The 144,179-nt window shown below is 31.3% G+C and overlaps 2 protein-coding genes and 5 long non-coding RNA genes across 7 annotated transcripts; 2 read left to right on the top strand and 5 right to left on the bottom strand.

Annotated features, from left to right (window-relative positions):
* The first annotated feature begins 36,819 nt into the window (after positions 1–36,819).
* On the top strand, positions 36,820–40,750 carry LOC143074688 (uncharacterized). Its single transcript, XR_012978007.1, has 3 exons — positions 36,820–36,959; positions 38,258–38,342; positions 40,538–40,750. It is a non-coding gene; the product is annotated as an uncharacterized LOC143074688 (long non-coding RNA).
* A 13,434-nt stretch (positions 40,751–54,184) lies between these two features.
* LOC143074687 (uncharacterized) lies at positions 54,185–58,249 on the bottom strand. The gene is made up of 4 exons (XR_012978006.1): positions 58,119–58,249; positions 57,091–57,190; positions 55,917–56,001; positions 54,185–54,585 (listed from the first exon to the last, which is right to left on the bottom strand). It is a non-coding gene; the product is annotated as an uncharacterized LOC143074687 (long non-coding RNA).
* A 16,346-nt stretch (positions 58,250–74,595) lies between these two features.
* LOC143074686 (uncharacterized) lies at positions 74,596–88,684 on the bottom strand. The gene is made up of 11 exons (XM_076250032.1): positions 87,721–88,684; positions 87,405–87,503; positions 86,291–86,389; positions 83,216–83,415; positions 81,669–82,014; positions 80,773–80,964; positions 80,141–80,403; positions 79,059–79,308; positions 77,427–77,757; positions 75,923–75,964; positions 74,596–74,970 (listed from the first exon to the last, which is right to left on the bottom strand). Exons 1-11 carry the CDS (start codon positions 87,808–87,810, stop codon positions 74,678–74,680), a joined length of 2,205 nt encoding a protein of 734 aa, XP_076106147.1. The 5' UTR covers positions 87,811–88,684; the 3' UTR covers positions 74,596–74,677.
* A 3,689-nt stretch (positions 88,685–92,373) lies between these two features.
* On the bottom strand, positions 92,374–95,438 carry LOC143074685 (uncharacterized). Its single transcript, XR_012978005.1, has 3 exons — positions 95,363–95,438; positions 93,319–93,474; positions 92,374–92,758 (listed from the first exon to the last, which is right to left on the bottom strand). It is a non-coding gene; the product is annotated as an uncharacterized LOC143074685 (long non-coding RNA).
* Positions 95,439–96,275: 837 nt separating this feature from the next.
* LOC143074684 (uncharacterized) lies at positions 96,276–99,040 on the top strand. The gene is made up of 3 exons (XR_012978003.1): positions 96,276–96,328; positions 98,206–98,361; positions 98,922–99,040. It is a non-coding gene; the product is annotated as an uncharacterized LOC143074684 (long non-coding RNA).
* Positions 99,041–102,050: 3,010 nt separating this feature from the next.
* On the bottom strand, positions 102,051–108,808 carry LOC143076303 (uncharacterized). The gene is made up of 2 exons (XR_012978605.1): positions 108,765–108,808; positions 102,051–103,923 (listed from the first exon to the last, which is right to left on the bottom strand). It is a non-coding gene; the product is annotated as an uncharacterized LOC143076303 (long non-coding RNA).
* Positions 108,809–125,533: 16,725 nt separating this feature from the next.
* Positions 125,534–140,243, bottom strand: LOC143074683 (uncharacterized). The gene is made up of 7 exons (XM_076250030.1): positions 140,095–140,243; positions 138,900–139,048; positions 135,436–135,605; positions 132,637–132,809; positions 130,897–130,944; positions 127,760–127,939; positions 125,534–126,011 (listed from the first exon to the last, which is right to left on the bottom strand). The coding sequence occupies exons 2-7, from the start codon at positions 139,023–139,025 to the stop codon at positions 125,791–125,793; spliced, it is 918 nt and encodes a 305-aa protein (XP_076106145.1). The 5' UTR covers positions 139,026–139,048; positions 140,095–140,243; the 3' UTR covers positions 125,534–125,790.
* Between the last annotated feature and the right edge of the window lie 3,936 nt (positions 140,244–144,179).

The raw sequence follows: 144,179 nt of genomic DNA, 5'->3' as shown, positions 1-144,179 counted from the left end.
CAAAGAACAGATCTGAGAGTACTCGCAGTTATCTGACAGCTAGTTCAAAGCCACTAACAAATAATGAAACAATTTTTCATCGAAGACTAAACAATCAATCCTTACACATCCAATGGATTTAGTGTAAAGACGTCATTAACAGCCAGAGAAAAACATGACCTTGTGCAATGCCAAGTTACAGGTATCGACAGATTGTAGATCCATGAATATGTATATGTATGTAACATACTAGTAATACTTGGTTAGCTTTTAATCTACTGATAACAAAATCAATATTTATACCAATAAATACAATATTCAATGATCTTATTACAGTGTTGAATATGTAACCTTTTAGAATAAGTTTATTTAAAGGAGCGACAAGTTTACATGGATCATTTCTAAATTTCCTGGCACGGTTAACAACATTTCGGTGAAAATGACGATGTGCTATCCCGTTTGAAATAAGTTTTCTACAGTACAACCAAACTTCAAAACCAAATCTTTATATCTATGGAAAAATTTAGAAAAGGTTTTAAGTAATTTATGTTAACGATATCCCTGGTTTTATTATTTACCAGTAATACATGTGTTGCGTTCGTTAAAATCAAAAACGTCACAACAGACACGGGCATTACGAACAAGCTGTGAAATATAAACACCGTAAGATGGTGCCAAAGGAACATCACCATCTAAAAATGGAAAATTAACAATAGGGAACGAAAAATCGTCTCTTTTGTTGTAAATATCAGTGTGTAGTTTCCCGTTTAAAACAGAAATATCTAAATCCAGGAAAGGACAGTTATTACCGAATAAATTTGATTTATTTAAGAAAATTCTTGATTATTTAACGAAAAAATGTCATCAAGATAACGGTAAGTGTTGTTGAATTTATCAATTAAATGCAATTTCGACGAATCTTTACTGAGTTTAGTCATAAACTGTGATTCGTAACAGTACAAAAACAAGTCTGCTATTAAAGGGTACAATAAGTGCCCATGGAGATACCTACAACCTGTCGATAAACTTTGTTGCAGAAACGTACGTAAATATTGTCAAGGAGAAAATTAACAGTTTCAATCATCTCATCACACCTCCAGTAAGTATATCTATCATATTTATCTTTCTCATTAGAGAAGAAGGCTTTAAATGAGTTGCAACAAATATATCTACATTGAGCTTTACCAAACGACCATTTAATCAAATAGGAAAACTTTTGTTTAACGAGATAGTGTGGAAGTGTAGTGTAAAGAGCAGAAAAATCAAAACTATTAACAGAATCAAAAGGACCATCAACAGCCCGTAAGTTATCTAAAATATCCAAAGATGTTTTTACACTACAAAATGGTTTATACCACTATGTTTATATATTTTATTACAATAGTTTATGATAAGCCCTTTAATAGTAGTTAATGAACTAGTTAAGAACACTGACCGATTAGTTATAGAACACTTACTAGAGGCCGAGATGAAACGATATTTAAATGTTTTTTAGTGTAGTTTAAGTAGCCAATACATAGTAGGGACCTTCAAATGTTCAAAAGAAGCATTAAGCTTTGATGTGGTTGTGATATGCTTGTTTACTATATGACTCTCTGTGGAACTGTCACATAAAAAAATCGCATCTATTAATAAAACAAAAAAATCACGCACACAAAGAATTATTTTAGAATAAACGTTAAGGTAATTTCAGGTGCTCCTGAGGGTAAACGAATCCTGCTCTGTATGCCGACCAGTCATGTTGCACGTTTACCTAATGGTTAACCAACTCGTGATAGCTTTAGTAAAATTTCAAAGGGATAGTTTCAATTTCGCAACTTAGAACTCTTGTTTTAATAGATTCATTGTTAGCAGCAAACATGTATTGAGGAAATAATAACAGAATTTGTACGTCGGATATATATATATATATATCAATTCCATAATGTGTAGACTGAAATGAAATAATTTTGATGTTCATAGTACAAAGAAGTCAAAATCTGTAGTAATTCAAAATAATAAAAGCTGGTGTGTAGACAAGATCCATGTGAACATTGAATAACAAAAAAAAAAACATTACAAATCAACAGGTCAAAATAACAATAAAGTACGATTTGAGAGTTCTAGCAGTTACTGACAGCTAGTTAAAAGCCAAAACAATTAATAACAAAAAAAATCATGCATCAGAGACTGAAATCAACTAAAACACATCCAAAGGATGTAGTATTTTAACGTCATGAACAGTCAAAGAAGACATGACTTGTGCAATGCCAAAAATAAATGTATCGAAAGGCAGTAGGATAGTTAGGAGTGACTTCTTTATAGATAGAAATGAACGTGTGTCTGTCTCTATACATCCCGTTTGAATAGAAATTACAAATTTAGTTATGTTTCAATTTGCTAATGAAAAATCGATATAAGTGTCGTTGTAAACCATATTCAGAGATCTATTTACATCATTGGTACGATAAGGCTTACGAATAAGATTGTTTAAAGGTTCGATGTGTTTACACGGATCACATAGTTATTTCCACGCTTTAAGTACAATACTACTGTTCTTTTGACTAGTCTGCAGGTTCATGTTATTTTAGTTAACATTAACTTGTTCTTTACATTACAAAAATGTAATTCACCATAATATTTAAAAAAAACCTACCTTGTAAAATGTTCTGCCGAGAAAGAAACTGTGTTCCCTTCAATGTTTATATTTGTTGAAATATTTCCCAATCTTTCTCTGATTCTGGAATATCTTTATGTGAGGCTAGTATGATGAAATCATCAACTGATACAATCGGTGAATGTAGTTGAAGTTTCATATTTACCGGTTTGCTTGGCTGAACATTATTCTGCATTGTTAAATCTAAGACATTGGTGAATAACACCGTTTCCTCACCATTCCAGTCATTGGTATCAGCTACCTTAAACGAAAATTGATGCATTGTCATCGTTTAATTAATGGGATATTTTTGAGAATATAATGACAAATCATATTAAAATTGTTTTGTTATAGATTTGTTCTCCTGAAATCTACAAATAACATTGTGCATTTAACATCATGTTCTTACAATAACAGTTTGTTATTTTCAAAGTTTAAGAACCAATCAGTACTTCCAAAAACATTAAGAAATAAACAATTTAAATAATGAATAGATGAATGATACACATATACAGGGGATATGCTTGTTTACAATTTTGAATAATACCAAAAATCAAATGGTACAATAGAAATATGTTTTATTTATTTGTATAGATGTCCTACATTAAGCATTAATTTTCCTGGTGACTTAAATGCTCCCTCGGGTATGTTTATTTCTGCACTACTTTCTGATTGCGGAATAATTTTGAGCGCTTCCTGCGTAACGTCAAACTCTTCTTGCCGAATCTGTGATAATATAACGAACTTGGCCGTCTTTATTTTTGTTAGGTCAATTTTGATATCGAATTTCGTATACTGAAAAAAAGAAATTATTCACATGTAAACGCATGATTTAACAACAAAATATTTAAAATAAATGAATATATCTGTGTAAATCGATTGTATTCAACCAGACAAATTATGAAACATTGATTTGAGACCTGAATCAGACCTATTGTAATGTCAAGATTAAAATATAGTTGATTATAGACATTTTGTAAAACAATGTTTTCCATGCTATATGTATGTGCCCCTGGAAACTTACCAATTAAGCGCAAAAAGAGAGGAAACTACAAATACAGAACAGTCCAAAACAATAGAGACAATGAGTATCACCCTCCCCCCCCCCCAAAAAAAAAGGTGATCAGTAACGACAGATTTCAAAGAACTAAATAAGTAAGAGTGTTCGCAAAGGACAATAGACATTTCCTACTGTGCTTGCCATTAACTTTTAACATGTTTCAGTTAAATACAAAGAAATAGTGAGCTATACATGGTATATATGATCTGAAATATCATTTAATGCATGTTTCTACGTATTATGCTGTTTGTGTTGGGGTAAATATTCCTAATGTACCTCAAATTGAGGAATTCAAAAGTTGTACGTGAGCAAAAGATATTTGTGTTGTAATATTGGACATGTTTCTATTTTTAACAATCGACTGAGCTAAACCATACATACATCTGTATCCAAGTTTACGATATGGACTGAGCTACAGAAGAACAAGTTAACATTTCCCCATATGGGAAATGAATTGCGCATATTGTCCCAACTTTCTCGTGGTAATATATGAAATAAGTATATGTCTATGATGTTTTTAATGTAATGAATTTACATTGATTAATAAGGTATTGTACCAAATTAAGTTTTAGACATCTAGCATGTCTAGGAACTCAATTTATATAACCATTAATTCTATCCAGAAAACATAAACATTGTTGCATCGTTTCGAACAATGTATAGCACTACTTTAACCTTAAACTTAATAACAAATATTATTATAGCACAAGAGGTCTTTCGTCCATAAGCGATTTGATTTAGAGGGGGCACGTGAGGACACATTAAAGCAAAAACCATTATCAAACATCATATCGAACCTTATTTAGAATACTACACCGTTCAGACAACTTTTATGTTTATAGTAGTATACCTATTTAATCCTAATGACCAAAGAAAGGGTAAACCTATCAGTCGTACATTGTACAACTGGTCATCAAACAAACTAACCTTTTCTCTGTAATTTCCCTCTGTAAATGCCTGGCCCGTAATAGTGCCTTCTACAGAACCTTCTAAGGGCATAATTACCACCAATTGATTTTCTGGAACAAATCCTAACACAGAAATCTGCAAATCTAAATGATTTGGAGTTTCACCCCATGTTTTGATTTCATAAACATCGCTAAAAATTCGGTCTTCAGAACCCAGATGCATCGCGAAATCAGTGTGTTCTGGAATAACTTTCGAACAATATAAGAAAAAAAACGTTAATTATATTGTCCGTATCTAGTGTGATGTCTGTACATATTGAAATATTTTCAGTAGGATTCACGTAGCAGACTTCAAAAGCATAATTTCTACAAGAAAAAAAGAGATTTGATATTTCAATTGCGAAACAACACATATACAAGCATATTTTCATATGATTGACGCATTACCATATTTGATATTATAAATCTATAAATGTTTATACTGAACAGATCCCATGATGTAAAGTCCAAAAAAACTTCAGCCACATTCAAGATACTAAAAACAGAAGATGTTGATATAATGGTATGCTTTTTTTTGCAAAATAAAATATAGACAAAACAACAATTTGTACGTTAAATCAGTTGTCATAACAGAAAACTTACAAAACACTTGACCCGCTTAATGTTTCGTGTACATGTTTGTTATAATAATAACAATTGATAATTTATATTTCGAATTGAAGATAATACCGTCGGTAGGTATAAAGGAGTAACTTTGTTTTATTCATCAAAATTATGTGTGTTGTTCATATACAAGTTAAGACTTGATAAATATATTTTTCAATTAAAAAAGTAAGCTATATTCACTTGCAAAGTGTTGCTTCTTAAAAATACCCGTAATTAATATCGGCTTCTCGTTCGAGTTGGTTTATCAATGTTCTCATAATTTTCTGGTCCTTTTTGTTGAGAATATCAACATCAACACCTTCAAGTGCCCAATCATCAAATGTAACTGATGATCCAAAACAACAAAGTAACTCAATAACCACAGCGTCCTTCTTTGCAACCGCTATATCCAAAGGACTTTTATGATTCTGTATTTGAAAAAATGTATATACAATAGATTAATAAATGCACAAACAAATTTAATTACACACTGATTTGATAACAAATGATATCTCGGAAACACTGTAAACATTTCAAAATATGGGTTTGCATTAGCAAGAATGTATAAAAAATAAACAAACAAGCGACGGTCAGAAAATCCCAAATAAAATGTGCAATCAATCTTGATTACTTCCTAATACCGTTAAATGCAATTCTTGTTATTAATCATTCATTTATTTAGCCTGTTATGAGTAAATGTTTCTGTTCTATTACTTGCATCTATCGAAGATGCATTACTATATGAGAACCCAAAATGCAGTTTTATATATTTAACAGAAAAACCGTGTTTTATAGGAAAGGAAATTAAATCATTTATTGAGCAGAAAACATAGAAAACACTATAACTTTTCAATACAGTAACAATGTCATACTTAAATTTCTCTCGTTTCATTTTCATGTTTTATCATTTAATTAAAAGAATATCTAAGTTATTTAATATAGTCGTATTTCAAAAGTTTGAATAAACATCCTATCATTTTTAAAAGTGTTTTGTAATAATGCATTACCAATTTATCTAATATGCTAATATCAACAAATCTAGTAATGTTTAAACGTTCAACGAACTTTTAAAATGTTGCTAAAACTACAGATTATGTTATGAGTACATGTGATGATCACATGATGACATGTTAAAGTATCGCTGTGTATATGTTTGCAGTATTTCTAACGTGATATCTGGATGAAACGTTTACATTTATGTAACTATTTACATGTGGGAACTAGTTACTTCGTTAACTTCTTTTTGTAGATTTTTATAATTTGAGGTGTTTAGGTATTATATAGACACAAGATTAAGTACTACTCACATTGTTTATAATATTTACTGTTGATTTAAAGGCTACAAGTGCCACCATTGACTCAATGTTTGAATTTCTCACAGCCTTGAATAACGCAGTTTCACCATCCTATGCAAATTGAAATAAATGAACGCAATGCAAAAACAAAGGGAAAGATTGTACATTTTTGACATATTAAAAAGATATTTCAATGTCCATTTATCTGAAATAAGACATGTACATTTCCCCATGTAACAAGGATAATGTCTCTTCGGGGTTTCTTTCGTTATTTATACTCAATTAAAAAAAATATATAGGTTTTTTCATATTTTTATGTGAAATTTGAACGAAACGTGCTACTTCCGGTTTACAAAAATATTGTTTACTCTTATGTCATTTAATGGCTTTGTTTATGCTCCTTTCGAAAATTGTAGAGTTTGTAAATCGTTTCTTTAGATTGACTTGTACTATTCGCCTACAGTATGTTTGATTTTCACATTTAATCTTGATAGAATTTCCATCTTTTTGTTCTGCCAAATTTGTACTTACCTTATCTCTTTGATTAACGTACACTCCATGCTGAGCTGCTGCGACGATAACCTCTGACAATCCCCCAGCACTAGCATAATGAAGGCATGTATAACCATTCTAGATAAGAACAAAAACTTAACATGATTACTGTCAGTTTTAAAATGTTTATTGTCTCAATTCAGAGAATTACAGCGATATCTAAATTGTCTTATTATTTAACTATTGAATCCTATTAACAAATAAATCAGCAAAATTGGTGTCATTGCGGATTTTTATGACCTCATTAAACACTTTATGTATTCCTATACGTTTTATACCTCATCCCCATAGTCTAAGTTAGGTCTCCCTTTAATCAGCTCTATTGCCTCTTTGGTCTTTTTCTTCTTAACTAGTGATATCAGCTCCATGTTCTAATAAGGTTTTATATGTTTTATCTGTAATAAAATCCAAAGGTAAAACAGCTGGTTATACATTCATACTTTTATAAGATAGTAAAACATCAACTTCACGTAGCAGAGGCCACATAATTTAAAACTCAACTTTTGCACTGTATCTGATATTGACATCAAACGTGTCAACATTATTTACTGGCCGTGTTCTCCAAATAAAAGCATCTTTACAAATGTAAAACGATTATTTGGCAATATTTTCATAGCATTCAACTTACATTTTTATTGGTGAGAAATGTCAATATAAGCTTATTTATACTGCACTCGTTCTATTTGAGCAGTCATAATGCGTTGACTGCATATTTCTATGTCATATACAGCCAATGACCCGATATCACTTTTCCTCATGAATATTCAAATAGTAGTTGCCTAAACTATATTTAATTATTCATACGACCTATTCAATTTGTTCTTTTTTTCAATGTATACAACGAAGCGTGGAACTACTCAAACTTCTTTCTTTAACAATTTTTGGAAAACCATATTTCACTTGTTATTTTTTGTCGTTGTTTGAAACCTATAAATTATGCTTATTGTTGATATTTTAGTCCATACTCTAACGAATTCGCTCACCATCGATTGCGGGTTTCTACAGTTAATGCACATTTCATTGTGTTGTATATTTCTCTGTCTGATATGAGGCCTTTTTAAAGGGGGATTTTTCCCAATATTTAAATCAAATAAATTTACACATCGAACAACAATTTGTTTTTTCTAGATTGCAGTATAAAAGACAATAATAGTGCATTGACTTCACATATCAACGATACAAGGATTCGGCCCGAAACGGGGAAAAAGCTCGTCAGAACCTCGCATATCCCCGTATCCTTATATCGTTGATATGTCAAGTCAATGCACTATTATTGTCTATATATACATACCTCAAGTAAATGAAAAATAATCAATCATTTCAACTAGTGATAATGGTCTTACCTTATAAAAAAAAATACTATAGGGATGAGATTTTACTAACTGATACCAAATTTGTATCTGTTGGTATTATTATTTCCACACACACCCTTCAGACAAGATGAAATGTACAACGAACATGTTCTGCTCGATGCGAGCCAAGACTCCGTGTTAAAGACCGTACTTGGCCTATAATTGCTGACTTTTCAAATTGTGAATTGTATAGAGATTTGTCTCCTTGGAACTCATACCACATCTTCTTATATCTAAATATTAGGACAAAGTACATTTTCAAATACGCGGCAAATTAAAACGATATCATTCTTTGGATTTAGACCCCCTTTATCATGTACATGTAAGTGATATTTTAGTCCGTTTAGAGAAGTATTTGAATGTGGTACCACACACGTTGACTAAAATCAATTTGGCATGTTAAATGTTCATAAAATGTTGTCGAAATATTTACTTTGACCATTTGAAAAAAATATAAAACATTATAAAAACTTGAACCAATCACTTTCACGGATAAGTTTCATTGTACTAGTATATATAGCAGTTTGAAAAACACTAATGTTGATCATTGAGAAGCTTATTATTTCCTTAACAATAGAACGTGATGAAAACGTTTAGCTGATTTTACAGAGTTATCTCTCTGTAGTGTTAGGTATCACCTTGACAAGGTTTGCCTGATTAAAATTTGCTTAAGTAATGTGAATAATTGATAAGGTAAGCGAAAGGTGGCCCTAGGTTAAATTTAAAAATTGTTTATTTATGCAACGATAGTTTAACTAAAATCAGAGGACAAATCTACGGCAAATGGGACAAGTTTTCGGAAGAGTAGCGTTTACATTGTCTTACGTTTAATCAAGCGCTTACTTAATTTCCAGTTGCAATACATATTATTAAAGATATAATGTATTTTTATGATTCATGCATGATTCTGAAATTCTCAGTATATACATTGTATGTGAGTTGTTCAGCTTGTCGAATAGTAATTGGTAGGTATACACACTTAAGATACATTTCAAATCTTTGGATATCAAACTTTGAATATCGATATGAAATAATACAATAATAGGAATGATATGAAAATGTTTATATCTATGTTGTTAAGATACAGACAGAATAAGAAGCACTGATATGTGTCATCTAATGATACCGTCACGAAAATGAAATCAAACCATGAGAAAAACAATTATATATACCGTATCGAAAAATTTGAATCAAGTCAGACGTAGTAATTCTACTTATGGCGTCCTGCGTCAAGCACTCTGGTGATGCCAATAGTACTCCGAAGTATATTTATGTTAGCAACGTCGTGAATAGTGTAAAAACAATCAAGACCTCATAGAAAAAGTATGTAATGTATTTATAAAACCACTTATATAAAAATTTAAGCTGCGTTTCAAAATGTAAACAAGCAAATTATTGATGTCCAAAAAAAAATACCAAATATAAAAACTGAACAGCCAGAGTGTTACGTGTTTACTATAATTAACCAAAACCTGCACTTATTCTTGTTTATAATGAAGTCATTTTTCAATTAAGATTTCTAGATCCGTATTGTGAAAGATAGACGACTGATACTTAATCAATATTTAAACATAGAAGTCGAAGACGAATTGACAACAACATGGCAAACAACGAAAACTACAAAAAAGGACAACAATACTGTCTACTAAACACAACATAGAAAATTAAAGACTGTATGTATTAGAGTAAAGAAATTGTATCTGAAGGCAGACATATTGAAGATCCAAAGGTAGACAAACTTCTCAGCAAATACATGTAACAGATACTGTGTCATCTTAATATTTACAACTATTATAGACTTTATACCATCGATGTATTGTATCTTGTGACGTAAAAACGCATGATAATGTTATTCACAACTGTAATAACTGAATTTGAAAATACAAATGTTCTACTATTCAACGAAATCTACATAATTTAGGAAATATTAGATACATCAATTCAAATTACAAACTTGTAATGAATAAAAAAAAATTAAATGTTAAATGAATTTATATAATATTCCTTTAAGGTTTTAATTTGAATTCATTTGGAAAAATGTACATCTTACTCACCTGTGTAAATACACGTAGATATTCAAAGTTGTAATCACCTACTATACAAGTCATAATCTGTAGACTTCAAGTTCTTTTAACATGACTTTTTTGTTTAAATTGACAGATAGTTATAAAAAGTTGTTGTTAAGGAAGTTGAAAGACCTCAGTGATCACGAAGCAGCATGTATACATAGAAAAGCAATAATAATTATACGACTAAGAGGGAATATAAGATACAAATTTAGTTTTGAAGGTAATAAATACAGAGAGTATAAATTTACCGTATACATCTATGATTTTACATTGATTTTTTAACATACTAAAAACACCAATACAAATATGAAAGTTACATTTTAAAATGCCTATTCTAACATTCACAAACTATTCCTATGAAAACATGTATTTATCTCGGGATGAATGTTTTTCTTCCAGTTAATTGATTGTGATTTATTTTTTAAAGTTTTCATAGAATCTTTCCTGAAAACTTTTTATGTATCTTAAACTCGCGATGGAGGCAATAATATTTTCTGAATCATTTTCTGGAGGTTATTGTAAATAAGTGTGTCATATTCTCTACAATACAGTCCGTGTAACGTAAAAGTTAACAATACGAACGATGCCCGAACCATGAACGGACGATTCCCGAACGATGTACGTACGCTTCCCGAACGGTGTACGAATGCAAACGAAACGCTGACCGAACGTTGTACGGACGCTGAACGAATGATGTACGAACGAAACCATGTACCATAAACCATACCATAAGCGCCCTTTAATCGTATATCCTATGGTTTGGCGTAAATCGTTTCATTTAGCGTATACCGTATCGTTTAGCGTACATCGTTTCGTTTAGCGTATATCGTATCGTTTAGCGTACATCGTTTCTTGGCGTGCATAGTTTCGTTTAGCGTATATGTTTTTTTTTAAAATATCAAACATGAAATGTGTTCTGTTAAATCTTTTTATATAGGTGATAATATGCGTAAAATTCGGATCAATCAACATTTTTTTGAAAATAGCCTAAGGTATCACCCTTTTTTATCAAATGAACAACAATTCAAGTTATTTTAGATGGAAGTCGGAATTAATGTAATGTTCTTACCGAAATATATTACGGGTCTTAAGGTTGACTTTTTGTTTAAAAAGATTATTAAATATTTTTTATGTATTCTCTTTTATAGCATGTATTTTAAAATCGACTGAATAGCAGTTTTATCTATATGTCGTAATTAAACCATTTAGTTTTGTATTATAGATGTTTTTATTAATTTCAAAATCAGACGAAAAAAAACAAAATATTCGAGAAATTTCAAACAAAAACAATTACTTATTATGTGCCTCATCAACTCCAAACATAAATCCCTACCAATGTACAAACGATTGTGTATTATTTTACCAGTCCTATAAATGCACTTTACTTTAAAAAAAACAATCATCAACAATTGTCCGGCAAAAAACTAGACCATTTCCCTCTATTCCTGATTTTTCTTATACCATTTTCCTTAATTTTCTTTTACGATTTTCCACTGTTCTTTATTTTGCCCGTTATACTCTTAGACTAATCTAATTTTGTATTTTTTTTTTTGCTTTATTTTCCTGTATTTATACCTCCTTAATTCGGAGCAACCCAGCCTATGTATACATATGATACACACGGTCTATATATAGGTCATCGCTTGTGCCGAAATACACATGTTTGCATAACACAGGATGTCCTTGTTCATATTTATTTTAAGTATTGAATGCTTTTTTTGTAACTTCATTGGGGTGTAAAAGCGTCGACCGAAGTACATTTTGTAAGAAGCGCTTCATTCTAAAAATGTGCGCACGGTCAACGCTTTTACAACCCTATGAAGTTACAAAAAGAAGCATTCAATACTTAAAAATACATTTTTTAGCTAGGATTATGAAAACACGATTTTTATCAAGTTTTTGTTTAATTTTCCTGTCCACTCTATTGTGGGACCTCGTGTCATCTTGAATGATACATTTTATTGTGTAATGAAATTGATTAAGGAATAACGCAAGATTGCAGTGTAGCCAATCAGAATAACGTATTTTAATTCAATTCAAATCTTTATTGCCATAAAACTACATATTTATATGTGTGTGACACAACATATAATGAAACATACATCTAATGTTATCATAACATTGTAAATGTCCTCCTAATGATACATCTAATAGTTGCCACTGGACATTAAACAGCTAACTATAAATTCATCCGTCATATTTTTGTTATAATGTGAAAATCAAACAACATGATGATACAATAATTATTGCAGATTTTCAATAATGGGAAATAATTGTAAACAAAACCACTCAATCACATCCCTACGACACAAATTAAAGTCTACCCTTTTCACATTAAAATACGTTATTTTTATCTATTTCAATCTATTCTGAATAATTTTAAACAATTTCAAATCAAACGGTCATTTTTCTTATTTGCCATAAAAAAACAATTATTTTCATTTCTCATTTTAAACAAATCGATTGTTTTTCAATGGTCGGTGCCTGTCAGCATTTATAAAACCGTGTTTGCCAGAAACAAAAAGCTACATAGAACAGGAAAATAGCAATGTCTTAGAAATACTTCCAGTCCCTACCTGTATTTTCTAATTTCTGTTGTAATGTGTAATGCAAAGTGGTAATTCCTGAATACATTCACCTAAATCATGTTTTATTTATGAAAATTGCTCATTGCTGGCGAATGTTAAACATTTATCTCTAGGTTTTCAATTGTTTAGTTGTTAAGTTACTTTCTGATATCGCAAATCTGACATTTTATGGTCATTCTTGTTTGCATCCAATTGCACCAATGCATCTAAAAGATATAACGCGACACCGTACAAGAGTCGTTATTTTACATAAACTATTAGTATTTTTTTCTTTAACGAAAACGAAATACGAAACCACTTCTCGCAATTCGCTTTGGGGTTATTGTGCTTGTCTTTTGACAAAATATAGCATTGTTTCAAAAACAAAACATATAAGAGTAATATATAAAACTGAACTAGAGTGAAGAGTTGAGAAGTAGGAATTCCGAATTTTAATTGAATGTTCTAAATCTTAGTGTATTTCTGATATATTTCACCGTCACCAGCTAATAAAAGCAACATATATATAATATTTTTGAGATGAACAATTTAAATTTTTTATACCAAACATTTAAAATTTTACTCGGCGTTTATAAATAGCATTGAAAGTACAACATCTTATAAACGATAATCATTGATAACAGGGGCGTAGCTAGAATGAAAAGGTGTGCAAGCAACTACCTTTACGGGACCCTTTTATGCAGATTTTTTTTTATTCAATTTTCGGTCATAGGACGGTAAAAAGAGAAGCTATATGTAGATAGGACTTATAAAAACATATGAATGTAAAACTATAAATAAATCTTTTGAATAGAGTAATATACATAAACAGCACATATTTGTGATACAGAATTTACTCAAAATTGTCAAAAATCTGCTCTTTGAGTCTAGGCAGAAACAAACTGCTCTATTACTTTGTCAATATTCACACTGAAATCCCGATGAATATGCAGTAATGCTAGTAACCAGTGGCGGATCCAGAAATTTTCATAAGTGGGGGCCCGTTGACTGCCTAAGAGGAGGCCCGTACCGGTCATACTTCAGTTTTTCCAAGAAAAGGGGGCCCGGCCCCCCTGGGCCCCCTAAATCCGCCTCTGTTAATTGTCGTTCATTGTTGATAGACATTTGTTTTCAACATATGTAGTACACTGATAGATCTCCATGGTAGCACTCGCGAGAAGTTATAAACCAGCGTACGTGTTCGGCATCGAGCTACCTCCCAATTGAATTCGTCAAAATTACATGCCAGGTAAGTTTCGTATGTCTCAGACAATGTTGCTATTTGTTCGTTTGTTATATTTCCTACAACACGATGAAGTAGATACAGCGCAAAGAAGCGATTTTTTGATAATACTAGACGCGACTCCATTCTCCAGATCCCTAATCATATGGTCTATGAACGCAACAATAATGAGACTTTCCAATACTGTTTTGGCGTGTTTGCAGGGTGAATGGCTCCGGTAGTCTGTCGACCACATCGCCTCGGCATATTTTCAACGATATCGACGGGTTCTGATTATTCTAATGCCGATTAGTACATCTCATTCCAAACTGATGAACCGTACACTGTAAAATGTGCTCCAAAACTACATGTCTTCGACTGAGTTTTACAAATTCAAATCTTGTAAAAGATACAAGTTACTGTCCGATTTTGTCATAATCTCCAATAAAACTTTTATTTTGAAACCAAATGCCGTTATCTAATGCTATTTCATCAATTAAAAAAGTGACAACATAGGTGTTACCTTTAACATTTAATTGATAAATTTTTATTTTGGCTTTTTTTTTTGCATGCCGAATCGATGTGCACGCAACTGCGTGTTAGCGTATAGGGAGCTAGGCGCCTGGATAAAATTAATGTAAATGAGCCACTCTTTCTCAGGTTGAGATGGAATATGTTCGTTATTTGTTTTAACGAGTTTAACAATCGAAACCCCTAAAATATCGTCTTATGACAAGCACGAAAAATGGCAAAACTAAACTTCCAACAGCAGACAATGATTTCTAATTATACGATATTCTTTCAATGGATGTTTTAAATGCAATGCAGAACTTATCAAGTAAAACATTTCTTATCCCTTTTCAAATATGGAGTCACATGCACGAAAAAGTTTGTCTGACAGCATATTTCATCCTGGCCACAACTCCCCCACACCTACCTTGTAAAAATTTAATGGTATCTCCCTAGTGTTGATTTCGACCTCGAGCTTTAATGGTAACCGCAGAGAAATAGTCAATTGTAAGTCGATTTGCCTCTATTCACCACCAACAAATAACCACAAGCTGAGTGAGGAGACTTTCTTGCTATAAGACGTCTAGAACTATTTTCAACCTTGTCGTCTTATTTTTTAAATTATGTCATTGATGATCTGATCACTACAACGCTTTAACAAAATATTCGTTCTCGTGAAAACTAAGATTTGTTTAACTTTCAAATTTTATCGTGGTCTCTTCTCATGATATAGCGGCTATTTGTATGTTGGCTTTACAGCTAATTTCCGAGACTTTGATTAGCTTGCTTGCTTAGTTTGTATATTTTACAATTGTAATTGGGATAATATTAGTCCAATCAAATTTAAATATAATATATACAGATTAAAATAGAGGAAAACACTAAATTCTTAAACAAATATATTGTAAAATGGACACCAAACACATTTTGATAGAATAGTGTACTGATAAATTTTCTTGTGTATTTTCTATGTTCTGGAAACTTCAACATCCCATCAACAATACTTAAATTAAAGTCCTAAGTTTAATAAAGTAAATATATATTTTTTAAAATATCATTTGCAAGGCTGCATGCCCATTGTATCTATCGTTTTCATATATTTCTTTTCCGCCATGCATAAGTTTAATCTTTACTTTTACTTTATTCTATATATATATAATTTGTTTCAGAGATCGATTTATGAACTTTATGCTTAAAATAATTAACCCACAATATATGTATATGGCATACGGCATTTATATACATGTACATGCATAATAATAATCCCTTAAATATATTTTAGTTGATTGATTGAAGTTGTTTTATGTCCAGGGTAAACTATGTCAAACATTTTTATGAAGAAAAAGAGTTTCTAATTCGAAGGAAGGTTTTACGACATATTTTGCACAATGTAATTTAAAGTATTATTTCCTTGTTTCAAAGTAAAAAAAAATAAATATTATTTTTTTTCATATTTAAAAAAAAAAAAACGTGGATTTGTTTTGTGATCAATAGAACTTACTGCGACCGGATTTATAATAATGTTTATATTTAGGTGTGTGCCAAATAGGGAAACAATAAACTGGTAATTGGTGACCATTTAGACTTCGTTTAGATAACACACGTCTTCAAAATTAATAGTTTAAAATAAAATTTTGGGAAGTTAAAAATTGAAAAGTGAAACGCTAAAATGTATATACAAACCTATTCTATCACTTTGTTCTGAGCAGTCTTAAGGGAAATATATATTGAAACTGTAGGAGATCATAGTGGGGTTAACGACAACGAGCCAGCAATCAAACAACAAAAACACATAAGGACAGCTAGTGGGTAACATATATAGTGTTCGCCAATAGATAGGTGTATATGTTCCAGACCATATGAGTATTTGGACCGTACGGTCCGGACCGTATACGTATACTCGTACGGTCCGACCATACGCGTACGGTCGGACCGTATGAGTATACGCGTATGGTCCAGTACGAGCTAACCAGCTAACTATATATGTTATTAGATCATATGGGTTAAATTTAAACAAATTAACATTAATCACAATCTTTATTTTTAGGTTTACTAATTAATATTATTACAATTACACGGATAAAATGAACAAATGAACAATTGAAATTAAATATCTGTTTAATTGTATATATCTTGTTCCTTATTTTGGTACTCTCAACCAATGTTACACTTGCTACCACAAGTAACGTACTAATATTTTTTTACATTTACATGTTTGCAGTTTGTGTATGTTCCTTAGCATTTGCATTTTTCGTAAAGTTGCTAAATATTCTAAAACAATTGTCCTCCCACATTATATTTACTTCCAATATTTTCAATTTTAGTGTTCATAATTCAATTATTTTACTGAGTGATCGACATGCTAAATACAAGAGATTAACAGATTCAATTAGCGTGAAATTTTTAAATCAATAAAATATAAAAGTGTTTTTTTTTTCAATTACAGTTAAACTTTTTTATATCAATTTGAGAATTAAGTTATATGCATCTAATTAACTTTGCCAACTTCTTAATATAAGTCAGACCGTACGCGTACGGTCCGACCGTATGAGTATTTTGAAAAAAGTACGCATACGGTCCAAATACTCATACGGTCTGGAACATATTTTTTTTGTGTATATCAAATAACCAGTATTTTAAATCAATAAAATATAAACGTTTTTTTTTTTTTTATTTACAGTTAAACTTTTTTATATCAATTTGAGAATTAAGTTATATTGATCTGTTATATGCATCTAATTAACTTTGCCAACTTCTTAATATAAGTCAGACCGTACGCGTACGGTCCGACCGTATGAGTATTTTGAAAAAGTACGCATACGGTCCAGACCGTACGCGTACGGTCCAAATACTCATACAGTCTGGAACATATACACAAAATGCCAATTTCTAAATCATCCCTTATTTCTTTATCATTGTGAATAATTTATCCCGGAAAATAGAATACATGTACTACATGTCTTTGATTTAACAAATGATAAAAGATCTGGCGTAAAAACGTGATTCTTAATATAATTTAAAAATTAAGGAGAAAGCCAGAATAAGAAAGTTATACAATTTAAAGAGTACCATGCCATCTTAAAGTTTTACTACTTAGAGGTATATTGTTCCCCTTCTTTTAAGGCAGTGGCTATTCGTCTGGCTAGCCGGACAAATTGTCAAAAATGTCTATTCATCCGGCAAGCCGAACAAATAGCATTTTTACGTTTTTTCGCTATTTGTCCGACCAAAAATCATAATGATGAAGATATAGCATCGTGTTTTGAAGGTTTTAAATAAAGCACGAGTTGTTTTAAAATAATGATATTGTCTAACATCGTTTTATGAAGAAAAAAAAAAAACTCATTCTAATAAAAAAAAAAAAAAAACTATACATTTGATTCAGATTTTTTTTTATTCTAATATTCTAAAGAAATTTGGGTAAGAGGGGGGATGATTCTCTCTTTTGTAGTTCTGCCTATGAATTTCATGTAAGGTAAATAGTCGGGCCAATCATTATTGGCTTTATCTGTGATTCCAAAAGATCCTGAATTTATTGTTTCTGTGAAGTTTGGTTAAAGTAAGGTTCCCATGTGATTATGTACGATTCTTAATCAGCGTAAACGTCAAGTAATGGACAAGCAACCCAACGAGAAAAATATAATTTAAGAAGCATCTACATGTACATGTATAACTAGTTTTGAGTTAGAGAAATCATTCAATGCCATATGATTCTATTCAGATTTGTGCGTTTTTTCGATTTACGAATAAGTCAATAGGATAAAAAAAGTAATTGAAGCAAAAAAAAAAAAGATACATGAAATAACGAATTAACATAAGTTTACAAATACCTAGGTGCATTTAATAAAACAACATTTGAACTTATTAATACATTTTTTTTCTTCATATTATTGTAATTTATGTTTATGTTCCCGATATGGAGTTCTTCTAAAATTAAATATAACTTGAATGGGTATTTCTGGTGTATATACATGTATCACACGTGCTATCTACATGTACAATATACGGAAATGACACGGCTGGGTATTGTAAAGTTACTGAATGAAGATTACTTTCAAGTGTATATCCCCAGGCGAAGAATTTACTGGTTTGTCAAAACGGTTAGGTGTAATTTGTCATATTGTAAAGGTTTGAATCGCGCTCATCTCTTCTTTTTTTTTTAATATGAAATGCGCCAATAAATGAAACTTGACATATTCCCCATTTCCATTCTCAATTTTATTAATTGTGTCATATTAACTTCGAAACGATTAACCTATTTACACGTACATGTAACATTAGAATACTGACTTCAACTGTTGAATAACTTTATAATTACTAAAATTACTAAAATTTGAAATTATGTACTTCTCCTTCCGTATGCCATGTTTTTTTGTGTCAATTCTATCTTTCCATCAGGTCCCTAGTGCACTATTTTGTTCTAAGTGCAATAAGGAGGCCCTTTCAGTTTGCGGTATATGTACCTGTAAATACCGGAAAGGACCTCATCAGTGCACTAAGAAGAAACATTTGAAAACAAGTCTATAATATTTGCGCAATTAAATGATTGTTTTATTGGCGCAAATGAATGTTGCAGTTTTTACAATAAAGTGATGCAAAATAAGAATTGGCGTAATTAACTTGTGGCGCAAATTAATTCTTTTCTAGCGAAACTGGATATCGGCCTTCAAAACATTGTGTGTACATAAACAAAACAAAATTTATCTTTTACGCAGTCTAGCCGGAGAATAAAAGTTTTTGCAATTTGTGTAGGATTTTAATTTTAGAATTTAATGAACAAGAAGATCGTTAGAGACCTTAAGTGAATCGGAAAATGAGCTATGCGCGATGAAAGGGAAAAGTGTGGTGCGTCGGTAACAAATTTCATGGATGCATGGGATAACTGTAAAATGTCAAGTCTTTAAATAACACCCATTTGTAGAACTGATTATTTCGATCTTTCAAATATGTGTAGAATAATAATTAAAAAATATATTATTTAGTCTCTTTCATATAAATACTGTATTTGTATTTGATCATCGATTGCAAACATAACTTCCAGTGAGAAATATTTCATGTATTCGTACAAAGAACAAATCAACTTCTTTTAGAATACAATTGAATGGTTATTTAGGTAAATGATTTACGACAGAATAAGTGAAACTTGTCCAGAAGCTTACTTCTGAAATAAAGAAATATAAAAAAGGTAGAGTTATTTTTTAATTCTGTATTTTACTCATAATGTACTTAAGCACTTTTTACAGTAAAAAACAGTTTTAACACCGACAGCAGGAATCACAAGCGACGCTGGTTCCATAGATATCTTCAAAGAATTTTTATATACCCCTGGCAGTTTTCGGTTTATATCAGACTCTCACATTGAGGAGAACAAATACCATGCATGGATGTGTTGGCTTTTTTTTAAATACATTTAGATATGAAACATGTACTTCATATAAAGCCTCATGTACAGAACATTCTTTATAATTTATTGTGTCAAGGAAATATTTGGATCAGAGAAATGTTTGGCGGAGGAGAGAGAGAGACATAGAGAGCCTGACTTATATCGCGGTATTTGGTCTAATGTTATTCATGTCAAAATGTGATTGGAGGAAACGTTTCCCATTCGTTTTATATATATTCCATAATGATTGAATCCAATCCAAACTAATATTTTATTTTATCCCGCATCTTTTTATATTAAATCACTTTAACTTATAACTATAATAATTGAAATAACTTTCTGAAATAAAACCCTAACATACGTGTATATCAGACGTTTAACAAAACGATATACCATACGATTGATGAAACGCTAAACGATATCACATACCATACGATAAACGAAACGCTAAACGCTAAACCATACCATAAACCATACGACAAATAAAACGATTAACGATACCATGAACCATACGTTATACAAAACCATCAACGATAACATTTACCATACGATGAACGAACGATGAACGAACGCTGACCGAACGTTGTACGGACGCTATACGAATGATATACGAACGATGACCGAACTCTATACGAACGATTACCGAACGCTGTACGTACGCTAACCGAACGAAATAAGTGTTAACTTTTACGTTACAGGGACTGTATATAATCAGAAGGCACATTATATTATATCTATACAGTACAAGAAACCGACACAATAAAAAAATATCAAATTGTATACCAAGTCAGGAAAATGGCCATTGATATATTATAGTTCGTTTCTGTGTGTGTTGCATTTTAGTGTTTGTGTTGTGTCGTTGTTCTACTCCTATATTTGAAGTGCTTCCCTCAGTTTTAGTTTGTAAACCGGATTAGTTTTTTTCTCAATCTATTAATGAATTTCTAACAGCGATATACTACTGTTGCCTATATTTATACCATTGTGCTCCAAAGAAAAACAAAGAATGACGAGCACCAGTTATATTAACATTAACAGACGAATTAAGAAATTGGCTTTTATATAAATATCTTTAAAATTTACACAAAACAAGTTGTTAAAATAGTTCAAAACGCGCAAAGAGCATGGCGTTCCATTCATTCGAAACATAAAGTTTACCGTTAACAGTCTGACAAAACGTGACTACGTACTTGTACAGAAAGCATAGTCGCAGTGATCTACATCTTAAACAAGAGTTTTACTGCCAGTCAGAAGGAATCAAAAGGGTCCAAATCTATAATCCTCAGTCATTGTTGGTACCATTAGGAACCAATGACCGCGAAGCTAGCTTGTAAACCGCAGTATTATTTTAACTAAATCATGGCATGTTACAGTATCCCTCAAATATCGTTCCACATTTCTCGGCACATTTGTCTAAACAATATCTTAGTTTTGAAAGAAACCAAAAAAAATTCAAACGCAGGAGTCCAAAACACCTGTAAAACGTAATGCAAAAAGTGATAAATTGAAAAACTATGGATGTGTTTGCTATTCTTAAGTCTTAAGTTTCAAATGACTTTCCATCAACTTTACAAAATTCATAGTTAATAGACAAGCTACACTGATACATTTTTTCGTTTTTAATTACATTTTTTAGCAGTATCCCAAACAGTTGCATTAGATGAATATGCATTATGTGCAGTCATTTTATATTAACTATTACAATGAACCTGGAATAATATGCATTCCTATTAAACATGCATAAAGGTTGACAATGCAAAGATTCCAAGAAAAAAAATGTGTAATTATGCCATTTACTGTACCATTTTCCAAACGTGATTGGGATGTCTGATTGTTGAATGGTTGATAATTGGTGGATGACGATTCATTGGTCACAAATCAGAAAATACAACAAGTACATGTACCAGTATTGTGCCAGTTCCGCTTTTCTTAAATTTGGTTATTATCCCTGATACGCTTCACATTGAGATACTGATATATAATATGAAATTACAGAAACAAATCGTTGTGCAACATGTGCAATGGTATTTGACATGTTGCAATTTAAGGCAAATGACTTAGAGATTTTTGATCGGGAAGACGCATCAGAAAGGGATTTCGGGATTGGTGAAATTACAAAATATGAATCTTACTTCGTACTCAGAAAATAACACACATGCTAGAAATCCTAAGCTTCAAAACGACTTATCATGCATATCCACTTTTACAATATGCTGCCAATACCGCCTTCATAGAATGAATTGTGCTCTAATAAAAAGTCAAAGTTGGACAATGCATTCAAATATTCTGAATAATAAAAATATGAAGATGCGGTATACATGTCAATGAAACAACTTTCTATCATAGATTAAATGACGTTGACGTAAGCAACATTATGTCTTCGTCAGGCCGTTGCAAATGAGCATAACTCACATCATAAAATAAACTATACAAACCTAGACATGACGAAATGTAAGACTGAAATGTGAAACTCAAAGTCATGTTTTATGCTGAAAAAATAAACGAAAAGCAAACAGAACAAAGAGAGCTGCAAATTACAATACATGCATGAAATATTTCTCACAAATAAAAAAAAAAAAAACAAAAAAAAAAAAACAAAACAAAATGAAAACAAATTGACGATATATAAAAAGATTCATAGAATCTAAAGAAAATGGCTTTTTATACCATATCTAATAAAATTATGAAAAGAAAAGCAGGGGTTAGTAAGAAAAATATCAAACGACGCTACATGGATCAATTTCTGATGCCGAATATATGACAAAAGTCAAAACAAAAGTAGTGAACATGCAAACTTTAAAATGTAAGATATTATACAAAAAACTGAAGAACTATCTATATTGCAATCACACAGCTAAATACAGAAACACGTGAATAATTTTGTTTACGGTAAGTAATATATTATAACAAGTTAGCATGACTACACATTGTGATGTTAAAAGTCAAATAAAAGAAAATATCATCAAATCGCTTTGAATTTAGATGCAACTGACACGTTTCAGCAAACAAGAATATATAAATTAAGTGTCAACTTTTCTACATTCAGGTACAAGTTAAAGTACATCAACAAATTTAAATCGACCATGTGTGCATGTGTGCATTGCTAAAAAATACATAAACGAATTATCAATATTGCCTCTATTCAATTGAACGGAAGACTGCATTTTACAAAAACATTTTACAAATATAAACTTATAAAGTAAATTATTTATATTCAGCAACTAACTGAATGATTTTAACGACTTGAATTATTTATCAGTACTGGTAAGAAAATTAGAGCATTTACACAGACATCATGTAAATATTTTGTAACGTTTAAAAATTTAAAATCAAAGTAACACAAGTCTATGTAATGTTGTGTCTTTTGGCCTCTTTTACTTAAAAATTAATAATGCTATTCAGTAACGAAAAAGTAAGAAAATAACCTCATCATTATTAAAATATCCACTTGTTTAAATAAAAATGATATTGCAAACATAAATTCAACTATCACAAAATGAAAATTGTTCACAATTGTGTGACAAGGCGCAATGTCGCTACAGCTAAATTTTCAGTAACAATGGATGTGGACATGCAACAATATTCCCGTAAACTGACAAAGGCACATTGGTCATAAGTTAACCGATGATATTTTTCTGTCTCATTTTCATATGACATCTCAATTGAAAAACTAAAGAATCATATATCGTTTATCGTGCATTTAAACAAGATGCAGTTTCTATAAGAAGAACAAGTAGGAGAAGTTTTCAAACAAACAGGTAAAATCGTAATGTATATGAAAACATTGTATATCGACCCGTTTTACGATGTGTAAATTTCACAACATGTCCGTTATGCCCGTCTGTATCAACGTGTTCAATGAACGTAATACATTTTTGGAATTTTAGCTGTAATTGTGAATTCTGTTTTACGAAATTTGACACAATTTGGTTGTTTATTTTCTAACTTTACACAATCTTCTCAAATGAATCTAATATAAATTTGTATTGTATTTCCGTGTACATGCATGTTTTACGTCAAGAAACATAGCCACTATGACTGAAATGGTCCATATGGTTTTTTTTGTTCGAATTTCGTTTATATATATATATATATATATATATATATATATATATATATATATATATTCCTGAAAATCCTCAGTGTATATTTTTATCGAATAAAAGTAATGTTGATTGGTGTTTTTTCTTTTCTTCTTTTGTCTATCTGTTCAAGATTATCTTAAATAAATTTGAATTTTACATCTTTTTCACTATCCAATTTTTTATTAATCATTTATTCAACTATGTTTTAGATAAGTGTTTATCTGATTACACACCTGACAGGTGTATTGCGTAGACAAAAGATGTCAATATTGCATAGAAAGCTTCCACACATAATCAATCTTGTTGATGAAGTGGATACTATCATCATTGATCAGACAGGTAACTTAATACACAATGTGCAGAAAAAAAAACATTCTCCAAAGTTACAGGATAAAAATTAGTAGAACTATAACAACGTTTTGAAGTCAAACAATGTGGCATGTACTCATGAATGTGACGGACACCCATACACTGTACAAATAACCCTTATATGTCACAAAGCATTATTATCTAGTCAAATTCTTATATACTAACATTGTTCCAAAACAACCAAACTCGGGGATAATTGGCATCCATTAATAAAAAAATCATAACGAAAATTAAAACGACAAAAACATATAATAATACATATCAAATATAAAGCAATTAAAAAAGTAACAACACAAATAAAAAAAAGTAACATGACAAACTAATGCATAAAAACCGACTAATCAAAACATACATAATCAGCATGGTACAATACAAGTGAGTTTTATATACCAAATGGACATACAAAATCATTAGCATTTTAAAACTTTTACATCATTTTAAATTAGTTCAGACATAGAAATGATCGTAACATTATACAGAATTAGATTGATGCATTCGAATCGCTTTTTCTCACCTGGAACTCTCAACCTCAAAAGATGAATCCCAAAGTGTAATCACACTACTCTACGTGGTTCTCATTCTATATACATATATATATTAAAGTTTAACTGAATCAAAAGACTATCGGCAGTATAGAAAAATGTGGTATAATTGCCAATGACACAACTCTCAACAAGATCCCAAATGATGCAAAAATTAAAACTACAGTTCACCTTACGGCCTTCAACAATGAGCAAAGTCCTTATCGCAAAGTCTGCTATAAAAAGTCCCCGAAATAACTATTGTAAAATAATTCAAACGAGAAAACTACGCCATAAACAATGTACAAAAATGAACACAAAAAAAAACCAAAGGCATAACACATTTACAAACGTCAACCACTGAATTACAGGCTCATGTCTTGGGACAGGCACATACATACATAATGCAGCTGGGTTGAACATGTTAGCGGGATCCTTACCCTCCCCTAACCTGGAAAAGTGTAACATTACAACATAAGAACATGAAGAAAGTGTATATATATATTTTGAAAATGTTGAATCATGTATAAGAATGTCAAATAAGTGACTATGACTGTGTCAGCTAATATCTCTATGATATAGAATTGTTCATATTCGCGTTATATCTCTACTCACAAAAGTGATAAGAAAAAAAAATGCTTGCCATAAAAAGATAGTTGGCATTATCATTTTTTTAAATTAGATTTAAAAGGACTCCCTAAACATGAATATTGTTTTCTTCGAATAATTATGATTTCAATTCTCTTAAAAGTAAAAAGCAAAAGAAACGAACTTCAAGGAAAATTGTTATCAAAAAGTTCCTATGTAAATATCAAAATCAACAGCTTAAAACATCAAACAAAAGGATGACAACTATCATATTCCCGACTTGGTACAGGCATATTCTTATGTGGAAAATGTTTGATTAAACGTTGTTTAACAATATGTGAACCAATTAAACACACTTTCTAGGTTGAAATTTCAAATAAGGGTACAGCATTCAACATTCCGTTTTAATCACTATAATAAAAAGAAACATGTAAAAATTAGACATAGCACAATATTAAAATATATGTACATGTATATAGTGCTACTTATATCAGGTTCGGGACATTGATAATTTCAAAATTAGACTAAAGTCTTGTGCTAAAGTGTCCCGTAAAGAGATTACCGCTGATGTTGAATTGAAATGAAAAGTCTACAAATGAGGCAGAGGGGGGCGTGACTGTTGTTTCGTTAATTATAGTTCTAGAGGATATATAAATGGAACAAACTCAAATATAGTTTGGATTGTTAACGCGTTGAAAATTGTCAATAAATGTGAAAATGAAATTATACATGTTTGTACTTTTGGTGCTACGACTGCAAACAAAAATTCTAGAATAAAAAGGTTAACCAGGTTTTTGCATTTAAGATAAAAAAAATATCTTAATTATTTAGTATAATATTATTGCCACAAATTTCAATTGCTTATAAGTTACCTTTGTTTTGATGTTTTTATCTTCATTAAATTTACTTTGAGTATATATTCATTTATATTTTGATAAACGGGACTCTCTAACATGATAAGCCGTGATATTACGTCCCTTTATTAAAAAACAACACGGTATTAAGGAAAATGAAAAGGTTTTCTTAGACAAAAAAAAAAAAAAAAAATGATGATGATGAATGATTAAAATATATGCATCAAGCAAAATAAATTCTGATCATCAATTAAACAAATTTAAAGATTACACGTTAATATGTTTGGCGCTTGTTTTTGTACTCGTTTGTGAAATTTAGTATTGAAGACTTGAATACTTTGATAGACTACTAGCCTTAATTCCACATGTTAATATAGTCGATAAGATCAATTCGTTACACAGTGTGCTCTCATCCAATATGAAATTTACTGACCCAATGTATATGGTATATAAAAATATCGTTTCTAGCACAATATTCAACTAATACTATGCTGTTCAAATACTAGAAAGCATAAACCTATTTCTTCAGTGTTGTCTTTATTTACAGAAGCAGGCAATGGAAAAACTTCGTCATCAGGTTTGTGCATGTTTGTTAAGTTGAAAGCTCCTGGTCAAATATAAAAATTTGCGTTTTGACCCGTTACATTATCTAATTGAGTTCAAAACACATTGTTGTAAAGTGCGTATTTATTCTGTTTACCGCAACACTTATATACAATGTCAAAGGGTAAACTAGAAATATTCTGAGTTCCGAGGAAATTCAAAATGGAAAGTCTTTCATCAAATGGCAAAATTAAAAGCCCAAACACATGACACGTATTATAACCAAGTCTTATTCCTGACTTTGCAGGCGTTGTGTTATTGCAGACATTGTGTTATGGTGATTGTTATATATTTAACTTGAATTATTTGTTTTTGGATCTGTGGTGAGTTAGTTTGGGAAATTCTAATGCGAAATGGTACTTGATGTTCTTTTTGTCAATATCACGAATTCCGTGTTGTCCGTGCTCTCAGAACAACTACAGTCTGACATACATGTATCTGTTCAAATTGTTTTCAGAATGTATTTTTTACAAATAAGGCTAAAACATATTAATAGGTATATATTATACATTTTCTGAAGACAGAATATAATTTTGGCCAGTAGTCAAGTTTTGTAATTATTATTCTTTCTGTTTTAGTGCACTTTTAACGTTGTTCCTTCAAATGGTGTTTGTAAATATCCCTTTATTATTTTGTACAATTTATAGGTGAATTTATAATTAGTGATGGCGTTATTGGCGATAACAGAATAGTAAAGATTTCACCAAAAGATGAAGGTATGTTTATATCTCATTTTTCAGTACAATGATATCAATTAATATTAAAAGTATTACATTATCATCAAATAAGCAAATAGTTTAGTAATTCCATACCTCAAACATATGTCATCAAGGTGGTACCAAACACCTTGACTAAACTTAATTTGGCTCGTTTAATTTTCAAAAAACTTTGGCAAAATAGTTACTTTGACCCTTTAAAAAAACATAAAATTTGAATAAAATAGTTATCAAAAGTACTAGGATTATAATTTAGTACGCCAGACGCATTATTGGAAAACCGTTTGTTGAATATATAGCAGTTGACATACACAATTTTTTATAATTTAGACGCTAAATATGTCCTTAACAATACAATGTGATTACAGTGACTTGACTGTTAGTGTTGCTATTCGACTATTGCAACTCATTCAAAATTCTAACCAAATTGCAATTTCTTTTATAAAATCAAACTGTTCAACTGGTCAAAATTTTGAAAGGTCTACTTTATTCACAAGAATCAGACATTATTTGAATTAAAACATTTCATATTAAGCAAAATATGAGTGAAATTACAATACGTTTTTAGAAGTTTCTATGGGGAGATAATCATTTTTTTAACGTCTTTATTCAAAAGAATAATGTTTTATGTTATCTCTCCATTGAAACTTATCAATAGAGTATTGTTATTTCACAGATATTTGAATGAATATATGATATTTTAATTCAAATGATGTCTGATTCTTATGAATATAGTAGACGTTTCAAAGAAAAATTATATGAAAACATAGTTTGGACATTTTTATAGCAATTCAAAATTACAGTTCAACTTTTGCATGGTAACGACTATAATATATCTATACACACTGTGAAACTGATTTTGTCACAACAACATTAAAGTGGAGTTAAAGTCTTATAGGATAGTAATTATATTTTATTTCATCACCTTGCACTTTCACATTTTGACTGAACAATTAGTTAAAAATTTTGACCAGTTGAACAGTTTGATTTTATAAAACAAATTGCAATTTGGTTAGAATTTTGAATGAGTTACAATAGTCGAATAGCGACATTAACAGTCAAGTCACTGAAAACAATCTTCAACTTTTTAACAATAGCAACAACAACAATACTTTATTTTAAGAAGGTTACAAAGTTAGCTATAAAACTAATCTTCCTTGAGGCCCCCTTTGAAAAATCAAACAAAGTGCAAACATATACATTGCATACATGAGTACAGACAGTCAAGTATGATAATAAAATTCAATACAACTTCATAACATGTTATGAATAGATTACATAATCTGTTTTCAATATTATATATACAGCTAGGTTTATTTCAATAAATGATCTGTTATTTTGTATTTGAAAGATTTAACATTTGTAATATATCTTCACGGTATTGACAAAATTATTCCACAAGAATGGTTAAGGATACATAAAAGGTTTGTTTGAACTATTCTGGTTTTAGTTAAGGGAGTATGAGGTTTCCTTAAACAGCATTTGTCAAGGGGTACGGATTTCTGTCTGAAACCTCATGAAACATTTTAGGAAGATATGATCATGATGATAAGGCATTTTTTTTAATTCTCTTAAATGTCATTACAAACTTGTGATATTTTATTCTCTGTTCAACTGTCATCCATTTTAAGTGTTTGAATAATGGCTTGGAATGAGCGAAATGGTCTGTTTCTAGTATTAATATATCAGCTTTTTGTTTGTGATTTTAATATCCCATTCAAATCCTCACTGTTTCAACTACTTCACACTATATAACAATAATCAATTAGTGGCAAGATATAACCATTATAGAATAATTTTCTGCAGTTTAGATTAAGAAATTTCGTAATCTCTTATAATTAAAGTAGATATAGCCTAGATGAAACTTTTGAGCAGATGACATCAATTTGATTTGTCCATCTGAGGGAAGGGTCAATGTTTATACCTAAGAGACTTTCGCTTGTTAAGCTTTTTAACAGTTTGATCTAAGTGTTACGAATGAGTGTTATGCAGACGAAACGCGCGTCTGGCGCACCAAATTATATGCATGGTACCTTTGATAACTAGGCATATCAAAAACATCATCTATACTATTAAACGAGAAGACCTCATTTTGTGTGTCGCTCCTTCCTTCCACAATAAATTAATCATCATGCCTCTGTGTCCTATAGGTACCATATATTGTCGAATTTGTCATCCATTCTTTTGACTATTCAGTTTGGTTTATTTTGGAAGTAAAACGAAAAAGACTGCGTCCGGATATTTTTCCGTCATTGGACGAAATTTTAAGTCAGACTAGACATCCTGTTTGTGTTTTTTTCTGTACTTTGTACAAACCAATAACTATGAATAACGTGTATTTGATATCTGCTATCATTTTCAAGTTAACTATCCACGGCGGTCACTGAGTTTATCAAATAGAGAGGTTCTATACAATATGTCAATGACCACCGTGGATCGATTAGTAAATTGATAGTTGATAGTAAAAAGCAAATACACGTTATTTACAGTAATGTATGTTCATAATATACAGATAAACGCTTACATTATTGAAACCAATAGAAAAGTAATTATAGGAGTTTCTGAGGAAAAAAATTAGGAGCCGGGCTAGAAAAACAATTGTCATGTCCCAAAGTACCTAAATCATTTGATACCTTTTCAGAAATTCTTCAGTTATAAAATCTCTTACAAAAATTCATCGGGTCACAAGAGAGGGTCTATATAATATATCAAAGTCCGCCGTGGATTGATTAGTTAACTGAGAATTGATAGTTAAAAGCAGACACACTTTATTTATAGTAATGTATGTTCATAACATACTAAAAAGTAAAATCACAAAAATACTGAACTTAGAGGAAAATCAATTCGGAAAGTCCATAATCACATGGCAAAATCAAATAACAAAACGTATCAAAAACGAATGGACAAGAACTGTCATATTCCTGACTTGGTACAGGCATTTTCAAATGTAGAAAATGGTGAATTAAACCTGGTTCTATAGCGCTAACCCTCTCACTTTAATGACAGTCTCATCTAATTCCGTTATATTTACATTGATGCGTTAAATAAACAGACACAATAAATAAAATAGTCAAAATAAGGGTAAATCAGTCATCATCGTATACCAATTTTAAAAGGAACAATTTAACAGAACACAAAAACATCTACTATCTACGAACACATTCATTGATTTGAGTGTCTGACGTCAGAAAATTTTATACGTCACATAAATTTGTCGTTCAATTTGCATACAAACGATTTTAAAATTTACATAGGCAATGTTAGCAAAAAGGGTTAAAAAATCAAAAGTATGTTAGAACAAATTTCAGAAATAGACCGAGATTTAAACTAGTCCAAACTTTATATATAGAATTTATAAGAATTCACAAATAGTTAATTCCACTACGCGATTAAATGATTTTGACGTTTGTGGTTCAACGTATATAGTAATTCATAATAGAAATATATCATAATGACATATACTAGAACAATATCATACTGACGGGATCTTTTAAAGTACAGAGTCACGTTATAAGAACAAAAGGAATATAAAAAGTCGCATATACAAAACAAACCACCAAAAAATGAAAGCCAATACAAACACATTGACGAGAGGTATAAGTAACGAGCCACGTCAAACGGATATCACATAAAACCATTCAACAGTAAAAGTTGTATTAATAATAGAACAAAGACAAATGAAAGAACTATAAAACACGTTGTTAAGATAATAAACAACATCAGTACGCAGAATCTATACATCAAGACCATCGTGTATTATTTGCGAAGTTGATATGGAATATTTATCAAAAAGGTCTTGGTAACTTCCAATGAACTTTTTTAGACGTATGTTCATTACATACTAAACGTATTTTTCATATTGAAATAAATAGAAAACAAAAAAATGGAAATTTTGGGAAAAAAGGAGAAGAGGTTGAAAAACGATTGTCCTGTCCCCAAGTACCTATAACTTTTTATCAGCTTTCCTGAAATATTCTCCAGTCATTAATTTTTTTACAAAAATTCATCCTACAACACTTTACATACTTTCAACCACCCTTGGATGCCCGCGATTTCGCGGGTGTGTTCTAGCATTATCATCCTTGCTTAAAGTATTTCAGTTTGGGTTATATTTGGAGGAAAACGAAAATAAATGCGTCCATATATTGTTTCCGTCATCGGACTGACTTTTTGAGAAATATAAAAGACTTCCGCTGCCCTTTAGGCCTGTTTTGAAATTAAACATAATTTGAATTAGTACTTGAGACAGAATAATTATTTTGTAAGTTTTTCTGTATATTATGATCATACATATACTATAGATAAAGCGGTCACTGAAATATTTCTGTATACTACATACACAGAGGCGGATTTGGGGGGGGGGGGGGGCAGTGGTCCCGCCGACCTTTTTGAGAAAATAATTGGTTGCTTATATAGGGAATCACTGAAGCAAACCCCACTTATGAAAATTTCTGGATCCGCCACTGATACATATATACTATGAATAAATTGTATAAATTTGCTATAATTTACTATAAATTCCAATAGTTTACTTGGGTGACTTTTAATATATCAGTGACCGTTTTATATAGTAACTATAGTATATATATATATATATATATATATATATATATATATATATATATATATATATATATATATATATATGTATGTTCATAGTATACAGAAAAACAGAAAGAATAAAAATCGGTATTTGGAAAAAAGGGGGAGGGCAAACAAAAATGTGCCCAGTCCCCAAGTACCTTTGACTTTTGATACCTCTCCTGGAATTCTCCAGTTATAATTTTTTTTACAGTTTATATACGCTCTATTTCCCCGCGATTTCGCGGGTGTGTTCTAGTATTATTATATAACAAGATATATTTTCACACGAATATACCTTTATCATAATAATTTTTATTTTTGTTTGCTGTGCATTGTTATTCATTACTATTTCAAGTAATTTTATTGTACGCCATGTTATATACATGTAATAACTTACCTTTTTTTTTGTAGCTGATCCAATAATTATTAGCATATTGGCACATTATATTTAGGTCGCAATCTTGATGCTCACATGATCATAATGGATGATAAAGGAAACATTTTACTGAAGGGCGTACACACCAAACAGAATTGCTTTCGAAAGGTCTTGAATATCTACAGTCCTGCTGGTTTTATTTTTGGAAGAGTGAGGAAAAGGTATACACTGTTTTTAATAATTCAATGGTATATTTGACTATTTTGTCATTTTGTTCCTCCAGACACTTGTCAAAAACAAGAGTATCAAAGTAGCCAGATTATTTAATTTCACTTTCAGATATATTGATGATGTTCTTTCCATAAACATTCCGAACTTTTCTGATTGGGTTCCATTAATATATCCCCCAGAACTAGAGATTAAAGAAACAACATACACGGCTTCCTCTGCCTCATTTTTAGACTTATATCTCGAATTTGACCTACACAGTCATCTCAGTACCAGAATCTATGACAAACGAGACGATTTTAATTTTGAAATTATAAATTTCCCCCACCTTATTTCCCAACTTATTCGATATTCAAGAGCTTGCAGCTCCTACTCAGACTTTGTAAAACGTCATCAGTGTCTGAGTAGAGAGTTGATGAACTAAGGGTATGTCAAAGAACGTCTCGTCCTTTTTCTAAAAAAAGTTCATCGGAAGGTACCAAGACCTTGTTGATAAATATTCCGTATCAACTTCACAAATAATACACGATGGTCTTGATGTATAGATTCTGCGTACTGATGTTGTTTATCATCGTAACACAACGTGTTTTATAGTTCTTTCATTTGTCTTTGTTCTATTATTAATAATACTTTTACTGTTGAATGGTTTTATGTGATATCGTTTGACGTGGCTCGGTACTTATACATCTCGTCAATGTGTTTGTATTGTCTTTCATTTTTTGGTGGCGTGTTTTGTATATGCGTCTTTTTGTATTTCTTTGGTTCTTATATCATGACTTTGTACTTTAAAAGATCCCGTCAGTATGATATTGTTCTATTTTATGTCATTATGATATATTTCTATTATGAATTACAAAATACGTTGAACCATAAACGTCAAAATCATTCAAACGCGTAGTGGAATTAACTATTTGTGGATTCTTATAAAGTCTATATATAACTTTTGGAGTATTTTCAATCTCGGTCTATTTCTGAAATTTATTCTTACATACATTTGATTTTAAACCCTATGTGCTAACATTGCCTATGTAAATTTTAAAATTGTTTGTATGCACATTGAACGGACAAATCTATGTGACGTATAAAATTTTCTGACGTCAGACACACAAATCAATGAATGTGTTTGTAGATAGATGTTTTTGTGTTCTGCTAAATTGTTCCTTTTTCAAATTGTTATACGATGATGACTGATGTACGCATATTTTGACTATTTTATTAATTGTGTCTGTTTAGTTAACGCATCAATGTAAATATAACAGAATTTGATGAGACTGTCATCAAAGTGAGAGGGTTAACGCTAAAAAAACAGGTTTAATCCACCATTTTCTATATTTGAAAATGCCTGTAACAAGTCAGGAATATGACAGTTCTTGTCCATTCGTTTTTGATGCGTTTTGTTATTTGATTTTGCCATGTGATTATGAACTTTCCGAATTGATTTTCCTCTAAGTTCAGTATTTTTGTAATTTTTTTTATAGACTTCTTAAGCAATATATTACAAAAGTTTACCATGTGAGCAGTCACTAAAAGACAGTACCCAGAGCAAAAGTTTGTTAACAATTATTGTCCTTTTTCGTTTTTTAGTTATGGAAGGACTTTAACGGCTTTTGTCAAACTTCCATAGACTTTTATGAAATCTTTACAGACATTTTTTCAATAAATCAGAAGTAAATTTTCAATTTAAAAAAAAAAAATATTTTCAGTATTTTAAAGATTGACATTTAACATTTAAATTTTCTTTAACTTTTTAAATTTGTAAGCATTCATAGATTTGTACATGCAGTCTGGATAACATTTCTTCTTTTCACATTTTAAATTATTAAACCTTCATAGATTTTTATAAAACTAAGACAGATGAAAATCTCCAACATGTTCAAGGTAAACAAAAAACTTATAAAGATTTTTTTTTATTCAGTATTTTACTGATAAATTAACTAACTTTTTACAGTCAACACTTTTACACTGACAACAGCTATTGCAGGGGCAGGAAATACATGTATGGTTCCGTTGAACATTTACAAATTTGTCTCCAAATTACCTGAAACTGAACATGCATTTACTTGCAAAATTTCGCTTAAAATTTAGGTATTTTTAGTCATTTTATATATTTTATATAATGCCTGTCAAGGCTAGTCATATTATAAATTGCCTGAAAATTCAGTCCTTTAAAAAAAGCATAAATTCAGAAAATTTAGAAACCATACAAAGTATAAATCGGAAATTTTTGTACTTGTATGCAATTTTATTAAATTGGCTTTCAAGAATAAGTATGTTTGCAAAAAAGATCGCTTTAAACAGTTGGGCGTAGACCAAGCATTATATGTATGTAGACGGACAGGAAAAGTTAATCTGGCGTTAACTTGCGTGCACGCCGCGTTAACTCTGTATTAACTTTAAAATGTCAGTAGACATATAAAACTAAACGTACGTTTAATTTCACATTTACCTCCACGTTAACGCGAAAATAAGCTGCGTCTTCTAATTTGTAAGGGTTAAGGGCGTTTTATCTGCGCACACTTTTGCGTTAACATATGGTTAATAGAACAAATGGAAAATTCATAGACACTCGTTAGACAATAACTCTTCGAAAGTTTGAACGATTATTGTTTACTTTTTGCAAAACGGAACGAATTAAGAAAAAAATATTTTGGATCTTCCATCGGAATATTCCTTTTCGTCTATAAGATTCCAATTTATCAGTGCTTCTCAGATATAATATTTCGACGATAAATATTGATTTAAGGACGAATTAAGACAAGGAAAGTGATGACAATATAAGACTGAGCTCTAGGAACACGTATTGTTTTTGGTATTTCTTTTAAAATATTTTGTACATCATCTCGTTATTGCAAAACACATATGAAACCAACTAAAGATGATTTTCTACGCTGTCAAACAATAAAACTGTATTTGTAAGACCTATGATTGGAATTGATATGAATTTCGAACATAAGGGATGTTTTGTGAACACTATATTTTACATCAACCAATTTTACTCAAAATAGGTCTGTCCCAGAAAATTACTTTAAGGTGGTATGGGAGTCTAAAATAAAAATGATAGAATTTGTTCATACTTTGCCAAAACGTTGTATCTGTTGATACATGTTGAAAAATATAATAAAAATGATAGGTCACCGCGCATTTTCTCAAGCTACAGGACGGGACAAAATGACACATTTTGTATGGATTATACAGGAAAAAACACCATTTTGTGATTAGAAACTAAACAAAATGATAGAATTGTTAAATACTTCAGGATAAGATAGCTTTCAGGCACTGCTTTGAGAATATCAAAAGAAAAGATAGGGTCACCGTACGTTTTTTCCGGCTAAAATACAAAATAGGAAAATTCCATACAGAATCCTTCAGAAAATGCACTTTTTTAGAGTTACCTCCCCTTAAAATGCCAATTTTTAAAAAAGTAAAAACAACCAAAAATATTTAACATTTGCAAAAATATCAATATTTAGAAGTTATATTCTTATAAATTGGTACTTTTAAATGAAAATGTACATTAAACATTCCTGCATCAAATTTTGCTAACTTGATGGAAAATCTGGACCTTTGATTCTCTGTTTTTTACAATCCAAGATGGAGGAAGACACCCATACCACCTTAATGGAAATATTTTGACCAAACTAACTAGATATATCTGACTTATGCCATTTTTATAATATACACTTAACTTTAGCGCAGTTTGTTATTCTTTTTTCTAATTGTTGCTTTTGATAACATCCTTTGAGATTGTTTACATCTAGATGTCTCAAAAGCAAAGAATACTATGAGATACAAGCGGGAAATCAGGAAGTCCTTTTTCTGCTTACTTGTGAAAATAACGAGACAGAAAGCATTATTAAGGTAAGCACCAATACGTGCATTATTAATATGCAGACTGATTATGAATTCAACAAGCTATTTGGAATTCGACAAAGAGAAAACAACTCTCCTCACGAAGAAATTATATATATATATATTATATATTGGTCTAAATACGGTCTTCATTCATGCACAATTAAATGCATCAAGTCTAAAAAGTCTAACAACTAATAGCCTCTTTCCTTTTTCAGTTGAGAATTATACAACAGATATATTTTTTTTGATAATTATTGCTCTTTAAATACTTATTAACTAGAATTGTTAAAGTTTCTTGGCAGTAGTCCAACTGCATACGCCCTTGTCTGCACAAACAAAGCGTGATCTAATCAAATGAAGTCTACTTAAACTGGGGATTATCTAAGTTGCTTCGAAAAAAAGACCCCTTTCTATTTGTGGCACCCGTCGTGCTGCTTGTTGTGAAAACACGTCCGGTGATCAGATTTCAACTTGCTTTACAGTGACTTGACTGTTAGTGTTACTATTCAACTATTGCAACTCATTCAAAATTCGGACCAAATTACAATTTCTTTTATAAAATCAAACTGTTCAACTGGTCAAAATTTTGAACAAACTGTTCAGTCAAAATGTAAGTGCAAGGTGATAAAATAAAATATACTTACTATCCCATAAGACTTTAACTCCACTTTAATGTTGTTGTGACAAAATCAGTCTCCCAGTGTGTATAAATATATTATAGTCATTACCATGCAAAAGGTGAACTGTAATTTTGAATTGCTATGAAAATGTCCAACCTATGCTTTTATATGATTTTTCTTTTGAAAGGTCTACTTTATTCATAAGAACACACAACATTAAAACTTATTCGAGTTATTGAATGCGTATAGTATCAAGTTAACACAGTGCAACATTATTCACATTCTTTTCTTGGTTAGTTAATGGATATATTTCTAATTCTATATCTAGTCACATCACTTTGTGTGTTTACTATATATTTAAGAAACATAATGAAACAATATTTTCGTACGTACAATGTATGACATTTTGATCACCCATGATGAAAAGGAATAATGACATATACAGTTTAAATTTCCAAACAGATAACCCCATTAGTTTATAGTTTGGTGAATCGGATAGAAGAAGATCAATGCCACTCAAACTCAATTTCAGCGAATTTGAAATATTTAGAAATAATTCGATTGCCGTAATAATTAGAGTAACATTTATTCTGAAAAAAACAATATGAAAAAATAAAAAAATAAAAAAAATGTTACCCTTAACCTCTGGATAACGGATATATAATGTTTACTTTTTTTATGTAGATAATAGAAAGCAATGGTGGAAAATTAATAGGTAAAGCGACATTTTCACTTACACTAGATGGAAAAGACACGAAAACCATCATCTGTGAGTGTTTTTTATACCTTCCAATATAAAATAAAGAATGAGGTAAAACATCAGACACATGAGAATGATGATAATGGTGATTTTGATTAATTCAGTATATATAAAAAAGAATATAGACCAGAATCTTTGGGAGATAGACAAGTGTAGCAATGTTATTTAGATACATTTACAACCCAGCAAGAAGACGTATTGTCAATTTCCAGCAAATCAACATATAACGCAAAAAAGAAACTGGACAAAATGGTTGTAAATGATAAAATAGGCATTTTAACATTTACGACCATTTTGTCAAGTTTCTCCTTAACGTATTGTCTTAATTTGCTGAAAATTGTTGTCTGAACGCAAAGAGGTACGGCTATTTTTCTATATTTTTTTTTTTTTTCATGTTATAAGATAGCCCGAAAGATGCTAATCAAAGTACATGAACATATGTCACATCATTTATTTTCAATAAAGAAGGCCAAGACTATTGATTGTTTAGTTTATCAAAACTAATATTGATTTTGTTTGTTTACGCCTTTTTTTATTTTCTGACGATTTATGTATCGGTGATGGGACGGGGGTAACAATTGCAGTACTAGTATATACACAGTTTTTGAAATGGCGATAAAATTGTTGTCTGCATTTGTAATATATAATGCCATTTTCTGAAAACAATATTATGCAAGGTTCAGAAACATTATCTTTGTTGTCTTACTTTTCTGCTATGGTCTCTTTTTTATATTTATAATACAAACAACATTTGGGCTGGATTGCTTTATTATCAATTATCGTGTAATTGGTAATGTAAAAGCACCTTTTTCAGTGTGACTCTTTCAATTAAACAAAATCCGAAAAAATATGGTAGAAACATAACAAATTTAGATTTCAACACAAAAAATGCAAAAAAAATTGCATGAGATTTGATCTCCATCTTAGAAACAACCCATAATTTAAAGTTATATGCAATACCGATGGAGCCACGGCGACTCTTGCTAATAATGTAATAAATAAGCAGTTATATAGGTTCAATTTAATGATATTTCACTTTTTATTAAAAAGGTTGTATTTTAGGTATTAAGGATACATTAAACCAATTTCATTTTTGAGGAAAAAAGTCAAATAAATTACAACAACAACAAACATATATTTGCTTTGGTTTGCAGTGTCCTTCCCGGTGGATTCCCTGTTTTTCGAACCTAAAACACGGTAAATCGCATATTTTACTTCCATCCTTTTTGGGATTAAATTAACTATTTTTTAGACATATCATTACATGTACTAGTATATATAAAAATCGAGATATTGACCAAAAGACATTTTTATTTCTTTTTTTCATCGTGAATTTAATTCTTTCAGCACTTTTTGAAATTGGCCATTCTGTGAACAAATATCAGGGAAAATTGATCCCACCTCAAATTAAAAAAAAAAACAAAAATCGGATTTGTTTTTATTAATTTGCTGTTATGATAAACAAGGCATTTGTTTCCTTTGTGTGTAATGTTATAAATATACAGCATTATTCGTGTTATTCTTTTGTTAAAAAGAGCTTACCTATGATTGTTCGCATCATGCATATATTGTCCCCTGTAAAGTTAAGTATTCGATGTATTTTGATCTTTCGAAGACTATGTCTTTTAGCCGTTGTCACTAGTAATTCCACCTATTCTTATGTTTGTTAAAATAAGACTTGTTCACACATTTGTCACATGACTCTATTGAAATAGTCATGTCAACAGGGCTACAGAATATCGTAGGTCTTGTCTGCTCCAAGCAAATTCTGGAGACTCTTCAATTAATTAACACGTCTCAGTTGTTGTCCATTCGTTTGATTTTTGATTTTGAATTTGATTAGGGACTTTCCGTTTTAAATTTTCCTCGGAGTTCAGTTTTTTCATGTGATTTTACTCTTTTCTGCTTCAAGTAAAAAGTGAACGGTCCAAAATAAAGCAATTATCGTGTTCCACGTAAAATCTTCAATTTAATCTTGTATGGCATATAGTTATTACAACGTTTTATATGCAAGATTAAATAACCATGCTTCCATGACATAAAATAATGTCAAACCTGTTCATCAAGAAAAGTTTTCAGCTTTATATTTTATGTTGAATAGTTGACAATTTATATTAATCCTGTTTTATGTTTGTTTTACAATTGATTATAAAACTGGTCCTATCTTGATTTACAATTTCAAGAAAACTTTGACTATATTTCAGACTTAAAGAAGATTCCAGTGTTAAACAAGATTCAAATACTGTGTGCAGTTCTGGCATACCCTCGACAACATCGATCAACGTTATCTTATGATAAACGATAAACTTGATAAAATACGATGATTTCCGCTGTATTATGACAACAAGGTCTTGTTTTTCATCTTGTGTTTTTTATTTCCCTTAGTCATTGTTATCTATTTGATATTTATAATTTTGGTTGTAGTTTTTTTATGTATTACTGTATGTTCCGTTTTTTTACGGGAATACAACGATTCAGACTGTTTGTGCTTTTTAGATTGGCCATGTAGATTGTGTAAAAATGAACACGGTTGTTCCGAGTATTGTTGGTGTTGCCAGCCACAATTCTGGTAGGAAAACAATATTTTTAATGTAGGATATGCAGTTATTAGGAAATATCATGATAACATTATAACATTGTCAATATCAATAGGATTGTGTATTAATACCATTCATTGGAAAATCCATGAAAACGTTCTAGCTAAAAACTGAAAGATCGATCTGTACCTCTATTTAAAGCTTTCCGGTTGAGATCCAAATAAAATATAAAACTCTTTTTATCGAATTGTCATAATAAATTATCTTAGTACTTAAATAAAGAATAACGACTCTTACATGTAAAAACAAATGTATCAGTGAAACTAACCAGATAGATTAAATACTGACATATAAGGTAAACGGAGAGAAGCCAAAAGAATGAATACCAACTGTCATCATCCCGACTTGGTACATGCACTTTTCTGTAGAGAAACTTAACTCTGGTAGTAGTAAAGTCATAAGAGTAACACCTTTGTTTGTTTTATTTTAATCATATCAAGAATTACCTCTTAAAAGATAGATGTCGAATGAGTGCAAATGAGATCTCTATTTATCCAAGTCACTGAATATGAAAAAAAGGCAATTAAAGGTCAAAGTACGACCTTCAACACCGACCAGAAAGCTATAAAGGACCGTAAAATGAATAGGGTAAAACAACTGAAACAAGAACACGAGAAAAAAAAATTACTATCTTATCTATATTTAGAACGAGAAACGGGAAACAGCTTTGAACCACACCAACAAACGACAACCATCAAAACAGGCTATTGACTTAGAACAGGTGTATACAAATGCAGCAGGTTTAAACGTTTTTATAATCCACAAACCTTCACCCTAATATGTGACAGTAGTGCTTTAAATTATCCAAGAAAAATCAATACAACTGTGCACATAGTAAAAACAATATTGTCGACATCGCATAATAGACAATGTGAACACGATATAGTGTCAACATCGCTAACATTGTAAAGCACTTATGTACTGTTCACATCATAATAACCATATTTATCGTATCTAATCGATAAAGCTGCTACTAATATCATTATTGTTTGACTTAAATGAGCTTTTTTGAATTTTTAATCCTAAATGCTCTTCAACTTCGTACTTGTTTGGCTTTATAAATATTTTGACATGAGCGTCACTGATGAGTCGTATGTAGACGAAACGCGCGTCTGGCGTACCAAATTATAATCCTGGTACCTTTGATAACTATATTACATTAAAGTTTTGCAAAAGGAAATCCCGAATTCACCAACACGCCAACTGACTCCATTTTCAAAAAAACGACATCTGTAACAAACTTAAACTTTTAGTTACCTCTTTACAAGCAGAACCAAATACAATAAAAGGTCCAACTATGTACTGGTTTCCGAAGCTACACATAACACCTTACAAAATAGATTTATTTCGTCTTCAAACCATTTTTCCATTACTTAACTGTCTATTATACTAACTAGTACAATTGGTACAATAAAAAACCTGACAAAAAATTGTTCAAATAAGGCGTATGCAAATAGTGGTATTATTTTCTTTTGGAGTGTCAAAAATTCGTTGAGAGTACTTGATAAATTGCATGCTTATATTGGTGATGTTGAATCTGTTCAAAGTTTTGATTTTTCTACCCTATATATCACTTTGCCGTATATTCTTATTAAGAAAAAATTCACACATTGAATTAAATGGGCATTTAAAAAGTCAGAATGCGAATACATATGTTCAAACTTTTTTAGGTCATTTTTTAGTTACAACAAACAAAAGAACTATGTTGATTGGACATGCTTTTATACTATAACTGCCCATGCATTTTTACTAGATAACATTTGTGTCCGCTTAGGAGATTCCGTATATAGGCAAGTTATTGGAATTCCAATGGGGACTAACTGTGCACCACTTATTGCAAACCTGTTTCTGTATTGCTATGAGTTACAATTTAAGACTAAATTCAGCAAAGACCCCACGAAACAACATCTGCTATAAAACAGTAATAACACTTTAAGATATTTGGATGATAGTTTGGCCCTCAATAATGACGACTTCAGTATGTATACTTAAAGAAATTTATCACGATTAACTAACATTAAATAAATCTAGTATTAACAATGAAGACTGCCCTGTCCTGGATCTTGATATTCATATCATTAACGGGAAGCTTAATACCAAAATTTATGATACAAAGGATGATTTTTCATTTCCTATTGTTAATTATCCATTTTTAGATGGTGACGTTCCCTTGTCACCAACTAATGGTGTTTATATATCTCAACTTGCACGATACGCTCGTGTATGTAACAACGTATTAGATTTTAGCGAGAGCAATTTAAGTATTACTGAAAAATTATTACACGAGGGTTTTCGATATCACACACTAATCAAAATATTTACTAAATTTTATCATCTGTACAAGGACATCATTTGTAAAAATAAATCAACTTGCAGACATTTTATACGTTCGGGAATTTCACATAAAATTTTGTATGGTCATATATTTTTTACAAAGCAAAAAAATATCGGCATTCACATCAACAGTTGACAAAACCTGAACAAACTAATGAAGCAGTGATATAGTTACGATACATTAATTCTCAAAACTAGCTATAGTTGTTGGCATAATACGGGTTATGATCTTCTCATAATATTTATGATGATATGATAGTAAACCTCTAAACGGAGGGATTGTGCTTGATATTCATATGATCAAGACTTAATCTTTCTATCAGTTTAATTGAGGTCTGGAGATGGCATGTCAGGTAACTGTTAGTAGTCCTTTGTTAATTTATGTATCATTGTCATTTCGATTAGTTTCCTTTGTTACCTATTCTGACATCGGATTCGGATTACTTTTTAACTGAGATTTACCAGACGTATTGCTGTGTGTTTGTTTTTTTTTACATTTGCTACAGGTATATTGGGACGTTTGAGATACAAAAGAACATGTTTAATCCCATTGCATGTTTGCTCCTGTCCCAAGTGAGGAGCTTCTGGCATTTGTTAGTCTTGTATTATTTTCAATTTAAGTTTCTTTTATATATTTCTGAGTTTAGTATGACGTCAATTAGCACTGAACTAGTATACCTTTTTGTTTATGGGCCAGCTGAAGCACGCCTATGGGTGCGGGATTTGCTCGTTTTATTTAATTTCCATTGGTGACCTTCGGCTGTTTTCTGCTGTTTGGTCGGGTTCTTGGATCTTTGACACATTCCCCATTTCTATTCTCAAGTATACACAATACACGAACTTATCATTAATATAAATTATTGAATTACTTATTATTTTTGAAGATAAAAGCTTCGCAAGAACACATATATTTGGATTTTTTTTCTCTTTTTTACAAGTCGATCCCCAAACGATGTAAACACAAAGGTGAAGACTCGGTATACGAATTTAACACGTGGTCGACATACTATCTCTAATTGAAAAGTTGACCATGTAAAAACAAAACTAAAGATTCAATTTACAGAATAAACACGATGTTGACGATGTGATCGATATACACACAACGTCTCGGTATACGATATAAACAAAATATTAAGACGATATTGTCAACATCGGTATGTTGACGATGTAAACGATGTAAATACAAACGTATTGACTCGGTATACAATACAGACGATGTTGAAACATGTGAACGATATAAGCACACAGATGCCATGTTGACAACGTGAACAATGCAAATAGTAACTCAAGGTAAATAAAGGCAACAGTAGTATATTGGTGTCCTAAATGGATTGAGAAAACACAAATCCCTGGAAACATATCAACTATAAGAGGAAAACAAACGCACGACAGGAACATTGAAGTTAACCAACAACAGCAAAAAAAAAAAAAAAAACAAACTGGCAACATACTTAGAAACGAACTATTTGATAACAACTGTCATATTAAGACTTGGTACAGGACATTTTAAAAAACAAATGTTGGGTGGAACCTGGTTAAATAGTTAGCCAAAACTCCCGATTTATGACAATGTTGAAAATTATATCGCTGAAATGAAAACACTACCTGACAGAAATAATCATAAACACACGCAAGAACATTCCTCAAAGATAAACGCACACACAAATGATATAATATTTGACTCAACATGCAAACTTCAAAACAACAACTAACATTTTTCATCGGTACTCGGTAAAAATGGTAACCCGAACCCTAACCAGAATCGGAATTTGACGGAAATTTGCCGAACCGGATATCTAGTTTACATTAATTATTTTTTAAATTATATCTCATATATGAAAAGTTTTTGTCCAAACATCACTAACCACGATAAATTTAAGATTTATTAATGTCCAACTCGGAAAAAGTGGTAACCCGAACCTGAAAGTTGTTCTTTAACTAAACCTTGATATGCCTTAGTGTTTAAATTCGGTTTCTTATTTTATGTCATGAATGTAATAAACTTTTATATTTTACCTAAAACTGTTCTTACAACTTTGCCCAAAACTTTTTGTCGTAGAAGTTCACAAAAAAAAATAAAATGATCGCCCGTACCCGAAAGGGAGACAACTCCATTTTTTATTCGTATTTTGGGTCGATTGTGACGCTACCGGTTAACTCGGCCTATACACAATTTGACACACATTCTTATTATCGATTTATAACAATGTAAACCATTTATCCAAATTTGAAAAAGTCGAAAATAAACAATTTACAGAGCATTGGTTCGAAAATTAGTAGCTTCTTTTCGTGTATATTTCAGTCTAGACGCAATCTAATCAAATACCGGGTTGACCTCGTAAAATCTCCGATGACTATATAAGGTACATAAACATAAATACAGATATAAATAGATAAAGCGAAATCGTGCAATTGGACTTTACTAGGTCTTTTTGATTTCATATTCACTGGTGTTAAACTGATAATCGTAATTGTAAATATATTTAAGGTAACATAAGAATAGTAAACGGAAAAGTCACAAAACCTTTAGAAAAAAATCACAGAAAAAAGTCACAATGTAAGTTGGGGTATAATTTGATATAAAAAGTATATTTGAATGCACATGCCAAATCATTATGTACATCAGTGTATTATTTTTTGAATGCATGATAAAAAGTTGTGATACACTTGTATCAGATAAGTCATTGTTAAAGGTATAATATGGCTACGTTGTAAAAAATTGAGCACATCCTGCTACAAGCATGAAATTTGGCATAGACCTTCCTCAACTATTATTCTTTAATTTCAGATAGAGAGGCATTTGAAAAAAAAAATGTCTCACTTCCGGTAAACCCCAAAAATGGCGGACATCATACTTAAATCAGTTCAATATCGAAAGCTAGTGTGTAAAAAGGTGTTATTATTATGCTACTATCATAATATTTGGTACACACCTTTGTTTTTCACCTTTTTTTGGATAAAATAAATAGATTAGGTGTCATAAATAATCCTACTTCCGGTAAAATCCAACATGGTGTACATAAGCTGATTTCTTAGGTAGGGTAATAAATGTGTTTTAACGTTTTGCTACTATCATTACATTGTACAGGAAACTTTCTTTGATGCTTCTCACATTGATACAATGTATAAGACGCATGTCTTTAAAACCCTTACTTCCGGTAATATTCAAATAGCGGACAGAGAATTATCAATTTCTTGTTGTAATATTCAACTGTTTTTTGGCTTTAAGGTATTCTCAAAACCACTAATTTTATTTTGTTGTAAATGTTTAAATACAAACTTAACACTTCCGATAAAAAAAACCACAATATGGCGTAAATTTCAAAGAGTCCTCAATCCATATCTTCGATGTAGAGTTTTGGATAGATTAATAAAAACAAAATAAAATCACAAAAGTCCTAAAAAAAATTTTAAATGTCTCCCACGCAGTCTTTTTTCTTTCTTTTCAAGCAAAGAAAGAACCATATTACAACCGATAAAGGCATGGATAACAATAAGTGTGTGTGATCACTCATTGCCGAGTGCATTTAAAAGGCCAATGATAGATATTCATCCAAAGTATTGTTTTCTTTACATTTTGAAAAAAAAAATGAATACTTGAATAATAAATTGATATTTCTATGCGTTTTGTTATTTGATTTTGCCATGTGATTATGGACTTTCCGAATTGATTTTCCTCTAAGTTTAGTATTTTTGTGATTTTACTTTATACATTGTATACATCAGAAGCACCAAACAAAGGTTCCTGCACAATATAATGATAGTAGCAATACGTTAAAACACATTTGTATTACACTTTCTAAAAAATAAGTTTATTTAAGTACAATGTACGCCATGTTGGATTTTACCGGAATGAGTCAACCTGGTCATGTGCATACTGACCATTTTCATACAAAAAGTAAATAGATGTGATTTTTCCCGTGACTTTGTTTCCTGTGACTTGTTTCCTGAATATCTGAGGTAAATATTATCAAATTATTACATGACTCCTTTCATATCGCATGTATTATCAGTTTTAGGTTCAATATCAGCACAAGAGCCGCATGGCTCGAGGGCTGATATTGATAGATGGCTAATAATACATGCGATATAAAAAATGACATGTTATGATCTTTTTATCTTTTTTATTGTATGCTTTAACAATGGAGAAGAAATAAAAGATTAATATATTGATCCTTTTACGTGGTTCCCAAATAGAAGTTCAAAGTTCACGGAAGTCAGACCCCAAATTTAGTACATTCGATATGAAATCTTTCTATCATATGCCTCAACAGAGAAGAAAAACACTTTGATATGACGAATCGACAAAAAAAAAACAAGTTAAGAACAAAAGCGTTCTCATACATAACATACAACTTTATATTTTACACCATATCAAATAAGGTTTGTAACAAAAATCTCTAAAGAATGATAACAAAACATATTTAAGATTTCCGATTTGGCGAATTTCGGCAAACTCCGCTTCGGGTTCGGGGTCGGGTTACCACTTTTACCGAGAGCCTATTTCATCAACGACCAACACCACATGATATAAAAAAAAAGCAGTGAAGCGCTTCGTAACTTACTTGCAATCTCGGACTTTATACAATTATTTTCACAATAATCGTTCAAAGAATTTACATGACAATTATTGATGTTATGGAACGGCAATTTAATAATAATTGGACTACAAACGATATAATATAACAGATTATCCAACCGAAACCATAACATAAACAACAAAAAGTAATATATGAATGTAAAGACACAGTATCCAATATAAACAGGATGTTGTCACCATATTGTCAACATCGAGATGTCTGCGATGTGAACGATGTGAACACAAAAGTAAAGACTCAAAATAAAAATAGATGTTCACACGATATTGTCAACACCACAATGTTAACGATATAAACAGAAAGGTATAGACTCCGTAAACAATATAAACACGATGGTGACTCTTATTGTTCAACATCGCAATGTCTACTATGTAAATAATGTCACCACATGGTATGAATACGATACAAGTTAAACACTAATGACACGATTCAGTAGACATCACGATGTTGATAATATCGATAAAATATCGTGCACTAGACATTCTTTGCAAAAATCTTGTTATACTAGTAATAATATATGGACATGATAGCAGATAGTATCATCCTTACCGTTTTTTAGACGGCTTTGCGTATTCCTGATAAATAAAAATAAGGGAAAGCGCCTAGGACAATGTAAGACGCAAAAATGTACTATGTAATGTTGTTTTCATATATTTCAAAAATCGAAATCGTGTTGCTAACTACCGTTCATAACTATTGTAACATATATACCACCAATTAAATTGTATAAATTTACAACAAAAATGCCCAAAATTTGTTTCAACGAGTATGAATTCAATAAATAAGCACACATTTCCTTGCAAAATTTACACTTTGTTTGATATGTTATGAAACATATTATACAGACAAATATATGACACATTAAAAAAAGTAACGTACAATATAATGCAAAGTACAAAATGGTACTACACAAAACAAACAAAAACAAAAATGAATAATACACTTAACATTTAATAGAAAACTAAAGACTGAGCAACATGAACCCTACTTGAAACCGGGGTTATCACGAGTGCTGCGGAAGAGTAAAAAGATCATTTTTCACATGTGCAATTCCTCTTTGTAGTTTCAATTTAATTGTTTAGTGTCTTTGGTTAAATACTCATTCGACAAATATTGCTCAGACAAAATTTAGGAATACGGGAAAATATAAAACATAAATTGACTGATCAAAATGCCATACAATGAGTACCCTGTCTTAATTCGAATGACTGTTCATATACGAACCAAGAGTATTAACTTGAGATACTGGTGAAGTTTGACGTAACAATTTCAGTCAGAAATGTTTTTCATGTTCCGACTACAGTACAGCGTTTCCTTAGTCATGTTCATTGACATTTAGCTATATTCCCTTTCTGTAAAGAAGTTATGATTTCTTTTTTTCAGTTTAGAGAACTTTTTTACTCTTGAAAAAGGAAGAATACAATATTGTTTTCCTGAGAAAGTTTACAAGGTTGTTGATTAAAATCAACTTACTTTTGTCATCTACCTTTTTTTTTCTTGTATGTAATCGATAATTCTAAACTGATAATTTATGCTTTGCTGCAATAACCAACCATTGTTATTAGTATATAAGCATGTCAATTTTGCACCGCTCATCAAATCTTGTCTACGTTTTCTTGGAAATCATTATGTGTATGTTTTACGTTTTTGCTGGTTCATGAAGATTGCTGTCATAGCCATACACGTCTGTTCTAAAATGTCAATGCATGAGGTAAGGCAGGTTATAAATAGCACAAATTTTATATGTTGTTCAGAAATAACATAAAAAATGTATACCTTCTGTGTTCTGTAATTATGGAATATCTAGAAAAAATACCAGCATCAACTTCAAGCCTTAAACAAGGAACCGTTTGTCGTAAGTGCAGTTTGACATACATACAAATGGCCCAACACCCGATTATTTGTGATGTTAAAGTTTGTTTAATAAATGTTTGTAAATGTTTTTAGACAATATGGATTTCCATTAATTATTATAAATGTGGCAGAAAAGATATCAGTCTTAATTTGTCGTCAACCTTTTAAATTGCTGTTATCATTTACCGATCGTGTTCAGAATATGAAGACATTTGATAAAGCATCAAGGGGATACCCCAAAAATAGCTATAGCCATGCAAGAAAAAATACTGTCTTCCACAATAAACGGCTAGGTGTATAGATAATATGTAAAGCTCTTAAGAATTCAGAGGGTAGTAAAGTAATATCACAAAAAACGTTTGAGATTCCGATATTTGTTTGTGCGAGTTTCACAAAGACAAAAAAATGATCGTTGAATTTCTCAGTTTTTGTCTTAATAATAATACGCTTAAGTGTCACTTAAAATTACAATTTTATCAGTGTGTTTTTAGTTTAGCATTCATCTAATATTCTTCATTGGTAAATCACATTACCCAGACTACATCACATAAAAAATTGTATCTTTCGTTTATTTAACACAGACATTCTTAACATTCCTACATTTGGATCTTTGCCTTAAACAATCAAAATGATTAAAGTAACAAAGTACGGTTTAAAACACAAATTGAAAAGAACAGCTGTGTTAATACCTAACAGTTATTCATGAACGAATTTAATTTTGTGAGAAGATGAATCACACATTTTTTTCGAAAAAAAGAACGTTAACAGTCCACCTTTTATTATATGTTAAATGCACATCCTTCACACAAGGTATTATTTTCACTACATCTTTATTTCATATTGCTTTTTAGGGAAAACTATCAGTATCAAACTCGTTCTACCTGTTAGTCAAATGCGTTTTGTTAAAATAAACTTTTTCACTTTTTTTGGTCTTTTTGAAAATGTTGTTTGTGCTATATTTAGACCTACAACGAAATTTGTTTAAAATTCACACGTACAAACAAAAAAATGGTTTTTATCCAACGCAATCATGGGTTTGGATCTTTTCATGATAAATAACAAAGTTTATAATACAGGAACTTCTTAGGAAGCTAGAAAGATAACAAATTAGCAATATCCTTTAACTCTACTTTCCGCTATATAGATGATGATCTTTCACTAAATAATTCGAAATTTGGTGACTATGTTGAACGCATCTATCCCATTGAACTAAAGATGAAAGATTCAACAGATACAGTTAAGTCGGCCTCAAATCTTGATTTACATCTAAAAATTGACAATGAGGGTCGGTTGAAAACAAAACTTTACGACAAAAAAGATGATTTTAGCTTTCCAATTGTTAACTTTCCATTTCTAAGCAGCAACATTCCAGCAGCACCTGAATACGGTTAATATATCTCCCAATTGATACTATATTCCAGTGCTTGCATTTCCTATCATGAATTTCTTGATAGAGGGTTGTTGCTCACAAGAAAGCTATAAAATCAAGAATTCCAAATGGAGAAGCTGAAATCAACACTGCGTAAATTTTACGGACGCCATCACGAGTTGGGTGACCGTTATGAAATAACCGTTTCACAAATGATATCGGATATGTTCCTTACATCGTAACTACAATCGCCTTCCCTTTCATGAATGTGACCTACCGAATTAGACTATTTACCGTATTTGTTATCACATAAGTAACACGACGGGTGCCACATCTGGAGCAGGATCTGTTTACCTTTCCTGAGCATCTGAGATGACCCCTAGTTTTTGATGGGGTTCGTGTTGTTTATTCTTTAGTTTTCTATGTTTTGTCATGTGTACTATTGTTTGTCTGGTTTTTTTTCATTTTTAGCCAGTCACTTTATTTTTGAATTATGAGTTTGACTGTCCCTTTGGTATCTTTCGTCCCTCTAAAGGGATTCTAGCAGATCACTTTGTCATATGTACGGAAAAAAGAAAAAATCTGATAAACTATAAGTGTGTATCTCCGTCCGACATTAGTTTCTTAATTGCTTCATATACTAAAAGAGGATATACAACATTATTGCAAAGAACCTGGTATGGCAAATTGTGAACGAACTATAAATTAAATGGGGTAATACCATTTTTTGATAAACGTATAACCTTCAACAATGACAAAACCGATACTGTATCGTCAGCTTTAAAAGTCCACGACGAACTTTCTTTTTCTTTTTACATTCAGAAATAAATCATCCATCAAACTTTAATTTCAAGGAGTACTTCTTGTTTTATAGTTATAGCTGTTTCGTGCGATTTCATGTCATTATTGCCTCAATCGACCGAAAATAAAGTTGTAGTATAACATTTCATAGGAAGTACAGCATCTGGTATAAGAGAATAATATTGAACGATGTCTTCATCATTATATAAGTTACATTACCTTTTATATGGCGCATATTTTGAATATTGGCTTACTTGTTTGTCTCGAAGTTTAGCTATATTTCAAACACTTTGTTTGTTCTTCCGTCCGATCGTCTAGCAATACGTTTGTTATTTTTCCCAGAAACAACGTTACTGAATGAATTCATATTTGCTCATTAGCTTGAAAGCGACCAGTTTTAACGTGTGTACACTTTCTGATTTCATACAATCAGGAAGTGCTCTTTCAAGACTTCATACAATCTGAAAGTCCAACCAGTACAGTTTGAGGACCAAACAGCAAATTTACAACAGCAATGTAAAATCTGTCCTACTGTATGGTTCAGAAACTTAGCATGTTTTAGTGAGTGACCTTCTTCAAAAAGTAGATGCTTTCCATACTAGCTGCCTAAGAAAGATCAACAGAATATTCTAGCCAAGTGAGATCAGCAATAAGAGCCTTTTAGAGAAATGTAATGCTAAGAGTATAACAGCAGGAATCAAACAACGAAGATTTAGCTGGTTAGGCCATGCACTGAGAATGCCACAACATCGCACACCTAAAACAGCTCTATATTGGACACCACCAGGAAAAAGGAAACCAGGAAGACCTATAATCACCTGGCAAAGAATTGTAACAGCAGAATTATAATCAATGCGCTACACATGAGGTCAAGCCCAGTTCATGGCTAAGGACAAAGAGAAGTGGAGGCAGTTTGTTGTGGCCTTATGTCCAACTTGGGATGCAGAGGATAAATAAGAAGTAACACTTTCTGATGTATCTGTCTACAATTAGTGTACATTTGCCGATACTTCAATTTTTATCCTTCAATATGTTGAAGTACAATAGGGATATGCTTATTGGACACCAAAATAAGAAGACGTTGTATGATAAGAAGACGTAGTATGATTACCAAATGAGGCAAATCTCAACCAGAGACTAAACGACTATTTGACATCGGACGGCCTTCAACAATGAGTAAAACCCTTACCGCATAGTGAGTTATAAAGGCCCGCACATGACCAATGCAAAACAACTCACACGGGAAACTTACGGCCTGATTTAAGTACAAATCAATGAACGACATACAAATATGATTTACAAATAACAATCGACAACCATCGATTTACAAGCTCATTTAACAGCATGTGAACGGGCGTTTTTTTTTTTGGTCTATCACATCCAGTTTGATATACACAAAAAACAATACAACCAATACAACCAATTAAGCAAACTAACCTGTGACAATTCTACATCTATTACCAATGTGCTTAAAATAAAACAAAAAATGACACCAATATATTTTTATTGAAATCTTTTTGACGGACTTTTGTTGAACGTTTTTCTACATACACATACTATTGGTGCGGGAATAACTTGCTGCATTGAAGACCTGTTGGTGACTTTCTGCTGTTGTCTCTTTGACACATTTCCCATTTCCATTCTCAATTTTACTTTTACATGTTTTTAAAATATCAACTAAACTCGGCAATTTTGTTTATGTACCAAGTCCAATACAGGATGAGACACTTTTTGTTATTCTATTTACGAATAGGGGTGTTGTACGACCTTTTCTATCCATGAGGGTCTCGCACATGCAGTCGCCTTTGTTATTTTGATGATAGTCTGTTGAATTTGGTCGTACAATGACAAATCTACATACAATTTGGAGTCTGCTAAATGCTATACAAGAAAAATAAGAAAATAAAGACACAAAATATTAGAAACGGCAGGTACTTTTTTTTAAATTCGCGCACCTGGATTCATGACGTCAGTGAATATTCCGCAAAATCATGACTTCATTTAAAGCGACGTCGCGAAACGTTAGCGTTCTCATTCGAAACATCGCGAAATTACAACGTTCTGTTTACAAACGTTGCGAAAACAACATGAAACGTTATTATCTGCTCCTGCTACTGTATCGTATTCCCTTAACACAAAAACATGTGTTGTTTGTCTATATTAACTTAGTACACAATTGTTCAACAATATCAAGTTCATGTTGTAGTACTTCTTTTCTTTTAGACATAATAAAGGTTTGGCTGTCATTTGCGTTCGAGATGACACAAAAATTTATTTATATTTGTAACATTTAAGCAATTCTTTACAGTTTTGTTTAGATACACACATACATCTTTAAAATATTTCACATTATTTTCCACAATCAAACTTTTTAATATCAACCAGACCACAAATAATACACGGCCAAACAAACACACGATTCCTCAGCTTACCCAGCTTATCATGATCAGCAAGGCAAAGATAAATATCACGCACAGGTTGTATTATGAAGCCTACTATAAACAGAAGCATTCCTATAAGATAAAGTCCCAATAATATGGGAGATAAAAGGCATACTATGGCAAATTTAATCTTGCTTTCTTTGAACAATGGGCAAAACAATATGTTTTTATCTTTGTGGTCTCTATATTCCTCCTCGCAGCAAAATATAGCAGCACAGAGAATAAGAGTCTTCTGCAAGATTGCAATCTGCTCCAAGTCTAAAATAGAAAATCAAAAACATCTATTTGATGTAAGGTATGTATTTTTAGTGAATCTGTTAATATGAAGATAATTTGTTAGGCAAGGAGAGTCCAATATCCAATCTTGGTAATTAAGCATGCTATGACGGGTACATGTATTGGCCAACATTTTTGAATTTTACTGTATGCTTTATTCATAAAAACGTAAAAGGGAACATAATCTTCGACTATTCAAATACTCTCCGATGTGGATAGGTGTTTCCATCTAGATTGACATTATATGTTTGTGCTACAATGTAAAGGTAATGTTAAAAACATGCGATTACATATAAAAAAGTGAAATATAGAAAAGATATATTGTGTTTTACCCTGCATTATATCGATCGTAAAGAATTTTTAATATTGAACTAAAATATTTCACTTGTGGACGTCTAGCGTTCTTTTTGATACTGTTGGTCTATATATTTTGTGCAGATAAACTCATCATAGATACCAGAATGGAAATTTATATTCAAACCAGACGTGCGTTTCGTTTATAAAAGACTCATCAGTGACGCTCGAATCAAAAATGTTAATCGGTACATTCCCTAGTGTTTGCTAGACGCGCGTTTCGTCTACAAAAGGCTTATCAGTGACTGTTGAATCAAAAAAGTTTAAAAGGCCAAAGAACGAAGTTAAAGAGCATTGAGAACCAAAGATTCCCAGAAGTTTTGCAAAATACAGCTAGGCTAATCTACTCCTGAGGTAGAAAAGCCTTGGTATTTCAAAAAAAGTTTTGTTAACAGTTAATTTATAATTATGAAAAAAATCAATGATAACTCAATTCAACACAGAAGCGCTGACTACTGGTCGGGTGATACCCTCGGGGAATTAAAACTGTGTGTATTTTGTACAGGTTAAGACTGGCTGAAAACCTGTTAAAAAAAAAGACCCATCAAGCGTCGTAAACACTTTATGTTTATCTTATCTGACTATTGAGTAGTCATTGTGTTTTTTAATGAAAAGTCTATCTATGAATTATGACTTTGAATTTAAGATAAATAAAAACAAAGTGGTATAACAGTGTTTAAAAGCCAGAAATTGATTGAGAGACAACTAATAATTTCTACATACTAAAACCGAGTGAATTACATTAACTATGAAAGAAACAAAAAGAACAACAAAAACAAAGAATTGCAACAAAAAAAACCAAAAAAAAAAACCGCCAGTTCAACATACGAAGTAACGAAGTATTAGATAACAACTGGCATATTTATGATTTGGTATCGGACAGAGAATGAAACAATATTGTTTAAACCATATTTTTTTAGCTAGCCAAACCTCCCGATACATAAGTAATAAATACTCACAAATAAGAGTGAAATCACGTACGTCATATCGTCCCGTCAAAGGCTCAACTGTTGCTATTACATGTTGGCCATCATAATTGGTTATCTGCATTTAAGATGAACAGACTAGACTATTATATCGGATTTGTCTACAGTAATAAACTATCGTGACACAAAACTTCGATAGTATCCATATAGTACGATTCAAGAACAATTCGTAATTCTTTAAATTTGTCTTTATTTACCCAGGGGGACAACGTATGTAGTATTATTTTAAATTATCGATACGGCATATTATGAATGAACAAATCAACATATACATTAAAGAATATAGTAAATGTGTCTTACATTGATTGCTGGCCGTTATATATAATCACTTTATTAAATATAGAAAAAAAGTTGTATGTTACGTTGGTTGTTATTGACATATCCCATCACGAGTTGGTTAATTATTATAAAATGTGTTTGTCATGGAAATTCACGGCAATGTAAGATTATCGTAACACATATATTGCAACTATTTCCTTTATTATGAAACCATCAAATGGAAATTTTCACCTCATTCATGTTTTGTCTAAGCAATACGATAGTTATCGAATATGAATGAGGAACAACCGAACCTTCAGCTACCAGATGTCAACATAGGTGTTCGTAAGGGATCGTTTTTAAGTTTGATGCATTGTTTTGCGCGCTATGGATCGCTGATGATGGTTTTTGCAAGATATTGTCAGCCTATTTTTGACCAATCAGTTTGGATATTCCGATAGTGTCGTCTTCCGCTTATTTTGTGGACAAAATTATGATAACCCTATCCATTTGTCGATGTGAATTAGGAGGCCAAGTACATGCTTATGGAACAACCAACCAAGAAACAGGAATTTACAGTTCATTGTTAATATGCGGCCTTAAGTAGAGAAGTATTCGTTCGACACATCAAGCTTGTGACACATGTTACCTCAACCAGACTAGCCAAACAGTCAATGACTGCATTGTATCCACATGGTAATAATGAGTAAGTCAACTACTATTGTGTGTGATAACTCTTTTATGTATTTAGATTTGAAAATCAAATAACTCTTTTAAATGTATGAATATAAACTCATCATAGATACTGAATGTATTTTACAGTGTTCAGATACATTAGTATACGATGGGAAAATGTAAAGATTCACATTTTACTCATAGTTTTACTTACGTTGATCACAAACTCAGATGTGTTGGTCTCGAACTTGAGCAAAAATAGTAAATTCTGATTTGCTGTGCATATCTCATACTCATTTTTGCATTTCCACAGCCTAATGTATAAACAAGAAGTGAAATCAAGACTTTAATCTTATTAATGCTTTTCAATTATTAGGTATTTGTTGTTTCCGGTGAGTTCTCTAAACTGTTTTTTTTTTTTCATTTTATCATAATGAGAACGGTTTTATAATTATATTTAAACATTTGATTGCCTCAATAGAATTTAATATCTTTAGCAAATGAATGCAAAATTAAATTTGTTGTGACCATTCCTGGACATCAAATTAACCTTACAGTTTCATGTAATATTCTAGAATTACTGGCTTCACGTACAAAGTCTTCTTTTTCCATGTTAAATTTGAAAGTAAAAATAAAAAATATTGTTAAGTTATAGATATTTCATATATTTTGAAAAGTTGTGCAGTGTTTTGCAAATTATACCATAGCTTTTGTTGAAACCCCTGGCAATATCCTCATAAGACGTAGTCGAGTGAGGTTACCGAGGGATGTCAACATAAACTATGAAGTGTTATTGCCGAAGTTTCAACAGAGGCTATACTATTATTTACAAAACACCGCAATATTAACCAAAACATATGAAAAATATGAAATATCAGTTTTAACATATTGCATCTTTCGCTGTTTAACATTCTATATTTCATATATTTTGGTTTGTTTACTTTAAAATAATTTTACCACGAATCGGTAAAATAACCCATTTCAGACCTTAAACTTGAAGCACGGGCTTCAGAAACATCGGGAAATCAGTTTGCAAAGATGTTATGGATAAGGACACAAGACACTACTATTACAGCTTTCTGATATTTTGAAAGATTGCTGTAATCCCAGACTTAAAGTAAAACTGCAAATAGTAATTATTATTATTTTTTTTTTTCAAAATGTTCGAAATGTTTTAATTTTTTATATAGTGTGCCATAACAGAAAGAAAATCTTATATTTTGCATTGAATAGAAACCTTACCTTTTCCTTACATATCCAAGCTTAAATCCCGATTGATTGTAAACATTCAAAATACTTCTAAAACATTTTCCGTTCACTCGATTACACTCCAGTAAAATGTTTCCCTTATCATCAACAATGTTGACTTCTTGCCTTTTTTCATTTCCTGTAAGAGCATGAAGAGAGTTAAGACATACATTAATGAAAAATAATAGGATTACTGTACTTACTTTGAATGAAGCCTCGAGATGTCTATCATAGTTCACAAGTTTTTCACCTATATCCATGATCTTACGGAGAATGATAAGTTTTGTCACGGATTACAATTCTCCAATATTATCATAATTTAATAAGAAATCTGTCAGAACAATTGTTGATAGTATGACCAGTTCCAACAATGGTTGGAGTAACGATGGAATGTCATTAACGATTTCTACTTTTTTTCTCTTGTCTGCTTGTTTGCAACTATTGTTTCCTCGAATTGTACATTATGTTGCAAATTCTAAGAAGGCTAACTTAAGAATGGAAATAGCGAATTTGTGCAAGAGACAACAACCGCAGAAAACAAGTTAACTTAATATATTACTGAATATATAATAAGCAAATAAGCAAGTTGACTTCATCAATGGTAGACAAGAGCAAGGTATGCTTTATCAGGCCTGCTGCAGCCCTTTTGATAAATGTGCTCCAGACCAGGTATGCCGACAACAGTCTTTGATCATTCCTGATCACTTGTTCTGCTCCACACCAGTAAAAATGCAATCGAGTTTGAGTTCCGCATCTTCTGGAGCAAGACCAATTGACTGACAACTTATAATATAGTGCAGTCATTATATGCTTTTTTTATTGAAGGCTAAATCTACATTGTTAAATTACATCTTTATTATTCAATTGTTCCAACAATGGTTCAAATCAATGCCTCTTCTAAGAATCTTTCGATCTCAGATTGTAAACTTTCTATTTGTATACAGCACGTAAAATGAATGATCAAAACAAAGCCGTCACCATAACAATGTCTAACGTCAATTTATGTTGGAAGTTAGAAGTAATGATGACAAAATGTGAGCACTCAAAATTGATGCAGACAAAATTGTGTTGTCAAAATATGTAAATCTTGCTGTCATTTTAGTAAAGAAAAATATAAATCGAAAATGTTGAATTATTATGTATGTCTACGAAGCTACAAGATATTACGTCCTATCAGATTAAACGCAAAAACTGATCGATATTTTATTATTGCAATGCAAATAAAGTAAGTTTTTGTTACTTCGAACACATGTTTTTTTGTTTTGTTAAATCTATCTGAGTTCTGAAATGACAACCACACATTGATACAGATTGAAAACTACATAGAACGTCTACTTTCTAAAATGATTTTCTTTTTTGAAAAGGCAGACAACGGATATATTTGTTTTCCGATAAAACATACTTGTTGAACAGTTGGTCAGGTTATGAATGCACCCATACATGTATGTACAACATTAGGGAAATCGAGAAAATGTTAAATTTCATTTGAAGAAAATCCTGTTATACCTTGCAGATTAGTAACATGTAGTATGTAGAAATATGACGATTCAACGACCCGTATAAAAAGTCTTATGGATTTTTTTGGCATAAAAACAATCGTTGGCGGGACATAACCTGGAAAAGAAAATTCTACGGATATGTTGGGTAATAAATGTATATACAAATGTATTTTCACTCCGTGAAGGTTTCAGTATGTTACTGTATCAGGATTAGATTCGAATTAACAATATAGCTGAAAACATCTAAATCTTTTAAATCATGGTTTTAAAGTTTTGCTTTAATAAAAAGGGTGAACATACCTTCGTTACTGCTTGTCAATGTGATTTTGTTATCAACACCTATATTGATATTGTATTCTTCTGAAAGTAAAATCATCATTTCCTTCTATTTTCATTTTTTTTCACACTGAAAACAGAGCTCATGTAATTTTAGGCGTAATATTACTATGAAAGATGTATGCAAAGATTTGTTTTCAAAAGAATTAAAAATTTTGAAAAACAGATTCATTTTTTTCATGTCATGAAATTTTGGTTGAGGTCAATATTCATATATTTTACATTGTATTTCCGTTTACCTTGTTTGTGATCACGCTTACATGTATAAATTGTTTCACTGTAAATCTGAATATATTTTGATTCTTATTTACTATTGTATATGTTACCATGCATGAGCGTAGCACATTGTTTTACTGATAAAATGCAAGTTGGTAGAAGGTGTGTAACAACTGAACAATGAAGAGCTACAATTAATGATGTTTGTAAATGTATTTTTCCGAAGGTTATTACCAGCCAGGTAGTGATTTGTTGAAAAATTACTATTTAAAACGTTTGAATTATTCTGAACACTTACAGTTGTCTACACCTACACTTGACCTAGGTATGCATTTTCTTTACCTTGATCTCAATTTAACGCTCTATGTATTTGATTTGGCTTTTAATCTTTTTGTTTCAAACGTCACTCATGAAGCTTATGACAGACACATGTAATGTTAAATTGATGAATGTTGTGTTGTCATAAACATTGGAATTTGACCGCTTTATCACTATATACGACAATTCCAAAATATGATGCATACATAACGTGACAGTAGTGTCCTAAATTTCGAAATAAGCGCTTAGAAAAGTATTGTCGTCATTGAAAGAGTTTTGTTTTTGGTATCATGAATTAATAATCCGAAAACCAATTTTATAAATTTACTTGATTTAAAAACAAAGATATTGCACAAGTTAATATTCTACCAGAACCTAAACTACGCTGATGTAAATATTCCGAACCCCAATTGGATAAAAAATTTAAAAAAAGGTCCTACAGATGATACAAACATTCTAAATCAAGAGTTTCCCTATACATTATAGTGTTAAATGCTGAAAAAAAAATGATTACCAGCATAAAAAAAACCTGAATAAAACGTTTGTGCGGAAAAATTTCTGGCTCAGATAAATTAACAAAGTACCCCCCCCCCCCTTTTTTAAGTTAAGTGGTTGCTTCTTTATGAAAGCCATTTTGATGATTTGCAGTAATAAAGATGTCTCGTTTAGCATTAGAAAACGTAGGCTGCAGCAGCGTGCTTACTGGCGAAGAATATATATTGTTATTCTCATAAAGCCAATGCATTACATCGGTACAGAGATTGAAGGAGAAGAAGGAATGATATATTAGGGATTACTATATTCCTATCTTTTCTGTTTGTTTCAAATGGTATTCTTTTACAAGGAGTATTTGGAAAAGGGAGGGGGTAATGTTTTGGGTTTTTTAGTTTTAAGGGTAATTTAACGGATCCGAGATACATGTACTAGACAAACAATACATTTACCTCACACTTTTTAAGTAATGCATTTATGAGTGAATCTTTGTTTGAGTAAAGACCAGTGGCAAACATTTCTGTGAAAGTCAAGTCAATTCGGAAAGACCTTAACTTTCAAATGAATTATGTGTTCGGCAATGATGCTGCTTTGAATCTTGATAAGGGCTTAACAAAGCTACGTTATGTTTAAAAGAAAAAAATATATCAAGTTTAGACAAATATTTCTGTAAAGAACTTTATAAATAATTGTTATAAATAACAATTCTATTCAAAAATTGTTTCTTCCTTAAATATACACGGTGAAACTAATGTTTTAAATGCCTAGTTTTGTGTACACTTAATCTACACAAGGCCTACATCGAGTATCGACTGCATGTAGACAAAACATGTTTTACACTACATGTAAACATTGAGTTTTATCAATGGGAACGTAATTTTGTTGGTTTACGTGTGAGTTACAAACTTACACAACACCGAGTTTAGGTCAATGTGAACACGGCCTTAGTAAATCGATGTAATGACAGACATCATATATGTACATCAAATCCATCTACGGATAGGCCTGACATAACAAATTGTGAAATAACAAAAATAGAAAATCAAACACATTCATTTGACAAAATTTTGAACAGTATAACAAATAAAACATTGTTGTAACGTCATTTTATTGTTTTACCCGTTCTTTATTTCAGTGATTGGACTATCATTTACCTGTAGGAAACCATTATGTTACCTTTAACTGTCCAACATTTTGAAGAATAGCCCTCTTCTTGCTTAAAAATATTGGACAGCTAAAGGTAGCATAACTGATTCTTACAAGTAAATGATAGTTCTATCACTGAAATAAAAAGAAATATTAATTACTCTTATTGTTTTCATCATGTAAAGAAAAATACAACCAAAGAACAAATGACAGTTAAAACTGATTAATTATGTATGTCAACTTCCAAAATACACTATTTTGTCACTCATCAAAACGGTTTTTTGAGGAAAAAATCACTTTCAGATTTTTAACTCTACCAATACTTATATTACAGATATTTTTCTCATGTTATTTCGTTGTCTCTTTTCGCACGTATTCAAGAAGTTGATTATGCTCGTTGTAAGTCTTGTTTTTTTTTGCCAGTCTTGTTTTTTTTTGCCAGTCTTGTTTTTCTTGCCTTTATGTTTTTTTCTTCAAAAGATGTATCCCAGTCCGTCTTTCAGTAATCAAAATTGACCTCTGGTGTTGTCCTTATTCTTCCTAACATCAATTTTATCTACAATTAAAAGGAAAAAAGCAATAAAGTAATGCTTGTAGAACTTGATAAATAATGCCGCAATATAAGGGCCATGAACAACCTCAACCGTATCCTGTGTACAAAGTGCGAATCTAGAACTTCCTTCATGAACCAGGGGACTATAATACTTTTTATAATTTTCCGGTTTCGGCGTTGATTTACATTTTTTTTTTTTTTTTTTTTTATTGCTTAAATATATGGATATAATGCAACATTCGTTGTAACATGTATAAACGACGATGAACATGGTAAACAGAATAAAGGAAGACATTACCAAATTTTATCTGTCAAACAAACCAATCGTGTGTCCGACTCGCACTTTGTTCGCAGTGATAGTTTTATAAAAGTTTTTTTTCAAAAGAAAATCGAGATAAAATTACGTTTCGGTAACATTTAAAAAACACAAGGGACTCAATAAACAAATAAACGAAAAAAGAGCGATACGACCTTGCAGAAAGACAAAAAAAACAGAAAAAAGAAAGGGGCAGGACGGGTATTCATGTGGTACCGTTTGGGGAAACAATAACAGTCTCTTGAAAATGCCAACAACAGAATATAACTGATTGCATGTTGTTATCTCTTCGTTTGTTCATATTAATTATGTGTTTGAAATAAAATCGACTGCGGTACACTCGATATTGTTCAACAAGAACCTGTCTTCATATACTATTCTTTTTTTTTCTCATTAACCCTGAAAAAAATAAAACCCACGAAGAAACAAGAAACTCATAAGAGAAATATGATAAATACAAAACTTACCTTTATTATCGGATTTTACTATATCCTCTCTGTAATCCACACTGAAATAATATATCTGAATAGATTCTGAATACACATTTGATTTTAATCCAAAGTTTCAAACAACACAATCACTAATAACGACATCTCTTTCTTCGTTTTTGCATTAAGAATATAGTTTCATCACTTTCTCCATTTTACAACACAAAACGCATGTAAAGGTATTCTCGGAAACTATGAGCAGAAACTATGAGTAGTCATTGCGCACGCAAAAGTCATGCGTGTTATTCTTCATGTAGGAACACAGGTTGTTTACCTTTAGCTGTACTTTCTTTTTTGGCTATTTTTTTTTAAGAGGAGGAACTACTGTTTAAAAGGGCCAACATGTAGGATATATTTTAATGTAAAGAAGTTTACTCACAAAACAATTTTCATACCTTAAACAATGTTTTAAGTAAGATATAAGCCTCTTACAGTCTATTCTGTAAAACATTGAACAGGTCTGAGGTTTGCGGCCTCAGACCTGTTCATTATTTTACAGAATGGACTGTTATCGGCTTATATCCCTTACATAACCACTTAAGTACAGGCTTCTGGGTCGATACAGGGAATACCAGATGTGACAAGATCACACATACATCTTAGTGCACAACCCTCCTAAAACTTGTGGTTGAACACAAAAACATAAGGGCATTCTGTAGAAATTAGTCGAAAATTGCTCAACGTAACGTATACTTATATTTTGAATATTCTGTGAACAAATATAAGCATGTTTAAATTTGGTTTTCACAATTTTGGTTTCAGGCAAATATAAGATACTTTTTGTTGAATATTATGTTATTTACTTCCAATTGCAATCATCCATGTTATAACTACATTTTTGCAAGTTGTATTATTGCAGGACAGTATCAACTATGGATTTCAATAAGCAATCTAGTATCAATTCAAAGCCCCGAATATTGAATACAAAGTGAGTTTTGACTAATAAGTTTCATGCTAGATTACTACAAAAGCTAAGTAAAACCCGATTTCGACTGAGAGCAACTGTCAGGACATTTTGTAGTTATCTTTGATTAATCAAAAATAAAATATGTTTTGAATGGTAACGCATCCTGTATCATATATTTTTTTGATATTAAATGTAATTTAAGATTCATCCGTCTAGAATATTGGCAATGACCATGATGACTACGTACAGCTTTTAGGTTTATACCTGTACATGTAGCTTAACATTTTTACCCTCTAGGCCACAGCTGTACCGTCACCGATATTGCGTGTAAGCAGGGTCGCTAACCGAACTTTACCGTTCTTTTGACTAACATGGCTCGGTTAATCCTGTATTATTGTAGAAATCATTATTTATAAGTAAGATGGAAACAATTTATTAAGTTGTTTATGCACACTTTTCATGATGAATTGTTTAATGTTAAGGCGAAGTGTACGTAATTGCACGCCCCTAGCGGAATACGGGATAAATAACGTTCGACGTTAGTTACGCAAGTTATCTCCCTTACTCCAAGAAAAGACACATGAAAGAGAAAATACTTCGCGCGGTCTATCATAAATCCAACAAGCACGCCCGTGCTGTCTTAAAAAACCTAATCATGAGAAATTATCTGAATTACTCCAGTTAGAAATCAAAGCATTCTATTGTTTCGTGCAGCCTGACTTTAATACCAGTTGGTTTTTTTGGTTTTAGACGCATGGGACATAAAAGGCATTTCGTGTAAAACTTATGATATCAACAGATTGTAAAAACGCCTCACAACAGAACTATAAATAAATAAACATGTGACGATTCTACTTCTATTAATATCAAATTAATTAAAATGAAACCTGAATTGACCCAACAAAATCGTTTTAAAAGCCGTACTTTTGAACGAAAACACACAGTACTCAACATAAAGTTTTAGGTTACCGAACAATTAATGAATGACATGTGAAATTAATTATTAGATTAAAAAAACGTTGACATGTTCGTATTTTGTGCAAATGAAAATTTTAGGACATGTTTTATATCATTTTAGAAAATAAGACGATACCAAGAAAATATAATTAGGCCACTAGTCTAGGGCAACACTTACAAGTCGGAAGAACAAAGAAGAAAAACTAACAAATTAGGCCCCAAAAAAATACTCATAGTAAACTAAAAAGTGATCACTCTAAACATTTATCTTAGAATAAGTAAAAACTATGTCATTCAACTTCCAGTTTTCAACTTTTTCTGCATGTGCAAATTGAAATTGAAAGTACAAATACACATTATTCATGTATGAAAAAAATATAACACGTCATTTCTTCTTTTTCAAATTCCAATTTCGAAGAGATAGCAACATTTGTTTTCTTTTATTGTGCCTGTGTGCATCATTTCAAATTAGAGAAAAAAATGTAATTTTAATTGTAAAAGTCTCAATTCAAGATTATGAATGAGTAGAATATATCATTACCGTTAATAAAAAAAGGTCAGGAAAGTTTTGTGGCACTTGTAACTGTAACTTAATGTTTAGTGGAATAAGATGTGAAATGAGTTCAGACTTTTAATACATTTCGATAGCATTTTTTTTAATTTAACGGAAGTCTACTGCAAGGGATGCTTAAACGACCTCAATGATTATCCAGGAAGATCTCGCACTCGGTCAGCGCTATGCTTTCATTTAGTTCATGATAATAGATCATAATACAAGAATTGAGAAGCCTGTGGTGTACTAGCAGAGGGCGGATCCAGCCATTTAAAAAAAGGGGGGTTCCAACTATATGTCCCCATTCAAATGCATTGATCGGCCCAAAAAGGGGGGGGTCCAACTCCCGTAAGGATCTGCCAATTACTTGTCCAATATTGTAAGAATTTCTTTACATTCTACGTTTTTTATAGGATATTACTTTTTTATTATCAACGTTGACCCCCCCCCCCCCCCCCAAAAAAAAAAAAAAAAAGAATGTCTCTGATAAAAATCGTTGCATGTAAATCATTTTAAACTCCAAAGTTTTTTTTTATTTTGGGACTAATAGTTTACTGGTTGTTATTCACTTTGGTTCAAGTCTGTCACTTCACAACTTGGTATTTGTTTTTCGTAACTATTTTTTTCATGAATAACGGCTGTTGATTTTCTCTTTGGAAATTTATTGCATTTTTCATATCGGGGTTTTTGTGGCCTACACATTATGTTTTTGTCCCTTTAATTGTTGAAAAGAGTTTGGTTGTTAATAGTTATTGCTTACATCGACTTCATTTAACCAGTGGCGGGTAGTTGACTCATTGGATGTCATACCACATCTCCTTATTGTTTTTTGTGATATAAATAGGAAAGCTATGCATTTGCATTATGCAGAAGCTATATTCGTATGGCACTTCGCTAGGTAAACCCGTGAAGCAATACAGTTTGAATAATCTCCGTGCATTACACTGGATACATTCTTGTAACATTTTATTAGGTAAATTTTTAAAGCATCGAACATGATAATTTTCATAAGGTCGCCTTCTTATATAATTAATTTTACACTTGTTAATTTAAAGCATTACTCTGTATTCATCGCTATTTAAAGCATTCCCCTACACAAATTGTATTGCATAACACTGCATGGGTATGTTACGGTCGTTTTTGCACTGACTACATGTAGGTACGTCGATCTCAAAAGGATCATATAAGGTGTAAGGTTTTCATTTTGAATATACATGTATGAAATATCTGCGACGGGTAGTTATACCAAATACTCTGATCTTTTCTATTTTTAAAAAAATGTATACATAAGCGAGTCCTTCTTTTTAACCTTATTGCGGTCTAAAAATTTCTGAAGATTAAATGAAATGAAGCGCTTTTCTAGATTAACCTAGATAAGGAACACTTACGATAGAACAGTTTAAAGCCACAGATGTATAAGAACTAAAATAGTTGAAAAACCATAGTATGCATCATGCTTATTGTTTAAATCCGTGTTACCCCAAGGGTGACTGGGGAAACGAAATATGGTCGCTTGGTCTTCTCCCGACCGGCAGTAAAACATTTGCCGAAGAGGAGCGTCCGTTTGGCTGTGCAAGATTTATTAAGCTCGCAGTCACGTTCGGTCAGAATGGAAACGTTAAATCCGATGCCTCGTGTAAAGAGAGTGCTACACTCTATGCCTGTTAAAAACCATTGCAACAACTATAATTTAAGCGTTGAGTATGTGGACTGTTGCACGCGGCAAAATTTCTGTCCCTATCCAATATACCCTCATTTTCTAGTGGCACTCCAAATTTCCCAGACCATCATCCGGATGGCCTCTGTTATGAACAAAACTTCCTACTGTATAACATTAACTTGTTCTCGTCCTGATCATGCATGACATATTTGCCACTGGACGTTAAGCAACCAACAATCAATCAATCAATTTAAATCCTTAAATGTTGATTTTTAACAAATAATGCATGGAACAAACAAATATTTTCTTATGTTACTGAAACTTCATTCAGCAAACATTACATCATTCTTTGTCATTTAGTTAAAGAAAAGGGAAAGTGATCGAGATTGGAAATTTTGTAAAAAAAATAAATTTTGACAGAGATGCGTCTTGAGCATGTGTGTAAACATGACTAATGAAATAGGTTTATGATGTAGACTACATTGTGTGCAAATCCTCAGATTAACAACATGCAGAAATGACGAACATGAAAATATGCAGAAAATAGGTCTACTTTTTTAAATACAAACATGCAGAAGTAAGATTGAAATCGAGATGTATACCCGATCTTAGTATTAAAGCCGATCAATTCATTCTGACAACACTGTGTTAACCGGGACAAATTCAAACTCGATATTTGATTCATAAAAGAATTAAACAATCCATGCCAGCATTGAAAAAGGTTCGGAAATCACTCTAATATAGAAAAGATGAAATTAGAGTCTACGGTAAATTTCTTTCATTTGCGGTAAATTAATTTACAAACTTGCATTTTAATTCAGAAATATTCTTTAAAACAAGCTAGTTTATTTCCTTATCAATTTATAGCCTTGGATCATTTGTAATACATAGCAAGATGGGTAATACACACGCACGCCATTGCTACGACATTGTACGGTATAATAGAGTTTCGACGGAGAAGTTGTGGCGACGTTACTGCAGACAATGACGTCGCCAGATAATTTTAATGTTCCAGACAAAAAACTAAACTTCAACAGAGAGTAGCGTAAAAACTAATACGGTTGCTAAGGACTTTCTTTGCACCGATGGATTCGTCTTTCATTTTTAAATCGTATATCAATTTTAGAAAAAAATCCATTGTCCAACAAAATAGAAAATCTTGATAATGTAAAAATATCTGCTAATTTTGATGATTTTTCCCTATATATCCTTTGTAATTTTGGTGTATCATGTAGTTAATTTCAAGGGCTCGTATCTCAAAAACGAAAACGGTTACCCCCTTTTTTTATTTCATTTTCTGGTGTAATTTTACAAGCAGAATTCATATGTGAAATTTAAAAAAAATCCATTGTGTAGTTTAATTACGTACACTTCGCCTTAATTAAGTCGTCATTAAAAGTGTTAAAAGAATGAATCTCAAACCTGCAGGTAACACTTTTGGTCCATTATCTGGAATGCAAAATAACGTAATACCAATTTATATTTTTTTTTCATTTCATTTGTTCTTTTTAACATGAATCGATGATGAAATGAGTGAACTCTATCATTTTAATTTCAAACCTAGAATATTAACTTGTTTGACACTTTCGATAATCAAATAAGTGGCTTCAAGCCATCCGGGACACAACATGTAACTTCTATGATATAATTTGATATTACGCAGATGTGAATCAAAACACAGTCAGAACATAGTGTACACAAATTAATATACTTCTGTATGTTCACAACATAACTAAAAAGCGATTCGGCATACTGTTATACAGTTTCGACGAAATAATCCATGAACTTACCGCTTTGAGACTTTGCCGATGAAAACTTAAAAAGATAAATAAAATTGAGAATGGAAATGGGGAATATGTCAAAGAGATAACAACCCGATCATAGAAAAAACAACAACAGAAGGTAACCAACAGGTCTTCAATGTAGCGCGAAATTCCCACGCACGAAGTATATTTCATCATAATTATGTTTATTTTTTATCTAATGTTTTAAAAATACACATGTCTTTCCCAGTAGATATTTTAGGGAAATATGCATCGTTGAAAAAAGTGCCTTCTTTGCTAGTTAACAGGTACCCACCAACACTTTTGATACTGTAAACTATACATACAAGCAGGAATGGTAGTTTGAATACTTTAAATACATACCGATGAAATAATCAGTTTGACTTGAAGTTTTATGTCAAAGAATGATACATGTAAACTTTAAATGGAAAAGATGGTTCTTTTATAGCTTTTTACAATATACTCTGTTGAAGGGTAATTTGCTTTGTTTTTATTTAGTTTCAATAAATTAAAACAAACATACGTACATTGATGACTGATTATTAAACAGTCTACTTCTGCCAAACGTTGTATGCTGTTGGGGGTGTTCCCATGTATCCTAGGCATTTGTGTAACTGTGGCTAATTGATATCTACACTTTATATGTACTAGTATATAAAGTAACAACAGCCTGATAATATAAACTAAAAGTTATCAACGGTACCAGGATTATAATTTGATAAGGCAGACGTGAGTTTTGTCTACATAAGACCTGTAAGAGACGCTCAGATAAAAATAGGTATAAAGCCAAACAAGTACAAAATAAACTATACAAAAAAATCATTCATAACTCATTATTGGCATGCCAATAAAACATCAGATTATAATGCAGTAAGCAAAATCTGATGTGCATGTCTTCATCACTGTATATATATTAAACATTAAACATTTAAGTGTTCGTACAACATGCACCAGTCAGCCTTTAAAGGGGTTTATAGTCAGATAGACAATAATTGACACGATGAATCAAAGACAGAAACATGTGATGTCAAGTTTAACATGTTTTGGAATGTTATGATTAGGCATACCGAACGTTCACGTGACATCAATTTTGTCTAGTATCGACTGATGCTAAAATCAAAATAGTGGAAAGGTCAAATCAAAAACAAAGTTTCAGAAGATCATTGCAAATTAAACAAAAAACGTGATAAAATGTTCAAAATCTGGTAGTGCGGTTTGTGCCTTCAGGTTACAAAGACTTATAAACATGTCATCAACAGTAAACTCACTAGCGTAGAACTGTCGATTATTTGGTTCTTGAAACTGTAGTAAAATAGATAAACTATAATATTCATTCAGTGGTGCTTAAATCAAGGGTAATATTTAAATGCATCGCATGTGCCTTTTGTATACTAGGAAGTCGTCAGTGGAACAATAATTAAAAATGTTAAAAGGCCGTAATACAAGCATATTGAAAATTGTGCCAAATATGGATATGGTTATGAAACTTTGACTCAAACTACAATTGGTGTTCCACATAATAAAACATTGTTATTAACTAGTACATTAATAAAGCTGATATTTGCAATGGATTGTATGTGAAAGCGTAACATGTCAACCGACAACAGACAAAGGCATTCAAGGGCTTGTCATATCCTGCAATGTCATCGATCATTAGTCAAAGCCCATTGTTTTTCAAATTGTCCAAGGTAATGTACGTAAGTGTAACCCTTTCACATTATCAAAATATATGTGCTTGTCAATGGTTTGTAGTATTATGGATGTCGTTGTTTTCTGTCTGTCATATTAGTATACATGATATAGATGAATTTCGTTTTTTATCATTAATCATGCCAAACTTGTTATAGCTTCATATATTTTCGTCGGAATAGGTAATAGTTTCCTAAGTGGTACATGTTTGTTTATTGTCGAAAGCCAAATGAACCTACATTGTCGTTTTTTATTAAATCCCTCGTGAATATTCGTAAAATAGAGATTAAAGTGGTGGATGGGTGCAAATACTCATAAGGCAACTTTGCATTATGCATATAAATCATTTCAGCATTGTAAACAGTCTTCTTTATATTTTTCTTTTAGAGGTAATCACAAGAAACTTAAAATCAAGAGTATATAAGGCTAATAAGTAATATACATGTGTAAGATTAGAAACAATGACTCTTATTGATTACATTTAGTTTATTATGGTTTTTACATTTAATATCACAACAAAATAAAACAAGTTGAAATGGTAAGTTTTTCTTACCTAAGTTGGTTTCAAGACGATTAAAGGGTATATATCCTATGGTTGTTTGCGGAATAAAGTGTGTAGTACTCCAATTATCAATTGGCAACTTCTCATTAAACATGACATTAAATGCCTTTTAAAATGATCGACGATGTTTATCTAAATACTATATATACTATTGTTGATTTATTTAAACGTCTTTAACGATTTATTGTTTGATAATAGTTAAAATATGTTTTATAGTAATAACACGATTAAGAATCAGTTGACACTGATCTCTTTGATTGAAGGTCAACATACAACTACTGCAATATAAGTTCAAACTATATAAACTATGCTTTGTCGTGTTATAATAAGCGTTTTGTACAGCTTAAGTTATGTGAAATTTTGGTCGTATAGAATCTAACGCGAAGGTGTAGTCTTAGGGTTAATTAACCGTCCTCTTCAGTTCTATCTAATTTATTATTTACTCACAACTATCACAGGTCCATCATAGTGGCTACCCTGCTTTGTCACATTTATAATGCATATTAGTATAAGACAATTACAGCCTTTATATCAGGTCGTTGCAAGGATATATTACCATGATTACCATGTTTCTGGTTTCGATCATTTTATTTTGTACGAATTCTATAGATATCAAAATGCCTCTTTGACAGTAACAATATAAGTTGTTATTTCAATTCTCTTTCATTGTGCACATCTGAAATATCGTTTGTATTGCAAAATAGTATTTTGTTAAATGATTAATAATGTATACACACTAAAAAAAAAAAAAAAAACACAATCTCATACAATATACAAGACGTCACAAAATTTATCGATTTTTAGTTAATCTAAACATTACTATGTAATATCACTTTTCTATCAGCCGTTTTCAATTTACTTTTGAAAATATAGATTTGCATGTGACTCTTCCTGAATGAATCAAAGAAATGAAATAGAATACAAATTGATAATATTTATAAGTACCGTTTTGTGCAGGTTACTGTTACCTTTAAATCTTTTAACTCTGCATCTTGAACATGCTTCACACAACGATACTTGTTATTATTACCATCAATTACAAATCGAGGAAAGAAACTATGTAGGCATTTCAATTGCTCTGGCATAGAAATTATACTACGAGAAAACAAAATACAGTGTTAGCAATATATATCTCCAACTACTCAAGTTACCCCGATATATTGAATACCGTATTAAAAAATAACATCAAATAATATGTTTGAATACATACACCACATCTTCCTATATCTATTTCCATAATAGTGTACACAATAAATTAACAAGGACAGAAATTATATGGTAACACATACTTCATTTTATTATTGTTCACTTCAAATACGTCAGAGTTTGTTTCAGTATGAAATTTCAACGCAAATAATGAATCATTTAAAGTTTTTGTCGAACAGTCCTTTATGTTTAAATAATCTTTTGTATTTGTCATGGTTTGATTACTATCATCACACATACTTTAAATGTATTTATCTTACTATGTAAATCAATTATGAACTCCTTTTAAGCCCTTTTGATATACATAGTATTGAAATCAACTATGAAGTTAATTTTAACAATTTTACCAAAACTGCAGATCACAAAAAGTCAAACTATTTGTTTTTCAGGACATCCCAATTGACCTTATGTCAACTATCTGAAATCTTCTTAGTCGTATTGTTATTATTTAGCACTGGGAATTATACTGTTGTACGACTTTTGTCCCAAACAGAGCTATAGAAAATCAGTACTTTAACGAGTGTTACACGGACTCTTTTTTGGATGATTCACGAATACTTTTTAGCTGTTACAGGACTCTTTTTATGAATATAATCAACCTTGCATAAACATAAGTTCATTGGTACTTTAAATTTCAAATAGGTTTGAACTTTTTGTTTCACCGATATATTTACTGTCTTTTTTTTTATTAAAATATTTACTTTAGCATCAATAAATATTTTTTTTTCCAAACAACTCTAGTAAATAACAGTTCATATAAATACACTAAGACTATCGCCTCAAAACTTGACCTGACTACTTGTGAATAAAATCTATCTGGCAACAGTTGTTTCCGGCCTATCTTTTTGTTACCTTTGTATATTATATAATAAAAATATAGAAGCCATGTGTGTCTATAAGTAAGACAATGTTTAACCGTATGTAACTTAGGATGATTATGATTTTGAATTTCTTTTTTGTTATTGTTGTCAATATGCTTCTGTCACTGCACTATGATGTGAGACGATTACCCTGTTCACACACTAGGTTTCCCTTTTTTTTTTAAATGACATTGAACACATTGTTTTATTCGCTGATTAAATATGGGTTTTGCCTACCCAGTTTCCCGGCCTGGCCGTGACAGGTATTATTATCGGAAAGTTAACCTTACCAAAAATAATACATACAATGCAAGACAAGATGTTGTTTACGGCTGTAGTAAGAAGTTCTGGACGGGTTCAAATAGAAAGATATGAGACAGAAAAAACACCTTATAATCAACATGCTTTTATTAGATGACAATACGAGTACAAAAAAGCAAGGCTTAACATAAGCTTTAATTCAGTCAAGGACCTGGGATGTAGCGGATGTGTTCTTGTGTTTTTGAAAAGAATAGTTCAGTACCGATAAAACCATACTAATTGACACTGAAGTTGAGTATCAATATAAATTGCATACAACTGTTTTGAAAGAGTTGAGGAAGCTAAATACAAGAAATCAAAGATGTCAGATCATTTAACATTTCAGATATGTATTTATTATGTTTTGTTTATTAACATTTCAATCTCATGTGGCTGGGTTTTTGTTTATAATCACGTGGTTTAATGTACCCATTGTTCTGCTCCAGCCAGTTGGTTTGTCTCAGTTAAAACGATTGATCACATAATACAAAAGACAATGATACAATAAATTATAGGCATTGCTCTTACCAATGCATACAACCAATACCACATAGTAAGCTGGTATAGGCCTAAGCATGACAAAAAATTGACTGTTTAACCGAGAAAAGTAACAACATTTAGAAAATATTCAAAATTTATTTCTATATGACGCTATAATATCTATTCAATGAAGATAGATTTTTAATTTTTTTTTTTGATGTTTACATTTTCTTAACCATCTGGTTTGAATTCTACATTGTCTACAAAAGCTTTTTGAACGGCATCGGCTTCATTTCCCTTGCGTATCTTTTTAAGTGCTATAACTAAATTAAAAACCAAGGTTTCATTAGGCCTAGGAGGTCTCCATATTTCGAACATCGCGGTTTTAAATTCCAATGTTGACTCTATGCTCGATGGTTTCTCATCGGAGATATTCAATTTTACTCCAAGTGTGTAGCATTCATCTTCACTTAATTGTTGTCCGAGTCTAAATAATGATGATTTTCGAAGAACAGGAATCTTACCTTAAAGATTAAAAATATGAAAATGTCAACCTGGTAAAGTTATTATAAATATTGCAGTTTTCAAACACGAAGGATAATTAATATTTCATAAGTAATGAACAACTTTTAAATACTAACAAAAAAAATGTAACACCATCACCCCATTGTGTACTAAACAAAAAAAAATGAACATGTGGTTCTAAAAAAAAAATGACGAATACCCCAAAGAAAAAATTTCCACCGAATGTTTTACTTAAAATTAAATAATGTATCTTTGTGAATCATTTCAACAAGAATTAGCATAAAAAATATATACAATTTGCAAAAAAATGGCAGCCGTCAAGGAAGAGGGACGAACGATATTATAGGGAATTTAAACTCATGAATCAAATATAAACTGACAACGACATAGCTAAAAAAAAAAAGGAAGAAAAAAGGCAATGAACAGATAAGCAATATTATACACAACACAGCATAGAAAATAAAGTCTTAGCAACACAAACCCCACCTAAATTTAGTAGTGATCTCAGGAGCCATGGTAGGGTAAGTAGATACTGCTACACAAGTGACACTCAGTGTTTTGCTCATTTTAGTATAAACCAATTAATAAGTATAATTCGGAAGTCACAATTTTAGTTAGCGGCAGTCCTTTACTTTTTAAAGACCTAGGCTTAAAACTAAATAGATATTTTTTAGGGTTCATTACGCCATTCGTTTAATATCAAAAAATAAATTTGGTACTTTGTTGGTATTTTACATATATAGTGATCTTTCTGTTTCTATAATCATGCAAATATAACGCTCCTTATTATATGACTGTGTATTCACAGTGATATAATACACGTATCAAACTGGTTTTTATCAACAAAGAAAATATTATTCATTCAAACTGTAGAAAAATCAATTTACTTAATGGTTAAGCGTTTCTTTTTTTAATATGTTTACTTTTTAAATTAACTAATACTAAACTTACATTGTGAATCATCTATATTTACACGCACATCTTGGTTTTCATCTACAATATAATAAATGCTTAAAGTATACATTTGAAATAATACTATTTAAACATCAATTTGTTGATTTTATTTCAAAAAGTATAAATGTATTTAACTATTGCTGTAGTGTAAAGGCAAAATGTCTTTCGCTTACTCAATCATCATGACTATTGTTTTATTGTATTCGATATTTTGATCTTAAGCGTGGTACAAAACTAAAAAAAACATAATATGGATTCGAACAAACTGAAAAGGCGTCTGTTATTCGAACAGACTGATGCTAATGCCAACAACTCTATTACTGTTTACATTTTATATTTGTTCATGTATCATTTGTTAATGACGAAACTAAAAGACCGCATTCACTTTCAGACAATTGAATCTGACATCTAAACGTTTACAGCTTTCTAATTGTGAACTTTCCATTTCTAAAAAGCAGCATTCCAGCAGCACCTGGATCTCCCAATTGATACGATATTCCCTTGTTTGCATTTCCCATCATGATTGTCTTGACAGAGGGTTGCTGCTCACAAGGAAGCTATTAAACCAAGAGTTCCAAATGGTGAAGTTGAAATCATCCCTTTGTAAATTTTACGGACGCCATCACGAGTTGGTTGACCGTTATGGAATAACCGTTTCACAAATGATATCGGATATGTTCCTTTCGTCATAAATACAAGCCCCTTTCCTTCCATGAATGAGACCTACCGAATTGGACTATTTACCGGATTTGTTATCACATAAGCAACACGACGGGTGCCACATGTGGAGCAGGATCTGCTTACCCTTCCGGAGCACCTGAGATCACCCTAGTATTTTGGTGGGGTTCGTGTTGTTTATTTTTTGGTTTTTCTATGTTGTGTCATGTGTGCTGTTGTTTGTTTGTCTTTTTCATTTTTAGCCATGGCGTTGTCAGTTTGTTTTAGATTGATGAGTTTGACTGTCCCTTTAGTATCTTTCGTCCCTCTGTTGCTTTTGTTAAATCGAACAAACTGAAAAGGCGTATGTAATTCGAACAGACTGATGCTAATGCCGACAACTCTATTACTGTTTATTTGTTCATGTATTATTTGTTAATGACAAAACTGAAAGACCGCATTCACTTTCCGACAATTGAATCTGACATCTCGACGTTTGAATGTTTTTTTGAACTGTTTCAAAAATACTAAAATAAAATACCGAGCTCCAAGTGTAATTCCAAACGAAGTGTCGTTTATTTAATGGCACAATCAAATGCTTTAGAGAAAGAAGAACCTTTTCATCAAGGTAGCGACGATCTTGGAAATATCATTGGTTCATCTTTCTTCTAAGACACTGGTGATGTTTCATAAATTATGAGTAGCAGCTAAAAGCTCTTGAATAAAGAGTTTGCAATTGGTTAGACAGGATGACAATCTGGTCGTAAACAATGTGTTTATCATTTACCTGTATTTGTATCTTTAACAAACACATTAAAACAAATAAATAAAAACAATATAATACCAAACAGTTGTCCATCGATTGGTAATCTGACCAGTTCCTCAATACCATTTTCGATTGCTACTTTTCTAGATGTAGATGTTGCTACTTTAACCACGTTGTTACATAAGACCGACCATAGTCCAGGTTTGATTTTGTTTTCTAATTTATCAATAACAGTTTGTTCAACTATTTTCTTCGTAGTCCTGACCACAACGACGTCACCTATAGGTGGTTCTTGTTGTTCAGAAACAATATAAAACGTACAATAGTTCCTTTTCTTGTTATGGTTGAATATGATGTGTTCTTTTGAACTTCTAATTGTGTCTATCTGAAAATTTCCTTCTAAGGAAATCTAAGATTAGAAAAAAAAAAGATATATAAATAAAGACAACAATATTGTACTGCTGTTCGAAATTATTAAATCGATTGAGAAAAAAATCTTGGTTACAATCCAAAACTGAAATAGACACATCAAATATAAGACTACGTGTACGACACAACAGAAACATAACGTAAACATGTAACAGACACAGCAACGAACTTTAATAACAATGGCCATTTTCCTGACTTGGTACAGGACATTTTAAGAAAACAAATGGTGGGTTGAACCTGGTGTTGCCGCTAGCCAAACCTCTCACTTTTATGATAATGTTAAATATAACATTAAAATGTACACTTTACATGACAGCACTACAATACAAGTAAATGCAAGAACATGCAGGACAAAATAATACCGTAAAACATCCCAAATATTAAATACGCAGTCAGTGAGTTTCATTTAAGATAAAACCAGAGATCTTAACTGTCATTTGTTTGATGTATACGTGATAAAACATTTGTACTTCGACATGAACATTATTCAAGAAGTATCAAAATCACTTCTTATATCGTTCAATATAAATATAGTCATTTTTATAAATTTACTGTTTGTAAAGTATGAATTATTCGAAATACTATGGATTGTCGTATCAAAGGGATAAATGACCTTGGTCGTATTTGGGACAAGTTTCTGAAGATAGGGCCCTCAATGCTCCTCAAATTTAAATTTGTTTGATTTTATAAATATCTGAGCTTCACAAAAAAATCTTATGTATATGAAACGTTCATATGGCGTATCAAATTATAAGCCTTTAAAAAATAATTAGATAAGCAATTTTGGTGAGAAACATTTTCGGAAAAGAAATAAAATATCTTGATGATGCTATAGAAAACCACGATTTGTCAATCGTTTCTTTATTTGCAATTTTGTGTTAATTCTGTCTTTTTATTGGTTAAAGCACTACATGTAAAGGGAAACACATATAAACATTGTTCTAATTTAAAGGTATAGGTTTCCAAACTAACATTGTGTAATTCAGAATCAACATTAGATTTCTTCCTTTCATAGAGTAAGTATATGTAATAGAGAAGTACTACGTGACACTGAAACAGGTATCTTATATAGCATATTAAGTACGTTTTTACAGTCTGTTTTCTGTGAACACCAAAAAAAGAAATGCAAACATTGAAAACAATGTATTACAATAACCGAAATGAACATATAGTTTAGACTGGAAGCGAAGCATGTAAGTACACTTATGGACAGCTTAAAACTAGTATATGATGGTATTTAGCGAATGTAATTCAAAAACGAACATAATTATAGAAATATACCTTTAGCTTTTCCCCATCTTGAATTACACCGTCTCTGTATTCTATTGTCTGCAGTCTAAACCCCTTTTGTCTCCAAAATTTCCTTCTCTTTTTTCCAAAATGTTTCAATGCTATTTCAACTATTAAGGTCAATTTATTATCTGTCTCTTTCTTCAGACCTGCAAATATCTCTGTCGGTCTGTATTGGAGAACAGCCAACGTTGCGGATTTTGCACTGTTCTGGAAATTTTTCTTTGATCCAACAGCAAACCTGATTCCAACAAAAACATGCATTATCATAAAGGAATAATTATCATAGTAACTGCGTAACCGATTGCAGCAAACATTATGTTGCAAAGAAAGATAACATTATTTGTTGTATGCCTCATGTGCTGAAGATTGATAAGCATATCACATACACTACACCACATACTGCAATTTAGCGAATTAGCTATTGACTATAATATAACTTTAAGACATGAACTGATTCATCTATGTTGATAGTTTTTCAGCTCTAAAATGTAACCGAAATGAAATGTTTTGAACTCAAAAACACAACTTATTTTCATGACAAAAGATACATACACAAAACCATATTCATATTAGAGTCATGACATACATTTTTATCGAAAAAAATATTGAACCCGGAATTGAGAAGTTGAATTTATCTCGGATAACTTCTAGAATAGAGGGACAGGTAAACATATGAACTAATGATTAAGCAACACGAAGCATGATGTTAGGCAGGCTTAGAATTATTTGTTTTAAGTTTGATTAGATAGATGAACTTTGAGTTATCTAGTGAGATGGTCAATTGTCGTTCTTTCTGAAATTATCGTGTTCTGAGTTAAGCACAATACGAACAAAAAAATGCATGTAGAGGATATTTGTTTATTCCGATGCGGATGTAGATAGCATGTCCTCTAAAAGTAACAATATTTTGTTTTGCACAAAATACGATTTATCACTCATTCATACAACCTTCTGACGTCAACGTTGACTACCCATTTGAATGGTTTTGAGGTTTTGCTGTGTTTATAATGTCTAAGATATGTTAGCGGTATATTGTTCTTTTCACATACCAACATGTGATAAAAACCTACCATGTAAAATGTTCTGCACTGAATGATATCATGTTCCCTTCAATTTTTACATTTGTTGGACAAATTTCCCAATCTTTCTCTGTTTCTGGAATATCTTTATGTGAGGCTATTATTATTAGGTCATCGACAGATACAGTCAGTGAATGCAGAGGAAGTTTCACATTTACAGGTTTGGCAGGTTGGATTTTAGTCTGCATTGTTAAATCTATGACATTGGTGAACAAGACCGTTTCCTCACTGTTCCAATCATTCGTATTAGCCACCTCAAATGGAAAATCGATGCATTTTGATTTTTTAATTACAATTATTTTTGAAGTAATAATACAAAAAGTCGCTACAACATTATTTGTTAAAACCTATTAGCAACTATAAAATTAGATATCTATCTAAAAATCCTTCTCAAGAAATAAAAAATTGCTATATGGCAAATTGAAGAACAAAACACTCATTTTTGAAACATTTACAAAAAGACTTTATAAAAAGATTGCTTGCAATACAATCATTATGATAAAAATTATGATGGTAAAAAAACAGATTTATGTTTGTGTTCACATTAAAAAAAAACACTAATAATTAGATACTTATAGAAATATTTTTCTGTATTCTTATCAAATCATTTTTATACATCCTACATTAAGCATTAATTTTCCTGGTGACTTAAATGCTCCATCGGGTATGTTGATTTCTGCACTACTTTCTGATTGAGGAATAATTTTGACTGCTTCTTGCGTAACGTCAAACTCTTCTTGCCGAAGCTGTGATAATACAACGAACGTGGCCGTCTTCATTCTTGTTAAGTCTATTTTTATATTAAATTCCGTATACTGAAAAAAGTATTAGTGTCGATATAGATGCCTTAGTTTACATACATTAAATTCCAATAAAATAGAACTACAGCTATGGGTGGTAAACTGATGGAGTTATAACCGAACGACTTAAGATGCATTGTTTTTAGGCATATATCGGTTTGTAGTAAATAATAGATTAAAGATATATTTGATTACATAAATGCCGATACCATGACGTTATACCAATTGAAACATGTTCAAACATAAGAATAAAAAGAATGAAAATATAAATTTAAAAGATACAGATAATAAAATCACTAACATAACTTGTCTGTGTTAAACGTACAAACACAGAAAACCCCACCAGAAAAAAAAGATATGAATAGGAAAACCCCAAAAAGGGTGATTAGTTCAGAGCTTTTCAACAACCTAAATAAGTAAGATAGTCAAAATAAACCAAAGTTTTAAGGTTCATTTCTGTTTAAGTTTGCATAACAATTGATAATATATATATATCATCTGAGAAATCACTGCCTACATCAGTTTGACAATCAAGCCCAGTCTCTTAATTTAAGGAATATAGTACAGTCTCGTGTCAACAAGAAAATGTGTTTGCTTTCGAACTTTTTTCAGATTGTTATATTGATTTGATAGGAGTAAAAAAGATAATCACTATTGACCCAAGAAAGAGTACATACATCTGACTTTAATTGAACAAATGGTGATTTAAACAAACTAACCTCTTCTGGGTGCTCTCCGTCTGTAAATGACTGACCTGAAATATTGCCCTCTACAAAACCTTCTAATGGCATTATTACAACCAGCTGATTTTCTTCAACAAATCCTAGCACAGAGATGTCCAACTTTAAACATGTTGGAGTGTCACCCCATGTTTTAATTTCATAAACATCGCTGAAAATTCGGTCTTCAGAACCAAGATGTAATGAAATTTCAGTGTACTCTGGGATAATTTTTGAACAACATAAAAAAAAGTTGGTGCTAATATTGTCGGTATTGAGTGTGATGTCTTTGAATAATGAAATATCTTCACCAGGATTCACGTAGCAGACTCCAAAAGCATTGTTTCTACAATAAAAATACCTTTACTTTGATATTTTAATTGCAAAACGACTTATAGATACATATTTTCCATAATTTAACAGCTATCATTGTTCATTAAAAGTAACAGTTTCAGTAAGTTTTCGTATTTGTTATCATAAATAATAAAATATGCTATTGAACATATCACATATTATACAGAGCAAAGCAAAGGTATAATCAAAGTAAAGAGACCAAACTCAGCATAATCCAAATTAATGCACTTAAAATGATGTTGGTATATTATTATCTCAAAAGCAACAAGGGAAAACAAGAAGTATACATTATATCAGTTTGCAGAAAGATAAGTTTGCTTCATGATTTAAACATGTCAGCGGTTACAACCACTTAGATTTTAAATAGTTTTCCAAGGTACCAGGATTATAATTTTGTACGCCAGACGCTAGTTTCGTCTACATTTTGTACATAAGACTCATCAGTGACGCACATATCAAAATATTTATAAAGCCAAAAAAAGTACAAAGTTGAAAAGCATTGAGGATCCGAAATTCCAAAAAGTTTTGCCAAATACAGGTAAGGTAATTTATGCCCGGAATAAAAAACAATCCTATGTTTTTTCAAAAAAATTTAATGTCAACAGGAAATTTATATAAATGACCATATTATTGATATTCATGTCAACACCGAAGTGTTAACTACTGGGCTGGTGATACCCTAGGGGACTAAACGTCCACCAGCAGTAGCAATGTCAGATACTTGAAGATGTGGATGATATTTGCTGTTATAGTAAAATTGAAATCACAAAAATACTTAACTTCCTGGAAAATTCGAGAACTAAAGTTCCTATTCAAATGACAAAATTTAAAACACAAATACAACAAACGACTAGATAACAACTATCACTATATTCAAACATTCATTTATCAACACAATCAAGTAAACAAACATCTGGTCTACTCAGTCCACATCATCATTAAATGCTGTCAAAACCGATATGAAAAGCATTTACTAAGTGTTACGAGATATGTTTAGGGTCTGTTACGGAGTTGTTATACTGCTTACAAATATATATCAAAGTTCAGACTTATCATTTGAGTTTTCGATATAAAAATTTAAATATTTACAGTATTATTATGATTATTGACAGTTTATCCTGTTCCTCAGAAACTCTGAATAATCCCTCAAAAATAAAATATAATCGTTTGCATATTGTTGTATATTACAATACCCATAATTGTTCTCGGCTTCTCGTTCTAGTTGGTTTATTAATACTCTCATTATTTTCTGGTCTTCTTTGTTAAGAATATCGACATCAACACCTCCAACTGTCCAATCATCAATCGTTACTGATGATCCTAAACTACAAAGTAATTCTACAACCGCAGCGTCTTTTTTTGCAACTGCTATGTCTAAGGGACTTTGTCCTTTCTGAAAAAGAAGTATTACTTTTGAAAAAAAAATTAGTTAAGTCAGCTGCATCTAAATTAAAGAAAGAGATAACCAAGCAGATTTATTTACACAATGATTTTTATACTATATGATCTAATATCTGGTGACTTTTTTCCGAATTTCGGTTTACACCAGAAAACAAGATCAAATCTTAATCGTTTAACAAGTAATAATTATCAAATTAAACCATTACAATAATGTACTGAACGGATAGTATCTATTGACATCAAATTCAAAACAATCCATAATTATTGTTTATGTGTGTATTACTGTTATAGACAGGAATCGTTTTAATCCAATTAGCCAATTGAACGGTAGGCCGCTTTTTTTTTCGTTATGCCAAATCATGATGTTATAATGTAATTGAATAACAATTGGCAAAGCCAAAAACAAACAAAAACATGTATAAGCAGTCATGTAAATTTTTCATCAATATAAAAAATGTTCCATAATTGTACAACTGTATTTTCGTACATTACATGATCTTTATAAATCACACTAAAGCCTAACCACAACAAATATAACATATTTTCCATAACTATACAATTGTATTCTCGTACATTACATGATCTTCATATTTCACACGAAAGCCTTACCACATGTAACTTATTCATAAATATAAAATATGTTCCATAAGTATACAATTGTATTATCGTACAGTACATGATCTTCATAATTCACACGAAAGACTAACAATGTTAAATGTCAAAATAAGATTGACATTTAACTTGAACCCTAGTTAACAATGATAATAATATTGTGTAAGGTGGTTGTGGTGTCTTTCGCCATCTTGGATTGTGAAAAACAAAGAACCTATTGTCCAGATTTTATAACAAGTTAGCAAAATTTGATGCAGGAATGCCGATATTTAATGTGAATTTTAATATAAAAGAACCAATTTATAAGAATATATTTTATTTCATATCGGTTGAGAATAAGATTCTCTTATTGGATAAAAAGGGGTCACATGCCATTTATTATTCTTCAGTAATAAATTCCATCGGTCATTAACAGAACAAAACGGATCAGAAAACCGGTCGTTAACAAACTTTTACATGATAATGACCGGTGGGGCGTGGTTTCCGTCTGATAATGACCGTTGGGGCGTGGTTTATCTGTTAATGACCGATGGGGCGTGGTTTCTCTGTTTAGAGAGATGTACCTTTTTAAAGCATGTTCCTGTTTTTAATATTATATTTCAGTTGTTGAATTGTTTATTATATGTTTTCGTTAATAATAAAATTAAAGAGATCTTGATTAAGTATTTATATACTGAAAAATTGCACAAAAATGAATAGCAGTATTACTACGACTGGTCTTTACTCTTTGCCAATGAAATCGTACAACTACTCGAGTTCGCTTTAGGCATTTTGAATTTATGAGAATTTTCAAAAACATGGTTTCTCAATGAAATAAACATAATAGTTCTTGAAAAACTGGTCATCATCGTGATACATTGACTGCTCGTAGGACAGTGGTATTGACTGCGACAGTGATAATGAACTCGCCTTCGGCTCAGTCATTATCACTATCTTATTCAATACCACTGTCCTGTGGGCAGTCCATGTATCACGATAATGACCAGTTTTTCAAGAACTATTATATAAATATTATATTATATACTTAGATTTTTACAAGTGTAGATTTTTTTTTAAATGTTTTTAAATTGACATTTTAAGGGGAGGTTACTCTAAAACAGTGCATTTTCTGAAGGAATCTACATGGATTTTTCCTATTTTGCATTTTAGACGGAAAAAGCGCACGGTGACCCTATCTTTTCTTTTGATATTCTTAAAGCATTGTCTGAGAGCTATATTTTCCTAATTTATTTACAATTCTATCATTTTGTTTAGTTTCTAATCACAAAATGGTGTTTTTTCCTGTATATTCCATACACAATGTGTCATTTTGTCACAACCTGTAGCTTGCCAAAATGCGCGGTGACCTATCATTTTCATTATATTTTTGTACATCTATCAATAAGTAATACGTTTTGGCTAAGTATGAACAAATTCTCTCATTTTTATTTTAGACTCCCAAACCACTTTAAGTTAATTTGTTTGTGTAAACGTTATGGTCTGCCTAGTGTTCACGGCAAATATGACTGTCCGTATGCAATATCTATCAGCTGTGCTTTTATTCCCAACAACAATCTTAAACTAATCAGACAATACTTGTCATTAGTCATACAACTTGACAGTGTGATATTGATGAACTGTTCCAATTCTGTAGCATGCATCAGTCGATCGACATCATAAAAGGTCGAATGATAACAACAACAACTTTGTTGACAGCAAAAGTAAGGAACTCGTTTATTAAGTAGAAAATAAGAAAACATATTTTTTTCAAAAAGCCGAACTCAAAGGAAATTCTAAACGGAATGTCAACAAGCAAATGTCATTATCAAAAGCTAAAACATCGCAAACGAACATTGGCATTTATACTTCATCTTCCTGGATCTAACACCTGTCATATCACTGACTTGGTATATGCATGTTAATATATATATAAATAAAATATATATAACAAATTGTGGATTAAATATAGACTTTTAATAACATATATATCTTTTATCTCTCTTGAGTAATGGTAATATGTTCAACCAGATAAAAGCTGTTTATAACTAGTGCTCTTGTTACCAATGCATCAGACGATGGCATACCAAAATATTGGTAATAATAAAACACATTCCCATGCCTTTTATACACTCAGTATATGTTTACAAAATTATCATTTATAATATGTTATTCCTGTCGAACATTGTAAGAGATGTCAGCTTTATCTTTGTTCCTGTTGATTTTAGCCCTATGCACTTTATTTTTTCAGTATAGATTCATGTTAAAGTTTTACTTACATTGTTGACAACATTTATTGTTGAATTAAAGGCTACCAGCGCTACAACTGATTCAATGTTTGAATTTTTCACAGCTTTGAATAACGCAGTTTCACCCTCCTGATAATTGAAATAAATGTACACTGACAGTGTAAACAGCTATGCAATGAGATTACATTCTTATGTATTCAATATTGATTTCAATGTCCTTTTAGATTTAATAATAACAGTAATAATTGTTAAATAATAATCAAATATGCCAGGCATATAATCTAATACATAAGACCCATTTTTCGTCTACAAAAGACTCTTCAGTGACGTTTGATCAAATAAGTCAAAAGGCCGAAAAAGAAACAATTTGTAAACAGAAAATAAGTTTTTCCTTATAAACATGTTCATGATGTAGCTCGGGTTTTCTTTGACTCAAAACACATATCCAAATTTGTATGTACAATTCGTAAGAAAGTATATTCCTTCCAGTTCACTTTTTTTGTCTTGAAATGGTGCTGTGTATGTCTCTTATCATAAATATGATTGCTACGCACTTTTCGCTAAGATAATTGACTACTTCTTGCTTGGTCAAGGCAATTAAAGTCTGCTGATTTGTTAGTTAAAACTTTTTGAAAATTACCATTGGTAACTACAATACTTTCCGTATTTATGAATGTGATCTACCGAATAAGACTATTGACTGGATTTGTAATAACAAAATTAACACGACGGGTGCTCACCCTTTCAAAGCAGCTGAGATCACCCCAGTTTTTTGTGTTGCTTTGTCTTTAATTTTCTATGTTGTGGCTTCTGTACTATTATGTTTCTGTTTGTCTTTTAAGGATTAAGCCATGGCGTTGTCAGTTTGTTTTCAATCTATGATTTTGACTGTCCCTCTGGTATATTTTCCCCTCTACCGTCCATTGCAAAGCACATGAAATATTCTGTTTTATTTTTATTTTTATGTTTATTAGGCCTTTTCTCCTTTAGCCATGTTGCTTAATGTCCATTCGTTTTATTTTGAATGTCTATTTTGTATGTTCTATATTTATTATGTGATTATTACTATTACCTGAATCAAGTTTGCTCTTGAACATTGTTTTTGATCGAACTTGCATTGTTTTGGTTCTGTCAAACTATTTACCTCATCTCTTTGTTCAATGTCAACTCCATGCTGTGCTGCTGCGACAATTATTTCTGACAATCCTTCAGAACTTGCATAATGCAGACAGGTACATCCATTCTGATTAGATAAGAGCAAACAATTGATACACTACACAAATTGTTCGTTAAGATTTTTATCACAAATTGAAGAATTTCAATTATTTTAAATAGTATCAATATTTAATTCAGGAATCCGTGTTACACATGATTTAGAAAATTTGGTAGCATTTCGTATCTTAAAAATAAAATTGAAAATAAACTTTTTAGATAAAACATGTTGTTTAATCCTTCAATACCTCATCCGCATATTCTAAATCAGATCCTCCTTTGATTAGTTCTATTGCCTCTTTGCACTTTTTCGTCCTTACCAGTGATATCAGTTCCATTTTAAAATTACTGGATATACGTTATCTGTTATAAAATCCAAAGCAAAAAGGAGTATACATTCATACTAAACGATCAACTGCACTTAGAATACGGCAAATTATTCAAAACTCAAACATTATTATAACAAACATAATGGGGAAAATCTAAACAACGGTTTCAACTACTCAAACATTTCACCAATGTTCATCCTCTACAGGAACGACACTCCAAATAGGCATTTGTGGAGCAGGATCTGCTTATCCTTCCATAGCACATACGTGGAGATCATGTTGCTCAGTCCTTAGTTTTCTATGTTGTTTCTTGTGTACTTTTATTTTTCTGCTTGTCTTTTTTATTTTTAGCCATAGCGTTGTCAGTTTATTTTCGATTAATGAGTTTGATGGTTCCTCTTGTATCTTTCGCCCCTCTTTTGCTCACATAACAATATTGCTTGTCAAGACTTGTACATGTATGTATTCATCGCATTCAAGAGTAAAAATAATCATAGGAATTGAAGTGAAGGTTTACCTAAAAATAACTAGGAATCTTACCATAACATGTGCGATATTTTCTCAAGCACCTAAAGTAAGAGTGTTATAACGTCTATACACAGAGCATTTATGCAAGAGTGATACTGTTTCATGTATATTCGTTCTAAACACGAAGAAACTTGATAGTTGTGTGATACCATATTACTAATAAAATGCATGTTGGATTTTTATCTGTTTCTTTCTTTTTGCAATATTTTCAGTAAAATCGTCACGTACGCATAAAATATTAAACAAATTGATCGTAAAACAAGCAATACGTGATAGTGTTAAGACACATGTTATCGCACAATTCGTTGATTTACTTGACCTCAAATGTTGTTTGTTTGTTGTTAATTGCTCTTTCATCAATCTGTACACACATCACACTTCCAGTTGTTTTTACATATGCTACAACTATCATATCTTATATTAATTTACCTCAGTTTTGGTATATCAGAATTGAACAAATATTAAACTATGTGAAAGAGAACTAAAATTAATAAAAATCGTCCTTTGTTTCTTAAAATATAATTACATCACTTCTTATATATGTCACCATAACTTCATAACATTGAAAACAGTAAATCAAATAAAGTTTTGCGTACGATTTGCATTATTGGAGCACACACTGTACATGCATAATATATTAAGATTATCACTTCTTTTTTAAATCAATTTGAACTAAAACATACATACAGGTAATTATTTTCTCTCTTCACATACTTTACAACTGTTGTTAATGAAGTTGGAGCCTCAGTAATCATACGAAAATCTGTAGACATATTAAAACAATTATACAAAAAACGATATTGGATATATGACTATATGTAAAGATCAAATACGATCGTAACTATCGAAAATTAAAAAGACACTACCAAGGACAATATAATATGTCAATGTTCAAATACCGAATAAGCGATTGTAACGGATCAAACATTTAAAACAAAACCCACATTATATATATATATATATATATATATTGTTTGATTGATAATGCCAAAGAAAGTATAATTGAACCATATATTAATAGTTGACTGCTCTATAATCAATGATAATATGTTCATAATATTTATATTTGTAGTATGATAAAGACACATGTTTGATTCTGTCAATAAAGTATAATAAATCCCTACGGCCACATGTGTGACCTAATAAAATGTGCGAATATTTATTTACCTCAGGAACATATTCCCCGCAGATAGAAAAGTGCATGTAATGTATGTTTCACTTTAATGCGTTGTTTTGATTGGCTACCATCAAGTTCGTGTCATTTTGAATTAAACTTTATAATAATCGTGTTTTTATGATTATAGCGAAAACAAATGTAATCATTATCAGTATATATTTGTATTCTCCTTTTAAAATTGCCATACAGTAGAGTTGTAAAAACGTTGACTATACGAACATTTCTAGAATGTAGCGCTTTATACAAAATGAACATTGGTCAACGATTATACACTCTTATGAATTTACAAAAAGAGCATCCATTCCTTCAGTAAATGTTACTTTTTTTTTTAAATTTATATGCATTTTCTACCTGTAAACATATGTCATAGCTTAATTAAGCAGAAAAAGGTTGTAATTCCCTTATCTACAATGCATCATGGGAAACACTCGTTTATAACACAAAATGAATATTAAAATATGATGTAAAATTCAAACAAAGATTAACTAAAACACTGGTAATATAATTTAAAGAAAAAGTTATTCATTGTATTAACTGCTCAGGCGAATAACTTCAAACGACTCGTAAGTTTATCGACAAATTGGACAATGGAAACTAGATATAGTTACTGCTGTGCGTTTTAAATTGTAACACGTTAAAAAAAAAAAGGGAAAATAAATAATTCCCATTTTGGCCCGGTTTTGATATTAACTTTTTACATGAAGAATATGTACATTAATTTGTACAATAAGGACATTAAATACAAAAATAATCATAAATTCGTTAGATTCTTCTCATTTTATTTGGAAGAGAGTTTTGATACTCAAAGATAGTTACTTCAATTTGTATAAAACAGATTTTTTTCCACCTTAAATCGTATGTTTACTTCTATAACAGTCTAATCTAAAGAGTATTGACACTCTTTGTTGTATGGTGTTCTTTTATTTCTTGACTTCAAGAGCACGGCCTAGTACTATAAGTACCATGTATAATACCACAAAGTACTACTACTCTAGTTATAGCTCTTTTTACTAAAGAGTATCAATACTGCTCACATTTTTCAAAAATAGCAATACTCGAAAAAGCGTTACCTACCTCCAAAGTTAGAAAACTCCTGTGATTATTTTTCTAGAACCATTTTTTAGCATCTAGACTAGAGTTTTTTTTTTGACAGAGTATCGATACTCTTTGTAACTGTTTTCTAATTTAAGAGATTCGAAATTCTTCAAAACAGGTTTCTACAATGAGCATAATTAGAGTATTGATACTTTTGGAAATAGATTTCTAACTTGAGAGAATCAATATGCTTTTAAAAGATTTTCTACCTTGAGAGTATCGATACTCTTTTAAACAGTTATCCACCTCGAGAGTATCGATACTCTTTGAAATAGGTTTTATACCATGAATATATTGAGAGTATCGTTTTATACCATGAATATATTGAGAGTATCGATACTCTTTGAAATAGGTTTTATACCATAAGTATATTGAGAGTATCGATACTCTTTGAAAAATGGTATTTACCTCGAGAGTATCGATACTCTTTTAAACAGCTTTCTACTTTGGATATCCATACACTTTTAAAAGGTTTCTACCATGAGCATATTCAGAGTATCGATACTCTTTTAACACATAGTATGATTAGAGTATCGATACTCTTTTAACACGTGTTCCTACTTTGAGTATGATGAGAGTATCGATACTCTTTTTAAACATGTTTCTACCTTGGGTATTATGAGAGTATCGATATTATTTTATCTATTTTACGTTTTAAAAAAAACCATGGAAAGATTTTGAAAAAAAATAAGGACTAATATAAGACTATCCGAGATATTTATTGCTGCCTTCGGTCCATAGATACGAATGGAGTACACTAAAAAGTCGCAAAAGTTGAACTTTGAACATTAAATCTTTTAAAGCATGACAGCGTATAGCATCATGATGGATTGAGTAAAGTTCCCGAGAAAAAATGCAACCAAAATGTAACGGCGTGAGACGGACAGCAACACATTCAAATGTATTGCTTCTTTCTATGTGGTAAAAACAAGAATATAAATGAAGTTCATAATTTTTATATACTAAGTAACATGAACCCCATCAAAAACAGGAGGTATCTCAGGTGCTCCGGAAGGATAAGCAGATTTATTCCACATGTGGCACCTGTCGTGTTGCTCCGGTTAAAAGGGTCTCAATGACTATCAAAACAATAGAATATATATTATTATGTAACATTGACTGGAGAGAGTTCTATTTCGATTCTTTGAACATCATTCAAAAAGAGTCGAGCATTGATGCGTGTAAAAGTACTACCTTATTAATTGAGAATAATACAACTTTAGACAAGATCGCTATTTTAGTGTCTTGGATTTTCAACTTTTTTAATAGAGTCCCCGTTTAGTGATCATCATCTCCAATAAGGAATAATTTAATTTTGGGTGTAAAGCGTCATCTGATTGGCTGACGTTATTTTGTTATGAACTCATAAACATAATTTAGTCATGTGCCCGTGACGTCATCAACGTTTTTTCATGGTTTTCTACGGTTTAAAATGGAAATTATAAGAAATAACGCGCGTTATTCAGTATGCACCACATTTTTTATGTCTCAAATATATTGTAACTAGATCAACTATGCCACACGCTTCAATATTTAACCTTTATTCTGTATGATTCCACGTTTTATGCATGCAAAATATTAGGAAAAAAACAAATAAATTCATTGTTGTATATAAGTACATATTTTATTGCTTGATCATTATGAACGCTATTTTGAAATAAAGATTAAATATTATATCTTGTATTTTGTGTGTAAACATTACAATGTATAAACTTTTAATCATGTTTGCTTTGATATTAATAAGTTAATCTGATAGAATTAGTACTGTATAATTTAACGGAGACCTATCAAATAACATGATAAAAACAAAAACAAACCTAACGAAGAGAAGAGAAATAAAATATTATACATCATTATACAATATTGTATCTGTTTGACAACTGCACGTTAGAAATAATTGCCGATAGTAATCGTCGATCTCTGCCGTCAATCCAAGTACGATTGATGCCAGATTTTGATATTCTACTTTTAAGATGTGTTTTCAATAATATTTTCTGCAATGTTTTATGAATAAAAAAAAGTTTCACATTACATATGTTCGAAGATGGATAATAAAGTTCCTCAAGACTGATTTCCATATCTGGATTAAAAGGTCCACCAATACTGATTCCTTTAGATCGTGTGTACGTGCCCTCACCCTCAATTATTGACAATAATCTGAAAAAATTAAATGTTATTTTTTGGACAAAATGTTATCAAAATATTTGCAGATGTTGCGTCCTGCAATGACTTGCATTGTATAATACTGTCTGAGAAACTGAAAACTGCTTCACAGTAAAACTGTCTTAAATTGAATCTTTATCTGTATATATCAATTTGAATAAAAAATAATAGAACGGTGCAAAATTACAATGCCTTCAGGAACATGAAATTTAAACCCGATCATATACCCGATATACATGCAACTTTTTTACCATCACAACCACTCTTTCAGAGGTCTGTTGAAAGGTAAACTTTCTGGTCTATCTACTATAGTTTTCTAGAGTTGCTTTAAATTTTCCGAACTATACATGTCGTGCTTACTCATATAGCATATACCTATTGTATATTTTTTAAAGATTTTCTCGCCCTCAGTATGCACGTAATAATTGCCACTGGACATTAAGAATGCCTCACTATACATACAGATTTACGTGTTATTCTGATGGAAACTGTGTCAATTACAATCCACAAATAAACTTAGTGTATGTCAACATCTGTTACAAATTAATATTTACCTTTGAAGCCTCCCACAATAACTTCATCAAGATGTTCAACGTCAGATTGGAATCATGTTTATACTGATAAATAACAGTGAAAACAAATTTTTGATGTGTGCCATGGTTAATGGCACCAGTTACGTGTGTTTTCATTGGAATGGTTGAAGCAAGGTCCTGCAAAATAAAAACATGTTTACATGCTTTTCTATCTGACCTAAGACAATTCAAATTCAGCTCAAATATAAAAATACAATACATGATTGTTTTCCTTCAATCATTTTTTACCATGACGAGTTTTAAAAAAATATCTTTGTTGAAAAATCATCATAAAATAACATACAATTTTGTCTTATTTTGATATCCTGTCCTTTAATGTCGTGATTTTATAATATATACTACAATAACTATGAGTATATAAGGCAGCAACCATTTGATTTTCTGGGGGGGGGGGGGGGGCTATGGTTTTTTTTGGAAAAAAAAGTTTGTTTCCAGTTTTTGGAGAAAAAAATAATTTGTTTTTGATTCTGAGAAAAAAAAATTGTTTGTTTCACCCTCAGCTGCCACTATACATGTATGTAATGATAAAATTGAAAGGAAAAAATTGTTTTCGACTTGTCGCGAAAAAAATAGATTGTTCTATATATGTTAAATATGTCCAGAAAAAAAAATATAGCCCCCCCCCCCCCTAGAAAATCAAATGGTTGCTGCCTAAATAACACATTCAGATGATCTTTTGTTTTGTTAAAATTACTACAACTTATAATAATACAAAAAAATTCCAACCCTTGCATTATTACTAGTATAAAAAGTCCATGGTTACAGAACTGACTAGTAATTTACGTCCCCAGACTAATTATAAATAATAATTTTCCTAGGAATTCAAGTTCATCGTATTCCTAGATAAAAACGTCCATGTCCTTTTTTTATCATAAAAATATTTATGAATCAAATCATTTACATATGAACAATGGAACTTCAAATGTTCTATAATTATTTAAGAGATGTGCATTTTGATTTTTAATAAAATTCATATTCCCAGTCCAATTTTCCTAGAAAATCATGTCCATGTCATTAGGAATATAGTCCCTAGTGTAAACAGTGTATAACTTGCATGTTTTATTTGATACACTTTCCCAATGAAGTTCTTGCTATTACATGCATGAAATATTAAGTAGGGGTATGTTATTACATGTCAAACAAATTTTGGTGCTGAATCTTTATGTTAAGTAGTGAATTGGTCCAGTTCTAAAAGGTCAAATTTTATCACGTATGAAGCTGTCAAACTGAATTTTACACCCCCTTAACACAGAATTGTCAATATTTTGAGTTAGAGCTGGTAGAAGTTTCTATAATTTTGATATTATTTGTCTCACTGGTAGTACACTACACTGTAAAAATCTTTTTGAGAAAGAGCAGGTGCGATTTTTTTAATTTGAATTTATTGTCTAAAAGAAATGCACTACGAAATAACTGTGTTCTCGGGCCATTATTATTCCTAGGTAAAAATGTCCATGCCCTTTATTTTAAAAGGGTTTGAAAAGTGTTGTGTTTTATCATTGTTTAAGAGTTTTGCATCAATTTTTATTGCCTCATCCTTGTAAAAAGATTTGTCTGAAATAAATGTGTTTTTTTTTTATATAAAATGCACACTGTTTAAAAATATTACAGAAACAATTAACCACTAAAAACGTTTCTATATTTATATAGACATATATTGTCTCTAAGCTAGAAATGTTTGTACTTTCGTCTTTTGGAAAAATTGTACGGAGACAAACTACACAATTAAAGACTTATTCTCGGAAGATCTTTTGCATATAAAAGCTTATTCCATCGTAAAAAAGAACACATGATTAAAATTATAAGAATTTTGTCAAAAACATGGACAGTTGAGAATAAAGATATATACAACATGTATAAGTACATGATTATTCATAAATTTTGTTCGTGTCATTTATTTCTCAAAAACATACGTGTACTTATAATGACTGCATGGGCTGCTTTTTAGAATATAATTATGAAAATGAATTAATCTCAATCAAAATGTATCATAAACAAAACTTACTGATCTGATTTTAAAATGACTATAAAACTTCCTCCAAATGGCGTAAAAAGATGTTGTAGACATAAAATTATTGAAAGTTTAATTTCTGTGTCATTTGGTCTCTTGTGGAGAGTTGTCTCATTGACAATCATACCACCTCTTCCTTTTTATATTTAACGGCTGTATATTCTTCAAACACATGTAAGCATCATATAAAAAAAAGAACAAACATGTGTAATATTTCAATTTATTATTGCCGGTTATAGATCACTAAAAGTATTTCATTCGCAACTAATGTTATACAAAAGTCAAATCAATTTTCAAAATAATAATGGTTTCTAGTATGAGTTCTTTAAAAAAAAAAACTATAAACAAAGGTTCATTTTACCATTTCAGATAAAACCAACACAACGACTATGATAATGAAAAAAGTAGGTTCTTTGGCATTAAAGAAAGCTACGAAAAAGTGTGGATGCGAAAGAAAATGTACTTCTAAAAAATTCTATGAAAAAAAAGTTATAAAGAAATTGAGAACATTATATTGAACTCTAGACACGGAAGAAAGGGAGCAGTGGTTTTCTGGAAAATTTGAAGACTTTCAACCATCATCTGAAAGTACATGTAATCAAAGGTTTACTTTTCGTATAAATGTGGTTTGTCAACAAGCATGGTTACAAGGACATGGTATAACATAGAGTAGCTTTTACAGATACAGGACAAAATGGCAGAATAGTAGCCTAACAAGAAACTCGAAAGCGGGCCAGTCTTTCAGTGAACAAAAGCAAGCAGCTATCCATTGGTTGGGAAGAATACATTGCTCAACGTGGAGAAAGGCCACCTCATCAACAGGAAGTCTGGTTGCCTTTTGGAATGCGGAAGACAGAAATCTATATAGCATATAGAAACGAACAGATAATGGATTTCAATAATTTTACATCTTTTTACGCCATTTGGAGGAAGTTTTATAGTCATTTTAAAATCAGATCAGTAAGTTTTGTTTATGATACATTTTGATTGAGATTAATTCATTTTCATAATTATATTCTAAAAAGCAGCCCATGCAGTCATTATAAGTACACGTATGTTTTTGAGAAATAAATGACACGAACAAAATTTATGAATAATCATGTACTTATACATGTTGTATATATCTTTATTCTCAACTGTCCATGTTTTTGACAAAATTCTTATAATTTTAATCATGTGTTCTTTTTTACGATGGAATAAGCTTTTATATGCAAAAGATCTTCCGAGAATAAGTCTTTAATTGTGTAGTTTGTCTCCGTACAATTTTTCCAAAAGACGAAAGTACAAACATTTCTAGCTTAGAGACAATATATGTCTATATAAATATAGAAACGTTTTTAGTGGTTAATTGTTTCTGTAATATTTTTAAACAGTGTGCATTTTATATAAAAAAAAACACATTTATTTCAGACAAATCTTTTTACAAGGATGAGGCAATAAAAATTGATGCAAAACTCTTAAACAATGATAAAACACAACACTTTTCAAACCCTTTTAAAATAAAGGGCATGGACATTTTTACCTAGGAATAATAATGGCCCGAGAACACAGTTATTTCGTAGTGCATTTCTTTTAGACAATAAATTCAAATTAAAAAAATCGCACCTGCTCTTTCTCAAAAAGATTTTTACAGTGTAGTGTACTACCAGTGAGACAAATAATATCAAAATTATAGAAACTTCTACCAGCTCTAACTCAAAATATTGACAATTCTGTGTTAAGGGGGTGTAAAATTCAGTTTGACAGCTTCATACGTGATAAAATTTGACCTTTTAGAACTGGACCAATTCACTACTTAACATAAAGATTCAGCACCAAAATTTGTTTGACATGTAATAACATACCCCTACTTAATATTTCATGCATGTAATAGCAAGAACTTCATTGGGAAAGTGTATCAAATAAAACATGCAAGTTATACACTGTTTACACTAGGGACTATATTCCTAATGACATGGACATGATTTTCTAGGAAAATTGGACTGGGAATATGAATTAATCAAAATGCACATCTCTTAAATAATTATAGAACATTTGAAGTTCCATTGTTCATATGTAAATGATTTGATTCATAAATATTTTTATGATAAAAAAAGGACATGGACGTTTTTATCTAGGAATACGATGAACTTGAATTCCTAGGAAAATTATTATTTATAATTAGTCTGGGGACGTAAATTACTAGTCAGTTCTGTAACCATGGACTTTTTATACTAGTAATAATGCAAGGGTTGGAATTTTTTTGTATTATTATAAGTTGTAGTAATTTTAACAAAACAAAAGATCATCTGAATGTGTTATTTAGGCAGCAACCATTTGATTTTCTAGGGGGGGGGGGGGCTATATTTTTTTTCTGGACATATTTAACATATATAGAACAATCTATTTTTTTCGCGACAAGTCGAAAACAATTTTTTCCTTTCAATTTTATCATTACATACATGTATAGTGGCAGCTGAGGGTGAAACAAACAATTTTTTTTTCTCAGAATCAAAAACAAATTATTTTTTTCTCCAAAAACTGGAAACAAACTTTTTTTTCCAAAAAAAACCATAGCCCCCCCCCCCCCCCAGAAAATCAAATGGTTGCTGCCTTATATACTCATAGTTATTGTAGTATATATTATAAAATCACGACATTAAAGGACAGGATATCAAAATAAGACAAAATTGTATGTTATTTTATGATGATTTTTCAACAAAGATATTTTTTTAAAACTCGTCATGGTAAAAAATGATTGAAGGAAAACAATCATGTATTGTATTTTTATATTTGAGCTGAATTTGAATTGTCTTAGGTCAGATAGAAAAGCATGTAAACATGTTTTTATTTTGCAGGACCTTGCTTCAACCATTCCAATGAAAACACACGTAACTGGTGCCATTAACCATGGCACACATCAAAAATTTGTTTTCACTGTTATTTATCAGTATAAACATGATTCCAATCTGACGTTGAACATCTTGATGAAGTTATTGTGGGAGGCTTCAAAGGTAAATATTAATTTGTAACAGATGTTGACATACACTAAGTTTATTTGTGGATTGTAATTGACACAGTTTCCATCAGAATAACACGTAAATCTGTATGTATAGTGAGGCATTCTTAATGTCCAGTGGCAATTATTACGTGCATACTGAGGGCGAGAAAATCTTTAAAAAATATACAATAGGTATATGCTATATGAGTAAGCACGACATGTATAGTTCGGAAAATTTAAAGCAACTCTAGAAAACTATAGTAGATAGACCAGAAAGTTTACCTTTCAACAGACCTCTGAAAGAGTGGTTGTGATGGTAAAAAAGTTGCATGTATATCGGGTATATGATCGGGTTTAAATTTCATGTTCCTGAAGGCATTGTAATTTTGCACCGTTCTATTATTTTTTATTCAAATTGATATATACAGATAAAGATTCAATTTAAGACAGTTTTACTGTGAAGCAGTTTTCAGTTTCTCAGACAGTATTATACAATGCAAGTCATTGCAGGACGCAACATCTGCAAATATTTTGATAACATTTTGTCCAAAAAATAACATTTAATTTTTTCAGATTATTGTCAATAATTGAGGGTGAGGGCACGTACACACGATCTAAAGGAATCAGTATTGGTGGACCTTTTAATCCAGATATGGAAATCAGTCTTGAGGAACTTTATTATCCATCTTCGAACATATGTAATGTGAAACTTTTTTTTATTCATAAAACATTGCAGAAAATATTATTGAAAACACATCTTAAAAGTAGAATATCAAAATCTGGCATCAATCGTACTTGGATTGACGGCAGAGATCGACGATTACTATCGGCAATTATTTCTAACGTGCAGTTGTCAAACAGATACAATATTGTATAATGATGTATAATATTTTATTTCTCTTCTCTTCGTTAGGTTTGTTTTTGTTTTTATCATGTTATTTGATAGGTCTCCGTTAAATTATACAGTACTAATTCTATCAGATTAACTTATTAATATCAAAGCAAACATGATTAAAAGTTTATACATTGTAATGTTTACACACAAAATACAAGATATAATATTTAATCTTTATTTCAAAATAGCGTTCATAATGATCAAGCAATAAAATATGTACTTATATACAACAATGAATTTATTTGTTTTTTTCCTAATATTTTGCATGCATAAAACGTGGAATCATACAGAATAAAGGTTAAATATTGAAGCGTGTGGCATAGTTGATCTAGTTACAATATATTTGAGACATAAAAAATGTGGTGCATACTGAATAACGCGCGTTATTTCTTATAATTTCCATTTTAAACCGTAGAAAACCATGAAAAAACGTTGATGACGTCACGGGCACATGACTAAATTATGTTTATGAGTTCATAACAAAATAACGTCAGCCAATCAGATGACGCTTTACACCCAAAATTAAATTATTCCTTATTGGAGATGATGATCACTAAACGGGGACTCTATTAAAAAAGTTGAAAATCCAAGACACTAAAATAGCGATCTTGTCTAAAGTTGTATTATTCTCAATTAATAAGGTAGTACTTTTACACGCATCAATGCTCGACTCTTTTTGAATGATGTTCAAAGAATCGAAATAGAACTCTCTCCAGTCAATGTTACATAATAATATATATTCTATTGTTTTGATAGTCATTGAGACCCTTTTAACCGGAGCAACACGACAGGTGCCACATGTGGAATAAATCTGCTTATCCTTCCGGAGCACCTGAGATACCTCCTGTTTTTGATGGGGTTCATGTTACTTAGTATATAAAAATTATGAACTTCATTTATATTCTTGTTTTTACCACATAGAAAGAAGCAATACATTTGAATGTGTTGCTGTCCGTCTCACGCCGTTACATTTTGGTTGCATTTTTTCTCGGGAACTTTACTCAATCCATCATGATGCTATACGCTGTCATGCTTTAAAAGATTTAATGTTCAAAGTTCAACTTTTGCGACTTTTTAGTGTACTCCATTCGTATCTATGGACCGAAGGCAGCAATAAATATCTCGGATAGTCTTATATTAGTCCTTATTTTTTTTCAAAATCTTTCCATGGTTTTTTTTAAAACGTAAAATAGATAAAATAATATCGATACTCTCATAATACCCAAGGTAGAAACATGTTTAAAAAGAGTATCGATACTCTCATCATACTCAAAGTAGGAACACGTGTTAAAAGAGTATCGATACTCTAATCATACTATGTGTTAAAAGAGTATCGATACTCTGAATATGCTCATGGTAGAAACCTTTTAAAAGTGTATGGATATCCAAAGTAGAAAGCTGTTTAAAAGAGTATCGATACTCTCGAGGTAAATACCATTTTTCAAAGAGTATCGATACTCTCAATATACTTATGGTATAAAACCTATTTCAAAGAGTATCGATACTCTCAATATATTCATGGTATAAAACGATACTCTCAATATATTCATGGTATAAAACCTATTTCAAAGAGTATCGATACTCTCGAGGTGGATAACTGTTTAAAAGAGTATCGATACTCTCAAGGTAGAAAATCTTTTAAAAGCATATTGATTCTCTCAAGTTAGAAATCTATTTCCAAAAGTATCAATACTCTAATTATGCTCATTGTAGAAACCTGTTTTGAAGAATTTCGAATCTCTTAAATTAGAAAACAGTTACAAAGAGTATCGATACTCTGTCAAAAAAAAAACTCTAGTCTAGATGCTAAAAAATGGTTCTAGAAAAATAATCACAGGAGTTTTCTAACTTTGGAGGTAGGTAACGCTTTTTCGAGTATTGCTATTTTTGAAAAATGTGAGCAGTATTGATACTCTTTAGTAAAAAGAGCTATAACTAGAGTAGTAGTACTTTGTGGTATTATACATGGTACTTATAGTACTAGGCCGTGCTCTTGAAGTCAAGAAATAAAAGAACACCATACAACAAAGAGTGTCAATACTCTTTAGATTAGACTGTTATAGAAGTAAACATACGATTTAAGGTGGAAAAAAATCTGTTTTATACAAATTGAAGTAACTATCTTTGAGTATCAAAACTCTCTTCCAAATAAAATGAGAAGAATCTAACGAATTTATGATTATTTTTGTATTTAATGTCCTTATTGTACAAATTAATGTACATATTCTTCATGTAAAAAGTTAATATCAAAACCGGGCCAAAATGGGAATTATTTATTTTCCCTTTTTTATTTTTAACGTGTTATAGTTGGAAATATTTGTTACACTTGTATGACCTATAAATATAGTGTTTTGTACTTCCTAAATTTGTCTATGAAAAAAAAAATCAACAAAAAACGTAATTACTTGCAAAAATATTCAAATTCGGATCACGTAACCATCTGTGTCTAATACGCTTCCGGTATTTGAAACTAATTACGGATTCAGACTTTGAAAAATCATGATAATTTTCTGGATTTCTTTTACGATATCAAAACAAAAAGGAAAAAAAAAATCCAACCTACCGACAATATTTTGAAACTGATGTTACCGGAAACAAGATTCAGCAACTTGAGTATGTCAACAGATTAAGAGTAGCGTCAACGGTCATTGGAATACAAACGGGGTTGATCATTGATGAAGTGTTTTACATTTTTATAATTTATTATCCAATTAACACTGAATGTTTTTTATTTTGTGACCCTTTCGATGTCAGCGGTTTTTACGTAGTTCATATAGAGTTAAAACGTTCAACACTACTGAAAAGCACACTTTTCTTAGAATATTTAATATCTTTATTTTCCAAACAAAGATTAAATACTTTAATTAACTGCTGATCAATATCAAATCCAGGGTTTTTTTAACCTGGAAATTACAATAGATCAAGCTTGTTATCAATATCGTGTTATATTAAAAACTTGAATGAATCCAAGCGTATCGGATATAACAAATTTGGTAAAATCATGACTAAAGCATATCGAGTATGGATTTTGAAGACAAACGCCACGAGAAAATATAACTTCACTACGGCTTTCTTTAGCCAGGCGGTGTATCTTGTTTGAAGATTTGTTACAGACATACACACGTTCGTCTTCATCAACCGCTAAGCCTCCCTCTCCAGCAATATCATATTGAGAAAGAACTTCACTTCCGATGTAATACGTGCTGTCTATTTCACACTGTTTTTCACCAGTAGATAATTTTGGTACCTTGTCTTTCAATTTTGCAAGTTGTAATGATTCGTGAACCTCAGAACTGCGACCCTTATTGAAATCTAATTTGATTCGGCGAAGGACATGTTTACTTCTACAAACAATGTCATGTTCTTTAGGAAAATAGTACACCGAGTTAATAAGTCCTATATCACATAGCGTGAATGTGTGTATTGTGGTACTGTCTTTTTTTAAGAATTGAATTTCATCATGTTTACCTACAATTATCGTATCTTCGAAAGTCGTAACGGCGTAGCATCCTTTGTTTACATTAACTCTCCCACTTTTTTCCATTTTCCATATGTTAATGAGTTGCAGATAAGTCAGGTTAGGTAATGTTACAACTGCCTCGTTTGTGCCGGGAAATATCGAAATAGCATAGGGCTGATCTTCAAGACATATTTTATTTGCGTAACCTTTGCAGTCAGTATAGACATATATTTTGTTAACGCCATACTCAAAGTCACATAAAAGCATTTTATTATCCATAGTAGCAACACAACTTGTTATTTGATGCGCAGCACCTGGAAGTAACTGTATTTCGTTTTCTTTACTAAATATAGAAAGGTGTACTGGAGTAAAGCGGACGTTGCACGGTTCTTTTAACTCTATTAATGACCCAATGGAAGGAATTTCCATATTTGCTGGCTCTTTCAGTTTCAGTATGGTTCTTTGGGATGATGATATCATTTCTTGCACTCGTTTTGACAGTTCTGGGTATTCCTCAACCTGGTCTTTTAATTCAAGAAATAATTGAGTGTTGGGTCCATTTTCCTTTAAAAATTTCAACGCTTGATTTTTTTTCTGCACGACAATGGTCAAATTGGACAAAGAAGATTTCGTTTTTATTGATTTGTCCAAATACTTACTTTTAACGACTGCAAGGTCTGTTTTGAAGTTTTGTTCTAATTTTTCAATTTTTTTAAGGAAATCAATCTTGATAATAGCAAGTCGTTGCAAAATATAGTTTTCCATTTTCTCTAAATCAATAATATTGTTTTCTTGATCTTTATCAAAACAACATAAAGTCTCATTCATATTATTCCAAACACTTCTCATATCAGCCAACAAATGAGAAGCTTTGATAGATTTGGAAGCAACATTTAACGGAATGACATCTTTACAGGACTGATGGTTGGCCGGAATACATGCCCTACAGCATACTTTGTCATGATTCACGCAGTAGAAATTCAGAAATCCATCTTTATGTATAGTGCAGTATTTATTTGTAGACGGTATTGTTGTTTTAATTAAACTTGCCTCTATCAAATGGTGAGACTTTGTAGCTTTAAACTTCATATGATATACTACACACTCTTTGCATAGCATTTCCTCACATTCAGAACAAAATCGAAACGGAACTATCGACTTTCCTTCTGCAGAACAAGGTGAACATTGTGCATTTGACGCCATTGTAGTAATACTAGTACCTGAAAAATACAATAAATTTACAAGTTTAGGTGAAAGTTACTAGATTTTCATAAATTTGATGTACAATTACGGTGGACATGAATGCCATAAACAAGATGGTCATTATATTTATTGACTTCAATGTCCAAAACAGAATTATAAAGAAAGGCAACAGTAGTATACTGCTGTTCGAAATTCATCAATCGATAGAGAAAAAAACAAATCAGCGTTATAAACTTGACCTGAGGGAAACACATCAAATATATAAGAACTACGACACAACAGAAACACAACATAAAAATGTAACACACTAAGAAAAAACGAACTATAATATAACAATGACCATTTCCCTGAATTGGTACAGGGCATTTTAAGATAAAAATGATGGGTTGAACCTGGTTTTGTGGCATGCCAAACCTCCTGCTTTAATGACAATGTTAATTATAATATTAAAATTACAACATTACATGACTGGTCTAAAACATATGTAAAATGCAAATAAATGGGGGAAAATATAGGACAGAGAAACAAAGTGTTTAAAGTAAGTTCAACAGTATAAATTTCTTTTAGTATACATACTGAAGTCGTCATTATTGAGAGCCAATGTATCATCCAAATATCTAAAAGTATTATTACATTTTTCTATCAGATGTTGTTTCGATGGGTCTTAGCTGATTTTAGTCATAAATTGTAACACATAGCAACACAAAAACAGGTCCGCAATAAGTGGTGCACAGTTAGTCTCTATTGGAATTCCGATATTCTTACGATATACGGAATCTCCAAAGCAAACAAAAATGATATCTAGTAAAAATTCAAGGGCAGATATAGTATCAAATATGCGTGCTACAGTTATCTTTAGAAGTACTATATCACACATAGCTGTCTTGTCCAGGATATTATTTTAACGAGTGTTAATTTTAGAAAATGTAAGTGTTGGCTTATGAAAGAAAAAAGTACTACCGCTTTCCATATAGGGATTTATTGCTCGTTTCGAAGCTGAGACATTTTCACACACAAAGTCGTTAAATTTACAAGGTAGGAAGTTAGTTGCGTTTTCCCCAAACCATAAAAAGCTCTGTGTGATGCAGCTGCTCAAGGTAACAAATAGGACTAATTTCACACAATTCTCTCGCATATCAGTATTTTTTTTCAAACTCCATAGATTAATTCTATTTGAGGGCATTTTGTTCAATTTTATGTTTAAAATTGAAAAGGAAATTGAGAATGTGTCAAAGCGACAACAACCCGACCATAGAGCAGACAACAGCCGAAGGCAACCAATGGGTCTTCGATGTAGCGAGAAACTCCCGCACCCGTGGGTGTCCTTCAGCTGGCCCCTTAAAAATATGTATACTAGTACAGTGATAACATATAACCCCTTATTTATTGATTTTGTATTTACATTGTGTCATACATTTTGTAGATCAATTTGATTCATTCAGTGTATGTTCACCTGTGTTAATGATTCTTTTGATTAAGTTAACCCCTTCAGTTGATATAAAAGTGTGATCTTTTTATGTTGTGATGTTACACTATTGTTTCAGATATATTTTTCACACCAAACGTTCTCTCGAAATTCAGTATTTTGCAAACTCCAAAGATTTACAACTTTATTCGATTGTCAACTGCATTCAAATAAGCCCGAAAGATTAAGCTCAGTCACTTGTTAAAACGACATTGTGTCCAACTTCACTGCATATAGATGTTTTCTACGCATATTGCATTTGAGGACCTTACTTGGCGGCTCATTAGGGATATTGACTCAAACGGTTTGTCTTTTTCTAGTTTGCGATTGTGACATCAAGTGCCGTTTCACGATATATAAAAAAAAATCGTTAAAACGAACCTACTTGAATTTGTTATTTTATTCAATAAGTAAAATTTTCGTAACGTTTTGTTTCTTAAGATTAGGTAAAAATATATATTTAAGAGAAACATTATTTCTATACAATTAAGTTTGAGGACTTATCATAAAGTAAAGGATTATTAAAATGATTATCTTTTATAATAAACTTAGAACAGTGTAAAGTGCACAAGGATCAACCTCAAATGATCGCTTGATCGGGTGTGTTCAATAATTAGTTTCATTGTAAATGTTTATAATCGATGTATGACTCCATTTGTCAGCATTTCATTTATGGGTGAGTTTAAGTGATGTAGGATTTTTTGTATAATTTGAGAAATGCTTGAAAAACGCGTTATATACATTAGGTGACATAACACAGTTCAAAGAAAAGGTAGGACTTGTATATGTTTTCTGATTGTGCGTGTGAATGTAAATCACATAGTATTTTAGTGAGGGATTATCTGTATTTTATTATTATTTACAGTTGAAATCAAAAAATACATTTGAGTTGCCACTAATTTTATTTCACAGTCAATATTTAGGTTTGGGTTTTCAAATCAAATACTATTTCATTATCATGATTATGTCAGGGAAATGTTCTAATAAAATGTCTTTAACATTTAAAAAAAACGTAAGACTTAAAATCTAATTCCTGTTTTCATTCTTCATTTTATCTGGATATTGGAAATTACAAAATTATTCTTCCTAACCGCTGTTTCAGAAATCAGAGTTTTGGAAAGCTAAAGATTAAGACTACTTTTTTTTATTTATTTTAAAACTTTTCTCTTTTTGTTTGCATTGATTTGAAATTGTATATCTCTCTTTTTAGTAATTTGAAATTATCGACATTTTCATAATAGCATTTAAGGTACAAAGTTGACTACATCAGTAAACTTCAACTTATTTCAATTTTTAACAGTTTTTGTTTGTTTCACAATTCAGTTTTAATCAGTTTCAATCACTGTGATCAATTCTTATAATCTGATAATTGTCATTCAGTGCAATTGTTACTCATTTATATACCCTCTTTGTTTTGCACTGTAAATAGATCCAAATACTGATTTCCTACTACGAACATGCTGTTTCATTATCTTCACAATTAAGAGACATCGAATCCTACAAATTCATTAGTCAAGAGCACCTTGCTATATTCTAATTGGGGGTAAATTCAGTAAATAAATATACGTCATCAGGGATGATTAGATAGATCAAATCTGAGGTTAAAAAAAATAAAATAAAAGAATGTTAAATGCATTTAATTTTTTTTAAACAGGATTGAAAAGTGATGGGGTCATTGTAGGAATTAAGTGCGAAACTACAATGTTTGTAAACAAAGCCATGTGGAAGGCCCGAAAATGCCGCATGACCCTATGTTTTGATAGTTGCAAAATATGGGGCTATATTTGTACTTTAATAAATGAAATATGAAAGCTTTTAATTTGAAAAGTAAAAAAGTTATAAATTTAATTGAACATGTAGGTTTACATTGAAGTTAATGGGAGATTTTGTTACTGAATTTACCCCTATAAGTTTAGAAATAGACTTTGGCCGTGTTCTCACCAAACGTTGCGTACTATAAACCTCGTTACAATAAATTATTACTTTCTCGTGATGAACACTGTTTTAACATCGAAATTTTTCACATCTCTACACCGGTTTTAAATACATGTACACGGTGTATAAAATAAATTTTATTATTTATAATATTTGGAGGAAAATGGATTCAGAAAGGAAGTAGTAATGGGGTTTACAGAATATACAATAATGAGAAAAACTTCAGAAAAATGGACAAAAACAAATAGAAAGGAATAGACCAAAACACTAATTAAAGAATACAGAAAATTGGAGTCTTGAAATATATAAAAAGTAGTCAAAATATTACTTAAAAAACACCTCTCTCATTTTCTAGCCCTATATTATTGTACATTATCCTTTACACTGCATCGTTGATGAGTTTATAAACAAAAAAATCGATATAAACTTTATTATAAACTATATGTCATGTTGGAACAAATATTATGTACCATTTATCCCGTTAGGATTATATAAAGTGATATTTTTACCAATGGAAATAATATTCAAGAATGTTTGTTTTCCATTTTTGAACGTATATTGTGAAGGAACTTATACTTTGTGACAATGCCAATAGGGGTAAATTCAGTAAATAAATATACGTCATCAGGGACCGCCCATTTAGGGGAGAGCTTTCTGTATAACACTGAAGTCATATGCTCTTCTTATTGGTAGATAATGTTTGTTATAAATATTTTTTGGCAGATGGATCAAAACTAGAGTTGAAAAAAAAATGCTGAATGTACTAATTTTTTTTACTACAGGGTTGAAAAGTAATGGGGTCAGTATAGGAATTCAGTGCAAATCTACATTGTTTGTAAACAAGGCCATGTGAATGCCCAAAAAATGCCGCATGACCCTATGTTTTTATTAGTGCAAAAGATAGGGCTACATTTGTACTTTCATGAATTTTATATGAAAGTTTCCAATTTCTAAAGGTAAATCAGGTATAAATTTAATTCCATACATAGATTAGTATTAAAGTCAATGGGAGATTTTTTACTGAATTTACCCCAATATGCTATCCAAATAGATGTGATAGTCACGTAAATAAAAAAAAAAACCATGCAGGGCCTCCGACAGGAAATTGATAGTATTTTTTCTGTAATATATTTGCATCTGCACATATTATCCATAATGTAAATAATGTAAATATTGATTTTGAGTTAAAATTAATCAATTTGGCCCCCTATCCTGCTTAAATGTACCAAACGCTTGTGTTAAGCATTTTATCTTACAATTTAGGACATTGCACTTTCGCTTTTGACTGTTTATCAATGGGAAAGTATGTGTTCTTTAATTGTATTTAAATGTACGCATAATAGGTTTGAATATGTCATATATATATTTACTAATATGAAAATCAGTAATTTTTATAGTTCAAAAGGAATCAACTTATTAGTTTATGATGATTGAATGATGTTGAAATATAGAACTTACCGTATTGTTATGATTGTCGAATTTGTAACTGTTGATAACATATTTTGTATGGTAGCCTTGCAAGGACATTATATATAAATCCTCCCCTAGCAATTCGATATGTCTTTTTACAGTGGCTGTATTTATATTTTTGAATCTCGTTTCAGATTTTATCGCAATTCGTGTTATAATTATAGAATAACTAATCGAAGAATTCAAATAGAGAAAAATATTCAACGAGTGACTGAACAACACATTAATTCACGAATGCGGTCAACCAACTCCTGATGTCTTATCTACATTCTTAGTTTGAATTTTTTGTACATGTAGGTAAGATCGGATAGCATCTCACAAGAAAAGAAGCCAGAAATGGGTTTTATATGGAACTATGATCTCAGCTTCGACGACTCTATTAATGATGTGGACTAAAATCATTTAGGAAACACCAACGGTTTCATTCTTGTTCTTCAATTCAAAGCGAATTGCTGAAATTCCGTTTCTGATTAAACATATGGATTAGTAGTTAGTCAATGTTCCTGAAATACGCTAAACATAGCGTAAATTTCCAGTACACGATCGAGATATACTATAACACTTAAGTCGGAAAAATCTGGAGTTCAAGTACGGTCTATAGATATTTCGCGCAATCCTACCTAGAGTTCGGAGAACCAAGAACATGAAATATATATAGTTGTATTCGCGTATTGATGTTGATGCAAATGTAATTGTCCTTCTATAATTACTGTGTAGAAGCGTGGGGCAAGGGATACATCAATAAAAATAATTTGCTGAAGCTTATGATGGCTATTAACACAAAACCATGGCCACCAAATATCAAGTGTGGTACTATCGAGTGTCCTTATATTTTTAATCCAGAAATATATTTTAAAAAATCTCTCAGTATCCTCTGTCTTTTTTATTATCATTAAATATATATTTTTCTATGAAATTGAAATACTAATTTTCATCTTATCATTTCACGCAATGTCGTCCTGAAATATCATAAAATACTTGCCACTGGACTTTAAAGAAAAAATAATCAACCTGTTTACTTTACCTGTTATTTCAAAACAGCATAATCATCATAGATTACCTTAGCCTTATTTGGCACAAACGTTTTAGAATTTTGGATCCTCAATGCTCTTCAACTTTGTACTTGTTTGGCTTTATACATATTTTAATATGAGCGTCACTGATGAGTCTTATGTAGACGAAACGCGCGTCTGGCGTACTAAATTGTAATCCTGGTACCTTTGATAACTATTATAATTGTTTGCATTGAATAACAGTACTATTATTTGAATACTTTAAAACAGAAGAACGAACTTCAAGGTATTAATAAGGGAATTGGACTTCAAATATCATAGAAGAACAGAGAAAGACAATAATAAAACCGAATAATCCCAAAAAGTTGAAACAGATAAACAAAAGTTTAAAAATCATCACAAAAATATCTCCTACGTTTTGTTTCTTAACCGTATAGTATTATAATGTCCTCTTGGTTACGAATACAAAAATAGTGTATTTGTCAATGAAGCCCACAAATGAAAAAGGCAGTCAAAGGCAACACCAGACTACTTTTCATAAATTAGCTCTAAATCTTAACAAATTCACTTGTGAAAATATCTTATGGTTGGTTATTTACATATGTTTTCAATCTAAAAAGTTCGCAATTCTGAAGACTTTGGTTATAAGTTCAAATTTTTTTTTTTTTATTTCTTTAGGTACAAATGAGTCGGCATAAAATTGATCTATTTTATTTGGTTACATTTATCAAAACCAATTATTCTGTATTCCAAAATATTATCGAAGTATTCTCTGTCTTTTTTATTATTAAATATATATTTTTCTATCAATATTAATTTTCATCTTATCAGTTCACGCAATGTCATCCTGAAATATCATAAAATACTTGCCACTGGACGTTAAAGAAAAGTAAATCAACCAGTTTGCTTTACCTGTTACTCCAAAACAGCATAATTACCATGTTTATAATTGTCTGCATCGAAGAGCAGTACCATTGATACAATGTAAAACATAAGAACGAAGGTTTAAATGGGGGAATTGTACTTCCAATATTATAGAAAAACAGAGAAATAAAATTGATAATGGAAATGGAGAATGAGTCAAAGAGACAACAACTCAACCATATAGCAGACAACAGCAGAAGGTCATAAGACAATAATAAAACCGAATAATCCCAAAAAGTTGAAACAGATACCTACAAGTTTTAAAATCATCACAAACAAATCTCTTACGTTTTGTTTCTTACCCGTATCGTATTAAAATGTCCTCTTGATTATGAATACAAAAATAGTGTATTTGTCAATGAGACAGATCACTAATGGCCCACATTTGAAAAGGGCTATCAAAGGCAACGCCAGACTACTTTTCACAAATTAGCCCTAAATCTGCTTGACTAAGTTTACAACACTTGCAAAAATGTCTTATTGTTGGTTATTTACACATGTTTCAATCTGAAAAAGTTCACAATTCTCAAGACTGGTTATAAGTTCAAAATGGTTACATTTATCAAAACCAATTATTCTCTAAGAAATTGACTATACAATTAAGGTTTCTGATTTGTAAGAAGTTTCCATACTACACCAAGAGTACGCATCAGAATGAAATAGCTCATAAGCTCATTGCGCATGTCTTTTGACAGTTACATGAAAATTTACAACCCATCTATCATTTGGAACAACCACCTATTCTAAGTAACACCGTCTTTTGTCAGTTTCATCAAAATTGTCAACCCATCTAACATCTGAAACAAAAAACTTATTATAAGTAACACGATGTAAAAATCAGATTAATATCAGCAGATCTAAGTTTTTAAAAGATATTAAGGAAGAACCAGGCTGAAGCTAAGGCGACACATTTAAAAACAGAAAAAAATAATAAGACAGCAACGGCCGTTAAACAAAAAAAGTATTTAAAATGCAGAAATTGCAATTTAAACTCTATCATGAAATAGTAACAACTTTCTGACAGACGGACTCGCTATACGGAACAGCTGTGTTTACTTTGTGTCATACTTTCTCGCCATACAGATTAGCTGTATTTACTGCCATATTGTTTGTTTTGATTAATTAAGGTGGTACCTAACACTACAGGGAGATAACTCGGTAAAGTCAGCTTAACGTTTTAATTACGTTGTGTTGTTAAAGGAATATTAAGCTTCTCAATGATCAAAATTGGTGTTTGTCAAACTACTTTATAACCAGTGTAATTTTTCTGACAAAACGGTTGGCTTTTTTTGAATTTTTTATATTTTTGTTAAATGTTAAAGGGTCAAAGTAAGTACCTTGACAAAATTTTATGAGAATTAAACGAGCCAAATTGATTTTAGAGAAAGTGTTGGGTGCCACCTTAAAGTGTTTCGAACTTTTTAGTTCTGTATTGACCCTATATTGATTTTCCGTCAACGTTTTGGCCTCATATGGTTGTGACCTGTTATCTATCACATGCATGCATATATAATTCTTGTATCACACGAATAGGATGTCTTTAGTTTCTCTTAGTACTTGCAAATGTGTGAAACAACAACATTACGATCGAAGACCGTCACGGTATTACATTCTACACTAATAATACCTTATTCTACATACACATTGTCAATAAAATCATATGCTTTTTTTTACCTACCATTTGTAAATGCTGATAGAGTAATGAAGTATGGGAACAAGCATAATGCTTTGAGTAGATATTATGAGGTAAACAGTAAAAAATGACTGATCTATAAAAAAATTAGAAAATAAGATATAATTTACAATGGCATTTGATGTTTCACTTTTGTAAATATAGACAATTCAATTTCCTGTAAAACCTTTTGCTATGATGGTTCGTTTATAAAACCTCCCGGAATTGAAACTCATATCTCGAACCTTCTACTTTTTCAAAGATACAAAAAAAAGGACTGTGCGGCATATTTTCAATATCTATATGCCCCGCCCAGAGTATCTCAGAGTTTAAGCTTACATATGCTAAAACTCTGTATTATCTCTTCCTTCACTTTGGGTCTTCTTCATCATTCATTTTGGCCTCTGTGCATGTGTATCTATACTGGTAACATTCCAAAGTTATATCTCTATCAGATGAACATGAGAGATCATATTTAGAAACCAGTAGATGAACAATATATAATTAACACAGGTAAGAGAGTGATAGAGTTGATTGTTACCCCGAGAAAACATTGTGATACAAGGAATCCAAGGTTGACAATTCTTTTTAACAACGTTACGGGTATTAAAAAACTCAACAGAAGTGAAGCAACATATTTTTATTATTTTATTTTTTTTGACAATCAAATCATAAAATCTGAGCCATAACGTATAAATGTAAATTCAGTCCATTATCCTTTAGAATATTGATTTATCTTTTTCTTGACAACCTGCTGATCACTTCACAAGTTACATGCTATCAATAGATTAATATACGTTTATCGTAAAATGTTAGCCGCGAAAATCAATATGAACATGTTTGGCGTTTGAGTCGCATGAAATGAGCAAAACATGCCTTCATATTAGATCTTTATCCGCACCTGTTATAACATCTGCTCTGTTGTAGCTAATCGCTTAAGGAAAGTAGTTTGATAACGACTTCGGACACATTATGGCGTCACTTGTATATACGATATTCCCGTGCTGCATTATTTTCTTTATAGTTTATAGAGGGCTGCTGCTCACAAGGAAGCTATTAAACCAAGATTTCCAAATGGTGAAGTTGAAATCATCCCTTTGTAAATTTTACGGACGCCATCACGAGTTGGTTGACCGTTATGGAATAACTGTTTCACAAATGATATCGGATATATTCCTTACGTCGTTACTTTAATCCAATTCCCTTTCATGAATTTGACCTACCGAATAAGACTATTTACAGGATTTTGTATAATTAAGCAACACGACGGGTGCCACATGTGGAGTAGGATCTGCTTACCCTTAGCACCTGGGATCACCCCTAGGATTTGGTGGGATTCGTGTTGCTTATTCTTTGTTTTTCTATGTTGTGTCATATGTTCTATTGTTTGTCTGTTTGTCTTTTTAATTTTTAGTCAGGCGTTGTCAGTTTATTTTCGATTAATGAGTTTGACTGTCCATCTGGTATCTTTCGTCCCTCTTTTATAACTTAAGTCTCGTCCTCTAAAGATATTATTCCGTTAAAAGTTGAACCCAATCTATCAAAGCTTCTTATTTGTTGGCTGATATGAGAAGTAATTGGAAAAATATGAATGAAAATTTACGTTGATTTGATTTTATATGTGACACGAGCAGACCTGTGTGCTTGATAATTTAGATGTAAAATCAATAAGCATATTTGGGGAAATTGTAACATATATTCTAAGAACTAAGAATACACAGAAATTTGCGACTTGAAAGATTTCTCGATTTTTAATGTTTCATTTTTATTTCATCAATATGCAACAAAGATTGGCAATTTTTAAATTTCATTTCACAAGCTTCTAATGCAATTATATCGATAAATACTGAACATAAAACATCGTGTATGTGCCTGTATATTTATAATAACACAGTTTAACATATAATTTCTTTAAAATTTACAATATTTTTTTAGAAATAACTTTTGATTCGGATCGACACCAGTATTGTTTAATTTTTGACTTTCTCGACTTCATCGCAAGTAGAATGAACTTTCTTCTGTTTTAGTTCCTTGGATACTTTTTAAAAAAATTATTAATACTGAGCATAATCATCGATGCTGCTTGACAATGGATTAAAATGTATATGTTTTGATACTAGATGTATACAACAAGGGCGAGCAAGAGGTTACTGCATGTGAAGCATAAAAAAAATGTGTGTTATTTGAAAAAAAAAACTTGTGGGTGCGTATTTTCACAAATGTAACAGGGTTCTTGGACGGAATAAAAGGATTCGTCAAGTTTAAGATGTTTTATTCATACGACATCAATAAAATAACCCTGAAAGTACACAAATAACAAAACGTAAATACATAGATAGTACAGTGTACAAAAGAATATAACTCTAAATCATAAAACGGAAAGTACGTGTATTAAATACGATAAACTAGCTCTTAGTTTTTTTCTAAGTTATGAGTAATTAAGGATATAGTTTTTATTAATCTTTTAAACGTAATTTAAATGTAAAATAATTAAAAGTCCATACAATTTTCTTTAATTTCAGATGTTATATTGATCTTTGATTTAAAAGATTGTACTTAAACAAACGAATATAGGCAGAAGTAGTATAAAGTGTTCGAAAGTCATTGACAAAAATTGGAACTAAAAATATCTTTGATGTTTCAGCCTAGTTTCAATAATGTATACATTACATCTTTTATTGCATTATAATTATATCAAATTATCCCCACGAGCTATATTTGGCCTACTCACAGTGAACATTTCTAATAACAGGTTTGCAGCACTTCGGTGTTGACATAAATATGAATTATATGGTAACCAGGTAACCTCATGATTTAACTGTTGCGAAAACTATGAAGTATTCGAAAACTAAGGATTGTCTTATCCCAGGCATATATTACCTTAGGCGTATCCGGTACAACTTTTTGGAATGTTGGGTCCTCGATGATCTACAACTTTATACATTTTTGGTTTTCTAACTTTTTTTATCTGAGCGTCACTGATAAGATATGTACACGAAAAGCGCGTCTAGCGTATCAAATTATGAGCCTGCTACTTTTGATAACTATTGTATCTATATTTCCTGATTTTTCGACTGTAGAAATAAAATTTCGGACGAAATTCAAAATAGATTTGTCGACGATGTACACTGCTTTATCAACTAATTTGATTTGAAAAAAATAAGAAAATGTAATTATTCAAAATCTTGAATTACAGTTCAGGCATGCAGGCATGATAATTGTTTAACAATTCTGTCAACTGTGCACAGGAATATTTTAAATAAATTTTGGTAAGTGAATATGGTCCATTTTTCAATACAACTTTATTGCTTTAAAATCTAGAGGTGTAAATAAAACATACGACAAGATAGACGGCTATAAATTTGTAATACATGTTTTTTTGTCATGTTCTCAATATAAAATTTAGTATTTGTCAAACTGCTAATAGTATATATCCAATGACTTTGCGAAACAGGTGACAGACAACATATATACATATTTTCCACGAATGTGTACTTTAGGCAAATGATGATCGTCATGATTGAATACATATCTTAATTCATGCGACATCGAACGGTATATATCGACAAAACAGCCAAACCGTTGTAAAAGTAATAAAAATCAAAATCCTCATGAATTATTTATATTGTTATACAAGTGATTATCCGGTACGTCACGTTCGATTAAAAAATGGTATATAGTGGTTAAATCAATTGTAACATTTCCGTTGTCTACTATAAAACAGGTATTCAATAACAGATAAATAATTTGTGGAGTTCGTAAACAAGTGCAATGGAAGTATACCACTGTACAATAGTCATAAATCAATTGGTCTGCAGGTATATTTGTGAAATGTTTTCCTAACGATTCTGTTTCCACTTGAAATATGAAGTTTAATGCTTTCAATGTATACATAAGGTCATACATATGTGGGCGTTTTTCAATAAAAGCGTAAATTTCAGACCTAAAAAAAATGGAAAATCAACTTGTCTAAAATTTAATTTCAAGAGTTATTTTGAATACCTCTGTAATAGACCTGTTTGTAAACAAAAAGTGCAATCTTAAATATTCTTTAAAATGATATTATTTTCATAATTTGTGTACTGTTTCGTAGGGGACTTTTGTCCCCTACGAAACTTCTTCTAAACACACATATTTTTTGCAATTTTAAATTTTTCCTATAAACATTCCAGTTTGTTTACTTTAAATACTAGAAAAATATCATTTTTTTTTTTCTGAATTAGAAAATCATTTTTAATGATAAAGAAGAAGACAGTACTTCACATATGAAGGTTCAACTCATGTTACGTAGTAGACATTTTGATGCGTTTCGTAGTGGACAAAACCGTTTCGTAGTGGACAAAAAGTTTCGTAGTTGACATCAACCCTATTATATGTTAATAAAAACATTATAAAAATTACATGAAACTAACCCTTGTTATTTGTTTTGCACGAATATAATTGAAAAAAGATTAAAAAAAAGACTCCATGGTAGTGGTAGTGTCCACTACGAAACGTTTTTCTCCTATACTTGTTTCGTAGGGGACCGTTTCGTAAGGGACGTATTCGCATGCTTTATTTTTTCCCCACAATCCCTATATTGCAATAGTAACAAAACTGATTGTATTCATCAAAGCATTTATCAAGCTGTACACTGATATTTTTTTCATAATTTTAAAACAAGATACTGAAGGAGATTTGACCCGTTTCGTAGGGGACATTATCAAAAATACGGTATCACTCTGGTCCATTTGATGTGCTCAATTGTTCCTACCAACAATTTAATTGCCGTTATAAAAGCATCACTTCTTTTGTAAGACCCTAATGTTTATGGGCGCACTTGTTTCTAGTAAGCCGGTCATGCGCCGGTCATGTGACCGGCGTACGCCTATTCGTGCGAGAAACAAGTGGAACGGCTTATATACCGGCAAATCTAACATGGCTGCCCAAGGACCATTACTACCAGCTATAATAGGTTATGGCCTATTCCAGCTGTTTGAGATAGATGAAGAAGGAAAATTGCAACTATATCTTTTACAGACTGAATTGTGATATTTATTAAACGTTCACAACTGTAACAAAAACGTTCTCAAGAGCGACAAAGCATTTATACGTTGCTCAATTATTTACAATTAACAATTAACAACAGGATAAATATGATAATAATAATAACAATAAATAATTTATTTATAAAGGGTGACTACAATTAGTTACACATTTATCTTCCTTGAGACCTCGGCAATTCTAGTACAGTATATAAATACAAATGTTAGTTTGTTTAGTTAGGTTTTATGTCGTTTTTAGCGCGTTTTGGCTATTTCGCGATGATTAACAATACAGTTTTAAATGAACAAATTCGGTTCTTACAACAGTCAGCCATGTTTTTCGCCGCTTAGCCGGTCAAATCAAACCGGCTCGAGCGGCGTAAGCCGGGCATGCGCAGTGCTGAATATTTTTACAAACAAGTGTCGTGCCGGTTTGCCGACGGCTAACGGCGTAAGCCGTTTGCTAGAAACAAGTCCTACCTATATCTCTTGCAAACAAAAATTACATTGATTTAATAAAACTGTTTATTGGCAAATTTTAATGACTTCGTTTCGTAGTGGACAATTTGTGAGGGACACACCTTCTGAAATTAAAAAAACCTATATTGAAAGCTGTTTATTAGAATATGTTGGCTCTGAACATACTTTTGAATTATTAAAGAACTTATGTAAAGTAAAAAAAACATTAATATCTTCATTTCTTTACGATATTTTAGAGTATGAATGTTGAACAGGCGGTCTAGGGACATGCCATTTTGGTTGTTTTGGACCATTCAGGAGTCAATATCTTATCAATCCCTCTAAAAAATAAACTGTTTCTTTGCTTAAAAAAATACGTTTTTATTGAAAAACGCCCATGTATATGCATGAAAACAATGCTGTAAATTCAGTCATTTCTAAATTTACAACATGTGCACATCAAAGATTTCGCCTCAGCTCTAAATTTTTTGTCAAACATACCATACACAAAAGGATTGACAATGTTGTTTAGAATAACCATTTGTTCAACAAAAGTAAAACTAATGACCTCATCCTCCGTTCTTTGGATCCAGAAACTGCGATGAAAAATAACCGAGAAGAGTAAAAATAATTGAGGAATATAGCAAAGAATGAAAACTACATTAATAAATATTATCATCAATGAAAAACGTTTAGCTGCAGAAATACGTTCTTCGGTTATTGGCGTATTCGTCTGTCGTCCAGTAACATCACAATTAGAAGACATATTTCCATTGTTCGTTGCATTGAACGTATTTTCGAGGTCATTTTCAGCTAATGATATACTCACAGAGTTGATATTGGCACAACTTGTTTCTAGGCTTTTGTGTGATACCGACAATTGTGTGTTTGTAGTTCTCGTCCTCAAAACATTATTCATCACAATAAACATTTTGCTTGCAATTATCATTTGTCTCCCAATCAACACATTTAAAATGATTAGCTCCATCATAACACCAACAATGACCAAAGATGGATAGAATACAAAAGTTCGATAGGAGTTATGATTCACTTTCATTGTGTTGATACCACACATATATCCTGTTACATTTAATTCAATGTTGGGAATGCGCAATTGTTCGCTCCAGATAATGAACGGAGCAGACACGGTAACCGACAAAACAAATATGACAAGCAGTGATATACGTCTCCATTTCAGACTAAGTTGATATCCAAATGGTCGGCATACTTTCAAATACCGCTGCAGGGTTATGACAGCCAGAAGAAATATTGACGAAAACCCACACATGTTGAATAAAAACCACATAATCTTACAGGAAATTATATATGTAAATTTCACAGGCAGTAAATTTTTCCATAGATCTAATGGTGCTTTGAAAATGCAGACAAACATATCAACAAATGCTAAAATTGGTATAAAGTATTTGCCTTCAGTTTGTTTAAGTCTCAATTTATAGACAATCAACACAACCAAATTCCCTATCAATCCCAGTATGAAATATAAAACGAGAAACACGTCGTGTAGTATGTATTTTCTAGCTTCTACCAAATTCCAAGTTGTCAGTCTGCCTTCTTCTGAATAGTTCATTTTTGCCAAATTGAATTCACTTGATAAAGTATGTTTGGCACTAATAACACCCATACATTAAAATATCGTGTTTGTCATAAAGTGTCTATATATTAATAACTCTTTCGCTTTATATTAAAAAGACACGGGATATCTGCGATCATATTTGAAAATGATAAGAAAAAATTAAACTCCCCATGTAGTATTTATGTATACATGTGTCACGTGATAGAACTTCATTTAGAAATTAATCCGTGATTTTGATAAAAAAAATCGAATTCTTGACAATTTACTTTATAAACATTCTAACTAATTTCACAGATTTATAAAAATGGTAATATACCATATGATCCTGCTCAAATGAATGTTTCTATTTTTGTTGTGTGTTTTAAAACCAAAGCAAAATAATTATCTACATATTTAAGTACATAAGAAGATCACATTTGATACAATATCTCTTTTGTTTACTTATTTTATCCGAACTTCTCACCTTAAAGATGTAAATATATAACCTTTTCTAATATTTATGAAATCTAGAGAAACTAATAAGCCATATTGATCCGACTTGTTTGATAACCATTGTAAGGAACTGCTTATCAAATACTGCAAATATTTAGCTATGTTTTATGGTAATAAACCAAAGATTAACAATATTATGTTAAGTAGTGTAAAGATGAATTTTCGATATCACAAGCTAGTAAAACATTTACTTAATTTTATCTTCAGTACAAGGACATCATTCGTAAATAAAGCTCAACATGCAGACTTCTTATATGTTCAGGTATTTCACATCCAATCTTTTATGGTAATATTCTTTATAAAGCACAAAAATGTCAGTATTCAACTCAGAAGCTAACAAAACGGCTTTTAATAGACTTATTAAGAAGGGATATAGTTACGATACTGTTAACGTTGTCAAGTCTTTGCATCGGAACAAAACACATTTTTTTTAAAAACCAGTTGTTGGCATGACACGGGTTATGATCTTCTCACATATGCTATGATGACATGATACTAAACCCCTAACGGGAGAGATTGTGTCTGATATTCATATTAGGAAGAAATAATCTTTCAATCAGTTAAATTGAAGTCTGGAGCTGGCATGTCAGTTAACTGCTAGTAGTCTGTTGCTATTTATATATTATTGTCAATTTGTTTATTTTCTTTTGTTACATCTTCTGACATCAGACTCGGACTTCTCTTGAACTGAATGTTAATGTGCGTATTGTTACGCGTTTACTTTTCTACATTGGCTAGAGGTATAAGGACAGGGTTGAGATCTCATAAAAATGTTTAATCCCGCCGCATTTTTGCACCTGTCCCAAGTCAGGAGTCTCTTGCCTCTGTTAGTCTTGTATTATTTTTTATTATAGTTTCTTGTTTATAATTTAGAGTTTAGTATGTGGTTCATTATCACTGAACTAGTATACTAGTATATATATATATATATATATATATATATATATATACAACTCGTCTAAACATCAACCCAACAATGTTAGATCTGTAAATTTGCTTTCGCAAATTTTTGGTTCTTCCCTCGCCGGGATTCGAACCCATGCTACTGTGATATCGTGACACCAAATCGCCTGCACTGCAGCCGTCCCGCTAGACCACACGACCACCTGGGCTCTCAAAAAAAGAGCTTTCGGTGGGCATGTGTTACCTTTCCACGTCAGTTTTAATCTAGCGGCGTACTACCATGACTACAGTACATGATATATAAGGCATGAAGATGTTATTGTTACAGATCAGCTAAATTATCTATAGTAAAGGATCCTACAAATTAATGTAATATACAGTCACAGAAAATAATTATATTCATAAGTACGTCTGAGTCAGTGACAACTCTACAACAGATGTATCCATCGGATCGCCATCAATGATGGTGATACATGGCTGTGTACATAATGTATATACAACTCGTCTAAACATCAACCCAACAATGTTAGATCTGTAAATTTGCTTTCGCAAATTTTTGGTTCTTCCCTCGCCGGGATTCGAACCCATGCTACTGTGATATCGTGACACCAAATCGCCTGCACTGCAGCCGTCCCGCTAGACCACACGATATATATCAGTCTAAAGATTTGCACAACGGTACTGATATAAGATGTTATAATACGAAAATGTTGTTATTAAATCGTGTTGACAAATATTTCGGCTCAACAAATGGCCTTCTTCAAGTGTCACAAGTTTTAACAATACTGATACATAATGTATAAGGTGTAAAAATAGATCAGTAATAATACAGGTAAGTTTTGGTGGATTGATTTTAATCCAAAATCCTGAATATAATAATATAAACAAAACGCTATAATTCAATATACGTGACTGTGTATATTAACAATAAAAATGAGTGAAAAACAAAACCGTTAGTATTTCTTATTGATTCCGTTTGGATGATGTACATTAAGTTCCTTTATCCAAAAGCTTTCCCGAACCTGTCGCTGGGCATCACTCCAGTGAATGTTCTGTTCAATCACTAGAATTTTCATGCGGTTAAAGTCATCAGGTTTGTGACCCGACTGTCTGAAGTGCTGAGAAACTGGGAGAAGTGGCTTCTAAGAGATATCACTCAGGCAGCCTTTCCACAAACGCCTCAATGGCCATAGGAGTGATATCTCTAAGAAGCCACTTCTTATATAAGAAGCCACTGTATATATATGTGTACGGGCCAGCTGAAGGACGCCTCCGGATGCGAGAATGTGTCGCTACATTGGTGACCTTCTGCTGTTGTCTGTTCTATATATGGTCGGGTTGTTGTCTCTTTGGCACATTCCTCATTTCCATAATCAATTTTAAATAAAAACTGTCACTCTGTGCATCTGTATCCATCTGATGATTTTTTGAAATACTAAGGATTTTCATATCCCAGGCACAGATTACCTTAGCAATGTTTGGGACAACTTTATGGAATTTTGGGTCCTCAATGGTCTTCAATTTTGTACTTGTTTGGTTTTTTAACTTTTTTTACGATCTAAGCGTCCCTGGGGATTCTTATCTAGACAAAACGCGCGACTGGCGTATTAAATTACAAGCCTGGTACCTTTGACAACTAATTAAGCCTTTTTGAACTGATCTCTAAAATTAGTTTTTAGGTTGTACTGATGCACCACTGTCTCAGGTTATGGGATGTTTGGTATCCCGCTTACGTGGTTAAAACCGGCACATTCTGCATGTATGCTCTGCTGGTGGAGATTTATTTCCCCGAAGGTATCACCAGCCCAGTAGTCAGCATTTTTTGTGCTGACATGAATTATCATTGATATGGTTATATTTATAAATTAACTGTTTACAGAATGTAGAATTTTTGAAATACCAAGGCTTTCTACCTCAGGCATAGATTACCTTAGCTGGATTTGGCAAAACTTTTAGGAATTTTGGTCCTCAATGCTCTTCAACTTCGTACTTTATTTGGCCTTTTTAACTTTTTTGGATTCGAGCGTCACTGATGAGTTTTTTGTAGACAAAACGCGCGTCTGGCGTATATACAAAATTTTAGTCCTGGTATCTACATGATCTATGGTGAGTTTATTTCCAAGTCAGTCAGGAGCCTGTAATTCATTGGTTGTTGTTTGTTAATGTGTAACAATACATTTTTTGTTTTTCGTTCATAGTTTTTTGTACATAATTTAAGCCGTTGGTTTTCTTGTTTGAATTGTTTTGAATATGTCATTACGGTGCCATTTACAGCTGACTATGCGGTATTGGCTTTGTTCATCGTTGAAGGTCATACGCTGACTTATAGTTGTTAATTTCAATGTCATTTGGTCTCTTGAAGCGAGTTGTCTCATTGGTAATCATATAACATCTTTTCTTGTATATTTATATGTCATCGTATGTTTTGGGCTTATCCTGGGAAAAACTTTTATACCGATAGTTTACTCTGGCAAAATCGTTCTTCCTTGAAATTTCAATTTAGTGATGTATGTATTTCTACAAATATCGATTAGTAGTTTTTATTTGAGATTGTAAATTATAGGTTTAAGGACACATTTATTGTCATTTGGTTTTCGATGTCAACGAATATAGTTCCTAGCTATAGTATGAACAGTGAATAACTTGCTTTTTCTTTATACACTTTTCTAATCTATTTGTTGATAATTAATGCATGAAATACAAGTAGGGGATGTAATAACATGTTACAAACTTTTGGGTGCTGAATCTTTATGTTAAGTAGTAATTTTTTCGAGTTAAAAATGATAAATTTGTTCCCACAAGTTCATCACTACTTCTTAAAAAAAATCTTTTTTGGATAGAGCAGCTGTGATGTTCTTAATTTAAATTAAGTGTCTAATGGAAATGCACTACCAAATTACTGTGTCCTCGGTCCATATACGTAAGATTGTACAATCTCAAAAAAAAAAAGAACTCCGAATAGTTATCTTGTTTGTATTATCCATGTTATTCAAAATGCAGTTATTGCACTTAACCATGTCCTGAATTAAGAATAGTGGCAGTCGAGATTTGAAATAATGCCGTGTTTTTGTTTCCCTTCAAAAAAGTGAAAAGGTACAGGCTCATGGTATTAGGTCTCTTCTGTTGGAGAGTTTTCAAATATTCTTTAAACCACCAATTCAGCACTTAACCCCCTTCTTTTTAAATGAATGGAAAGAAGAAAAAACATCTCCTTATGCATGCATCACCAATCGTTCAAATTTTGAGGGCTAAGTCAGGAAATGGACAAAAATGTTCAATCCACATGTCAGTGGACTATACATTCTGGTATCTTACTATCGAAAATTATGTTAGTATGCCTGTCGTGATTTGATCAAGAAGCACAAGAATACTGACAAAATCAAAATATGAAACATATCAATCGAATGGACAACAGCTGTTATATTTCTGATTTGGTACAGACATTTCCTTATGTAGAAATGGTAGATTGAACCTACTTTTATAGCACTTAGCCTCTTCAACTTGGTCAGCGGACTATTGTGAAGATCAAGTAAATATGCAGGTCGTATGCAGGATATAAAATACGAAGATGCATGGTCCTTTCATATATAATCCTGTTCTGTCGCTCCATAATTATTGTAACACAGCTTTGAAACGAGTGCGCACAGTATCAGGGACTACACAATTCTTGAGAAAAAGAAAAGTAAGCAGCTATGTCACACCATGTGCGGAGACGTTGTCAAGCTTACATTTGTCAAGTGTAAACCTGTCTTAAGGAGGCTGACAAGACCAGCAGTTGAACGATTAACAGAAAATTAGGATTTCGTAGTATAAATATCTTAAAATATTAGCCCCTCGACACAATGCGAAACTCATTAGCTCGTTAGCTGCTCTCAAACGTTAAAAAGGTTGATATTATGTCTTCCGGCAAAAGTGCAATAAGCAAAACATGTAATCATCCTACGAACAATATACTTTAACATTTATCCCTCAGGACAAATTCGCATCTGGATAGTTTGTGCCTAGCTTCAAGGTCTTCTTTGAGTTAATGTTGTTTTCCATATACAATGTCTGCAATAACTTCGTTTGACACACCTGACAATTAAATTTGTCGGTAGGGACATTTCTTAGGACTGTGTGTCAATTACAAAGTTTTAGCAAAAGAAGACCTGTTTCAAAAGTGTGTGAAATTTTGTACGTCGATATTTCTAGAGTACACATTATCCATTCAATATATTGCTTTTATGAATTTGAATCCCAAATCCACAACCGTTTTTGTTTTAAAATGACAAAAAAGAATCCTCGCTTGATACCCAAATAGAAATCTTTTAACTACACATTTTGTTTCAGGCATTTTTTAAAGACATTGGATAGGTTTAATCATTTTTATGCAGGGATTTCTTTTTCGATTTTCAAAATAAGATTTTGTACAAAACTACATAAATGTTGTTTAGGATTAAAATAACAGCTTCAATCATTCCGTCATCCCTCTAGTAAGTACAATGTATATCTAGCATATCCAACGCTCATATGAAAAGAAGTGAGACATAGAAAATATACAGCTATTGATTTGGAAGCTGATGATAAGTTCGTTTATAGTTGTTGACCAACTAGTTATGCATGTTATAGTTAAAAACACTTATACGGTTTTTTTTTTTGTATAGTTTAGTGAATTTTATGAATTGATACTATGCACGTTTTTCAACATAAGTGAACATATTTAGATCTACACAAAACGTTCACAGTAGTTATCAACAGCTGAAATGTTTACTGAAAAAGTAAAATGTATTGACACTCTCAACCAATCATTAAGAATCAATTATTTTTTTTCAAAGAAAATTTAATAATCTATATTTTGCAATTATATTATCTTCAAACTGTTTATTATTTAAGATTGTTCGAATGATTCTTAGTAATAGCCAGGAAGTGTTTCACCGATCTCAGATGTCTTTGTTCATGCCTTTCCTTGTAGTGGATTTCCTCTTTTCATTTCGTTAGAGCAAGCTGTATTCTCTGTTGTCACTTTATTTATCTTTGAACATTTTTGACAAATCTTGACACTGTCGAGCGTAACGATGAATCCTACTACGAGAGCAATACCCAATGCTCCAACTAGACCTATGGTCTTTGATGAATACCTGTCGTCACGGGCGCTAGTTAATGATCTTCTGTATTCTACAAATATCAAGAAGTAAACATATGTAAGTATAAAGTTCAGATGAATAGAATACAGTACTAACCAGTTAAAAAAACTGATAAGTCTGTAGCGATTATTTTAGTTAAAGTGATCTATCTTATTATCTTTCTTAATTAAATCATGTAACAAAATGTACGTACCATAATATTCTAACAAAGCAAATATTATACGAATTTAGTTAGAGCGCTATCACTGATCATGTTTTCTAACTTATCTGTATGCATTGAAGTAGTTGGGTGTTAATATAATTGGTTTGACATTTGGGTTTCTTTTGACTCAGTTCTGTGCTTTAATTTTTATATTTGATTAAAGAAGATACATTTCGACTTAAATTCGAATGAAGTCAATCAAGTACCTACAGAAAAAAGACGTTTTTTTCTTGATACTGACTTTTGTATTAGCAAGAATAGCAAACGAGTGTTTCAAAAAATGAAATGCCATATGATGATTACTTCATAACGCTTGGATAGTTGGTTATAGTTGTTCGGTTGTATAAATGAAGTTGCATGTATGTCACAGATGCATTGAATCGGATTGACTTGCGCACGTGACGTAGCTGCACTGATATATAGCGCCAATGCTGAATATTTTGATTATCAAGTCCTATATATGATCGCAAAAATATAAGCCAGTAAGATCAAAGGGAATATGTACAAATCGCCGATAAATGTAAAATATTAATTTAAGTCTGGTCAAAATCGAGAAGAACACGTGTGTTATACACTTTTCTGGGAATAGCCGATACTTTAAACTTACAAAATACTACTTTTTTTGGAAATAATAATTTTATGAAATCATTATATTTTCCAGTATTAAAAAAACAGATGTATTATTTGTAATAGTAGTTAAAATTAATACATTTAATGGTATTTTTGATTTAGTTAAATTTTTATTTAACTAATACTGAAATAAGAATAGTACCTTTCGAGATCTGAAATAATGAAAGAAAACATGAAGTGTAGGAAAACATCAATTTAAAAAAAAAATAACGCTTACAGTTATATAAAAATATGTATTCTAAGTCAATAAGGTAGAGTCTTAAATAACCAAAAAAAGGTACGGCTTATGCATAGGAAAATATGAAACCGTTATGCATATGAATACATAATAAACAGCTGCGCCATGAGCGCATGATACGCCCGTCGTCTTGTGTGAAAGTTTTAAAGTTTTATGCTAGTTTCTGAGAAAATTTTGAGCAATAACCATATATTGTTTTTGAGAAACGGCGGGAAATATGACCCCCCCCCCCCCCCCCCGCCCCCTTTCCTTTTTTTTTACAAAAAAAACTAAATATCACTAAAATAACATTTTGAATCAAAACCAGAAAGTATACAGATATTAAGATTAATATAACATCATAAGAAACAACTATATTAAGTTTCATGAAATTTGAATAAGTCGTTCTCAAGTTACGGTGCGACATGTTTACGCCGGACAGACAGACGGACGGACACCGGACATTTGTTTAACATAATACGTCCCGTCAAAATTTTGACGGGCGTATAAAAATGAGGTAAAGCAAAACAAAGACTAGTATGTACATTATACGAAACAATAGCTTACTACTAGTACCTCGTTCACTGACAACATACAAATGAAGATTAGCAAAACAAGGACTATGTATTTATATGATACAATAGCTTACTACTAGTATCTTGTTCACTGACAACATAGAAATGAAGGATAGCAAAACAAAGCCTATGTACATATATAAAAAATAGCTTACTACTAGTATCTCGTTCACTGACAGATAGTTCTTTCTTTAGTTTCTGAATCTTTTCTTGTAGATTCGTCACTGATGATGATTTATTACATAATCGGTAGCAATAAATGATAGATGCTAATTGTACAGGAGTGGAACAATTATCAGCTTGAGATGTTAATGGCTGACACGTCGATGATTTGACTATAAACCAAAGAAGAGTAAACATTTAGATATTTGTTTAGTAATGGCATATGAATTTATCTGAATAACTTTTGTTAATTTTGGATTTGATCAGCTTACGTCGGAAGGTAAGACAACGTATAATTAATTGCATATATTGTTGTGTCTTTAGTCTTTTATTTTTTCTGTTCGTTTATTTTTCTTTTTCAAGTTCTTCATAATGTTTTTAGGATTCCCTGAGTTACGGACGTTCAATCTAAGAAGAAACAGCTACTTTGACAAGTTCATGTTAGGTTAAAGTGTATCAAAATAAACGGTCATAAGAAATGAACCGAGGGAGTTTTAAGTTGATAAGCAAAATATTTCGACATATTGATAGTTTTAAAGTGTTTACAATGACTTCAACATGTTTCATCGGAAGATATTTGTGCACAGCAGGGTCCAAGCTACCTTCAACAGATATACATCGCCATAAAAAATTGTGTATATTCAGAACTTTTTTCGGATTAGAATAAATAGCAATAGGCATAGTATGTGTTCCTAAGTTAAACAGGGATCGTGTTTTTACATTGTACAAATTTATTGAATATCAAAATAATGTACTGAAAATGTTTGTATCACTGTATTGATTTTTTTAAAATAACAATTAAACAATATAAGAGCACAGACAACATATTTTTGATTGTTTTTTTTTTTACATTGATGGTATTGTTTTAAATTTACCCTATTTTCTTCTACCAGATTATTATTGTTATTAAGTAATTCATTTTGAATTGGCAAAAGGAGTAGGTCCGGTAAGGGCCGTTTTTGGCCTCAAATTTCAGGTTTATCTAACGAAAAATTTTGAACACTTTTTAAACACTTAAGTGTCTGATTCAATTAATTCAATTAATTTATGTGAAAGATTGTAACTGATTTGGTCATTAAAAACTCTCCGATTCAAGCTTAAAAATGAAAAAATATATCAAATATGCCAAAAATCGTCACTTTTTAGATGGTTTTTGTCAAAAATGAAAGTGGCCGCATCCGTGTTCATCCTCAACCTTTATATATGTTATGTATTATCATCAAATACAACTTGCATTTCGATATTATGAATAAACACGAATGCGGCCACTTTCATTTAAGAAGGAAACCGTCTAAAATTTAACTAAAATGCTAAAATTGGGAAGATTTCAGTAATTTAGCATGACTTAATGATGCTAGAACCCGATATATGTGCATTGTATTGTCAAAAACAACCCATATTTATGTAGCACAGGCATTCTACTTTCTAATAAATAGCCAAACGATCACATTTTCACAACTTTGTAAAACTGCTATATTTTGGGGCCAAAAAGGGGGTCTTACTGAACCTACTCCTTTATTTGCTACATTAAACATGGTTTTTGATATAGATGATTAATGTATTTAATTGATAAGGTAAATGTTGGTACCGTTAATTATTTGTTTCAAACACTCTGTCAAATAACTTTGAAACGATGTGCTTATTTTCTCCTTGTAACGTTCGAACCACACCAATTCAAAAACTATGTGTGCTTAACAAAATACAGTGAAACCAGAACCTCTTCGGGACTAAAGATTTGTTTCGCTGATGTTGGTTTTATCAGGTTCACGATGAATACAATTTAATATGACGGGCGTAAGAACATGTTTGGTTTACACAGGTTCTATGTTTATACAGCATTCGGTTATAATTTTAAGCCATGTTTCAATGTATACCACAAAACCGATATAGACCTTGTAATAGTGATTTCACATGACATTCACAAACATGTAGACGCATGCACATGTAGACGCATGCACATGTAGACGCATACAATGCAGTCAAACTTATTTATCGTGTTCTATTATAGACAGGGGGTTATATAAAAAGTATTTAACGTCGACTTCAAATTGATATGATATCAGATTGCTTGAAATATCAAAACTGAGCACAAGAGATCACCCCTTTTTTGGCGGGGTTTATAGTTTTTGCATATGCCCTTGATTCATCTTTTTTTATTCAAAAGACCACTTTCGAGTTATGTCCTTCACCAGAAAAAAGTCAGTTATGCGTGTCTTTATAATGTAATTTACCAGATAGAGGGGATAGTCTGCACTATTAATGTTCATGAAGCGTCTTCGTGCTTTTCATTTAACTAGATAAACTAGAAATGATGTTCGTCCCCTAGGACTTAAATCACAATTTGATAATGACACACGTGCTGATTATCGATTATATATAGTAATAGGTCCTCTTAGAAATTTAATTTGCCGAATTTACGTGCAATACATCATTATATTTTTCAACCGTTAGCTTATCAAAGAAAGAAGAAGTGACGATAGCCATAAACGTACAAATGATGAAATTGAAAAACCTAAATTTTTACTGAATTGCAACGAACTCGAAAGTTGTCTATTACCGACAATAATTGTTAAACGGACATTCAAAATAGTATATATTCATTAATCAATATGTTTAATCTTGGGAAATTCAGCGTTAGTTCTCGGAATGTATATTGTCTGTGTGTTTACAGTGACGATTGTCAGGTTGGTTTTGTATGGTCAGTGAGTAGTAATTAATGTTCAGTTATAGAAAAGACCGTTACTTTTTTGTCATTATTTACAGTATGCTTCGAAATATTGAAATGCATTCCTCTTTGTAAAATGTCACTAATCAAGAATCGAATCACTTACAGGGGTTATATTTGAAACTACAAAATCCAATTTGATAGATTATACAATAGAAGTGTTGCAAAATTCTTGGTGCAAGCCCGTTTATATCTGAATAAGGCAAACCGAGTTTGTGGAATATACCAAACGTTTTTTTTTGCATGTTCAAGTTTCAAATGAACACAAAATAAAGCAACTATCTTTAGTCAAGTGATGACACCTTATTTCCGGTCAAACCGAATTTAGCGCCTTTAATATTAAAATACCAAAGCAGACAAAAAGATCATGACTGAATCGTTATTTTTGAATATATGAATACATACATGTGACAAAAATTCCCAAAGTATCTGCTTTGTATCCGTTTTGGAACACTGGAAAAATAGAATACAATATTTTTATACAAACTGAAATTTTAATTTGAGTGAAGCTGTAGTTTTTCTTTAAAATTAGTCTCCTTCAAGTAGAAAAATTAAATATTATAAAAAAAAACAAAAGAAAGCCAAAAATAAATAAAACAAAATAAAACAAAAACATGATAAAACAAATTTGAAAGTGACTTTTAGTTTTGTATGAATGATCAATATTAAAAGAGTAATTACTCTTCATAACATGAACTCCAACAAAGACATTGATTATTACATTATCATCAACCACTCCTTTTTAATAGGTAATAACGTTATTAGAACAGAAAGTTAGTACAAAAGAAAATCACAGTTTGCTTTCAGATGTTAGTTACCTTAGCTTCACTGTTTTTTTCCCCTAAAGCTTAAGAGTGAGTTTTTTTTATAAGTGTCAAATATTCGGAATCCTTGGGGTTTTTCCATACCATGCCAGGTAAAGTATTTTGCCCCATAACACCTATTTATTTTTTAACATAAGACTTAATAGTTCATAAAAGGTCATTTGACAAAATTTAAGCAGATTTTTAATTTTCTTTCTGTTGATTTGAAATCCAAATAATACCAATGCAAATATAAGGTAAAAGTCCAAGTCAGCCTGTTCCCGCCATATTTTATAAATCAAATTACTCGAAAAGGAGCTCCATGACCTATCATTATTTTTAGCTTATTTTTGTCCTAAATCAATAGTCTTCCAGCTTAAAGTATCAAGTCTGATTTCTTAATCTATTAAATTTTACCTTATATCCCCTAAGTACATCCTTAAAGTTAGAATTTGATTTTGTCGTACAAGTAGGAGGTTTAGCGCTATAAAACTGGGTTCAATCCACCATTTGAAAATGCCTGTACCAAGTCAGGAATATGACAGTTGTTGTCAATTAGTTTGATGTGTTTTATCAATTGATTTTGCCATTTGATTTGGGACTTTCCGTATTGAATTTTCCTCGGGGTTCAGTATTTTTGTGATTTTACTTTTTAAATCTCGATGTTGCATGATTTTTTTATTAGTTGTTAGTGGCTTTGAAGTAGCTGTCAGATAACTGCGAGTACTCTCAGATCTGTTCATTGTTCATTTTGTGTCGGGATGTATAAGTACCGGGCCACGTCTACTTGTATTTTTGTCCATCTGATGAGTTTAGCCTTTTTCAACTGATTTTTATAGTTCGTTCTTATGTTGTACTGTTATACCACTGTCCCAGGTTAGGGGGAGGGTTGGGATCCCGCTAACATGTTTAACCCCGCAACATTATTTATGTATGTGCCTGTCCCAAGTCAGGAGCCTGTAATTCAGTGGTTGTCGTTTGTTTATGTGTTACATATTTGTTTTTCGCTCATTTTTTTACATAAATAAGGCCGTTTGTTTTCTCGTTTGAATTGTTTTACATTGTCTTATCGGGGCCTTTTATAGCTCAATATGCGGTATGGGCTTTGCTCATTGGTGAAGGCCGTAGGGTGACCTATAGTTGTTAACGTCTGTGTCATTTTGGTCTTTTGTGGATAGTTGTCTCATTGGCAATCATACAACATCTTCTTTTTTATATTAAATACCAAAAAATGAATAATTCCCTATTGAAATTTACTTTGATAAAATTTTAATAAGAGGTGTAATTTGTCAGGTAAGTTGTTGTGTTCTTTTATAAATATATTATCAATTTGCATACATACGCTCTTCAAATTTCATTGCCATGTAGCCTGTACTATATAGTATCGTTAGTGTATTGGCTGGTTCGTAGCTGCAAGCGCCGTCAAAGCCTCCAGAAACAAGCAACCAACCGAAATCCTCTGAACATCCGCCGAATGATTTGCTCACAAAGAAGCGTCTGCGCACACGGGAATAGCTGCCATAAAAGTAAAAAGATGAAATACATACATTATATGGGATGTCAATCATATGTATCATGTATATGTTACATAAATAATTTTTCAATAAATCAGTTATTACCAATAGCATGTCTCACTACCTTAACGGACGCAATATAGCGCCAGTTCCTTTCAATATTGTTTATTGAAATATTTATATAGTGATTTTGATTTTGTTCATTTATGTAGGTTAAATAAAGCCAATAGTTCCACACTGATGATATGTATCATCCCGGAAATTTTATAGTTATATTCTTGTGTGCTATAAACTTTATTAATAAAGAAAAGAACAGAAGTTAACAGTAACCCTTCAGTTAACTTTCCGATATATAGATGATGTTCTGTCACTAAAAAAAATCAAAATTTGGTGACTACGTTTAATGCATCTATCCCATCGAATTTGAGATAAAGGAAACAATCGCTACAGTTAAGTCTTCCTCATATCTGGACCTGCATCTACAAATTGACATGTATGGTCGAAGAAAACAAAACTTTGTGATAAAAAAAAATATTTTACCTTCCCAATTGTAATTTTTTTAATTTTTTGTAGCAACATTCCAGAAGCGCCTGCTTACGGAGTATGCATCTCCCAGTTGATACGATATTTAAGAAACAATTCATGTGGGCTTGAATATATAAACCACGGGTTGGCCCTTTATGGAAAATATTTTACCCGTAGCGATAGAATGGTAAAAATACGATATATATATTCAAATGAATTATTTCGATTCTTATAGGACAAATTTAGATAGTTTAGATGATAATTTTTGTCTTAAATGTATAAAAAAAACTAGGGCTCATAATCATTATACCTTTAAGCATCGTTTTTATCTTTCCCTGTTTTAAAGAATGTCGGTTTCACAAGAGTGTTTTTTCCAATAAATGCCTATATTCTTACGTCATTGTTCTATGACGTCTGGAAGCGCATTCATAAAAAAGAGCATATTACGTGGGAGTGCAATCTGAACAGGCCAGGCAATATATTTATATTTTACCACGGGTGTGTACTCAAAGCGTTTAAAGGACGTCATGTTAGAATCTAGCGCTTTTATTTCCTATCATGATTTCCTTGATAGAGGGTTCTGCTTACATCGAAGCTATTTAACCTGTATTTCAAAATGATGAAGTTGAACTCTTCCCTTCATAAATTTTACAGACACCATCATAATTCGGTATACACTTGTGAATTATCAGTTTCACAAATGACAACGGATATGTTGAGACAGTTTCAAATGTCGAAACTTCAACCCCGTCCCGTTATTCCAAAATAAGACTTATCGCCGGTTTTGTAGTTACTCGAAGAACACGACGGATGCCACAAAGAAAAGCATCATCTGATTAACGACAGATATATTTATAGACAATGTTAAAAAGAATTGCTTCAAATCCTGCAGATGAATTTGAATCCGTTGCTATGTCCTGTGTTCTCAACCTTTCGGGCAAAGGTAGGTTCCTTAAATAAGCTTTTGATAATCGATTTTCGTGGTTGCTTAAACTAGTATTAAAGGAATGAAAAACAACTGGTCTCTAACTAATTTTATATACATGCAACAATACATCAAGTACAGGGTTCAGTCAGTCTTTTGTAGGCTGACATGTCCGGCTAAGCATTAAATTAAAGTTGTTTCTGTTATTCAATCTTGATTTCCAGTTTACGTACCACTGATAAAAAAGAAACTGATGACATTTCCATTTAAATAGGGACGAAAGATATCAAAGGGACAGTCACACTCATAAATCTAAAACAAACTGACAACGCCATGGCTAAAAATGAAAAAGACAAACAAACAACAGCACACCTGATACAACATAGAAAACTAAAGAATAAACAACAAATAAACCACCAAAAAACTAGGGATGATCTCAGGTGCTCCGGAAGGGTAAGCAGATCCTGCTCCACATGTGGCACCCGTCGTGTTGCTTATGTTATATAACAAATCCGGTAAATAGTCTCATTCGGTAGGTCACATTCATGAAAGGGAAGGGGATTGTAGTTACGACGTAAGGAAGATATCCGATATCATTTGTGAAACGATTATTCCATAACTGTCAACCAACTCGTGATGGCGTCGATAAAATTTACGAAGGGATGATTTCAGCTTCACCATTTGGAACTCTTGGTTTAATAGCTTCCTTGTGAGCAGCAACCCTCTATCAAGAAAATCATAATAGGAAATGCAAGCACGGGAATATCGTATCAATTGGGAGATATATACCCCGTATGCAGGTGCTGCTAGGATGTTACTGCTTATAAATGGAAAGTTCACAATTGGAAAGCCGAAATCATCTCTTTTGTCGTAAAGTTTTGTTTTCAACCGACCCTCATTGTCAATTTCTAGATGTAAGTCAAGATATGAGGCCAACTTAACTGTATCTGTAGTATCCTTTATCTCTAGCTCGATGGGATAGATGAGTTCCACATAGTCACCAAATTTTGAATTATTTAGTGAATTATGTTACTAGTATTTTACGGTCTTCTAAATGTAATTATGTTTTCACAAAACTTTAGATAAGAGCAAACTCCATTAAAGTATTACTTGATACGTAGAAATTTCAATAACAACATAGTTTTAGTAGTTGCCCAATATGTTGACCTCTACTAACCCTTCAACGGCAAAATGATAACCGTTCACATCAGGACTGGCAGTCTTCAGATCGGAATAGGAACTGTTCAGTAGCCCTTCTTGGCTAAACCAGTTGATCTTATCTGTACCAGTACCATCAAAGTGTAGAAAGGATTTCTCCATACCATCTTGATAAACAACCAACTTTACCTGAAAATTATGATTGCGTAAACTATTTATACTTTTAGAGTATTATTTGTATAGTTGACGTTTTAAAAAAAAATATTTTACATGTCACTCTAGATAACGCTTATTGTATCTTTAAATTTGTCATTTACGATATGTGTGCATGTGTTGTGAATACCGTATACTATTTTTTCAGATGCCAAATTTCGAAACTGTGCCTAAAATATATAATAATATACATAAGATACAAAAAGCTTGGCAATTAGAACTGTAATCGTATTCGTCGCCATGAGTATCTAAATTGTAAAACAAATAGTAAGGTTCACAGTAACTGATTATTGTTATATTGTTCTACAGAAAACAAAAAACAATTTAACTAACCAAAGAAATATTTTTAGGCAAGTTTTTATATACAATTTATGTGTACAGCATTAAGAAGTAAAAATAAGGCTATTTAAATAGTTAATAGTGTTTAATACTGTAATAAAAAAAGAAGAAACGAATAGCGTATTTATTGAAAATGTTGAAACGAACTGACAAAGCAACTTGGGACGAATTTGTTGGTACGAATTGGCCAGATACCCAGTAATCCATATCGGAGAAATAATCATAAAGGTATTTACTGATAGAAATTTAATTTTGTTTACATCTTTGTTTCGTGAGGAATTTTTTGTTAATAAGCTACTGCTGGTATTTCTGACAAAACAAAAAAGTTTTTTTTTTATGTTTGTAATTTCTTTTTTGAACATATTGACCAAAGATGTTGTTTCCTAAACAGTACCGTATACTTTAAATCAATACCTCTTTTAACCCGATAAATCCAACTTTTAATAAACACAAAAGTTACAACTATTTTATAGTTAATATAGAAATTATTAGAGAAATATAAACAATGAAAATGTAAAAGACCAATTAAACAAGTTCTTAATTCTTTTGTGCAGCTATCATCTGTCAAGAATGTTTTAAGCTATTTGATATATCAGTGTAGTATAATAAATATATAAATAACGTTGCAATTTAAAAATAATTGAGTTTTTTTAAAGTATTTATTTGTCAAATATGCCATAAAACTGTATTCAAATACACTAAAAGAGTTTGCTTTTTCTATGAAAGGATGAAAGAAAAACGATTTTTAAAGCAAATACATATTATGTTACAGTTAGGTTTCCTGTCGGTTTTTTTACAATACATTTCCCCTTTCTGACAGTCATTATATCGATTACCTCTTCTTTTATAAATTGTGTTTTATAGTAAAGATTAATCCACTTTTTGATACAGAGGGCATCAAACAATAATACAGTTACGGTTTTTGTTTTATAAGATATATTATCAAACTTAATTTTACCGGACTGATGGATTGCTTGTTAATTGACGGAGAAGATGGGTAAACACCATGTAATTGTGAAATTGACATAATCAATATTCTGCTCCTTTGACTAAACATAAAGGTTAGGTTGAATTCCTCTGAATATATTTGATACCTAACCATTTTTGTAAAATATTTTATACTAACTGTAAGTCACAGTACAACCACTTCATGTATGCATTTTTTCTAGAATATTTTCTGAACATGTGAAACGTTATAACTCAAACTCATACCATCCTACCATGTCAAACTATACAGTGGTTTTCAGATACAACTTATTTCAAATAGTTATTAAACCTTTCGATGGAAAAATGAGTAAAATGGTGTTTCATTTACAAAACGTTCAAACATATTTCTGCAGTACAAACAATAAAAGTTTGAGAGAAATCTTAGACACATCTATTTAGTAATATGTTATCATAATTCTATTTTATTTCCAATATATTTCTATTAAGGGAAAGAAGTTTTCGTTGTAAATCAACTATGAAAAAAATGTCAACCAAATCTTTAAAACACTCGAATTTTGTAATGTTATTTAGTTCAATGATAACAGGCAAGTGTTGACATGAATATCTATTATATTGTAGCTTTTATGAATTTCCTTTTACAAACTTTAATTTTTTCAAAAAACTAAGGAATTTCTTATCCCAGGAATAGATTACCTAAGCCGTATTTGACACAAATTTTAGAATTTTTGGTCTTCAATGCTGTTTAACTTTATACTTGTTTGACTTTTTGACTATTTTTATCTGAGCGTCACTGAAGAGTCTTATATAGACGAAACGAGCGTCTGGCATATTGAATTATAATCCTGGTACTATTAATGCAATTTCACAACCAAAAGACATTACGAACTTATGGTTAAAGACGCATTTTGTCAATCATCGTAACTACACTTTGTTTAACTATCACAGGGAGGATGTCTCTGGCTAATTTGTTTTAAGTCCCAATATCATGCGCCAAGTAGCCAATACTTCAGAACCTTTTATTGATTTACCAGGTATTTTGTAATAGAAAAATAAGAAAATCCGTATAAATGAGGTCTCAAAAAAATACCTTTTTCGTAATGTTAATATATCTGGGTTTTTTTGGACTGTCGGGGTCTGGGCAATCACATTATGTCGGTACTCTCGTAGAGCCCCATATTTTTTTTTTTTTATTAAACCTGCTGTTTAAAAACTGTTTTTTTTTTAATCAGATTTAGGAATGAACCATCATCACATGCTCTTAATTTCTCAGAGTTTGGCTTTATTTTCTGTTCTTTTTAGTTTTATCACCTCTTAAAAATTTGTGCTAGGTTTGTATTTTCAAATGTGTCGACTGCAGAGACGCATCTTGATATAAAATTTGCAATTCCTTTCAGGTAATGGAAGTCTTTTCTTCAATTCTTCTGCGCATATCGTGAACCTGGATATGTATGGGACATTTCGTATATGTAAAATTCAGGGGTACGAGTGAGAATCAATTTTCCACAATTTATTTCATCCCGAAATGCCTTTCGTTATGCGGCTTCTTGTTAGAAATTCATTTTTTCACACAATAAGTTTTACAGTGTTCTTATATGACCATCTGCTCTGTAAATCAGCACAACTGTTTACGCTATATCACTTGTTAAATATTCAAACATATAGACAATTGCGTGTGCTTAAAAATTCATTTCCTCTAAGGCTAGTGCTTCGTTCTTGAATTAACAAGATTGAATAGATATCTAAATGCTTTATTCTAGTCTTATTGCTCTAATCAAAACTTAAAAGAATGAAAATGTTATGTTTTTAATGAATATGAGAAAGAAAATGTGGTACGATTGCCAATGAGACAACTCTCCACAAGAGACCAAATGACATAGAAATTACCCCTTATAGGTCATCGTACGGCCTTCAACAATGAACAAAGCCCTAAGCCTTTTCTAAATGCAGTATCTTATATATATATATATATAACTGTACTGTTACCTGATCGATGTCGATATCCTTCCAGTGATTAATAATGTCCGACTTGAAATGCTTTCCAGTCGAAAAATTGAGAGTTCGTGCAGCATTGTCATTAATATTGTAGGTTATCCCACTGTCCATATACATATCATATATATTGGTATATTCCTCTATATAGAAGGGAAAACAATCACATTTCTAGATCTATTCAGGTTTTTTTTTCTTAGAAATACTTTAATTATGATATTATTGAATAAAACATAACAGTATAATCAATGATGATTTTGGATAATTTACAAGTTTTAGTTTACACCGGAATCTCATTTTCCATAGGCCAATGAGGATTCAAATCTAGTGTGTTCAAGTATTCTTAAAATCTAGTGTGTTTAAGTATTCGATTAATAGTGTGGGTTTATGTCATCTAAAAATCAAGCGTGTTTAAGTATCAATAAAAGTAGCGTGTTAACGTATCATAATGCTATGTTTTATTACAATGTACTTTTACAAAAAAAAAATCGATACTACATAAGCATGAACAATTCTAAGGTCACCATAACAAGCTGATTGACCAATACAATGTGTCTGTGTCTCAACCCGTCAAAGCATCTGGGTGCACTCCTTTTTGATATCATGCAATTCCCTCACTATTTGTTTGTTACATTGATATGTGCGTGTGTTTCTTCTTCGACAATTTAATGAGATTTGAACATTGGTTAAATACTCATAGTGGTTCAACACAGACCTAGTTTCTATCAATCCAAAAACTTATTAACAAAATGAGTGATCATGTAAAGAAATTAAATCGGTAACGGCTTTGTCGAAATTAACTTAACAAGGTGTTGGTTGTTCTGTTAAGACTGTTTTTGATTTGTTTTTTCGTCAAATATATGTAAATATATATTCTGATGCTTTATAAACATTTGATCTCATATTTACTCAATGAAGTTTAGAAATAAGAACTGTTATGTGCACTTAAATTAGTACTATTATTAAAATTCTTTTCATGCAAAGTCTGCCAATTGACCTTTTCAAAATCTAAAGAACTATATGTAGGCTCATTGTTCGTACCCCAAAACAAAAATAACGTTACGGCATTGGTTCAATTTCCATTGTTTAGATTGTTATAAACCAGTCACAACGTTTTGGGGTACGTTTTAGGAAATATTACCCAGAATGCATTAGATTCTGAATAGGCGAATTAAAGATTCCAACTTACCGTTTGCATCAACTTTGAACACAAGTTTCCAATCTCTTGAATCTGTTTTTATTAGACCGCAAGTTAACAACCACAAGAGGCCTATAATTTGATTGTCATATGTACATGGTGTAATCTGTATTAATTTTACATAGTAAGCTTGTATATAGGAATTCAGACGACTGATCACCAGGTTTGTACTTAAATGAGCAACGTAATGGGTGCCAAACATATTCAACAGGATCTGCTTATCGTCGAGACCACCTGCGATCATCCACGGGCTTTTGTGGATTTTTTTTTGTTTCTCAGTCTTTAGTCTCTATGTTGTGTCCATTATGATCAGGAGCTGATAGATATATCGTGAGCAAGCCTGTCCTCACAACTAGTAAAAAGTAGACTTAGCTTGTACACAGGACTGATACTGAGCATAATTGTAAAAAGGTTTGTAGCAGTCCCAAAAAACAAATCTAGGTCGGATCTCTTGTCTGCTTAAAACTCCTTAAAGGGAATGACGTACCTTGACATAATTGATATAAGGATTTGTTATATACGCATCCAAAAAACTTGGCATATATCATTTGGTTAATGATTATAGATAATCAATGTCTTCATGTGTTCAGGATATGTAGACCTTGGTCGCCATATTTTAGAATATTCACTTGGCTGATTTTATAATTGATTGTGGTTGTTGTTTCAATTTGCATGATAACATGAATAACTGTTTTTAAAAAATGTTTATTACTTTTTGTGTTTTCTTTTGCTTTTTTCATTTTTTTTTTTCATTTTTAGAATTGTTTATATTCCACAGTTATTTCCTTTTGTCCTTTTGATATGCCATACACAGGTCTATTGTCTTTGTATATTCTTAAATATGACATGCATGATAGTACATGATACTTGAAATAAATATATTGATATTGACTAAAAATTATCATGCTATTGAATACTTTAATAGTGGTTCGCATTAAAAATGCTATCTATCAAAACAAAAAGTTCATATAAGAAAAACACATACCTTTTCGAAGCATATTAAATGGATTTTTTTTTCATATCGCAGAAAACCCTATATATTGCAATTGAACATGATCATACCACGTGTTACATATATTGACGAATGAAATACAATGATAATAGAAGATATTTAAATAATGGAAATCATGTAATGATTAAGTTTTCACGCTTCGTGTTTAATTCATAGCAATAAACAAAGGATACATCACTGAAACTAAAATTAAATTACTTAATATCCTATCATTCTTTCGTGTATCGATGCCAGCTATACATTGGAGATGATTTTTTTTACAGAAGAAGTCTTATAAAAACAAACAGCGAGAGAAAAAGTAATGCAAGCCAAACGTAAAGATTTGAAAAAAATGCCATTGTAAGGTAAAAACCTAACAACTGATGTATTGATACAACAGTTGACGCATTCAATAGGACAGTCACATGACCATGACGACCATGTAACGAAGTAAAACGATTTGTTTGTTCTTAAAATTTGAATTGTATACAAACCTTCTAGTAAAACAGAAATCGTTTGAGTGGTTAATAAAATTGAGTCCCGCAAAACATCTTTGTAAACGCAATATTTACATTGACGTATTTATTTTGTTTACATATGTTGTTTATCTAATGCCTCCCGGGTCTTTCTCACTATCGCCAAGAAGCGACATAAAAACTTATTTCGCGACAGCCAAAATAGATTAAGCAAAAAACAAAAAAATCAAATATTTTAAGTGAATGAATGTCGAACCATACATTAAAGACTGTTTTTTTTTTTAAATTAACATTTATTTTCATATATTCCTTATATGTTCCTTATATTTATAGAAGACAATAAACATTTGTTCAAGAACAGACTATTTATTTTTTTATTTTCTATGATATATCTGAGATATGAATTCCACAAATGCAACAACTGTATTACGATATTTCTCCACTCGAGACAGTTAAATTTTAATATTCAAAGAGCAAGCCTTGACGAGTTTTTAAATAATTTACATTTAACTGTTGAGAGTGGAGAATATCGTAATACACGAGTTACAGGGGTGGAATCACTTTTTCTCATGATTTTTATCAAAGATTTGAGAAAAGTTGTGTACTTTTGATGTGACATCATCAGACATAGTCGCCTCTTTTTCATGACGTCACAATGAGAAAATTCAGAAGAAAAAAAGAAAATTTAACATCACAATTAAATTTCAACCATTCTTTTGTCGAGAACAGATTTTTCACTAGTGAGGAGAAATATTCATACATCCAGCGTCTGCGATAGTGCACATCAATCAATCATTAAAATGCATTCGTTTTTTTTTAAATACGCTGTAGTATATACATGTATGTTATTTTAAAAACCATTAAAAAATGCAAGAAATGTGTGAAAAGGGATTCTATGCAATGACTCACAATATGTTACAGAAACGATTAATGGATTAAATGTTCCTTCATCTTGTCTCTTAAATACGTATCTATGTTTTATAAACATTAGTAATGATACAGATAAGCGTGAGCGACATATTCCGCACAGACAATTTATTGAATTTTGTTGAGTGTGATGAAATCTGTAAAATCAATTCAAATGTTTTACAGATAATCAATAATTGTCTGTTGACTGGATATGACGAAATAACATAATAATGTTGTTTTTTTTTTATTTTTAATTTTTATTTATATTGAAATGTGTTCGGCATAAACAATGATTAATACTGCATTAAAGATTTGCTTGTTTTTCATTTTTTTTTTTTTTTTTTTTTTTGGTTTGTCTTCTTTCTTGTTTAATTTTTTTTTTTGCATTAAAGTTTATCTGACCGAAACATATTTTATATGAAGCGTTCATCATACAATAAATGTGCGCATGATCAATGTTTGCACGACCCTATAAAATTACAGAAAGAAGGAATAATTTCTTGAAATTACCTTGATATGCTACAAACCACGAAACAACGAGCTAAATGAAAATAACCAGATCTTTTTTTTTTTTAGAAGTGTTGCCTTTAAAAATAAACTAACCGTAACAAATAACATTAACCAGGTCTATAAGTGCCTTCGAGGACCTGTTCTAAATTTACATTCAAATAAAGAATCGGGACCTAAAATGAAAACCTATTGGTCATGTTGGAATACAAATCATACCAGGTATCTCAATTCGAAACGGCGTAGCAATCCGAATCACGAGGAGCTTTAATTAAATATTTATCAATAAAAATACTATAATTTGCCTCATATGTTTTTCTCATTACATTTATGTAACGTATTTGAAAACAGTTTCAAACAAAACTAATTTGTTTGATAAACGATTTCTGTACAGTTGCAGTTTGCCCTACAAACTGAGTAACAGATTCTTCTTACTGTCACAGTCTTTTTTGTACAGGAATTTTTCGACATTTTCTGTTTAAAAAAAATCCAAGTATGGAAATACGTGAGAAACGATATCAGGTTTACTATAAGCGTGTTTTTACTTTTGTTATCGTTGATCCTGTTAAACGAAATATTTCAACATTATACTGAAAACTGTCGATGAAAGAGTATCCACATAATGCTATTGTAACTGTTGTTCAATATTTGAAGTACGGCATAAAGTATAATTTATAAAATATATTTAAAAGTCTATTTGTCAATAAGAACACTATAACAACACTTGTATTGCCATATTAAAACCTGTATTTTTATGAAAATCAAATTCATTTGCAAGTGTATATTTGTACCAAGCCAGAAGTATTTAATACTACCCACCCGTTCTTTTTTCCGAAAAATTATGCTATCATCTTGATGATTATAGAGTAGGGAACACACTTCAGAAAATAATAAATCGCTTAACACAATTATGGTCTTTTTAATTTCTCCGTTTTGTTTTAAAATTTTGATTTCTTTTGCTTTACCGACTGCTATGTAATTTTCACTTGTGGTGATACCAAACCAACTTTGGCCTACTTGAATGGTTTTATCAAGTGTTAAACTTTTTGTGTTTATAAATTGAATATATGATTCCTACGGTAAGGTTACTACTGCTTTGTCTGTGTAATACCACCAAATCATGGTATGTCACATCCGGTTGTATACGAAAGTAGGTCGAAAAAAATATTCCCTTGAATTTGACAGTTGTAGGT

This window comes from Mytilus galloprovincialis, chromosome 5 (assembly GCF_965363235.1).
Source record: "Mytilus galloprovincialis chromosome 5, xbMytGall1.hap1.1, whole genome shotgun sequence".
Classification (NCBI taxonomy): Eukaryota; Metazoa; Mollusca; class Bivalvia; order Mytilida; family Mytilidae; genus Mytilus; species Mytilus galloprovincialis.
The sequence above is the reverse complement of the archived record's forward strand: the minus strand, read 5'-3'. Positions and strand labels throughout refer to the sequence as shown.

Bases quoted from the DNA above. Each gene is read 5' to 3' on its own strand.
- LOC143074686 (XM_076250032.1), bottom strand. From the start codon at position 87,810: ATGGAACTGATATCACTGGTAAGGACGAAAAAGTGCAAAGAGGCAATA. The intron at 82,015-83,215 runs GTATTGTAATAT...TTTTTATTGTAG, and splicing joins GAAGCCGAGAACAATTATGG to AAACAATGCTTTTGGAGTCT. The intron at 77,758-79,058 runs GTATATTTCTAT...TTCTAATCTTAG, and splicing joins AAGATGGGGAAAAGCTAAAG to ATTTCCTTAGAAGGAAATTT.
- LOC143074683 (XM_076250030.1), bottom strand. From the start codon at position 139,025: ATGTATATGGACAGTGGGATAACCTACAATATTAATGACAATGCTGCA. The intron at 135,606-138,899 runs GTAACAGTACAG...CATAATTTTCAG, and splicing joins AGGATATCGACATCGATCAG to GTAAAGTTGGTTGTTTATCA. The intron at 132,810-135,435 runs GTTAGTAGAGGT...CTTTTATGGCAG, and splicing joins TATCATTTTGCCGTTGAAGG to CTATTCCCGTGTGCGCAGAC.